Source organism: Micromys minutus, assembly GCF_963924665.1.
Source record: "Micromys minutus genome assembly, chromosome: 20".
Lineage (NCBI taxonomy): Eukaryota > Metazoa > Chordata > Mammalia > Rodentia > Muridae > Micromys > Micromys minutus.
In genome coordinates this window covers 41042607-41186785 of record NC_137955.1, presented here as the reverse complement: position 1 = coordinate 41186785, position 144179 = coordinate 41042607, and the positions used below count along the sequence as shown (strand labels likewise).

General features: G+C 41.0%; 1 protein-coding gene across 1 annotated transcript; it reads right to left on the bottom strand.

Annotated features, from left to right (window-relative positions):
* Positions 1-23857: 23857 nt before the first annotated feature.
* On the bottom strand, positions 23858-117619 carry MARCHF11 (membrane associated ring-CH-type finger 11; the record flags this gene model as incomplete). The annotated part of the gene is made up of 4 exons (XM_080933684.1): positions 23858-24180; positions 45734-45926; positions 115740-115895; positions 117089-117619. 4 exons carry the CDS (start codon positions 117617-117619, stop codon positions 23858-23860), a joined length of 1203 nt encoding a protein of 400 aa, XP_080789810.1.
* Positions 117620-144179: the final 26560 nt, after the last annotated feature.

Genomic DNA, 144179 nt, shown 5'->3' with positions numbered 1-144179 from the left:
TGCCTTCAAGGAAAATAAGATTTGAAGAAGCTATCTACCTTCCATCAAAACCAAAGAAGGAATATAAATTAGAACCCGAAGGCTAGATAAAACTGCTATTTCACAGAATCAGAAATTAGAGGTTTACAGAGAAATGAGTACTGTATTTCTTTCTGAAACGAAACATATGTCATTATCACAGAGGTTTTTTTTTTTTTTTTTAAACAAAGAGCCACAGCTGGACACTATACATAAATATGTGTCTCAGCTCAAAACACACATAAAAACAGTCTTAGCAGACTGGGTTCCATCCATGTAATGTTTGGAAATGTCGTGGATATACCCAGTCTCCTACCATGGTGGTCAGGCTCCATCTGTAGTCTGTTGGGGTTCTTTACAGTGAGCTGTCTGACCACCGATCACTTTCAGGGTATCTGCAACACAGAGGCTGTGTCCTCATTTTCATCTGCTGAGGTCAGATCTCAGCTGGGGAGAGCCAATATTGGTTGGCCTTTGAATTATTTGCTTTAGCAATGAGTGAAAGTGAGGACTATGCAAATAGAAAGGAAGAAGAAGGTCATTTCCATTGTGGTACCTTGGGAGGATTAAAGGGGAGAAAATGGAATCACAGCAAAGAAAATTCTAGGAAACACACTATAAAACCACTGTGTTGTTGAAACTATGCTTTGGGGGCATAAATGTGGGCCTTCAGTTATACCTTAGCTCTCTTTAAGGCAATCTTTGGCAACCTCCTCTAGTAAAGTAAGGGTGTATTTGTCACACGCCCCATCACAGTGACGAAAACACCTTTTACAATGGCAAATGAGAGAAGAGCCTGTCTGGGCACTCAGCTCCTGCCCATCACGACGAGCAACAGTGGCAGAGGGTACAATGGTGTTTATGGTGGTGAGTTTAACATGTAGCAGAGAGGCTCCTTAACTCACAGTGGATGAGGAAGCAGGGAAGCCATGCCTGCACACAGGCTGCCAAATACTTCATGACTCACACCCTCTGCATGCTAGACCACATGCCCAGCACCTGAATCCACAGTCTTTCCCAAATCATTGCCACCAAGTGGAGATCAAGGGCCCAAATACAAGAACCTCTGGGAGGTCATTCCCCATTCAAACCATAAGAGGGCAGCTTCAAATCTGGATACATTATCTAAACAAACAAAAACGTGATCGAATATTGGTTATGTAACTATTCTATAGCTACACACAGCTTGCTCTTTTCCATATAGATTATATATAGGCAGATAACAATAAGCATCCTTTATCCTGACAGGTCTTGTAATTGGAGGAAAGTGACCCCACAAGAAATTCAGAGACAGGAACCCAAATCCTGCTGGATGGAAATTACTTTAAAATGTAGGTTATTATGCTGCCCTCGAGGCTGACACTATGTCTCTCTCATTTCTGGTGTGACCTTGGGGGAAGAATAGCTTTGTTCCTATACTTTATCTCTTTTAGCCAATATAGACATTATGACAACAGGACACACAGCTTAATCATGTGGATGCAACCAGCGTTGGTCTTTGCAAGGCAGTGAGAGATGTCCGGAACAGATCCTTCCCTCGGCCCTTCAAAGGAACCGCCATGCTGACATGCTGGTTTTTGACCTCCAGACTACAGAACTGTGTTTAAGCCATCCCGTCTGTGATCTCCCACAAAGATTCATCATGAAGAGGAAGAGAGTGGAAGGACGTTAGTTCAAGGGACATTGGACTTGAACTGCACGTGATGGCAGCTTATCCTTTGGATTGTCTGGGGCAGCTACGTCCTTCCCCAAACCACAGCAGAGCCTCTCACCAGTAATGACATTGCTAGGAAGGAGCGAACTTACCACAGACAGAGGAGAGGGAGGACATCTGTGTCTGTTTACAGATTTATTTTGGAAGGTGATTGTGCAAATCGTTGAAAATTAACACAGGAACACAAAGGTGTCCTTAGTCTCCTCAAGGTTATTGTCCCTCTGCAGACAGGAGTAAATACAGTGTTTTCAGAATGCTTCGTTTTATGAAAGTCTTGACTTTTCCAGGCAAAGAAGTCCGAAGTGAAAGGAAACATCTCTGGACAGCCTGTCTCAGTGTGTATTCACAAAGAACTAATCAGGAAAAACACCAAGCACTGCATTCTCTCTGAAAGTCCCTGACACTGGCTAATATATGCAAAGGGTACATGTAGTTCCTTACCACAAACCCGAACTGCTAAGGGCTCAAATCTCTGTATCTTCCCAATGTCATCTCAACCACAACCGCATCAAAAACTCCACAGAGATCTAATAGTGCATTGCTGCCAACAGCTCGATCTTTTTATTGCTAAATGTTCTCTTCTTTCTCCCTTTCTTGCAGCATAGTTTTAAAATCACGTAGTACAGCTTATATTTGGGAGAGACCAGATGATATCTTTATACCCTGAGGTCAGACCCCAGCAGCCCATCAGTTACCACTTGCCTGCCATAGGCTATGTGTGGGACATTTTAAGTACTTCATTAGTCTGGGGCCATGCTCTCCAGGGTTCCATATAACAAAGGGTGTTATGGGTGCTTTCCAAATGTTTGGTTGTTATAAATCATTATTATTAAAATATAGAAGCTGTGTAAGGAATAGAATCCTGGGATTTTCAGATGGTGCTTTTGAAATCTTCCAGTCCATGGGATGGCATGGTAGATTTTACCCCAGCAGTTCACTCATAACTAATAGCAGTGGCTGTGGTTACCTAAAGCAAACTATTAGTTACTACTCTCATACTCAACAACTTCAAGAAGAAAGGGTTTATTTCTGTCTTATAGTTTGAGGATACAACCCAAACTATAAGTCTTGGTAGCCAGGTGCTGGGTTATGTGGTATAGCAGGTCACATTTAATCAACAGTTTAGAGGGAATGAGGGATGAATGGTGAGCCTCAGCTTACTTTCTCCCTTTTTACTTTGTATTTAGTCTGGGACGTTAGCCCAGGGATGGTGCTGGTGGCATTCAGACTTAATCTTCCTTCCTCAACTAACCTCTCTAGAAACATGTTGTGATCTGCCCCAGAGGGTCTATCCTAAGTGAATCTAAATCCTGTTAGACTAACAATGAAAAGGAAAGAGCAAAGCATGGATGGAAAAATGTGCTAGAGCCAACTGTGAGCATGATAAATATCAATCCTACGATGGAGGCTGGTGTCTTGTGCAGACACAGCGCAATCGTTATGACCTCTCCACATCCCTATCCAAAGATGAGAATGCTGAGCTTGAAGAGCATTAAATGTCAGCCACAAGGTCACATCCATCCAGACTCTTCCCCATACCACTGAACGACTCCAGTGCATGACTTGAATATCATTCTGTCTGATAGAGACGGACACTGGACTTCATTCTACAATGAGACTTTAATCCAGAAACCACCGCTATCAGTCTTCCTGCCCTAACACAAACGTGGCTTTTTACTTTAAGATTTTTGCTTTTTATCTGTGCAGACTCCTTTTATCTGAGGAGCTTTTGGTGAGTGATTCTGAGACAGGGGACTTGTTTATATACTGTTCCTCAGCTACAAATTTGGAAGAAACACAAAGTCTGCATTCTGGATGCTTAACTCAAACCTCTGAAGCTCTCTGAGTTCATTGGCAAAAGTGGTACAATGAAATCTAAGTTTATTTTGTTAGCAGTATGCTAAATACAGGTAAAATATTAATGAACATAGAAATATAAAATATCCTGCAGTTAAATTGGACAAACCAAGGGAGGGGGACCTAAAAAGTGACAGAAAACCTTATTAAAGTAATAAGAGCAAGGAGTTAAATTTTAATCCCTTGTAGCAATTATTTTCTCCCCTGGGGAAAGGACATTAAGAACCTTGTGTGGCGGTGACATCTATTTTTTATTAGGCCCATGAACAAGTACATCTTTCTAAACTGCTGCTATTCATTGCTTTTAAATCAGAATAGATGAGTTTGAAAAGATATGAAGATTCATTAATCGCAGCTCTAAATATTGTCAGTGAAATTGTTCTCATCTACCGCAGTCTGCTAAGGACTCAAAGGACAGTCTAGCAATACCCTTGATCCAAAGAACATGTCCTTGTGCAGATAAATTTAGAGCAGCAAGACATGATCCCTCTGCTCACTAACCCAAACAATCATGTGTTCTACACAGAAATGAACACCAGAGCTTCACAGGAAGGGACATGTCTGTGTTGAGAATATCAGAATTCTGGGAAAGAGGAAGTTTGGTTTTGATACAGGATTTTAGATAACATTTTGTAGTCTGTAGAAAGGTGTTAGTAAAATCTACTTATGAAAAATCAAATACAGGACAATAACTAGGGTGGTCTGAGCTCTCTGATCAAGACGAGTATGAGGAGCCAGAACTATCCTGAACACTGAGTTGGTTCTTTTGTCGTCACCATGACAATTGACACAGCATTCTAAAAGAGTTGATATCACAATTCATATTTTATAAATAAAATATTGAAATTCAGAATTGAAAAATGAACTCTTAGGACCACATGCAGATTAGAGGGTGAGTGATCAGGTAATTTGGATGCTCAGACTAAAAAAAAAAAAAAAAAAAAAAAAGAATTTAAATCTAATATAACCGAGACTAACATGAAAGATACTCTAGACCATATTTAGTAACCAACTCACATGCCCAGAATTCATCTTTTTTCATGAACAATTAGACATTTATAACCCAGAGAAGAAACATCTAACTGTTCCCAAATACCAGGAAGACTAGCCCTTCAGACTTCCCTGGGGTATTATTTTTTAAATGCTCAGTAAACACAGATATTAAGCTACCTGTGGGGATGGATTGCCACTCCTCATTTATGGCACTTATTTCACCTTGCTTTTTACTAGATTTTGTTATTTCTATGACAAGGATAAGAATTGCCTCATACAACTTGAATCACCCACAGCATTTTTTTCTTGCACAGAGTGGGTGTTGAATGCTAGCCAGGCTTCCTGAATGAGTGAACGATCCATCCACACTGATACTGATGGGCTGTCCTTAGCTGTCAAAAACTTCCCTTTCTTCATTCACGTGCTACACTTGAGTAATTTTCCAAATATAAGAACAACCCCACCTCACCCCTTTCCTCCACAGCTCACCTGGCATGCCTTCCTTTCTGTCACCTTCAAAGGCCTCAAGGATAATGACTCAGCATCCAGATTTTCCATGTTTTTTCCCTTGTTCCCCATTTACTTCATTGCCAGTCTCAGTGACTCAGTGCTTAGCTTAATGGAAGTCCTGTTTGTTTGTAGAATATGTAACACTCCTTGTACATAATGCATTTTCAAAACACTTCCACAGCTACTATTTCATTTGGTGACATAGCTTTCTGAGGTCACCAGGATGCATCTTTGGGGTCTTATGGCAGGGAAAGAACAGAAAGACAGGAAGGAGACTTACTCAAGGTCATATAGTTAAACCAATTAATGGCGGACCTATGTATCCTGTGTTCTTTTGGGTTTTGCTTCCTGTGCCCTGTGACCTTGTTTCCATCCCCAGGACAAAGATGTCTCCACACTGACTCAGCCCCACCTTAGCACACTGAAAGCTAGAAACCATGACTCTAACCTAAAAAGTCCAGCCCTGCTTTTTGTTGTTGTCATTGCTTTCAGGGCTGCAAGTAGTTCCAGGGGGCATCTATTTAGTTCCAAGCATAAACCTTTCAGAAACATTTGATATTTTTAAAAGATGTGTCACTGAAATCTTACAAAAAGTAGACATTTTTCTATTCTATTTTAAATGAGGGTTTGGGCATGCAGATGTCATAAGAACTGTATCTTTCAGGAGCTTCTGGAGTCTTGTGTCCCAGAGAGGCATTCCAGAAGCAGGATAGGGTAGGATTGCTAGACTATAGAAACCATGAATGTGTGAATGGTCAAGAGGCTCTGTCTTTAGAGAGAAGGAAGCTTGTCTAGGAGTAAGGAGTGGGTAGAGCGATTCTTTCAATTAAATGAAATAAAGAAGAGGATGGGCATTTCAGACTGAGAGATGTGAAATATCTGGGCTAAGGACGTTTTTATGATATGTATCTGTGGGAACCGTGAGAATTACATGCATCCATATCTGCTTCCGTATGTCTTTTCTGATTGTTTAAAAAATATTTTCACCTGGAAGCATTTCATAATTTGTTAGGAAGTCACACTGGGACCAGCGTATGGCTACTTGGCTGTGTGTGTTGAGGTAATTTCTCTGAGCCTTTGGAACAGTGATTACCTGGTACATGGTGTGGGTGAGGATAGGTGGGTTAGTCTGCCTGGTACAAAGTCCTCAGTCAGGGATTTATTTCTGGGAGGATTGTCTTTTGTTCCTCTTCCCCTACTAAGAATATCTGTGTCCCAAACTTGGTCCCCAAAGTCCAGATCCCGTTAAACTCTCCAATCACTTCAGTGTGGAAGCACACTGTTTGATATGCATGTATAATGTGGTTAAATAGAGGCAAGCACAGAGATGGACGTGCACAGGGAGGAACATGAGCTCCTTAAAGAATTTGAACTGAAGTACTGTTCTCGACCCACACACTCTCTATGAGGCATTACTATTTAATCTTGCTGGAACCAAAGTCTGAGTAACTGCTAGTGATGTTTGGACTTAGGAGGTTGTGCTGAAGGTCCTGGTTATTTATATGTTTTCTTGTTACTGAGTAATAAGACATCATGGAAAAAAGGAACTAGCAGATAAGGAAAAGAAACTAAACCTACTCAGATACTAAAACTGGGATCAAATACAAGCAGGAAAACAAAGACTGTATAGTTTCCTTATTCTGATTGTACATCCCCAAACTCTGTCATGATTTCAATGATGCCTACGCCCCTCACCCCCATACCTCCTCTCCCCTGCCAAAAGTACTCATGACCTCAACTATTACCCTGTAGCTGGGAGGCAACTAAAATTACTGTTTGTGTGGAGTTCAAGAATGCTAAAATTTATATCTGATTGAAGAGGAGTGCAGGCTGGAATCAGGAAAATTCCCAGAGGAGCCCTATGAGGCAAGACTTGTCAAGATCCATTGCTTTGGCATTCTATGACGGTGTTTTATACTCCTTTACCAGGAACATTCCTCTGGTGCCAGCATCCTTACTGATACGTTTGGTGTTTAGAGAGTGTGATAGTTTGGATCTGAAATGCATCTCAAAGATCATGTGTTGAAGGCTTGGTCTTTGGTATGGCAGGTTTCAAAGTTGGCAATGTTCTGCTGTGGTTAACAACCTTATGGATGGTTAAATCAAATGGCAGTTTTATATCAATAGACAATTTGGAGATGGCAGAAAAACAGAAATGGGCAAGTAAGCAAGGAAGAAGAAAGAAAGTAGATTAAGAGCATTATTTCATTCTTTGGCACTGACTGCCCTAATGGTAATTCATCTTGTCCCCCTGTCTGTCTCTCTGTCTCTGTCTTTGTTCCTTGTCTCTCTCTGTGTCTGTCTCTGTTTTTGTGTCTGTCTGTCTGTCTGTCTGTCTCCTTTCCACCCTGCCTGAGATGAGCAGCTCATCCCTACCATTCATTCCCCATCATCACAGGCTGAAGAATGGCAGAAACAAGTGTCTGCACTCATGAACTGAATCTTCTAAAGCCGGGAAAGCATCTCACATATACTTTTTACAGCGTGGGAAGGTGGCACAGAGCATCAGGTAGGAATGAGCACTTGTCTGAGCAGAACAAGCCCAGGAATTAACTGCCCTGCATCTAGAGACCATAACCTCTAGGATTCACAGCAAACAATAGAAGTGGCTCAGTTCTTTCAAGCCACACTCCTAGAAAAAATTTTGTAACCAAACCGTCTATAGTTCTAAACTCATTTTTAGCCAAAAAGTGTTTTATATCTGCCTCCATGTAGTTATAATGTTAGCTATCTTTTTGAAGCCTTATCATATGCCAGGCACTGTTTAAATGTATATTGAGTTTGTTAATATTCATTCCATTCCAATGACGTAAATGATAATGTCATCGCAAAGATAAAAACAACCCCAAGTCACAGTGAAGTAACTCACATAAAGTCACACAAGCCAGCAAGGAGACTCTAGACATGAGCCCAAACATTCTGGTTCAACTGGCCCTATTCCTGTAGGGTATGCTATGCCTCCTCCTGATATGAGGTGTGTTTTTTTCTGAAAATAGAGTCACAGAAGGACCAAGGTACTTCAGGAGACTTTAAGTTAACTTTAGTATAACATCAGATAGATAAAAACAGCATGCCTGCTGTATGAGTTATTAAAAAATCTATGATGCAACATTGGATATAAAAATCCCCTTTATGTCCTGCTTATGCTGGTAATGCATGGCCAGTTCCCATTTACTAAGTGCCCCAAATCCCCTATTTTTAGTATTTCAAGGCCATAGCTACTCTTTTGGATAGTAGCTGAACACATGAGTTCCCAGTGCTTCATTATTGTCCTTTATGTTTCTGCCCCATCTTTATCCATAATAGGTGTTCACTACATATATTTTAGGGTAAGGAAATAAACCACAGTTCTAAGTTTCACTCATACTATATCCACTGTACTGGCTGGTTTTGTGTCAACTTGACACAAGCTGGAGTTATCAGGGAGAAAGGATCCTCAGTTGGAGAAATGCCTCCATGAGATCCAGCTGTAAGGCATTTTCTCAACTAGTTTTCAAGGAGGGAGGGCCCAGCCCATTGTGGGTGGTGCCATCTCTGGGCTGGTAGACATGGGTTCTATAAGAAAGCAGGCTCAGCAAGCGAGGGGAAGCCAGTAAGTAACATCCCTCCATGGCCTCTGCATCAGCTCCTGCTTCCTGACCAGCTTGAGTTCCTGTCCTGACTTCCTTTGGTGATGAACAGCGGTATGGAAGTGTAAGCTGAATAAACCCTTTTCTCCCCAACTTGCTTCCTGGTTATGATGTTTTGTGCAGGAAACCCCGACTAAGACATCCACCAAGGATATTTGCAAGAAAAGTGATCTAGAAACACTAGCTAAGACTGTACAGTTAATGCTAATTCCTGGTACTTTGACAAAGAGATATCAAGAGATCTTGGAGTTCAGTGTTCACACCCTAGAGAGACCAATAGAAAAACAAAGTCATAGGATCTGTTTTAGGAGCATTTTCTGTAGCATCTGATTTAGCAGCTTTTATAGGATGGTTAGAAATGTTTTGGTCAGTGGGAACAAATGACCATTGTCAGGAACACCTTCTGTGAAGATGACAAGATCTTGGCTGGTGCAGGATTGTTCTGTACCATGGCTTTCATGTGAAACCTAAAACCGAGTAAGAAGCACTTCGCTAAAGTCCTTACAGTCACCACAGCTGCCGGAAAGATGAAGCAGATGGGTTTGGGAGAGGGAGGTGGTGGGGGATAGTGGGCAGGCAATCTGCCTGAATGCTTATCCAAATGACTGTATAATGGGAGTCGGCGTCTTCAGGTCAAATTCTGGACTTGCCACAGAAGATCTTTCAGCCTGTGACTGTTTCCAAGGGAATCACCCTGAAAGGGGTGCGGTTGCTGCTACTTAAGCAAGCAAACAAACTCCTGAAGCTATCCCATTTAGAGAATAAAACTGGGAATTGCTAAACAGGGGTCCAGTGATGTTGCTGCCTGGGGAGTACAGGACTGCTACCATCCAGGGAACTTGTATTTACCCTGGGGATAATTGGGGGCTTTAAGAGGTGCCCTCATTTTCTATGAAGCAGCTAAGAAGTCACAGGTTTTGCTCAGTCTGAAATCTGAGTGGAATAAATAAGAGGGAAAGAAAACGGTAGTAAACCAACCATATGTGATTTTAAAGTGACTGTTCAGAAATGGGTATTATGTCACTGATCGGGAGGGAGGGTTTGGAGTTAATCCCGGTTACACAAGGGGAGCATGTTCATTCCTGCCATAGAAGCAGTGATGACCCAACTCTCCCATCAACCTGAGATAATGGAGAAGGGAGGAGGCAGGGAATGGTCTCGAATAGTTTTATGCCACTACCTTATGGTGCAAGAGAATTGTGTTTGACTCTGGCTCAGGACGAGCATTCTGAGTTGGCAGCTGGGAGAAATGAAACATTTTTGTCCTTCCTTTGTGAGTGGATTTTTCTATGACCCTTTGTGATATTTGGAAGCTTTTCCTTAAAAACAGACCCTCGTGTTCACACCTTATAAAGGTAATTTATTGCAAGTCAGGATGCTGCATGTCTCAAAAATGAGAACCATAAGAAGAGCCAGGTAGACTTTGTCAGACTCAGTCTTTTCTCTTGTGTGGTCAAAAAATATAAAAAATAAAATCAGACACACTGCTTGCCCACAGGAGCGGGCCCATCAGGGGACAGTGAGAGCAGGTCGCTTCATCTGAAGTGCACAGGAAATCTAATTGCTGATTGGCTGGGGAGAGAATAACACTGGATCCAGTTGTTTCAAATTAGAGTGAATAAAAAGAGACATGAACCTGTGAGTTTCAGAAAGTAACTGCTCTTGACAATAGGAAGTGTATTTTTTCTTGGTGCCTTGAAAATCACTCCCTGGCCCATTAATAACACCTTAAAATTTGTACCTAATAGAACTCAAGGATAGTTCTGAGAAATTACTTCCAGGAGGCTTATGGGCCCAATTTGTGAAGAAAAAGGATGGAACTGATTTCATTTTCTTATTTATAGTGAAGTTTTTAGACTCTCATACTGGAGTACTGTATTATATCATTATCTCACTTTTAATCATAAACTCCTCCCATGACATCCAAAAGAATGGCTCTTTTTGGACTAATCTTTCATTTTCCTTGTGTTACATAAAGCATCAGAGGCTGAGGCTGAGGAGACACATCTAATCTGATGACCAATCAGATTATTCCATTTGTAACATTCGGTGCTGTCTGTTCTCTCTTGGGATAAACTCACCATCCCATTACTCTATTTTTTAAAAAAGAAATCAACTGCTAATCCCATGCAAGGTAGGGACAACTTTAAAAAAATGGTACAAGGGTAGAAAGAACCACATGGACAAACCACATAACATACAGGGAATTTTGCAGGAATTCTTTATGTTGGAACATCCTTCTCCCCTGCTTTCTAGCCAACAGATATTGTAGAGTTATTTTAATCTTAACTCTATTTACGGGGCTGAAACATTTTAAAGAGAAAGAGGGTTTTGCTGAACATTTTAAACAATTGATTCCAGATGGAGTCTCTCTGCACCCTTTTTAGAATAGTTTGCTCTACCTGTGATCTAAAAACAGAATGTTCATAGTCACATAAAGACTGAAGGATGCTGAAGTACTAAGCAATACAGAAAGCAAATCTTACTGTATTTTGATCTTACTTGGTCAAATGTTTTATTTTTAATTCTTATGTTTTTGTAGTTTTGAGGAGGGCACACTCACGTGTATACATATGTATGTCTTGAAGCATATAATACATCAACCCCAGCAGGAAAAGGACAACAAGGTAGTGTAGAGGTCCACTATCCATAGCTCTGCTCTACTCAGTTGAGTACTCTGAGAACATCTTATGATGACGATGCATGGCTTCTCTTTTGAACTAATTTTCAAATGGTTAGACTGAGAAGTGTGCATGTATATGAGTGTGTGTGTGTGTGTGTGTGTGTGTGTGTGTGAATGTGTGTGCACATGTGTGTATGCATGTAAATGTGAGTGTGTATGCATGTAAGTGTTAGTTATGCAAATGTGTGTGTCTGTGAATGTATGTGTGAGTGTGTGTATGCATGTATATATGAGCGAGTATATGGGAGGGAAATGGAGAAGAAGAGACTCTCCAAATAGAATATCCCATTACTACTCACTGTATTACATGATACTCTTCCATTTAGCTTCTACCCATTAATACTCATGAAAGGGTGATTATGAAGACTGTTGGTAGGTTCCTAAAACCAATTAAACAACATGGACACCATTCCCGAGCTTCCAGATAAGTGTTACTGTGTAACAAGCTGGGTGTCGGCCATGCACTGATGCTCCAGAGCCCTCCGCACTCAGAATGGAAAAGAATTGCTATTTTGTATCAGTAGACAAACATAGATACAACAGACTGAACCAGAACTCTACCCCCCCCCCCCCAGTTAAATGCCCAGCTTTGAAAGGTAGCTAAATGTAAAATAAGAAGGCAAAGATTTGTGATGAAGGATGGCTAACCTAGCAAGAGGCTTGTCTGGTGACGTTGAAGAGTGATTTAGGAAGCAGGTAAAAGAAATTGAGACAGGGGATCCTTTGAAAGAATCAGAAAACCGAGGAAAAAGAAGTTAGCTTTTGAGAATTAACCATTTAGTTAGTAGGTCCCAGTTTGTATAGTTAACAGAGAGAGGACAAAAGGGTTCCAAGCAGCTGATGATCTTCAGAAATGTTCCAAGCCTTTTTATTGCTCACTGTGGGAAAGGTGAGGTCATTTTCTGGCCATACACCTATCTCCAAGTACTTTGTACAACTTCTATGTACACTGTGCTCTTAAATTCATATAATCTTTTTACTTGATTACTATTGTTACATACATATATATATTCATGTATGTGTATGTGTTCTATAAATTACATATGCACATATCATAGTCTCACTCTAATGCATATGCGTGCGTGCGTGTGTGTGTGTGTGTGTGTGTGTGTGTGTGTGTATCACACATATATTACATAACACACACATATCCTATATCCTATTGCATCTATTTTTAGTGATGGTGTGTATATGGTTTCTAGGATGAGCACTCTGCATTGGAAAACCAATAAGGAGACTCATCCCGGGAGAGGATAATTCTCCTTCCTGATTCATTAATTGCCTATTGTTTTTTGTCTTTAGGTGGCACTCCTCAAAAAACCTGCCTGTCATGTTAACTTGTCCATTGATAAGCCATTGCTCTAGTCTCTTTGTACAGCCATTCCTAAGAGAAACAAACATATATGTGGTGAAAGGAAGAAGTTCATTCACTGCTAGTGGGAGTAGGAACTGGTGTGTGATGGTTTCTCAAAAAGCCACAAATATGTCTACCATATGACGCAGATGTATCACTCATGGACAGATACTTCAAAGACCATGTACTATTAGAGAGATTCCTGTTCATGCATTTCATTACCTGTCTATTACAATATTGAGAAGATAGAAATAGCTTAGATGTCCAACTGGTGAATGGATAGTGAAAATATAGTATAACCACACAACAGAATATTAATCAGCTATTAAGGAAAAGGAATTGTTAAACTGACAGATAAATAGGTAGATCTAGGAATACTCATTTTGGGTGAGGTAATCCAGATTCTTCAAGACAAATGTCAGATATTTCCTCTCATTAGTAGACACTATGTGAATCTTCACATTCGTGTAGTTCATCTAAAATACACTTGGATGTCAAGAAATGACTGCAGGGTCTTCATGATTGAATTTAGAAGTAGGGGAGATTAAAAACCAGTAGGTAATGGGGTTAGTAGGAGAGCTGGGGTGAGATTTAGGACAGGAGGGCAGGGTATAAGAGGGAGTAAAAGGAGAAACAAATGACTCTTAATATCCTCAAAAAGTTATAAAGAAATTTACCTTCTACTATATCTACAGCCTAAAATATGCGTGTGTGGCATGAAATAAAAAATACAAATCCAAAGCTACCACCGGCTAGTGGACAGGCCGGCCTGTTCTCAGCCTGACCCAGAGCACTGAAATCTCAGCCTGGCTCTCGAAGTTCCCATGGCAGGTTGCTGCCACGCCAGCCCCACATTTCTAAATTTCCACGGCTAGTTGTGGAGCACTTCTAGAACCCATGGTTTGCCATTATACCTTTCTAGAACCCAGTTGAGTTGCTGCGTTAAGGAAAACACCACACAAACTTAGTTTGGAATCAACAGGTAACACAATCACTTGGCACAGTAACTAATATCCTAATTTGTAACTTATTCTAAGTTATAAATCCTCCAGTAGAGGATCCCAACAAATCCAAGACATGAACCGGGGAGGTAGGGGTTGGGGTGGGGCCTCCACTACCTACATTTTGGTCTCCATTCTCATCTCCTGTCTAAAAGACCTATTTTTTCTCCTGCTTCCCCTCTTCCCCTTTCCGACCCAGAAGTCCTGCTTACTCAACTCAGTAATGGGCTTCTTGAAACCCTTATTCATTAGGGGAAGGTTCTGCCACATGGGTGTATCTGTATGCAATCTCAACCATATGGCTACCCAAATAAGACCAGAACAATTAACAATTCCACTTGATGTGCCAATATGAATGGGAGACGTATGATGGGATCCCACCCAAAGATGATGAGCTACAGGGAATTAATGACTATGAAGAGAAAAAGTCTTCCTTATGAGTGAACCCACTGATTGATTATCCAATAACAAATGGCCAGACTTAAAATCATATGAGCAACACTAAACTGACCTAGTAGTATCTATAAATAACACACACACACACACACACACACACACACACACACACATACACACACTGTCTTAGTCAGGATTTCTATTCCTGCACAAACATCATGATCAAGAAGCAAGTTGGGGAGGAAAGGGTTTATTCAGCTTATACTTCCACATTGCTGTTCATCACCAAAGGAAGTCAGGAAGCAGGAGCTGATGCAGAGGCCATGCAGGCATGCTATTTACTCCCTTGCTTCTCCTGGTTTGCTCAGCTTGCTATCTTATAGGAGTACCAGCCCAGGGATGGCACCACCCACAATGGGACCTCCCCCCTTGATCACTAATTTAGAAAATAAATGCCTTACAGCTGAATCTCATGGAAGCATTTCCTCAGCCAAGGTTTCTTTCTCTGTGATAACTCCAACTTGTCAATTTGACACACAAAACCAACCAGTACACACACACACACACACACACACACACACACACAGTGTATACATGGATACATACATATGCATATTAATGTGTATGTATGTGTGTGTTAATGCAATAACTGTAATCAAAGAAAAAGAAGCCATTAATTTTGAGAGGGATCTGGGCAGCATGAGACAGTTTAGAGAGAGGAAAAAGATAGGAAAATTATGAGATTATATTTGTAGTTAAAATAAAATTAAAAATTAAAGAATGAAGTAGTGCTATTTGTGGCTACATGGATGCCACTGGAGAATAGTGTGTTTTACAGTAATGAGTCACACTGGGGTGTGGATGAGTCATTTCTGGAGATGTGAATGTGGGAGAGTTGACCCTGCCTCCTGATGACAGCATCCCATCAGGTGGCATCCCCAGAGCAATGCTGGAGAGCTCACCCTGGGAGTGCAGATGAGGGAAGAGCTGGTACACCGACCAGTTCTGCTAACACTGAGGCTCAGATCCAGGGCTCTGAATTGGCTGACCCTAAAATCCATATCTATCTGCAAATGGTTGGGACTCATGAAAGGGCAAGTTCTACTGTTCCAAAGCTGTGGGGTCTCCATGACACAGAGCAAGAACAGGATAACCAGAAAGAGCCCAGAATCATAGAAGCCAAGAATCTCAAACCAAACTAATGACCCATTGCAATGAACATTTGCAAGTGAAGGTGTGTAAACAGCGGGATAGATTGTGGGGCACATTGTGACATACTATAGCTTCCAAAATACAAAGTTTTCTGTTTTTGCTGTTGTTGTTGTTTGCCCGTGTGTTTTATTTTTGGGTGAGGATGCAAGGGCAAAGTGTGGCTGTGAAGAGATTGAGAGATGAGCAGGACTGAGGTACATGGTGTACTCACAAAGAATCAGCAAAAAGTTTTTAAAAATGTAATGAGCCACACACAGAAAAACAGCTATGGCCCATCCTCAATTATATGTAAAATTGGGGCAGATCTCATAGAAATATTGAGTAGAAGAATTTATATGTCATTATAACATGGAGGATAAAAATGTTGGGGGGGGATTGAGTATTGAGTCCCAAAGTATAATTTTGTGGGACGAGTAAGTCTAATATTCTACATTGTAAGAGGCCAACAATAAGACAAGCATTTATTACACCATCTATAAGGCACTAGAAGATAAAGGTTTGAAGTTTTCCCCCAAGTATGACCAATGTTTAAGGAAATGGAAATGATCAAGTCCATCAGCATATACTATACGAATGCATCAAATGTCATCCTGTACCTAACAAACATGCAAAACTACTGTGTCAATTATGAAGTGCATAAAGATAATAGTAACCTTTCTTTCAATCTTGAGTACTGATGGAATTTAGTACTGTCAGCTCGGACTGAGTTCATAAAGCTGGGATAGAACCCAGGCTTTCTGCACACCTCTAAAGAGATCCAGAATTGATTCAAGGGGGCTCTAAAGAGTAAACAGGATGGGTGAGAATCAGATTTGGCCTAATGGCTGGAAGCCCAAAGCACACACCAGACATTTGGAGAGTAAACCTTTGAGCACACTCCCAACCTTTTACTCTGATGGTGACATTTCTGCAGATAGTGACAAATAACCACCATCTTTCCTCTTTCCCCGACTAAGAACCACTATTCTTAAAAATGTCTATAAAAGTGAGTGTGATTAGAGCTAATGATTGCTTTTCAGTCCTATAGAACACTGTGATCTCACACTTCAGATTCATTTAAAAAAAAAACTAGTCCTTGATTATGTCTTGAGAGCAGTGACTGAGGGTCCACAGAACCTTCCAGTCCAGCCCCAGGGACACTTGCCAGCCCCCACAGATCCACCAAGCTTGTGTACATTGCAGACTCAGACCCATTACTTGAGTTTTTGTAATGTACTTTTAAGCACATCCAAACATAGGTCCATAAAGTCAGGACATATGAAAGAAGCTTCTCTAGCTATAATTGAAAATCAGTGTTCTATTATTAATTGTCGCTAACATGAAAGATTTATGTCATAAGGTCTGAGAGAAAATTTAAACTTAATATCTTGATTGAACTTAGGTCTTCCAGTGACAGAATGAGATGAATCTACGTGATATTTTTGAGGTTTTTGTTTTGTTTTGTTTTTGGGTTTTGTTGTTGTTGTTGTTGTTGTTGTTGTTGTTTTAGAATAGACAAGAAGGACATTTTAACATTAACTTCTGTCGGTACATTTAATTTGCTTTTATTTGAAAGGACACTGATGGAAAATGTTCATGTGCCCAGCCATCTCGAATGAAGCAGATGTTGTTGAAGGATAGTTGTCCTGGACAAGAAACAAACAGAAGTTAGAATTCCATTACTGTTAATTCTCTCAGATACAAGTAAACAACAAGGTGAGCAATGAACACTTTCTCCCAGTTTCTCCCAGGTCTTTCTTCTGCCATTTCACATTTTCCTTGTCTCCAAGGTTGGCTGTTCCTTCCTAAACTCATAAAAGTGCTCTGCACTTGGACTGATGATAAGAAACTACAGATGCTGATGTATAAACTGTTGGAATACTTTAAGAAATTTTTGCCAATTATCAAGGGGAATGACCTATAACATGGGGAAATAATTTACTGAACCACTAATGAATTGATTTTCCCCATTTCTGATTTCCACAGGAAGATATAAAACATCTTCTTTACCCCTTCTTCAAGGCTATTTGTACGTTTTCAGTGAAAGGTAATATTCTGTTTGGTTTCAGATCTATCTTTTTTTACTATACTTTTATTTCGCCTTATATTGATTATTCTGGAATCTACAAAGTATGAAAAATCAAGTCAGTTGTGAGAGAAGAATGACCAATCAAGTGCAGGGAGGTTCATGACAGCTGAGTTACTTTATAGGGCAAAGGAAGACTTAAAAGAACCACCTATTAAACGGAAAATGGGACTCAAATCTCTCTCTTTCTTACTTTATCTCTCTCTCTCTCTCTCTCTCTCTCTCTCTCTTTCTCTTTTTCCCTCTGTCTCTGTCTCTCTAAACTTGTGTGTGTGTGTGTACACTTTGCAATAGATAAACTTTAAATATGAACTTTAAATATAAAATATAAAGATAAAATATTTTAATTATTTAAGGACTTCATGCTTACATATAGTACTTTTTTTTATCCTGTTCACTAGGAGCTTATCAGCAAGCTTATCTTAATGTATTCCTAAAGGCTATTACTTTATTTTAGGCCTTAATCCCCTGAGGGTATTTATAACTTATATCCTATACATTTTATTCCTTGTTTCTGAAATGATGGCAGTGAGAAAGTTTGCTGAGGTAACTAAGGAATTTGTAGATACTTGTAATGGTGGTGCTGGGGTTGAAGAAACAGGAGGTGTGGAGAAAGGGGAGGGGTGGAAGAAGGGGAGGGGTGGAGAAAGGGGAGGGGTGGAGGAAGAGGAGTGATGGAGGAAGGGGAAGGGTGGAGAAAGGGGAGGGGTGGAGAAAAGGGAGGGGTGGAGAAAGGGGAGGGATGGAGAAAAGGGAGGGGTGGAAGAAGGGGAGGGGTGGAGAAGAAAATGAAGATAATGCTGTGTAGAGCTGAAGGGATATTGTAATGAAGATTACTCAGTCTGGCCAGTGGTAGGAACCTGTTCATCAGTTTCCTAGTGAGCAGATTATGCTGTTTTATTTCAATCTAAAATTGTCCACATAACTTCATTATCTTTAAAGATGTGTGTTTAATGATATAATCAGATTGATCAGGGACATTTTACTATATATTTTATAACCCATTTTAGGCAAGAGTTATGCTTAATCAAAAGCATAGACATGTACAGTTTGATTCCCCCATGGACTTAGTTCATAATATTAACTCTCACCTTGAAGTTCTAGGCAATCCCTTTTTTTACAGTCTCCTGCATTTTCTTTTCTCCAATTTATTTTTGAACTCCTAATACTCTCCTCTGATCCCTACATGCCATGTACTTTTTTCTAACAGATTCACTCATTAAGCCCTCCAGCCATTCTCAATTTAATCATAACCCATCCCATACCTACCTTTCCTTCTTCTAGGCATCTGGAGAGCAGCAGTAAACAAAATACAACCCAGACTCATGGAGTTTGTGCTTTAGCAATAGAAAATAGTAAGAAATGAATAGACATATATTGTTCTCAGTGATGAATATTCTCCAAGGAACAGAAAACAGGGAGTGAGAGGATATTGCCATTTTTTACAGAGGTCTGAGGGGCGCTCTTGACAAGAAGCATGATACCACAAGGACACATGGGAAAGTGTGTACTCGGCTTCATCTACACAGCACAGAACTCTAAAGCAGAGATGCTCTTGACAGGTTTGAAATCCAGAAAAGCCAGGCTGAGCAAGGAGAAAGGATAGAAGGAATGGCAGGGGCAGGGGTGAGGTACCACCAGGAGAAGGTTCTCATGGGATTTTGTAAGGACGGTGAATACCTTCTCAGTGAGATGGGCCCTCAACAGACAAATCTGTGTGCTCAATTTCCATTCTGAAAAGATGTCTCCTCTTCTCATTTTACCAGAAGACTGGGGAAGAAAGGAGAGTGTATTGTTTTCCTGAAGCTGTTTTAAGAAAGTAGCGAAACCTGTGGGGCTTAAAACCTTACAAGTTTACTGTTTCAGTGTTGGAAGGCATAAGTCCAAATCAGGGAATTACTGGGGCCTCATTTGCTCTCAGTCACTCAGAGAGCATCCTTCTTTGACTCTTTATGGCATGGGATGTAAATAGTGCAAATGTTCCGTGGTTTGAAGGAACATCGTTCCAGACAATGTCTCCATAATTACATGGAGTCTGCAGCTCTGCATGACTTTATGGGACTTGACAAAGACATAGGTTTTGGCATGGAGGGCTTTCCTTGTGAACTCTGTCTTCATTTTAGCTAGCAAGCTGTATTAAACACTATTTCCAAGTTCAGTCATATTTTGATGTCCTAGGTGATTATTCACTTTTGGAGGAAGTAAGTCAACCTGGTACAACTGGCCCTTGGGAACTCTTGTAACCACCACCATTAGAGATGACAGAAGCCTAGACCAGCAAGGTAGGTGGTCTTCAGTGACTAGGTCGGAGGAAAATGTTAAAGAATAAGCCTATTGTTTGAATATGGATACAAAGAAATGGAGTAACAAGAGATGACATCAAACTTTTGGGCTCTGAACAACTAACTACAGGAATGTAATTCCTGCTATAAAGGCAATGGGAAGGGGTGTCAGGGTTTTAAAGAGGAAGGGTTTTGGTCTGACTAGAGTTTGTGCAGAATCAAGCCAGACAAAAATCCAGCCCAGGTGATGTAAGGAGTCATGAAGTCCCACTCCTAGGTGAGGAGCTACTGGCATTTGATGCCTCCTGGGGAGGGCAGAGCCAGTTCTCTTCAGGGATGCAGCCCCTGGGAGGCTACCCATGTTCCAACAGATGGCCCTACATATATGTGCATCCATGTGGCACTAAGCAGAATCTGTGGAGCTTTTTAAAAACTTTGTATGAAGTAGGGATGGAATAGTGGCATGGGTAAAAGGGGAGGGATTAAAGGAGAAAGAATGAGGATAGATTTAATCAAAACATAAACATACATAAAATTCTTAAGTATTTCATAGCAGACTAAGGAAAGAGAAAAGAAAATGGTAGACACTGGGTAAAGGAGCCTTGATCTGCTTTCATGAAGCTGCATTTTAATTGTCTCTCTCCTTTTGCCCCCTACTAGAATTGCAGCCTAAGTGTACACAGGAGGGTCTTTCTTCCTGGTCCTCACCCTCGCAGGAAGCCTATATTTAAAGAGCATCTCCCCAAGGTTCCACAATCTTAGCTTCTTAGTCAGACTGTAGGCATTCCTGCTCTTTACTCCTTACACAGGTTTATGGAGATCTCTTCTGGAGGGAATAAAGAGATAAAAGGAACATGTAAGTAGGAAGGGGCACAATAGAAGCAGAAAAGCAGTCGGGAACCCAGTCTTGAGAAAATAGCTGCCTTCTGCTTGGGTCCGTATTTCATGGTGAGTCCGTTGGCTTTCCTTTCACCTGAAACTTTACTGGAATCTCTTTCTGCCCAAAGTACCAAGGCTCTGCTTACTGCTAACCTTGGTGGATACTTCTCCGTTCTTCATCTTACTTCTTAGGCATATTTGGTGACTCTTGAGGTCTTTCATTCAGAAGCAGCTCCTCCCTGGCCCTGGGCCCCTGCCTTTAAACATTTATATCCTTTTTCTCATGACTCTGTCGGTTCCTCGTTCCCTCCCTACCATCCCTCTATCACCTCCTTCCCCTTCCACTCCCTACCCCCCATCCCACCCTACCTTCCTGTATGTGTTATTGAGAGAAAACTTGGCCTGAGTGAGAGGAAAACATTACCAATGAGTTATAATCCAACCCCTATTCTGGCATCTATTTAGTTAGTGTAAGATAGAGAATAAAAGTTAAATTTTATATTGAAGAAATATAGGATGACAAAATACAGTTACTCTGGAGTATTGAGGAGCTCTTAATAATGAAGAAGCCATTCTCTGTCTCACAAGACTGTGAGCTGCTTTACTTCCCTAAATTCTAGTTTTGATGTCTCCTGAGAGGAGAGGAAGAAAACATGGCTGGCCTATATGGTACTCTGGCATCTCTGTTGTCTTATTCTTCTTACTGCAGTGGATGCAGAGAGGACACTAGTGTCCCAGAATTGATTTTGCCAAGTCTTCTCCTTTTTTTTTTTTCTTTTTTTTCTTTTGCTCATTCTTCCTTGTGCCATTTTGTCCCATGCTTAGTTACCTGTGTAAGGAGGGACCATGTCTTGACATGCACTTGACATACAGTACACCGACTTTTGTAACATGTCCTCTTCCTCCTAGAGTGTTCCCTGCACCTCCCTTCTGAGTTTCAGAAGTCTGCTGAGGCTTCAGGAGTCAGGTTATACAATATGCCAGTGATAACCTCTCCTGGTGCTTCATGGGCAACTCTTCCACCTTCCTGCCCTCGGGGCTGTCACCCTTCCATCTGGAGCTATCTTGTGCGATACACGGCCAAAGATCTTCATCTCTCACGCCCAGGTGTCTCAGTTCATGCTGCTACCAGTGCCCAGTACTTACAAACACAGTTAAAGATGTTCATGCTACAAATTAGACATTCAACAGAGACAACTTGCTTACAGGCTCTGGATTTTTATCATTCTGGAAGTGATTTTGAAAATAATTTAAGATACTTCCAATTCATTTCCTAATTATAAATATTTTTGGCACTGAGGATTTAGTTTGAATTATGGTACTGAAATCAAAAGGCTGTTTCTGTCATAATCTGTAAGGTGATATTAAGAGTTTTAAGGTTTTTAATTTATTTTAGAACAGTCAGTTCAAATCTTTTCTTACATACATGCACTCACATAGTCATACACAAACTCACACAAAAACTAACACACACACATACTCATACACATACTCACAATACATACACTCAGACACACATATGCATGTTCACACACACTCACAACATTTTTCTATGTAATTATTTCATGGGTGATATACTTATTGTGTGGAAATTCTGATAATTTTTTTATTTCAACATTAATTTATGCTCTGTGTATGTGTCTGTGTATGTACATGTACATGCATGTATGTGTGTGTGTGTGTGTTTATATGAGTATATTTGTATGTGGGGATCACTGAAGAAGGGAAGGGTTAGACGTAGAAAGCAGACAATGATTCATGACAGGGCAACCAAGGAAAGACTGATAAAGTCTTAGTAACACAGCACTCTACACTAGGATACCAACAGTAACCAAAATGGCTCCCCATTATATGCTGTGCTGTCAAACTGTCCAGGAGCCTCCCCTAGAACTACACAATGTGGCATCTGACTGAAACAACCTCGGTTTGAAACAGTGTTCTGATAACTTCTCTTCCTGGCTCTGCCTCTAAACAGGTGGAGTCCTTCTCCATACGTGGCTTTGTGACAACTGTCCGGTTTGCATTGTTTTTGACCAAAAATTGTAACTGGAAAGAAATAGAATTTGCAAAATAAGGAGAATTTCCTACAGACTGCCTAGAGTCATACTTGCCAACACAAACAATAAATAATGTTGTCAATGACATCAGCATTCTTTTTAGAAAGCAGAATACAGAATGTTTTGTTTCATAAGCCTTTAAATCTGTCTGTCAACTTCAACTTGTTACCAGAAGGCATAACACTCACTTCTAAGTCTGCCTGCCTACCTCCTCGTACATTTTGTCATTGCCCTGGGACATGTGGCAGTCATTTCATTACAAGGATGGACGGGAGATCATTGCCAGCTACCATTCCTTGCAACCTGTTTCTTAGAAGCTGAAAGCTTAAGTTTTTCCTCTTTTCAAAAAAAATCTAGTTTATCCAGAGGAAAATATCTTTACTGCTTGTAGGTTAAGATATTCCTCAGAATTTCATTCAGTGGAGTAGCATTTAGACTGTTAAGAAGGTGTATATGCTCTTTATAAAAGGATGATCTGATTAAGGTAGCTCAAGACACTGGGTAGTGAGGATAGCATGGCTGTGCCCATGTGAAGAGGCTACTTTTGTGTCTCTGTGGTTATAGTGCCTGAAGCAACTGGTGAGCTGACCTTTTCGGGCTAGGTGTACGAGGGATGTCCACTGAACATGGACAGAAACCTAGCCATTTTCACCGTGCCCTTCTTCCTCCTTGACACTCTCTGTACTGATTTGGAAGTTGAAAAGCAAGTCACACAGCCTAGAATCTGCAATCTTTGGGACAAATGTTTGTTGTTACAGGTTTTCTAATGGAGAGGAGGTGCAGGTAGATGCCCCAGGAAGTTTCATGGAGTACCCGGGGGGCTCTGGCACTCTGGATTCTGTCTGCAGCATTCTGAACTGACCCATTTTTCTGTACCTGAAATGTGCATGAAGCAAAAAATTGATACACAAGTACTTAAAATAAGAAAGAAAAATAATGATTTCTTTCATTATCCTTTTGGCCAAGGTAGAGTTAAATGACACCTATGGCAATTTCAGTAACTAAAAAGATGTGACAGCTCACAATCAAACAAGGAGTCCTTTTTTTTTTCTTCAGAAAAATGTATTTGCAATTGAAATGTTCATATAAAAAGCATAGATTTTAAAAAGTTCATGGATGTACAATTAGAAGTGCTATGGTTTTGCCATTCATTGCAATTACATTCCAAAATGTGCAGGGTTCCACGCTCTGCTGCAGTGCACATCTGTCATACAGATGTCACCCTCATCACTACCTCCCCGGAGCCATTATCTTCTGACACATCTTCATGGGCCCTCATCCGATTGAAGAGATGTAATAGCACATAGCCACACTGAAACCGGGGTGAGGTCAGTTGCGTTGGGTGGACCAAGTTCCTGTTCCTCAGAGCCGACAATGGTAACCACAAAGTCCTGCTTGTGGACGACTCTCCTCGACTGCTTTCTTCGATGTCTGTGGCTTTGTCGTAATTTAATACATCCCAGTGCAAGTTAACGGCCCGCCATCGCTTAAACACTCTGTAAACTGCAGCTCCTTCATGGACAATGAGGCCTGAAATTCAAGGAAAGAAAATGACAGTTGATAGTTTGAAGTTCGAAACACTGTCTTGCATAAAGGTCAGGCATTTAAGACGCAGCCTCATCCCCATTCCTCATTATCAGAGAATACAAGATTCTGAGTAATGGGGTGGCTAATGGCAAACTACTCCATGCTAGGCAGAAGTGCTCATTTTAAAAGATCATTGGTTAGTGTGTGAGGAGCTTGGCTGTCACTGACTTAAGTCCCTTCCATCGTCTGGCTCACAGTATACCCAGAAGTGTCTACATTGTTTTCCATCACTAGCTTCATTTTTAAACTTGACATTGTGACAACTGTGTACCAGGCAAAAGGGTGGGAACTGAGACTGGATTGACAATCTAAGAGGTAGGTTTTAGGATCGCTACCATTCCCACTGTTCTTAAAGCCATAGTAAAGCAATAGCAGACACAGCACAGATATAAATTGTATTCTCTTACTTCCAGCAGACACACAAAGACTTGTTGAACACCTCAATTCCTTGATAACTTTGTATATATTACCTCATTTAATTCCCACCACAGCTTTATGAAGTAAACTTTTTTTTTTCTCATTTTGCAAACAGGAGAGCCAAGCTATGAAGATGTTGTAAAGAACTCACTGGAACACAAGAACTGGAAGGAGCAAACCCAAGCAGGAAGGCTGCAGAGTCCCTGTTCTGAGTCTGACAATTTCTCTGAAGCAAACTCTCGGGGTAATGATCGAGGCAGTATGAGAAACTCAGGGACCATAAACTGCTAAACGGTCAACCAAATGTGGCACAGCAGAATATGAGCCATCACCATTCCCTGTGCTGTGCCCACCACACAGCTTACATTTTCCATGGGTTTGCATTTGAGCGTGTGCTCCAGGAGACTGTAACCCTGTGATGTCCACAGAAGCAAAAGGGGGCTCTGGAGGAGACAACCCTTCCAATGAACAAGGATGTCTGTGTTCTTGTTCTGCAAGAGGGCTAAATGACATTGGATGTCAGTAAAGTGGTCCAGGAAGAGTCATTGCATCAGTTGGATTATGGCATGGGAGTGGTGCACCCCTGTCAGGGATGATGGCTTTGAGGATGAACACCTCTTCACAGCACTTGAACTTCTGGGGTCACAGCTGCCCCAAAGCACAGGGAAATGTGACTTAAAGTGTTTACTGCAAAATGGCCCTGAGCAATCTGAACTTTCATCCTGAAAAGAGTGGATGATTAGAGTGTGTAGATCTAGGGGACAACAGCAGTGACATAAAAGGACAAAGGCATTCAAATTACCAGGGATTCATAATAAAAATCTCAAAGCCACTGTGGAGAGAGATGAAAGTTTCTCATAAGCGTAGTAAAATGAAAATTACTGTACATTTTTTTTTTACTATGAATAGGTGATTGATATATAAAATGGTGAAAATAGTACTTTCTAGGTTTCAGTAGTAAGGAGACAATGGATAAATGAGCTTAGTTGTCAGGAGGGGGGCTTACAAATGTGCTTTGAATTATAGTTAAAGTAAGAGAAATAGGGAAAAAGATAGTCAACTATCATTCCCTACATTTTTTTTTTTTGGCACCCAAGAAATTCAAATTTCCCAAGATGATAACAGATAATTTACTAGTAATCTAACATGTATTGAAGACTTTGGGGAAAACAAAGAGGTTGCTACCCTAACTTTAAAAAAGAAGGAATGAGTAGACTATAAAGGGGGAAAAAAGTCTTCATAGAAGAAAGAATAGTGGGGATTGTAGTAACAGGAAGGGGTACAGTCAACCCAGTGATGTTGATGCTGAAAGAATAAGTAATTTAAAGAGTACTTATTTACTAACAGCTCAGTGGGAGAGGGAACATGCCTGGGCTGAGAACATTACTCTTTCCTCTCTCCCTTCCTTCCTTCTGCCCTTCTGTTTTTCTTCCTTCCTTTCCTCCTTGCTCTCTCCCTCCCTTTTATACATCTATCAGCTAAAACAATGCCCAGCAGGAGATGAATATCTTTCCTTTGAAAAGTCTGAATTTTGTCTATTTGCATGACCTGCCTAAGAGAAGGTAGCTTTCTTGCATATGTGACTTAACAGCTTGCAAAGACTTTGCAGGTTTGCTAAAAACATGCGAGACCTGGTTAAATAAAGAGGTCTCTGAGGTCAAGACTATGTCTCAAAATAGCAGAGGAAATGTGCTCTGTCAATCATAACCCTAGCGTAATATCAATGTTGAAGCTCTTTTTCGGAAAGGAAAGAAGGGGGTTGACCCAACTGACCAGTTGTTTACAGGGACCTGCCAGAATTGTAAGTCAAGATGACTCGATTTTCACTGTTGGTTCTATCATTACACTTTGAGAATTCATCGAGGCCAGTGCTTTAGTCTTTCTTTTTTCTTCCTTAAAATGCACTCTTTGCATTGAGAAGAGGAGTTTAAACATAGATTGTAATTCCTCAATACTGAGACACTCAGCTTTCCTCTGCACTAGGTACTATATAAGACATTACTATTGATTACAAAGTCAATGAGTTTCTGTGATAGGAGAACTCATTCACACTGATCAAAGAGTAATTTCAGTCTGAGGCCAGCTCAAGCGGAGTGAGTGCAGTGGTGATGACAGTTGTGTGGTGGATTCATCACCGAAAACTCGTCAAATTTCAGCCTTTTATTCTTTTTCCACTAAACTTCTTTGAAAGGCCAGAAATCAGATCATTTACTAAAGGGTATGGTCACTTTCTAGGAATATATTCTTACGACCGCGTGCTCAAAATTACTACCCTGCCCCAATCAGAAGACATCGTCTTTTTGTCTGTCCACCTTCATGGGTTGCTTATCAATCACATTGAATCAGAAATAATGTGTAGACCTTGTTTATTCTTCCATGACCCTTCATAGTTAGCCCTTGCCTTGTGAAGATTGAGTTTTTCTAAACAGACTATATCCTGTGCTACCCACAAGGCACTTTTCCTCACTGTTTTAATTTTGATGAAGCTGTGGAAAATGCTACTTGACCTGGTGGCTACAGGAAAACATGACCACCACAAACTTACATAAGATTTAGGATTCATTCAAATCTAGCTCATTGTGATGAAAAGCCAAACTTTAAAGAACTATATGAGTGGTACAACTTTATGACATTTCAGGCCACATAATAAGAAGCTCGATTTATATTTCACTTGAGCCATTAACCTTGTAGAGAAATACAGTGAAAATTCTATAAAACATTTATTTTAACTATTTTAGGGTACTTTTTATATTCAATGTCATGGATGCCAAATGAATATGATAATTGAGTGTGGTAGGCATTTATTTTTTTTTCTTACCAATATATTTCATTGAAAATATTATTGATATTCAAGGAAACTTTTTTGTTAAGAAATCATCCTGAAAAAATCAAAGCAAACCTAAACAGATTGGGGATTAACTGACATAAAAATTCTATGTAAGTAAAATCATTCCCAAATTTTAGAATATTATATTTCCTGTAATTGTCTTGGAAACAGAGTATAAGAGATGAAGGAGATTATCAAGGTCCATGTGTTCACATGGTCATATGTCTGGCCATGTGCGCACACACACACACATACACACACACACACAGACACACACACACACACACACACAGACACACACACACACACACACACAGACACACACACACACACATACACACACACACACACACCACATTTTTGTCTATCTACTTTCATACCCAAAATGTTGTAATTAACAAAGAATTGGGCTAGGGATGTATTTCAGTGGTCAAACTCTTGCCTAAGTATGCTGCAGTGAGCTTGGTTTAGTACCCAATACCACAGAGCAGAAAGAGGAAGGAATGGATGGAGGGATGCTTTCAAGTTTTATAATCAAACATAATATTAACTACAATTCCCCTTGGCTAAACACCCCTTTCTCTGTCCCTCCCTCTTCCATGCCTCCCTCTTACCCATTGCCCACAGCCAGGTAAAGCAGTGTGACAAAATAACAAGGAGATGGCCATCTTGAAGGCACTATGGGATATGAAGAATGGATGTACATTAAATTATCGGACCTCCAGAAGCACAACAAATGTTTGCTGTTTGAACAGTCCAGCCTCTAGTATTTTGTTATAGCATATAACCTGAGCATGATATTATAGAGAAACTATTACCATCTTTAAAATTTAAGTAAATCAAATACTGGAGGCTGTGATTTCAGAGACATTATATAATTTGTTGCTGTTATAAGCACCTCTGTGCTTCAATGATACTGATAAGATCCTGTTTATTCTAAAACAGAATCCCTGGGAAAGACGACTTAATGAAGAAAATTATTGTTTGGCTCTCAGTTTCAAGAGTTCCTGTCAATGGCCATCTGGCTCCACTTATTTGGACTTAAACTGAAGGAAGACGCCATGGCCCAGGGGTGGAAAAATTCAGCAGATGACCTCATGGCATTCAGGTGGTAGAGTGCTACTTCCTAGTTTCTGTCACCTTCCATAATGTCACCTTCCATATGACCATCAAGTGATAATTCATGACAGTTAGCTGAGTAGGTCTGAGCCCCTGCATCCAATCACATCTCCAAAACCTTGCCTCTGAGTACAGCATCAGGACCTAGAAATTTCCAGTACAGCACATGAGTCATCATGGAACATTCCGTACCAAAATAGTAGTAGTCAGACACACCCATGTCCCTGCCCACACCAATCTCCTTCATAGAAAAGTAGATATCAGAGTCTTTTTGGAAGGCAATATCACGAGCTGTGAATACTTTGCCTAGTTACTGCATAAGTTATACTCATCTCTCCTTTCCCAGGAAGTCCAGCCATCAAACAGAGAAATCCCTGCGCACAGTCCTGCTCTGCTCAAACCAAATGCTCTTGGGAAAGGCTGGGAAGTGCAGCTGAGATCTGGCCCAAGGAAATTTTGATCGAGAGTCCCTAAAATTTCTAGTTTCAATTCTCCCTTTTTCCTTGCCAAGATGTCACTACCCCAGTATGTGTGAGTGTGTACATGTTCATTTGCAAGCATGGGTGTGGGTTCAAATGTTGTTAAGTGGCAAAAACAGGACCTGTGGGCATCTGAACCAGGTCTTCTCTGTGTGTGTTGTAGCTTTCACCTATTTGGGACTGTTTATGCTGTTGTGGGTTCTCTTGTTATGTTGCCTTGTCCAATGTGAGGGCTTTTGCTGTCTGTGTGTATATGTGTGTGTCTGTGTGTGTGCACGCACACACATACATGCATGTTTGGTTATTGTCTCTTAGAACGGAGATGAAAGGGGAAAGAATCTGGGGAAAGGTAAGCTGTGAGATCTGGAAAGAGTGGAGGGAGGGGAAACTGTAGTTGGCATGCATTATATGTGAGAATACTCTACCTAAAAACAACAACAACAACAAAGTATGCCAATCTGAAGAGTCAGTGGCTCTAAAAGCAGCCTGAAGCTTTGAATCTGTCTATTCCTTACCTGGTAGAGCAGTTTGGAGATGATGTCTCTAGTTGGCCTCACTTTTGATGCCTTTATTTTTGGCAGGATTTGGTGAAAATAATCCTGTTGTTGTTTTCAAAGGTCCATGTGCAAAATGGTCAAATGTAAAGTTTTCTATTGCTGTAGTGAACTATGCATGAAGGATGAAAACACTCAAAATGGAACTATAGTCCACTATATCCCTGATGGTGATAAATGTTGCTAAAATCCCATGAGAGGCTGGAGTGGTGCTTAGTGGGTAGAATGCTTGTTGCAGATGCCAGATCACCTGAGTTCAATCCTCAGGGCCATGTAAGTGGAAAGAGATGTCCTCTACCTTTGAAGGTTCATAGTCCTGTGTGCATTGAGCTCACCCTCTCTTCTGCCCTCACTCATAATAAAAAAAAATGTGAAATGCCACAATATGCATTTGCCCTCCTAGCACTGTTTCACAAACTGAGATCCCAGTGCTTAGAGAAATGTAGATGAGTGTAGAAGCAGTTGCTGAAAAGGCATCACTGTGTTGGACAAGTGTCTTGAAGAAATAATGATAAGTCAGTTATTTGTCTATGGTTCACAACATTTGTGTTGCTGAACAGAACTATACATGAAGGCTAAAAACATAAAAATGCAAAATAGCCAAATGTCAAAGTGAAATGAAATCAAACAATGTATACACCACCACAAAATAGTTATAAATTGATGTCAGATGAGGGCTTTGTAAACCACAAGGTGCTAATCATAAATGGGTGTACTGTGATATCCATGCATAAATAAATTATATAAAGAAATAGCCAATATAAACACATTTTTAATACACAAAAGATGTGCTGATTTTCCTGTTGAAGAATGTGACTCCTAGAAACCTTTTACTTCTCTTAGAATTATCTACAGCCTATGAGAGAGTACTGTGATGGTTTTAATAACCAACAGCAAGCACAGATTCACCATTACCCCTGGCAGGAGAACCCTGTGTAGGAGACAACTGGTAACTACAAAGAATTCTGCTATGATAAAGAAAAAACAAAACAGCCTTGGCACAGACACTGGCTAATTTCTAGATTAGCTGTTCAAAAAGCCACCACACCCTTAATGTAGATAATTGTATATATCAAGGAGTGAACATTACACGATCAGAGATCCTAATCATGCTGGATGAAGGATGGATGGAGTTTTTCAGAGTCTACTACATAAACTTCTTGTCTGTTATATGGCACTGTCCTTATCTTCTGTGAGATCTGCCTTCCTTACAGGTACATGGGAGGACCACCGTCATGCTGAGTTTCCAGGATTGATCACACCAGGTTGTGAAGCCCACCTTGATGCAGAATCCAACTTCCACTGGCTGACCTGAGTGAAGCAGACCCTTTCCCAAAATAGATAGAGGTTAAACGTAATCTTGTCTACCCATCGCTGTTATAGATAGAGGTTAAATGTAATCTTGTCTACCCATCACTGTTATAGATAGAGGTTAAACATCATCTTGTCTACCCATCACTGTTATAGATAGAGGTTAAACGTATTCCTGTCTACCCATCACTGTTATAGATAGAGGTTAAACATCATCTTGTCTACCCATCACTGTTATAGATAGAGGTTAAACATATTCCTGTCTACCCATCACTGTTATACATAGAGGTTAAACGTAATCTTGTCTACCCATCACTGTTATAGATAGAGGTTAAACGTATTCTTGTCTACCCATCACTGTTATAGATAGAGGTTAAACGTATTCCTGTCTACCCATCACTGTTATAGATAGAGGTTAAACATCATCTTGTCTACCCATCACTGTTATAGATAGAGGTTAAACATATTCCTGTCTACCCATCACTGTTATACATAGAGGTTAAACGTAATCTTGTCTACCCATCACTGTTCCAATAGATGAGCATTGTCTCCTTTGCCTGCTTAGCAAACATGGATGGATTTTCTCATACTGCAGGCCAGATTCTACCCCCTTTTCTCACTAAACACAATCTGCCAGCTTCTCTTCCCTTCTTATCATCTCCACCTCCCCGAGGACAGATCTGTACTGTTAATCTCTCACACTGTAATCACACATTGTGTAAACAATGTGGTTCCTAATCTGCCCTGCATTCCTAGCCTGTCGGAGCCCTGCCTTCTTTTCTCCTTTAGGAAGATGTTATTCCTACTCCATTTCTTGGCATAGGGTAAAAACTCAGTTTGTCCTTGCTGAATTCCAGGGAATGGGAGAAAGAAAAGCAGGCACTAGTGGCATCTCCAGAATGCTTGACAAGAATGAACTCAGTTGATGTGCTTAAAACCTTGACTGTAGTTCCTTCAAACATTAGAGTAGTATTTTAAAACGCTGGCTGAGGAACTCAATGGTGTGATTCAAAACTAGATTTGAACAAAGCTTAAGGGGTTGCCGTTGCCCATATTCTATGACAGTGGGCTTTGCCTTCAAGGAAAAGGGGCATAAACAGAGGGATCATTGGTGACAAAAAGAGTCACATGGGATTCGTACTTAGTCAAGAAACTGCACACTCTCTTCCACCATCCTCCTGTCAACCTGGTCACCAAATACTTGGCTGAATCAAAACAGCTATGAAAGCAAGATGCTTAAAAATGACAGTGCTAGTATGAAAGCCCCAGGAACAGTATGTGTTCCTCTCCCTGGTTTCTAGGGAAAAGGCAGAGAAAGGAAAACAAGCTGCCTATTCAGCTCAACCTTGCTGCCTGAGAAGTCAATTCACCAATCATCATCATCATCATCATCATCATCATCATCATCATCATCATCATCATCATCGTCATCATCATCATCATCATTATTCCTTGGTAGTTAGAGACTCCTTTGATCACTCAGTTACTAGCCTTGGAGCACAAACCTGCTACTGATAGGGTCATAGTCATAGAACATTCCTCCAAGGCCAGACACTGCTGCAGGTTATAAATCCATGATACAGCAAATAAGAGGAGAGTAAAATAATTCTCTCAGCAAAAGAGACTTTAGAAATTTCAAGATGAGGTAGGAGTGAGTGAGTGAATGAGTGTGTGTGTGTGTGTGTGTGTGTGTGTGTGTGTGTGTGTGTTTGTAAGGTTGATGTGTTCTTTTCTTTCATCTTTTGTGAGTTCCAGATATCATACCCAGTTCATCAGACCTCTACTGGAAACCCCTTTACCCAGTGAACCTTCTCTCCAAACCACATGTGATTCTTTATAAAACTGATTTTTGTTAAACAAAAGAGTAACAAAGAGCTTACTGGATAGATTATCATGTCTTCTACTTTTTACTAGTGCATACTTTTTGTTTAATTATAAATAAATGAATGGGTAAAGATATATATGCAGATATATATTTATGCATAAAGATAAATATTTTATATATAAAGATATATATTTTATATATTAAAGTGTATATATATATATTCATATACTTGTATACACACACACACACACACATACACACACACACATATATATATATATATATCTTTGGGGATTTAATAAAAAATATATATACTTGTATACACATACATTTATATTTTTGGGGATTTTAAGAAGTATTTTCTTATTTAAAATTGGCCTTTCCAATCTTAATACTTATTCCTTGTTCCATCTCTTCATTATTTACATGGTTTCCTATTAAATAGACAATACATTTTGTAAATTATGCAATTTAACATTAAATAATGGATTTTCAAATAGTCAATACAATTAATTGCCACATAAGTATTCTTAGTCTTTCTGCAGACACTCTGGAGCAACAAAATTCAAGCCTTAGATTTTGTTTGCAATCTGTGTGACCACAATCATGAGCTAACTGCTGTCTGTCCTGAGAATGATAACAGTCCCCCACCTTACAGTTTGTTGTGAAGGTCAAATATGAACACTGACACAAAGGGCTTACACGTCATGTGCATAGATACTAGAAAGTCTGACTTCAGAAATCACTGAGGATCTTTTCAAAAATCTTGTCTATGTATTTAGAAGGATTTGTGAGAACACACAACATTGGCATTTCTATGTTATTCCCCTTGGTCCCTGATGAAGCAAAGCCTGTGCTCGTCTCCCTTTCTGCCTCCAAGGTCCCAGCCATCATTTGAAGAAAGGTGATGATCACATTCTCTTGAGTGAGAATTGTATCTCAAAATAGGACAAAGCTAAGAAATCCACAAAGTTCTAGGGATCAGTCTGGAAGAAGAGTTTGTGGGTTTGAGAGGCACAGGAAGCGGCTTTTCCCGTGTCTTTCTGAATGAGGACAATTGGGTCTACTTGCAAGAGTTTGGCCTCATTGTCATGTGGTCTAATTTCTTCGTTCTCTTCCTAAGCTGATTTATCTTCTTTCATGACCTCTTCATATTTCACAATATCGCAGACACATTCAGGTCTCTCTCTAAGGTTGGGTTTTAACTCTTCTGAGTTCCAACAATCATGTCCCCTTGCCAGCCATTTGCAATTAACTCTACCTTTACAATATGCCACCCAAGGAGAGACATCTTTCTCAAGTCTACATTCCCTTTAGATTGCACCGTTTTTTAACTGCATCCTCTGTCAGCCAAGACTTGGGAACATACACTCCGAGCTCTCTTGTGCCCCTTTCCTGCTGCTGCTGTGTCTGTGCATTCCCACACTGCCACATCGGAATGCTCTCCTTACCCGGAATGATTGCAGGTTGGATTACCCAATCCCCACTCCTCCATAGCTTACCTTTCCCACTCGGGCCATGATAGTCTGCCCTTTCCATCTTTCTGTGCTCCTGAAACTTCAGCTCATCCTGCCCAAATCATTTTCTTCATAGTCACTGGTCTCAACTACCACATAGAAATCTCTTCCTCCAAAGTCTGTCTTCAGCTACAAACTATTAATTCCAAATGCTTGCTGGCCACATTCCCTAGATTCCCCAGAAATTCTGATAATGATAAACAATCAAGAAGAATCCATGATCTCTCTCTCCTTTAACCATCTTCTGATGTCTCACCCTTCAGGAAGTGACATCAGCTGAGAGACCCTAAATCCAAGCTGAAACTGCTTCCAATTGACTCCACAGTGATCTTCATGTCATCTGATGAAAAGCTACCTTTTCATTGTGGTAGCTTTCTACCAGACCTAAGAAATTCCTAATCACTTGCTTAGGTAATTGTAATATCTTTATTAACCTCCTCCCCCATGGCAGTTGTTCCTCCATGCCTCGGATTATCAATGATATTTCTTCAGTATTAGGATGTTCAACTGTATGCAGAAAATTGTCTTAGGGTCCTGAACTCCTGGATTTAGAGGCTAGCCTAGTCTGCATATCAAGTTCCTGTGCAGCCAGGGCTATATAATGAAACTGAGTCAAGAAAAAAGAAAGAAAAGAAGAAGGAAAGACAGGAAGAAAGAGAGAGAGAGAGAGAGAAAGAAAGAAAGAAAGAAAGAAAGAAAGAGAAGTAAAGAAAGAAAGAGAAGTAAAGAAAGAAAGAGAAGGAAAGAAAGAGGAAGGAAGGAAGAAAGAATGAAGGAAGGAAGGGAAGAAGAAGGGAGGGAGGAAGGAAGAAAAGAAGAAAGAAATAAATAAAGGAAGAAAGGGAAGAATGAGGGAGGGAGGAAGGAAAGATGGGAAAGAAGGAAGAAAGGAAAGAAGGAAGAAGGAAGGAAGGAATGAAGAAGGAAGGGAGGGAGGGAAGAAAGGAAGAAAAGATGGAAAGAAGGAAGAAAGGAAGAGAGGGAAGGAGGAAGGGAGGAAGGAAAAGGGGAAGGGAGGAAACGAAGCGTTATGAACTACTGTATGCATGTTGCTTAGTCCCAGCAGTTGCTCCCACTCCCCAGCCTTTCTGTGCTTCTGCGGGTTTCAGGCTGACTGATTCCATCAGACACTTTCTGAATGAAATTTAGCTCAAGGCATTTCTTTCACATGGGCTCTGCTGACCCTAAATTGATAGTCCACCCCCTCATCAGCCTTCAGAAGTGTCTCTCCTGGTTAATTTCCAGGTTGTATTTAATCTTTGTCAGTGAATGTCTCTATGAAAAGTAGACAAAGCAGTGGGCAAGATCCATCCATGTTTAACAAATGAAAAGCAGGCCCAGTAGAGAGTTTTTCAGGCTATGAAAACCTTCTTATCTCTGTTACATCCCATTGACAGCACACACATATGTGAGTGTGGCTTTATCTCCATACAATATAATGAGTATTAATATTTCTGTTTGATGTAACTTTTATGTATCACAAGTCCTTTTGGTATATTTAGCCATTTAAAATGCAAAAAGATAAACATTCCAACTATTCTCAAATCAAAAACAGGCAAGGTGTCTTGTCTGCCCCTAGGCCCTGTGTGCTGACCCATTTTCTGATTTTATTCTCTGCCATGTACTTCAGAAGCAGCACAATGTCAATACACATGTCAAGTGGCATGCGTGTCCCAAAAGACAAGAGACAGCAGAGAGTGTCTCAGTTTCCTCTGAAGGAAATGGAAGTCAGTAATAGCATACTTGTGGGCTATTCTTTTACTTTGGTTAATATCTCTTTAGGACAACTAGGTTTTTACACTGTCATAATGGACGACGGCTTTCTTAAGACAGTATCTTTAACTTTAGGGGACCTATGAGGTTAATAAGGGATGAGAGACCATTTCAGCACAGCCAAGAATGGCATGTATTAGAGATGAGTTCCTTCCTGTTTTACTTCCTGGGGTTCAAATTGCAAGAGCATCATTAATAGCGAAACATGATGATAATCTTCTTAAAAATTGGTAAACATCACTATGATTAAGGCCTTGAAAACCCTATATTTATACCTCCCGAGAAAGGGAGAATGACCTACTTCTCAAAGCACAGAAAGTATGACTGATTTCTATTTTCTTTAGCCATTTCAATTAGCACTGGGTCACTTTCTCTGTCCCTAGCATGCACTCAAATTGTGATTACAGTCTGTGGCATTTGAGGCTGGGGCTGGTGCTCAGGCTAGACTTGGACTGTGTTTCAGATGGACTGATTGCATCTGACACATTCTGAATGAAACAGTGGCATTTCCTAGGGTCTAGGGCAGTTAGCTGATTCTACTATGACTAAAGAATGATTTCTAGTGAGTTAACAGAATGTCTGTTCTCAAGTAGTAGTAGTCAAACAAGGCACAGACTCTGACAATGCTGCAAGCCATACAGCCTGTCATTCACTTAAGATGGGCTTGAGGGGAAACCCAGTGGGGCTCAGGGCTAGAAGAACAGATGCTTCTGTCCTTCCAGTCTCCTAACAGCCAAATTGCAGTACTGAATGATGTGAGCCCCTGATAAAATTACAGCTCAAGAAAAATAAAAGAATTTCCTGGAGCTGAAAATTACAGTGAGACAGACATTTGAGAAAGAGAATACAAGCTGATCAACTTTTCTGGTTGTTATGCCAAGCAGTGTTTGAGCTGGGCTTCCTTCATCATGTTTTGATTCAGGCAGACTTAACCATGTCTGTGCTTCCTACATTGCTCAGTGGAACACAAAAGAATCTATACCTCCTACGGCCCACCTTTAACTAAAACTCAGACTGTCAAACACAGAACCAAGGCAGCCTTCCGAGGCCCACTCTATGGCTGAATGTGGACTATCGACTTCAAAGCTCTGTTCCTGAATAGCTCTAGTGGCTTAGTTCCAAACTAGGTAGTGATGATGGTACCTGGGTAAAGGATGGGGTATGTATGATGAAGAAATGCGTCTGGATTTTGAGTGTTTTGTCATAGAAAAATACCCACGTGTTTATTAAATCTTTTTTATGGGAATTGCTAATAGTGTTGAATGGAGAACATTTGCTAAGTTCAGATCACTCTGGAATGATCTAGGGAGGGACAGAAGAATGGCTAGCATCCATGGTATTTACTATCTACTTCCCACAAAGAAATGTTAACCCAGACCAGAGTGTGCTTGACTTTGGTGGTCCAGCCTCACATTAGTCAGGACTAAGGAAAAGCCTCCTTCATCCAAACATCCCAAACCCATGTCTGTAGAACAGCATCCCTACAAGGTATGAATAGTAGTGCAAACATGCTGGTACCCTCTTAGTAATTTCAAATTATTTACTTGGAGCCATCAGATGAATTTCATATGTTTTCATAGATGTTCCACAGCTTTAACTTATGTGATCTTTAGACAATAACCTTGGATCTGCTTCAAGCACACATCTTAAATATGATGACCAGTGGAGGCTCTTTAGACCTGTCTAAACTTCTGGTGATAAGTTATTTTTAACTCTTCTGTCTTCTCCGTAAATTCATTCTTCACACAAAACTCTTAAAACTAGTGCCAATGTTTAAGTCATTTCAAAGACACCAGCAAACTAGAACTCATTCTTTTTCTCCCTTTTTGCTTGAGGTGTATTAGAATCTTATGTTTCCATAGCAGGAGATCTGTTTTCTTATGCCAATCACTTTGTATCTACTGAAAGCAACAGAGATGTCCCACAGACCTGTTGTAGAAGGAACAAGTAGAAGCCTTTTGTGATTATGTGAGCATCACTGATAAAGAAACTTATGGTAATACTAAAATCTCTTCTAGTCCAAATTATTCATCTTTACTCACTTAATACCCAGAAAAAAAATGTACTTTTATATTTTTTTTACAATTTCTCATCAATGGAATCTTAACCCACAAGATTATTCTGTTTGCCCTATCTATTTACCTGCCTATCTACCTCTATCTATCTATCTATCTATCTATCTATCTATCTATCTATCTATCTATCTATCTATCTATCTATCGTATTTATCTACCTACCTACCTACTTATCTACCTACTTACCTATCTATATCTTTCTCTATATGTCTATCTTTATCTCCTCTGTCTGTATCTCCTCAATATCTCTATCTCTTTTTCTCACTCTATCTATCATCTCTATCTCCTTACTTTTGTTAGTCCTTTTGCTTTAGCAGCCAGCTCTTTATAATACAAAAGCCATGCTCCTTAGTTATCCAGTTGGCTCTGGGGGCTACAGCTTGCCTTTCTTTGGGGACAGGTTAGGAAGTTACATATTCTGCTAGACTGACAATGCAGGCCCAACAATTAACAACTGAAAATACAGGGACTTACCCTCCCCTCAACATGTATGGAGATGGGTTATCCGAACAACCCTAGCCTTTCTACATTTTTTTTAAACATTCATTTTTATTTCATGTAAGAGTGTTTTTTTTTTTCCTGTATGCATGTGTGTGCACCGTATGCATTGCAGATGTTGTGAGCTGTGATGCTGGTGCTAGAAAAGAAACTTAGTTTCTCCCCAAGTTAGGAAGTGTTCATAACCTCTGAGCAATTTCCACATTCCCCATCCACACTTGTTCTGACGAAGGGTATCTCCTACTTTTGCCATTGCCATGAACATCTACCTAGCTCTTGAGCTATAAGGGGACTTTTCTGTCTCCTCTTCCACTTCCCTCAGGACTGCTGTCTTTACTGGCACATGCTGTCTCTGTCTGGCACTTTACTTGGGGTCAGAGTATTCAACTCAAGTCATCAGGCTTGTGAGTAAATTGAGCACATTTACTTACTGAACCTTTTAGCTGGCACTATTTTTATCTTTTAAACCTGGAGGGGAAAAAATGACAAACCGAAGCAAAATCATTTGTACAGTGAACGCTAGTCTAAATTAAAAGGCTCAGACAACAGGATTATTTTGGATCTCTAAAATGTAAATATATGTCTAATACAGTCAACCAAACGTTGAATTCTATTTATCATTTTGATGTTCTTTAATGAAGTGTGGATACACTGGTAACTGTAACTCTGAGAAGCTTGTGTGCCCAAGAAACTTCAACCTGATAAATATTTGGCTGTGAGAAGTACTTTTCAATATAGCCATCCTCATGACTCTAAGACTTGTTTGAATTTAAATAACTGTTTTGATTGAATATACGGGAGAATAAAAATTTAGTTGGGGTAATATGAACCTTCTGCTGGAGAAGCATATGTTTCAGTGTTGACTGTAATTGGTACAGTAAGAAGAAAATATTTTGATCTAGCATATCCTGGTTTACTTTTTAGAATTCCCTAAATTTGGAAGTGCTCAAAAGCAGTACAGAGTAAAGAGCTATATTAAACATGTCATTATTTTAGATAAGATCAGTAGTATTTCAGGGTTGGGTGGTTATAAACTTATGTCATTATTGCAAAAGAGCTCTGAGGGAGATCTTTGGTTCCTGGTAGGCACATCTAACTGTGTGTACCAAGGTGGATGAATGTGCCAACGTTCGCCCCTTCGTTATCTGATCTTGTACTTTACATTCAGAGGTGAACAGGAAAAAGAAGAGTCACAGACAAGGTGAGCCAGGTGAGAGAGGGAGGCTGTTTTCTTCAACCATTTTCAGGAAAAACATTCTTCCCAGAAAAAGGAAGGGAGGTGACAAACAGCAGAAGCAGCTGTCCCCAGAGCATCTAAGCATGCTTGGGGAATCCGGAGGATGTGAGTCAGTAGGCATCTCTCTCCAGCACCCCTGCTGAATCTCGCCTCAGAGCGAAAACATTGAAGGAAGTCCCAGGAACCTTCCTTTGTGTCTCTGTATGCTGCATCACTGCTCTTAAAGACTATGGAGAAGACAGGCTGCCTGTGGGCATGACCCTGAGTGGACATACATATTTTCTTAGGTAAAATTGCCACAGTGATCTAGTTATAGAACTAATGTGAAAAAGAGTCTAATGCTCTTCCGTATTGCTAAAGCCACAGCAGCAATAAGAAACGGAGGAGAGAGCAGCCAAGGTGTGGGAGAGCCATGCCTTGGTGGGTTTTAAAAAGCCAAGGCTGTAGAGTAGATTGTTGAAAAGAATCTTCTAAAATCCAATACACGTCCCTAGGACTCTGTTCGGACCCTCCAAATCTCAGAAACCTGTCCGAAGAAACAATTAAAGCAGGTGTGTGCTACAGCATTATTGCTCATGGCAAAAGTGACATTGAATGGCTTACGTGGCCACCAGCAGATACGTGGCCACCGGCAGATGGAAGTTAAATAAATCATGGTAGAACTGACAAGAAAAGGTTGGAGGTCACACTGTTGGGTGGGAAGCACTATTTCCTGTACTCCTTTGTAGAGGATAAAAAATGATGTCCCTCAGAATCTGGTGCCTTTAAGAAGAAAACGATGTGGATGTATGTGCATTAAAATGTTGAGCTGTTCATTCTTATGACATAAAGGAAGTGTCACTTCAAGAAGGGGGTTGTGAGTTGGGTGGCCTTTTTATAACTGCAGATTTTACAATTATAAATAAAATGATATGCAGATGATGTGCATAGCTGGAACTATTTTTAAAGAAAGCCAATCAGTTTTGTAAAAGATGGTAACAATAACCAGTGCCTTCCACTGCGTCCTGGTATGTTTTCTAACTCTGTAATATTATATAAGTAAAGATGCATAATTTTAGCATAAAGGCATTCCAGGATTATCTGTCTTTGTTACCACAAATAAGTTCCCTTACCAGGGATGCCTGTGCAATGGTGAAGGGTTCTCTTTTTAAAGAAAGTTATAGGAATCTCACTAATACAACATGGCTTTAGCTCATCTCTTCTACAGTGCTCACATCAATACCTTCAGCTTTTGGTTGCAAGGTAATAAACTGACTCACTGTCCTTTCATCTCCTAAAATGCCCAAGTTGTCCTTAATAAATGTGCTCCTCTTACAGTACAGCCTCTGGATCAATCAGTGGATTAGGATCTTCCACTTAGTCCCTCTAAGAGCAACGTGAAAGACCAAATCCTCTAGCCTGTGCCCTGCCCCTCTCCCCACACCAGCCTCTCTCCCAACAGTGGCTCTTCTTCCTGGATTTCTAATCTTTCTTCATCTGATATGCAGATTTCCCCTGGGAAAGTCAGCAAAAGCCTATGTTAGTTTATACTTCTTGCAAACTTACTATCTCTGGTTGCATATCTCAGAGGACCAGGTTGTCCTGTGGATTGTGTTAGTCTGAATGGTATCCATTTAAGTTCTTAAAAATGATCCCCAAATACCTTTTCATATTATACATATTATATATATATATACTGTATAATACTTTCATATTTTACAGGCTCTCGGTCTCTCTGAGGACCCAACCCAGAGAGCTGTTCTTTAATCTCCTTCACACTCTTAAGTGCTTCTGAACTCCTTGTCACCTTACTCCTTTCTCAGAACCAAGTCCCTTTATTGATAAGAAGCAGCAATCCATACATTTCAACGAGAAGAAACTTGTTTATAGAATACTTACACGCTGGCCATTCTGTGATCTGACCAGAATGTTGGTCACCAGCCATATATGTCTACTTAAATTAATTTGAACAAAATTTAACTTAAAAAAATCTACTTTTTTTTCATTCTCATTAGCCACACTTTACACGTTAAACAGCCAAGCATTAGCTGTGTGTATGGTCCTCAACAGTGCAGATATGGACCTCTTTCATATCTGTGGAAATTTCTATGTGGAAGACTGGATTTCAGTATTTCAACTTAGACCCCTGGGAGAATTAAAAACATTAAAGTAATAACAAATAATAAGCCAAACTTTAGGGAGAAAGAAAACTAATTAATAATAAAAATATCAGCAAACAAATTCAGTATATCAGGGTAGAGAATAATCAAATGCTCTCAATTACAGATGTTTCCTGGGGTTGCAGATGCATCTTTACTGTAGAGGGCTAAGCAAGCAGGCACAGTGCCAAGCACAATGCCATAGATTCGTTCCTAGGCCCAGAAAACAGGTTCTACAAACCTTTACATGTCTCTACAATGATCTGTTTTCTTAAGACTTTCATAAAATCACTAAATTTTGTATTTTTCCCAAGAATAGTCATGTGGGTATTTTTCTGGATGATTTTAAAAAGAACATTCCATTCAAACTGTCAATCTATTTTTTTTTTTCTTGTTTAAAAAACCCATCAAGTTTGGGAAGCTGGTAAAAATCCTTCCGATTGTTTCTAAGCACTCTCTGTGGAGAAATGAAGAGGCTTCCCCCAGTACTGGTAAGGCGGCATCTCTGCTCTCACCGGGCATCAGTCTTGGGTTCCTTGCCTGTCACTTCCTCCATGAAATTTCCCCAAGAGTTACCCTCCAGGTAGTGCCCAAGCTGGGACCACTCCCTGCACCACTGAACTACCATTTGCCCACCCATTAATGTCACATCCCATTATATTTCCAATTGCAGGTTTACATACTTATGCTCTGCCAAACTAAGCAACAACAACAAGTGGTGACAAGGAGCCTCAGAAGTATTAAGTTTTGAAATGGGAAATATATACACACCTCAGGAACTTGGATGTGTCTTCAGAGAAATGGAGGCCAGCCAATCTTTTTAAAGAAAAAAAATGAAGGGAGGTGGATAAAATACGTTGAAATCATAATCTTTGGCCATCATGGCGGAGGGCGTTAAATAATTGACTATGCTCAAGGTAACAAGGGAGACACAAGGTCAAACAGGTAAAGTGTGAGGTTGCGGTGGCCTCTGTAGGAAGCTGTGGTTCTATAGTCTTTGGAGACAATTCTTAACAAACATGAGCATGAGATCTCTTCCTCCACATCCCAGAATTTAATTTGCTTGGTTGACTGATTATTAGGGCTTGACAAGATAACATTATTTTGGTTCTGAAGACCTCCATCTCCACATGAGGCCCTGGCCTACTTGGATCCTCCCTTTCGATCCTAGCACCTAGCACCATGTTTGACACAGAACATGTCCAACAATTTGGTTGAGCAAATTAAACTCACAGTTGTAAATATTGTGAAAAATTGTAAGAATCCTTTCCATTCTAAGGCCGAATCTTCCTCTCCCGCTCATTTGTTTCTATAATGTAATCTATGTGATTTTTGCAAGCGTGCACTTTTAATTAGGAGACATTTAAATTAATTTGAAATGTTGGGAAATGTTGGCGGGGGCTGCTGCTGGCAGTAAACCAGTTGGCTAATGCATTCTTTACTATGTTGCTTTCTCAGTTTCTTGGGGTAAAAGAACCTGACATTTTCACAGATCTAAAATATACTAATTAATAAGGTTGCCAAAGGAAATGATGTTTAATCTGAATTGATGTTTTTCCAACTCTGCAAATAGACCACTGAATGAGAGAGTTCAGACTGAGGAGCCAAAAGACAACAGAGAGTGTTTTGATGTTTATAACACAGATACGAACTCACTCTCTAAAATGTCTCTAGAAAATGTATCAAGTCTTTTCGTTTCTAGGAGACATGATTTTTCTAAAATGAGAGAACATTCAAATTTCAATAGAGGAGCCCAAATATAGCACATATTTTCCAAAGATTACTAGTTCACATGCCTGTGTTCTTAGAAGCAGAGCTCTAATAGTCTTAATTAAAATGCTGACTGTAATATGTTATAACTTAGCAATGCATGCAGACCGTGAAGCTGCTGCTATCTGGTCTTTCTTAGTTTTACAAAGAGGCAACTGTATCTTACAGGTTTAATCATAAGCCAAGTGAGTCATGGTATTTATTTGCTGTGTTTCACTTTCTTCTTTAAATTTTTCTAAGTTGATACACAAAAATACAAAACTCAGCTATTGTTATACATATAATGCTTATATTAGCAAGTAAATAGATTTACCTTCTCCGGAATTTATCCTTTATTTATGGTAAAGACGTTTAAAATCCTTTCCTTCAGGCTAAGGAAGCACTTCTCTTGTAATACCAAAAGCACACCAATGTTTTTTATAACAGACATCAGGAAAATAAACACATTCTCTTGAGGGATTTGGTGAGGAGAATGATTTCATGGCTCCTCTTTATTTACAGCAAGGACCTAGACATTAAATCTCCATTTGCAAGGTCACCGTAAGAGTGCTCACATGTGTGATTGGTCTAATTACCCAGGCAAGCTGTACCTAGAGTATCAACTTTCGCAACAGACGAAGGAGAAATCTTTCATTTCTCATTTCAGGCCTGACATTTTATCATTTTCTTTCTAGTTAGCCTTGTATTAGTGACAAAGGAAGAAAGAAAGCAAGAAAAGCTGGGATGACTATATTTTAAATGTGTATTAACTTCCTTTCATTAAATGACAGGGGACATGGGACTTCTTAGTTAAATTAAGACTCTCATATGTACAGACATTAATTCACATGACTTAGCAACACTTCGGTGTTTCTGATTTATGCATAACATATCCAATATACTATTGCCAACTATTGATAGGATACTTTCATAATCATAGTCATCTTTGTTCGGAATGCATGGTCAATATTTTCCATGGGAAGAAAGACAGGATGGGGAGATAAGGTAGACCTACTCATGCAGAGGCTAGGATCAGAAACCAAGTCATCTGATCATGCATGCTGCTTTTTGTCAAGGATCATTGGCTCTCAGGCTTCAGTGCTCATCGCCCCTGCAGGAAATATGAACAGTACTGACTCCAGCTCTACCACTCAAGCCTGAGTAGGTCTGGGAGGAGCCTGGAGATCGGCATTTCTAAGCCAATAACAAGATGCTACTATTGCCTTAAATCATGGCTACCTTCCCCTTTGGTTCTATTTTACACCCCAGGAGTCATTTAGAGCAGGCGAACTCCCCTGGGTGCCCTTCACCAGGTGCTTTTATGATTACCCATTAGCTGTCAACATCATAGTACCTGCAAGGAAACTTCACACCTACACACCATTGAAGGTTGCTTGTTCTGTTGTTGTTCCAGTCAAAGTGAACCCTAACTCTTCTCTTGAAGTCCATTTTAGCTACCTTTAGGGAAAGTGAGTATGGTGAGACAAAGGTAAGCAAGGAAAGTTGTTCCCTGCTCTCAGCTTTACAAGGGGCCATTTATGTTCCTGAAGGAACCCGAGCTCCAACTATTAAGCAGGTTTGTAGGGCACAGTCATCTCTGCAAACCCAGGATATTGCTGTTGGCATTGGTCTATGATTCCTTAGCCTTGGAAAGGGAGCTGGTTTGTTCTTGCCCCTTAGGTGAGTAACATCTCTAATGTTGTTCACCCCAAGTAGTTCTTTCAACCATGCCATCTTCTTTTTGGCTGCAAAATATGCCACGTGAAATGAACACTGACCTGTTATTTTTCTTTCCAAACTATGCCTAGAGGCAGCCAAGTTGTGGCCACCTCCTCTCCGATGCCCCAGTAATTAACCGGAAGTGAAGGCAACATATACAGTAACATTTTGCATGTATTAGATGCAACTGGTACAAATAAAGATGCTGGAAGAGATGCATTACTGACAGTTGGTGAATATTTAATACTGTGGTCTTACCTATGCACACTAGATCCATAAAACCATACATTCCATAGCAGATTTGAAAAAGGATGTCCTTCCTCTGCCACACTGCATAGGGGCTGAAGGCTGACCAGAGGAGCCAAGTCACACTTGCTATTAAGAACAGGGATCCTAGGATTACAGCGATCATCTGAACTTTCTCAACCAGTGTTATAGAAATGCTCTGCCACTAAAAGAAAAACAGAGGCATGTAAGGAAAAGGTGCTGTGCAGAGCTAAAAAGAAAGGGGAAAATCGCATGTTTAGTGTTTCTTGTCATGATGCTGTTCCCCTTTCCATCTGACCACCCCCCAAACAAATTCCCCCATTATATTCAGGACACAAAAATCAGACAAGCAAATAACCATCAATGAATTGTCCTTGACTCTGTTATTTTCGCAGATTCACCATTCTCAGTGTTTAATACGATTTTAGTCCCAATAATAATACTAAGTGTGAATGGCTCAGGAACACTGGGTACCTGGAAATCATGTACCCACATGAAATTTAATACCTTCTGACAGCACACAACAAGGGCTCCTCTGTCTCATGCTTTTTCCCCCTTCACATATTTGGTTTTTCACATTTTTGTAGACGAATGTAAAATAGCAAATAAATTAATTATCTGTCATCATTAGTAAAAACAGTCATTGAAAGTAATTCCTATTAAAATAATTCTACAAAGCTGTTGCTATCTGTCCAAGTTATCTGGTTAATCTCACATTCTTAGATGTAACTGGCTCATTATCAGTGGGTAAACCATGGGACATTTATATGGAGATTCAGAACTTAGAATACCAATGGTAGATCTTAGAAACACATGAAACAAAAAAGTATCCTACGTATCAATATTTGATAGGAGCAGTAAGTGCTCCAGATATCCTTCAGTGGTCCTATTAGTTTGAGAAGCTCAATTAATAATCTTCTCGGTTTTATATGGTTGAGAAATACATAAGACAAGAACTGATGGTTGAATCATAAGCAATAAAAGAACATTTCATAAGCAATGAAAACCGCAGAACCTGCAGACACTCGGCTTGTAGCGGGAAAGCCCTAGCTGCTGCCAGGATGGTCTCATTGAAGAACTTCCCCCAGGGAACTCAACCTGATTTGTCCATCCAATAAATCTGAGTTTGCTTAACACTTATACTTACCTTAAGTCTGAGCATACAGGGACTGAAGGCACTGTACACTGACTCTACCGTCCCTGCAATCTCCCTTCACTTTCTTCCCCTCCCTCTCCTTCCCTCCCTCACCTCTGCCCTCCCTCTCTCACATATACTTTATCACTAGATAACCAGATAATCACTTTGTAGTATTTTAAATCTGAACTTGAATTCCATGCTTGTTGTGGATTAAATGTCCACATATATTTGAGATAGTACTCTACAATCATTTACTTAACAAAAGGCAGAACCACAGGTCAACAACTCTTTAATGTGATAAACAGTCTTCATTTGAAGATGAAGTTACCTTTCTTCGCTTGAAACATCTGAATAAATAGTAAACAGTTGTGTATTGTTTCATCTTTACAAGTGAGCAAGGTTGTATTTCAAGTGCGATCTTGCTTTTCCCCTTAGCTTCCTGATGTAACTAGGGAACCTGTCTGCTACACATTTGGTGGTAAAGCTCCTTAAACGTGTTGTCACTCAACAAATGTGGAGCGTCATGGTCACATGTCCTTGTGTGCTGTGGATTTACATTAAAACTTGCTTTGCACACTACAACAACAGAATGCTGGCACGTGCCCAAATGGATGCTGCCACATCTCCACGTATGGCCTTATTCTGTATCAGTCACTTCAGGGAGATAGAAACAAACTACACACCAAAGCATGGCGACCTAACTTTACTGTGGTTGAGCTTCTAACCCACAAGATATGCCACTCCTTGGCAGAGAAGGCAAAGGGGTGAAGGGACACTTGCCAGGAGCAAGAAATATGGGTGCTTCACCCTTGTTTGATTGAGGCCAAATTTAGGGTGGCTAAAAATGTGAATTATTGTAGTTCTGAATAAACATGTTTAAGGTCATCTGAGTAAGTTAAATAAGTAACAATCCGATTTTGCTGGAATGGGAAGGCCAATTATGGACTATTATGACAGATATTTTCTGTTCCTGGTGACTTTTCAAACTTAGTTTTAAAAAGGATAAATCCACGCCCAGGCGAAGGTGACCAGCACAAAAAAAAAAAAAAAAAAAAACCGCAAATGCATTCCTGTAGAATATTTTTTGTCTCATTTTGGTTTATTTATGCACTTTTTTCTTTTGCCTCGTTTTTCTTTGTATGTTTTAAGTTTCTGATTTTGTGAGAATTTATGAGGTTCTTGCTTCTTGTTATTGTTTATGTTTGCTTTTTAAAAAGAGGAAGAGAAACCATGGAGTGGGTGGATGGGGCGAAGCTAGAGGAAAGGGCAAAGTATGTTCAGAACATATTGTATAAAAATCTTCATTAAAATAAAAATGTGAAAATGTGTCTTTTGAAGTAAATTAAAATTGTCAGTAATGTTGGATGGATAGCATTTAATAAATGTATTTACCCAATAATAAAGGAGGATAAACTGTGTATACCTTACAATGGATCCTCTGATAGATTCTGCTACCACTCTGTGACTAATTCAACTTTCTCCATCAACAACAGAAACAAATTATCAAGTAAATTGATGTTCCTCAAGTGATGATGAACCCTAAGTGTAACATCACTTTATTGAATGGCTCCTGAGGATAAACACTGTTGAAGTCAAAATCATAGAATGTAGTCACAGACACAGGGGTATCCCTTTATAGAGCAACACTATCTTAGTGATTTTGTCCACTTTTCTTAACAGCTCCCTCTTATTTCTAGCATTAAGTATAAAAGGAAGGGAGGTTGTCTCATTCCTCCCACAGAGAAAAAATAGCTCTAACTTCTATTGTAGGAAATTCAACCAGCAACATTGCCCTCAGAAGTCAGAGACTACCCACAGGATCAGCTCGGCGACACTGGATCATCCAGTAAAAATGAAAAACCATGATGTCTGGAGGCCTGCCTTTTACAGCTCATGGTCTCCAAGCTCTAGACATCAGTTTGTAAACCAATGTAAACCTGAGCTACATTTTTCAGTAGTGAAACATATTCTCTCCTCCTGAGACACAGTACTGCATGCCTGAGCTGTCAGGATAGGAGGGAAATTGCCACAAGACTGAGCCAACCTGGTTTCCTGAGTAACTTCTTAGATAACTATGACTCTATAATGAGACACTGTTTCAAAAGGTTTCTTCCTCCCTTTGTCTCCCTCTCCTCCTCTCCCCATCTTTCTATCACTATCTGTCTGTCTGTCTGTCTGTCTCTATCTCTTTCTCTTTGTTCCTACTATTTCCTGAATGTATGGGACAGACAGAAATCGAGAAAGAGATAGAGAGGCAAAGGCAGAGAGACAGATACAAAGAGGGAGTGTGTGAGTCTCATGGAGTTCATGCCACGAATGGAAAGAAAGATGCTACATCAGTAGTTAAACTGGCCTTTCAAACTCAACTGTTATTTTTCTCTTGTCCACAACATTTGATCCACAGTCCTAAAAATCTGTTTTTATCTGAGCAACTAAACTATTGCTCCTTGAAAACTTGGGACCAAGGAGGTCTTCTGTTGGAAGTTTAGCCTCACTGAGATAATTTAATAGTCATGGAGATAATTTAATAACAACTTACGTTCAGTTCATATAGGACCGACATATTCCAGTCATCTTACTAAATCATAGGTATTAACTCAGTGAAAAACCCTGTGAGAGAGCTACACTCATCATTTTAAAGATAAGTAAATGCAGTCAGAGATGATGGGATAGATAATATTGATTAGCAACTTGACAAGATTTATAGTCACTGGGCCTGACCACGAAGGGCTATATTGATTAGGTTAAGTTTCTGGCCATGTCTGTGAGAGATTATGTCAACTGTGATTGCAGAGCCTTTACCATTCCCAGGTCTTGGTTCCTAGCAAAAACAACTACAACAACCAAAACCAAACAAAGCAAACACTCAACCCAACAACAATAACAACAACAAGACCTAGCTGAGTCCACCTTGTCATCTCTTCTTAACTACAGATGCAGTCCCTGATGACCTTTGCTTTAGTCTCTGCTTCAAACGTTGTCTCTGTATTACCTCCTGTCAATATTTCTGTACCTCACCTGGAGATCTAACCCATATACATCCATCAAACCCAAACAATATTGCTAATGCCAAAAAGTGCATGCTGATAGGAGCCTGATATAGCTGTCTACTGAGAGGCTCTGCTAGATCATGACAAATATAGAGGCAGACGCTTATAGCCAACCACTGAACTGAGAGCAGGTTCCCCAATGGAAAAGTTAGAGAAAGGGTTGAAGGAGCTGAAGGAGTTTGCAACCCTATAAGAACAACAATACCAACCAACCAGAGCTCCCAGGGACTAAACCACTATCCAAAGGGTACACATGGGGTGACCCATGGCTCCAGCTACATATATAACAGAGGATGGCCTTGTTGGGCATCAATAGAAAGGTGTAGGTGGGTAGGAGGCACCCCCATTGAAACAGGGGGAGGTGGGATGGAATAGGGGATTTCTGGAAGGGAAACTGAGAAAGGGCATAACATCTGAAATGTAAATAAAATATATTCAATAAAAATCATATTCGGAAAATCTATAATTCTTGCTTACTTTAAAATCATGGATGAAAATCAGACAGTTTAACTCAATGTCCCTATCAAAACCAAAGAAAACAAAACAAAATAATAAAAGACATGGAACTGGGTGGGAAAGAGGTGAAGAGGGTCTGTTAAGAGTTTAGATAGGAAGAGAAATGTGACTGAGGTATGCTGTGAGAATATTTTTAATAAAAACTGAGAGAAAAATACCTACTAATGCAATGTGAACACCTACCTCACACATCGGCTATTATGGGCTGTGTGGTGTTAGTAAATAAACCCTTTTTCCTTAAGTTGAGTTTGTCTGGTATTGTATCACAATGGCAGAAGAAAATAACTACCATACAAAATTGGGACCAGCAGTGGTATTTTTGCTTTGTTAAACCTGACCCTGAGGATTTTAGGAAGCTAGGACTATTTCAGAAGGAAATGTGAAAGAGTCTGACAGCTTTGGCCTTTAAAACTCTTTACATGCTAGGACCCAAGTGCACTTGGCTATTCTGGTGGGAGTTTGAAAGACAAGAGTGCCAAAACAAATGTGCCTAGAGGAGGCTCAGTTCGTGAGCTTTCAGGAGGAACACGGACTAGGAGGCAACTGTGTGATAATATTTTGGCTGAGACTCTGCCTTTAGTCTGCTAATGTCTTCAAAAGAATGAGTACAGTTAAATTAAAGATGATGGACGAATGTCTTTGATAGGGGGCATTTCTAAACAGTAAAACATTCAAGTATGAGTCTAGCTGGGTATTTTCTATGGCTGTTATGCAGTTCTGTAGTTTAAAAAAGACAAAATATTAAGCAGAAAGACATTAAAATGTGCAGATTAAAGGGAAAAAAAGAGCTTAAGTATGTTAAACTTTGTAGCCAAGACACATGTTGAAATGAAGGCTGTGATGTTTGAAGCAAAATATTCTGATCTGCGCTGGGACAATAGCACCCGAGTCACAGAGCAGTGCTCCACCAAACAATCAGGGCCAGAGAGGATCCCTGACTGACAAAAGGAACTGAGCCCCTAGGCAAAGTGTTTCTCCGTGATTGGCACAGAGAAGCTTAAACATCTGTGGTCCCTTTGGGCCCCGCTGCATCTCAGGCTCGTGGAACAGCAGCAACAAGGTGATACAGTGTTGCAGATGTGAAATAGGCAAGATTGAAGGAATCGTAGAGAGCAGGTAAGGCAGTGTGTGTTAGGGTCAGAGTTCGCGCAAGGCCCCTGTGCAAAGTTGTAAAGATGAAATCCCAACTGCAGTAGAGATCCCAGGAAGATGAAGAGGTGTCTGCTGAGGAAAGTCAAATGGAAAGGAACAAAGTCACAAGGAGAGGTTGTGTGTGCAGCTGGCAAAAGGGCTGGAAGAGCGGGGCTACCAAATCCTTCTGGAGGACTGAGGATTCTATTGAAGGCTCCATGTGCTAAAACTGGAGATACAGGATTTAGTGTTTGTCCTGCTGGGTTTCAATCTTTGGTCTCATTATTACTTAGTATGACTTCAGCCGTTCCTTTTGGAAATTTATACTATTGCATAAAATAAATGTGTAATAACTCAGTGTGAATTTCATATTTAAAGGATTGCCTTGTTTGTGTATGAGACTTGGACTTTGGATTTGTAAACAATATATTACAAGTGTTAAAGAACATGATGGCCTTTAAAATTAGATTGAATGTGTTTCTCCATTATATGATGTGCTGTGAGAGAGAAGGGTAGAAAGTTCTGACTTCAAGATGATGTACTTGGATGCTGACAAGTAGGGGGTAGTCTTGAGTATCAGTTAGGCAAACTTCTGGACAGTCTGAAGATCCTGCCCTAAAGTGGGAAACAAAACAGTCACTAGGCCTAAGTCCTGGGCTGGAAAAACTGGAAGACTGTATCTGACCTTGAACATTCATTCATGATTCTCTACCACCTCATTGTGCAAGAAACATGACCAGCTCCTACCAACTCTTGCTGCCAGGGTTATTGACCCTTGAATTTTTTAACCAAAAACAAACAAAGAAACACCCCAAACCCTTCTTATTCTTTAAGTGGCTTTTGTCAGAGTACTTTATCAAAAAACAGGAAAAAAAATTATAGCTAGGATGGTAAGCTATAGAGTTTACCCAAGCTTATCCCATTAGGACTTAGAAATGAGGCATAGGCTGTCCTGTGATCACACTATTAACATACTAGATTTTATAATTCTAGGGAACCTTAATGACAATTTCATATATCCTCTTCCATGCAACGAGTCTGGTGATGCTCCAACCTTGTGTCCTGTGGTCTGTTAAAAGATGATTCTAGCTGGACTTGTGGCTGAATGCTAAACCTGCACCCCGTGTTCTATGTGATCCTAGGTCCAGATTCCTAAGGGAAGGGCTGAGCCTGTGAATACCATCAAAGAAGGCTCTTCAGATCATCGTGAATCCTCAGTACTTGGCACATAGTTGCTACAGAACTTAAGAGAACTTGATGGAGGGAGATCAGAAGGAAGGGAAGGAAGGGATAAGGGGAGGAAGGGAAGGAGAGTCCTCTCTCCATTGATTCTATTTCACTCTCTTAGATATCATTTATTACTATAGGTACTGAGCATGTTCCTCCTCTCTCCCTCACTGATGCTCTCTCATCCCTCCCAACTGGGCTCTAAAGCCGCCTCAATTACCCAAACCATCCATCTTCCTTGCCTGTTCCCCTCTTCTGTGGATGGCTCTTTTCCTGGCCTTCAAATCCACTGTTTATACATCTGCTTAGTGCACATAACTTCCTCACTTGGATCACAGGCAGCCCTGCTGTCTCAACATTTTGCACAGACCGCAGGTTTTACAATTCTTGAAGCTGAAACTTATCCCCCTTATACTCACCACACTTCTGGCCCCACCCAGTGGTGCCTGGAAATGTGGGATACTGAAAGTGGCTTCTGCCATCCATGGAACTGCCAAGTGGCCATTCTTTTTACATCTGTCGTCAAAGTCCCAGCTCTGGCCAAACCACCAGTCAAATTGAGATCTGTCCTCCCTATACCCAAGTTATTTCTGACTCGCCCTCTCGGCTTCCTGAGCCGGTTCTCATTCTTTCTGTACCTGGGTAAGCAGCCATGGCCTGAGCATGCTGTTCTTCCTAGAAGAACACTGACACAGTTACACCTACCACACGAAGGCTGAGGGAAGGAAAAACAGTAGCAGCAAGGGCAGCTCAGCTAACGCCAGCTAAGACTGGCATGAGCTAGTTCAGGGCCATCCATGGGTGCTTCTTGAGCCTGGAAATAACAGCTTCTGAGATAGAGCCACAAAAGGAAGATAATCTCACAGACTTGAATCTCTTTAATTTGAACTACTTTAGAAAAAAAAAATCTAACTCACATCATAAAGTACATCTTCTTTGAACATAAACTCTTTTAGAAGTGCTTTAGTCTGTTCCAAAAGACGATACAGACAATACATGTGGCCAGGATTAGCAGCACTGTGTGTGAGTCCTGCCAGTCCTCTTCTCAGAAAATGTTAATGTCTCTGAAACCATAATGATGGCGATCTTACAAAAAGATTATTACTGATTAACTTGGGTTTATTACTGCCTACAGAGAAGACAAGATACAGAGAAAAGTCTAGGAATTTTCTATAAAACATGTCAGGAGACCAAGCCAAAAGAAGATCTAACGTTTCTGGATAAATGACTTCCAACCAGTAAGACACACCACTCGGGTCTCCAGGAAACCACCTAAGAGATGTGATCCCCATCTTGCTGTCTGAAAGAGTTAGAACATTTTCTGAGTTAAGAGCCCAGTTTGCTCCTAGAAAATAACATGTGCTAAGCGGACGCCAGCCTGAACTTGAGTGCTGTTTGGTTTGGTGAGCATTAAATCATTGAGCCCAAAGAACTGTGTCATATTTGTTTTAACAAAGAAGGCCTGATATGAATCATGAGCTAATGGGTCTGTAGTAAGACGATAGGTGGGATTACTCACCAGGGCTACCCAAGAGAACATCTGCTCCTAGGGAGTGTCCTCATCAGAAAGAAATGAGTTTAAATGCAATCTATACCCAATCATCTTTAGCTAGTATTCAGGTTGTAGCCCCAGAGTTAGGATTGGACACATGGACAGAAAACTTGCCATTGTGGAATCCAAATGACAAGAAGATAAAACGTTCCCTTGGTTGCAGGTCTGTTCTTAATAGAGTGGCTTTGTAGGCTGCAAGATAAAAGTGGTTTCACAGTTTGGACTGGGGATTCTTTGCTAGAAAGTCATCTTCATAAACTTTTTAGGGCTGAGATAAAAATCAGACAAAAGAAAGCTGAAAGCTAAGCAACCTCTAGAAACCATCAGAAAACAGAACCATATGTTTGGAAGAGTTAACAACAACTTGAGAGAATGAAAGAGGGCTTGTAGTCACTGACTCCATGCCAATCACCTTTATACTATAGAGTAAATGGGCAGAATGGAAAAAAAAATCCCTTTCTCAAAATTGACTCATGAAGAAATTGAATGCATAAATAGCTCTTTAGATTATGTAGTCCAGGCTACCTCCTTGGACCAGCCGTGCCTCTCAGACTGGCTTCCTCTTCCAAATCATCCTTAGTGTCTTGGGCATTACTGTCTGCACACCCAACTATGAACCAACGTGTTTAAACAAGACTTGCACAAAACACATTACAAAGAAATAATTACAAAGAAATTCCAGGTAAAAATAGAATGAAAATATCATCGGGAAAACAGTTTCCTTGCTATTGTTCATATATTTACAGAAAAGATCACTCATTTCAAATGATCTTTTCTCAGGTGGTGCCAATCATCCCTATTTTTATTCTCTTGGATGACAAAAGCAAACTTCCACATCCATGGTTGGGGTAAAATTTCTACAAGAATCTGACAGTTAGAACATCTCTGAGCCCACTTTCTTCTATGAGAACAGTCTTTGTTGTCATCTCCTAGCTACTGGAAAATCACATACTTGACTGACACTATCTTGACCATAAACTGTCACTTCATTTAAGTAGAATACATAGACCTAAATCATGTGACCAAACCAAACAAACCAAGCAAAACCTAAACAGGGCAATTGGTAGTTTCTTAAGTGTTCCAGCATATTTGAGGGCTCTGTGTTATTGGGTAAAATTCAGAAAGTAAGCAAAACAGTTTCTTCTAAATATCTGGAAATCTCCCAGCAGGACAGAACAGGAATCTGGTTCATGTGAAGTAGCAGATGGGACACACAATATAGGTCAGGGCAAAAGAGATCTGTCAACCTGAAACGTTCCAAATTCATCTCTAGAAGAAAGGAATCAATGTGAGATAAAGGTTTGATTATGAAATGAGTCAAGGCAAGCAGAGGGCTGGGTCTTGGAGCAGAGCCAAGTGCTATCCAGGGAAGTATCTGTGACTGGCCAGAGCCCAGGACACTCTTTGCAGGAGTCACATTTTGAGCCTTTCAGAGTAGTGTCTACCCAGAGTTCCCCCCAAGGGAACTGGACCTTCCTTCACCAGCCAATTATTTAAGAACAGGCAAAGGGTCCTGGAACCGTAGAATTGGGAGCTTCCTTGAGAAAAAGCTTATGTATGCCTCTGTTATTTTCCTCCAAACTCCCCAAGAGCCATCCACATCTCACTTCTCTCACTTGGTTGCCCTGATCTCTTATAGATTTTCACACACTGGACGAGATGCTATATGTTGAGACAAAAATACACACATCTTATGTTTTCAGTCGTTGAAGCTTCATGCTGCCTTCTCTCTCGCTTCTTAAAGTTTTATAACCAAAGTAGGTTCTATTCATTATGTGAAATCAGATAAATATTCTTTTGTGTGACAACTGCTTAATGTCATTAGCCTTGGTGACTTAATTTTGTCACACATGATGTATAGGTGTACAGCAGCGCCCAATGTATGTTTATCCAGTTACTCCTCTAAATACTGAGTGGATCTTGTTTACATGCAGGGCACCAGGAACCTTGGTAAGAGTGTGAGACTATAGATGTGTTGAATTGTTCTCTCCACAGAGATATATATTAGAACTGTCCTTGCTAAAGGAGAATACAAAAAGATGTTCAGTCTTTTCAAATTTGCCTTTGCACAGAAATTCCGTTGCTGGCAGCTACATTATCATCTCAGTTTCTACAGAACATTCATTGAGTATTCTAATAGTGGACAGAACAGTGACCATGGTAACAAGGGATAATATAATAGCAAAAGGCAGGCATCCTCTTCTGTGGAGCTTGTACAATTTTGTCCCTTGCCTGTAGGAAGGCACCATGCGTGTGGTACAACAAAGATGAGGCTAAGAAGTGGCCACACTACCAATTATTTTGTCTCATAAATATCTCAGTGGTATTCTCTGTAAATGGCACTTGATACTAGCTGTTAGTATAGTCTGAATATGGTTTTCATGTGCTGAAAATTTGGTCCTCAGTGTGGAAATGCTAGCAGGTAGTAAGTATGTCTTTGACAACTGAACTGGGTATAATAATGTATTTAGGAAGATGTGTGTGTGTGTGTGTGTGTGTGTGTGTGTGTGTGTGTGTGTGTGTTATAACACAAACATGTATGCATGTAACAATAATTAATAAAAAAAGAAAAGAGGCTATGAATTTGAAAGGAGAACATGGATGGGTACATGAAAGGGCATGGAGGAAGGAAAGAGAAATGTTTGTTTATCAGATGCTTGGCATGTATGATATGTATAGAAATCACTAACTTTGTGAAATTTCTATTCTTAGGAAGTCAAGGTATACTTAAGGAAAAGATGTATAGGGTGCTTAATGGGTAAATCCATTCCATTGCTGTGGTGATCAGGGGATGCTTACAGATCAAGTAACCTTGAGCCAGGCTTAGCGAGATGAGTAGAGACAGTTAGGTAAAGAAGCTGATGTAGACTTGTGAGAAAGGAAGAAGCATGAGGAACGAAGACGTTGCTAGAGAAACTTATGATTTTTCTTGTCAGAAAGTATGGATCGAGTGGGCAAGTGCTAGGAGGTTTCCACTATAAATCAGAGAGCTTGACTCTTTACCACAAAGAGCTGACCATTACATAAGTATAAGAAAGATGGCTCTGGGTGTAGTGACTCAGAGATGATTTCTTGCTTAGCGTCTTCTGTTTTTTTAAGGATGAGCCAAAATGCAGCATCCCAGCCTATATGCTATTTTGTCATGTGGCTCTTAAAACCATGGAGTGGCTATAGTTTTCCTACCTCTATTGGGAAGAGGACACACTTGACCAATGGCAGATGGCAGAAAAGACCCTGTATCTATCTCAAATAAAAGACTGTCCTTCTGTAACCAAGGTAACTTTCCTGGCATTTGGAAGCCAAAGCAGTTAACAACTCCTGCCTGCCTTGAAATTGGCTGAGGGCCTGGGCAAGACGAAGTAAGACTGTGCTAAGGATCTTCATGGTATTAGTCATGTGACAGAGGCACTGTCTGGAAACAAATATCTAGATCCAAGGCACACAACAGACACTGTGCTGGCTGCAGATCTCAAAATGAAATGCAAGATGAAGCGGGTTGCTTAGAGATCTAAGCATCAGGTCAGCTCTTCTTCCCACCATGCTGGGAACATGATGGGTTTCATTGCAGTACTTAGCGTTCCAATTAATTCTGCATAGATTCTCAACCCCACCCCCTTTGTCTTTATAGGAGATCTCAATTCATGACTGACTGTTCTGCTTCACAATATCTTCAGTAGCAAGGAATTCACTAACTTACTACTTAATCGCATTTTTCTCCCCCTTCTCCTTTTACCTTTACTGTGACTGTTCTGCAACAATAAAACAAAACAAAACAAAACTCTGGAAAACAGTAGAGATGCTTCATGGATGGCAGAAGTGTTTAAAAATAGATGATGGCTACACCAGCCTGTGAATGACTGATACCCATGCAATGGAGAAAATACATGGTATGCAAGTTATATCTGAGAAAACTTAGTTTCAGGGTCTGAAATAAATGTATGTCCTTAAAATAGAATAAGTGGAATCTTCAACAATTATATACCTAGTTGGTGTGTGCTATGTTCTACTGCAAAATATTTGAAGCATACTCAGTCCCTTGGCAGAAACCAAAGAGAAGAACCATTGGCCTAAGCACGGTGCATCCTGCTTCTCTCTTGGCATATTTGAACTATGGGTTGGATTGGATTCTAAGATCCCTCCTCTTGCTGAATGACTTAGTTGAATCAAAGGAAGCCCCATTCACTGACACAAACACTGAAAACTCCCATGTGCAAAAAGGCAACTCACTGATCCCTCATAAGGTGGGGAAGGAGAAGTTGATGGAGGAGATGGTAGCCTACTTTGTCCTTTTGCTGGGCAACACTTAAGCACAGTAGATAAAAACCTTTCTGGGGCACTTCAGTTTTTTTCCTCTGTCCCGCCAGTGAACATTTTCTAGGAATCAGAAAACAAAACAAAAACAAACAAACAAAAAATCCAGCTTTTCTTCAAGGGCACCTGTCTTAGTCAGGGTTCCTATTCCTGCACAAACATCATGACCAAGAAGCAAGTTGGGGAGGAAAGGGTTTGTTCAGCTTACACTTCCACATTGCTGTTCATCACCAAAGGAAGTCAGGACTGGAACTCAAGCAGGCCAGGAAGCAGGAGCTGATACAGAGGCCACGGAGGGATGTCACTTCCTGGCTTGCTTCCTCTGGCTTGCTCAGCCTTGCTTTCTTATAGAACCCAGGTATACCAGCCCAAAGATGGCACCACCCACAATGGGCTGGGCCCTACCCCTTTGATGACTTGTTGAGAAAATGCCTTATAGCTGGATTTCATGGAGTCATTTCCCCAACTTAGGCTCCTTTCTCTGTGATTAACTCCACCTTGTGTCAACACAAAACCAGCTAGTACAGCACCTTCTCTGTGTTTAAATACTAAAGCACTCACACAATAACTGGGAATCCATGATGGCTCTACAAAATCACAGGGTGCTGTGGTGAGATGCCTAGGCTACCAGACAGAACTGACCATAGAGTAAAGGTAGAGGCCTGAGACCAGTGATTACTACCAGCTAAGAGATCCAGTAATCCCAAGACACATAAACACAGGGAAGCAAGTGTAGATGTAGAGTTTTAAAACATTAGAAAATGTAAGGGCTGGTTTGGGGTTAATTTGACACAGCTAGAGTCATTCAAGGGGAAGAAATTCAGTTGAGGAAATGTCTCTATGAGATCCAGTTGGAAGGTATTTTCACAATTAGTGATGGGGGTGGAGGGACAGACCACTGTGGGCAGTCCTGAGTTGTAGAAGAAGGCAGGCTGAGCAAGCCAGGAGGAGCAAGCTAGTAAGCAGCATCCCTTCCTTTTCTCTGAAGCAACTCCTGCTTCCAGGTTCCTGCCCTGACTTGCTTTTGTGATGAGCAGCAATGTGGAAGTATAAGCTAAGTAAATCTTGTTTTCTCCCCCTTGCTTTATGGTCATGGTGTTTCATCACAGCAATAGAAACCCAACTAAAACAGAAGGAATACACTAGAAAAAAAATTCCTCATAAACACTCCTCAGCTTTTTTCTTTTAACTTGATCTTCCCCTTCTTGCCTTTGCTAAGAACTGTGAGTTTTCCTTCATGCACATCTATAGAAATATTCAAATAACTCCTTTAGTCCAACAATCTAACACAACATCTGATTTCAGATATAGCACAATGCATGTAAGCAATATGACCACTGGATGAGAAATGGGACAAACTTACACATCAGGTCCTAGAACCACAGACAATGCAAAGGGATGGTATCCTTCCCAGTCCACGTTATGACAGCCCAGTACAGCTTCCTGGTGGAGGCAAGTCTCTCTGTAAATGGCAGGGAGAATCTGGAGATATGAAAGTCTGAGCCAAGGCCATTAATTCGGCCACAGCCTAAGCAAACATCACAAAGACTAGGTGAGTGTTGGTAGGTGGGTGTTGGTAGGTGGGTATTGGTAGTGGTAGAGGGGTGTGGTAGGTAGGTGGGTAGTGGTAGGTGGGTATGGTGGTAGGTGGGTGATGGTAGGTGGGTGGTGGTGGTAGGTGGTAATAATGGTAGGTGGTGATGATAGGTAGGTGGGTGACGATAGGTGGGTGGTTGGCTCTGCAGTGTCCCATTTAAAGCACACCTGAGGCCACAGGACTCCAAAGAAGCCACCTCAACAGAAAAAGTTTCAGTCAACAAGAGGATTTTCAAAATGGGTCTTCATAACATCAGCATCAGGATGAAATATCTTCCTATAATTGCCGTCATCCCACAATTATCCATCCTCGTGCCTGCCCCCATAGCATCATGAACTTTTCCAGCAGGGACATTAACTTAGCAGTGCTGAGACCTTGCAACTTCATACCCTGACACAGAGTAATGTCAGAACTTAGGCACACTCAGGCAGTGACGTTTAGTTTTGTCTCATATGCTTTCCTTGAGGACCTGTCTTTGACAGCATGAAAGAATTTCCAAAGTCACTGTAGCTCCAACCCCTCTCTCTCAGATGAGCATGAATGGCCTGGGCTCTATCCTACAGCCCATGTTGATCCAACACTTGGCTTTAGACGACGTTTCTATAAAGGATGCTTCCACCATCTACAAAGACTGCCAAATAACTTGTGACACCAAAGACAGACCTCTCAGCAAGACCACACCATCAAGAGTGCCAGGTGTGAGAAACCCCATCCCTTTCTGCCACATAAAAGGACTCTAACAAGTACTGTGTCTTGACCATAGATGCTCTGGGTGAACTTAAAATGCATTTATTCCATGACATCCATAGCTCTTTCCTGTCAACCCCAGGGACCTGGCAAAGGAAGTGACAGAAAGCACCTGCATCATCAACATCAAAGGTAGCTGCAGGAGGGCCTCTGAACCAGGCTGCAAGTTAGGGAGTAGTGTATCCTTTCTCGAGAAAGCTTTGCTTATCCTGAAAAACACTCCAAAGTGACGAACTTTAAAGAACAAATTGAATGTGCAGCCCTCTGCCTGGTAACTGGCTCTTTAACAGCCGAATAAGCAGGAATTTATCCACCCACAGATGCGGAGCCATGCTCCATGGAATGGCCCTCTGCTTAGACACTCAGAGAAAAGGGCCCAATACAAATGAGTGGTTTAGCTAAGAGAGGGTGGCTTGAAGGTTGCACTGTTAATACTTTTTTTCTGAAAATCCAGTCACCCTATTATTGGTTTCCAGTAAGTTATACCCCTATTAAACAATAGGTTGCTCTCCAACAAACTTCTTTGAAGGGAAAAAGAAGAGAAAACATGCTTTGAAGACTGAGGTAGCAAAAGATGACCACCTGTAACTCAGAAACAATGAATATATTGCCACAGAGAGGCAACAATATTGAATGTGACTCTTCTTTCCCGCACCCCCCGTCCCCCATGGAAAGCCAAAGCCTCTGGGCATCTCAGAGCCAAGAGAGTGAAGGGGGAAGGTGGATACTTGTTTGCAGTTGTCACTGAATCATTTTGGAGGGCTGTGCTGTGGCTTCTGTCCCGAGAGGAAGGGAGTAGAGCCGCTGGGTCAGAACTGCTGCCAGGGTAGAGACAGATGCCAGGTAGAAGGTGGGGTGAGGGGACAGAAGGAGGGGCCAGTTCTGATCATCCAAGTAGCTGTTGTGACAACGCAGAGAGGCTGCGAAGCAAGATTCACTGAGTACAAAGGCCACAGCCCATAAAGTTCTTTGGAAATCTCCTTGTTCTTGCACTCCAAGGCCACCCAACACAACTCAAGGTTAGTATTTTTCCAGAGAGCTGAATCACCTGAGAAGGGTGGAGAGTATTTTCTCCCTGCAGGTCTGGAAGTCAAGCTGTACTCAGAGGACATGGTGGAGACAGTATTTGTAAAATGTGCATGCAGACATCTGTGGGCACGCACATAGACCCCCCCCCAAAACACACACACACACACACACACACACACACACTCAGGCATGTGCAGATATAGTGACTCCCCTGCCTTCCTCGCCTGCTGTGGAGAAAGGAGCAAGCCTGATTACAGTTCTAACTCACACTTTTCTATATAACCCTGGGATTGTGCTTGACCTTCAGAGCCTCCATGTCCTTGGCTAGAGAGAGAGAGAGAGAGAGGGAGGGAGGGAGGGAGGGAGGGAGGGAGAGGGGGAGAGAGAGAGAGAGAGAGAGAGAGAGAGAGAGAGAGAGAGAGAGAGAGAGAAGAGAAGAGAAGAGAAGAGAAGAATTCCTATCTCACTACTCTGCTCTGAGCCTCTGTGACTCAAATATATGAGCCTGGTCTTGGTTTCATTGCCTGGCTTACAGTTCTTAAAGCCACTGTGCTCTTGGGAATCACACATCTCTTTCTGTATGTTGATGAGAAGACTGGGGGCTGGTAGCTGTTGAGTAGCCTCAACTGAAGCTGCTTCCAGGGGAACAAACAGTGTGGTTAGGGGACTGAGAGTTTCATCCCCTCCCTTTGATCCCCAGTTCGGAAAAGGAATGGAAGGCTGTCCTGATCATGAAGCAGAAGTGAAATATTGATCATCTCCCTGGAAAGATCCTTCTAGTAAAACCTAAATGGAGAGAGTTAGAGAACTGAGGGGGGAGCTCTGATTTTGTACCCCTGTATCTTGCCTTCCTTATCTCTTTCACTGACTCTTTCTAAGACATATCTGATATACCACCAAGCAAAAGTAGTTACAGTGTTTCCCTGAGAACATAAGCCCTTATGGCAAATTCCTGAGATTTCACTTTGGGAAACAGTTTGGAAACCTCTGTTCCAGAGACAAGAGAGAGAATTCAACTTGAATTTTAGACTGACAGCTGACAGCCAAGGTGGGTACTGCCTTGTAGGTGTGCGCCTTCTCCTGATCAGATTTAACTCAGGCAAGTCAATTCGGAGAGCGTCAGAACTGAACTAAGTCATGGGCTACACAGTCCATGTCTGCAGAGAAACAAAGAAGCACTTGACATGGGAAACACACATCTGGTGTCAGGAGTAAAGCACTGTGGGTACAGAGAAGAGACAGAGGGTTTTTTAAATTCAGGTCTGTATTGGTCACTTTTGTCACTGCCCCAAAATCCTTGAGGCAAGTGACTTACAAAGAAGATCATTTCCACTTATGGTTAAAGAGGCCCCGTCTGGGATCAGACGGCCCTGTTCCTTTAGATCTCTGAGACAGGTCTGCAAAGTGGAGCAGGAAGTGGGGCAAGGAATGCAGCTGCACTGTGTCCTTCCCTGTCCAGGAAGCAAAACACAAACAAAACAGAGAAGGAGGACAGATCAAGGTCCCTTGGTCCCCTTCAGGGGCACACTCTCCAATGACAAGGCACCCTTCCTCTAGGATCCACATCTAACCTAAGAGTCCTACCGTGGAGACCAGGCCTGAATGTGGGTTTAACATACTGCATGACAGAAACTCAACACCAAAGCTGCAGCACTCTGTACCTATCCACAAAGTTCCGTGTCCAATTCACTGCTTGGAATGTAATGATCCAATCTTTAAGATTTGCCAAAATCTGATTTGTCCCAGCCTTGCTCAGTAGCCAAAGTCTGAGCCTTTACAGAAAGCATAAAAGGAATATGTGTGTGTATATATGTATGCACACATACATACACACATATATATACACATACACACTTGCATATACATATATATCATATATATATACATTATATGCATATACATCACATACATACACACCATACACACACACACACACACACACACACACACACACACACACACATATATATATATATATATATGGATATAAACTATAAAGTATAAAGGTGGTATACAGCATCCCACATTAGGCAGTGGGATGCCAAGTGCTTGGGCATCATACCCTGTTGCTGTCTGAGTACCTCTCTGTCCTATAGCTTCCCCCAGCAGATGATCCTTGTTCCTGGCACTCTAACTTCCCAACATCTCTAATGACCCTTTGGCATCATGCTCACAGCTTCCCCCATCACTCTCTTGGGGGTTGACTGCAGGAGCTCTTGCTTGTGCACCTCCCAGCACTTCAGGCTGTCTTTTGAGATATCAGCACCAGACACCAATCCCGCAGGCATGCTGTCAAAACTAGTCTTGCATATATGACATTGAGGTCATTTTAAAGGCCCCAGCCCTTAAAAAGGCATGTGACAGTGAGGAGCCCATTATTAAGAGACACTGGAAGGAGGTTCACACAGTTTTTTCTCTGTTCATGACTGATTTCCACGAGGGGATAATTGGTCTGTGTCACTGAATGAAAGGAGGCCTGATGGGACCCAGACAGTTGTCCTACAGACTTGCTTAGGTATGTGTCTATCAATGACTCATGGGTGTGTGGTTGTGATGGACACATTGCACTTCCGTCGGGAAAGAGAAATCATGGTACAATACAAGTAGAAGATGCAGATAGGGTGGGTGCATATCTGAGAGGCAGAGGTTAAAGTCCCAGGTTGGTGTTCGGAAATACCCTAATCCAAAGTGTCATTTAAGAGACCCTGAGGGCAAAGGCAAGGCCTTTCCAACCTAGGAAGCCATAATTACTGTATTCCTTGACAAGAGGATGGAGAAGACCCACTGGAAGCTACCAAACTGAAAAATGACAGAAATAGAAAGCCCAATGTGCCTCCTACCCATAAAGCCATACACACTGGGCAGCAGAAGACTGGCATATGTGATATACCTAGAGTAAAATCAGCCTCAGCATAGATGCACTGTTTCTTCCACATCACCATAGCTTAGTGTGATCCACCACAGTCCCGTTATACGCTGGACTGATGACAGCCAATGCATCTCATGGTTTATTTTCTCTTTCTGTCAATACAGAGTAAGGAAACTTTCATCCCAGGAGGAGACCACCAGGACCTAAGGTCTAGGTCACTATGCCACTGAGACAGCCATCACCAAAGCTGACCTGTAGGCCTATGGAAGGCCTGGCTACACTGCAGAGAACCAGTCCTGAGCACTGAGAGACCTTGGGCTTATGACAGACTGAATTTACAGAGGACTGTTTCAGCAAGATAATCTCTCCAGATAGATTACACCTTGGATTATGCGAAATGTATCCATGTAAGCCTGGGGTGTCCAGAGGTGCTCAATGGGAAAACAATACTTAATAGAATCCCAGCATCATGTTGCCTTCAGAGAATTATTAGCAATGGAATACATGTCTCTAATTCTGTTTTTATAATTTTTTTAACTAAAAGAGTATGTTTATTTTTAGAAGAAAGCTATTATCAGACTTAAAAAAAAAAAAAGGAATAGGTTAGAATGCCAAAATTAAAAGTAGCAGAAATCTCGTTTCTAGCAAAAAAGGAAAAAGAGATGATGTGAGTTCAATATCATTTCCCCATAAATCTCTATCTCCCTGAAACTATGATTATCTTGTGAGAATTGTGATCTCTACTTTTCTTCCTTAAACCTGATTCACCCCTCCCTGGCCTGGGTCAAAAATCCATATCCTTAAAGGATCTCCTCTCAATCTAAGAATGAAATGGCCTTCATACTTATTAATGTAAAAATTGAATTCAACATGATTGTTCATTGTTAAAGGTTAACAGCTGTTGCACGAGTTGGATTTTCATTTTAAGAATTAAAATTGTAGCCTGAAACTGTAAAAAAAAAAAAAAAAAAAAAAAAACAGAAATTATTTAAGAATTGCAGCCCTTAAACTGTGTGCCTCGGGGCTGCTGTGATTGCTTTCTTCATTTGCACGGGAAAACATCAGGCAGGCTCATAAATAAGATTATGACGCTTGATTCTACAGTAATATTTTTAATAAGAGCTGAGACTGGAATTTGCAAAGGGCATTTTGAAAGAAAATAACTTAAGATGAAATATTTAGCCCATCTCCTTATTAAGACAAAATTTGTGAGTCTAATTCCAGCCATTATTTTGTAATGAGTGCCCTCCAGTTCCTTAATTCGTCAATTTCCTCCATCCCACGTTGCATTAGCCTCGCCCTGCACTTAGCGTCTCTTCCTGTGCTGTCTCTGGGCTCCACTCCTGCTTTGCGCTGCCGGCTTCCTCCCCAGCTGAGGATCATGGTCAAGTGGCTCTTGATTTCACAGCCTCATCCGCTTAGGAGAAAGGAATGAGCTCATCAATAAACCTGAACCCACGGCCCCGCCTCCCAAACCCAGGAAGCCTGAGAGGATATGAGTACCAGGAAGATACTCATATTGCATATTCAGTAAACCTGCATGGTCTAAGGCCGTCAAAATTGTTAGAGTATTGGGCGAGATGCAGGGATAAAATGGTTTTCACAAAAATGGCACGCCCATTAAATCGAGACTTGGAGATGTTTACTCCCCCCCCCCCCATAGTTACCTTTGTCAGCAAAGATGACTTTTGCTTACAGTATTTTCAGATGTGCCTCTGGAGGAGGTAAATCTTAAAGTGGCAGACACGGCTCAGTGAGAAAACACTGACTAGCTGGTGTAGAATGTGTAACAGAAGATACAACTCGAGTGGCAAAGACAATAACAAAACAAAGCTGCACCTTCAACCAAGGCATTTGGGTCTGATGGCAACATAGAGTGGGATTCACATGTGTAGAATCAAAGTGGTCCCAGATGGTTAGCTCTCAGCCCCTGTCCCATGCCCATCCAAACAGGGATAGGGAGGCCCTTGCCCAAACTCACAATTTCATCAATCCAGATGTGTCAGGAGCTGAGAGTGCAGTCACTACCCCTCCTAAACTGCAGACAAATGCTATTACAGATGTTTTGGAAAATAGTCAACAGTACTGTGCAAACTTCTAACTACAAAACAAGCAAGCAAACAAATTAAAAAAAAAAAAATCATTGTTTGACTACCCTTCCAGATGATGTCATATCTTGGAATACCTTGAAAGAACCCAGAGGTATAGCACTTAATGGCTGTATCAAAGTGTCTTTCCCTGCGGACAGATGCTTAGGAAGCTGGACTTGGGCAAATAGAGTGCCTTTGAAGAAGAAACCCCTTTCCTTCTGATGACACACGGTTGGACAGTGGCATGTTCTAAGGTACAAAAATAACAAGAAGAGCAAATGCTTCCCAGGCAGGACACCGGGGAGGACAAACGGAGAGGTGGGGAGCTAGACTGAAGTAGGAATGGTAAATGTCACTCCAGCCATTGGGATTCCCGAGGGATTGCTTAAGTCACAAGATGGAACTCCACTGAGCAGGACAGACGAAGGGACACTACAGCGCTCACTGCAGCAGGGATTTTAGCGGCTCAGTCAGGACGGCAGAGGATGGACAGGCACTGAAGCTGCCTGCTCTCCTTCAGGAGACACACACTTCACACAAGAAGGGCAAGAAGCTGAGCGCCAGGGCTGAGCACTCTGGAAATTCTCAGATTGATTTTCTTTAATACAGAGATGAATAAAATATGACTCCATTGGCTTTCCTATAGCATGATTCATTAGGGGTGCTGTGAATTATTTATTCCTGACCATCCATGCTCTATGCTGCCTGTTTATTCACTAGTCTTTAAAGCTATATGGTAAAATGGTACAAATTTTCCTTAAATTGATTCATTTGTACAGACATTCTAAACACCTATCATACACACACACACACACACACACACACACACACACAGAATATATACATATGTGTGGGATGTATGGATATATATGTATAAGTATATATATGCATACATACAGATCAATACACGTATATATCAAATGTGCACATTTAAACATATATACATATATAACATATACACATACACGTATATGTATATACACATATACATACATATACATGTATATATGAAGGATAAAGTCAATATAAAACCTTCTCAAGTATCAGAGGGTCTGGCCCTCAGGAAGGGGAAAAGTGCACTGAAATTATGGCAGCTTTAATTTAAACTCACTTGTGATGTAATAAAATGGTTCTTGCATCAATTAAGGTGTCCCACTGCTCATAAACTGATGCAAAGGCAGGAGGTCACGGAAGGCCCTCTCATGGTGCACTTAGCCCCGTGCACACTGGACTGAAAGTGGCATAAGACGTCAGGATGTAACTACAGATCATGACAAGTGCAGCACGCAAGCCCAGGCCAGTGAACCTGAAGGAAGGGAAAGGGTTTGGGATCTCAGGAAACCTCTTTGATCTAAAAAAGATATTGACTTCAGGCACTGTTTACTAGCTGTCACAATATCCCTAAGATAGTGCGGTTAGTTTTAATTGTCTCAAGTTGACACAAATCTCCAATCACCTAAGAGGAGGGTATGGATAAGTACCATGCAAATTTAGGTTGGCTCATGGGAATGTCTGTGGCTGTCTGTCTTGAACATATACACTAACAGAGTTGGGAAGTTCTGCTCATTGAGGGCGGCACCATCCTCTAGAAAAGTGACTCTGAATTGTATAAAAGTGGAGAGAGTGAACTAAGCACACATACCAGCACTGATCCATTGCTAGCTACCCTTCTGTGGCTGTGAGTCTAGCAGAGGACAGAGGTCTCCTGGGGGCTGTTCTAAGGCATAAGAAGAACACAGATAGCAGGAGACCAACCAGCAACATGAAATGAGCTCAAAGAAGTAGGTACCAGCACCATCAAAAAGAAACTTAGTTCTTTTAAGGTTATTGAGGTTTTCCCCCAAGCTGCCAAGAAAACCAACCACTAAAGAGTTCAAAAGTGGTATTTCCTTTGTTGCTATATCCAACATGAACCTTAGCAGAGAAGCGTCAGAAATACCATTTAGAAGATGATGCAATTGGTCTGAACAGGGTGAAGCCAGAAGTGGCACCAGGGCTGGCTGTGTATGACCCAGGGAAGCAGGGGGGCAAAACGCTCAAGTGTGAAACTTAGAAAACGGGCATTTCTGGAAAAAGACCATGAGTTCTGTTACAGACTCATTAACAGTCTAATGCCCATTAGATATGGAGAGGGAATAGTCAACTGACAGGTAGCTATTTATTAGCACAAAAGAACCTCCATATGCAATAGAGGAAGAACCAATATTTGAAATTCAAAACAAAAACACAGAACCAAAATAAACCTGAGCACTTCCAATACACAAAGAGAACACTGGAGGAGAATCAACAGGAAGTGAGTCACACCAGATGTCCAGAGCCCCACGGTGCTGGGGCTGGCTGTGTTCAAGAACAGTTTCCTGAAAGTAACTGGAGGGTCCAGCCAGCTCTGAGTGAAGAGCCATCAGGAAGTGGGGAGACAGAAACAGTCCAGTGTGGATGCTGTTCGAAGAGCCTGGGAGAGAGAAGTACTTCAGTGACTAGGTAGATGGAAGGCTTGCTTGCCAGCTTCTAGAGATGGAGACGGGAAGCTACGTGTGTCTGTGCAACTTATTATTGAATTATCTGAATATAATTCAAGCAGAGTGACGCATGATAGTGGGAAAGACAGGAAGGAAAAGAGAGGACGGAAGCCTGGGGCAGCATCCAGGCTGAGTCTGGGGAAGAAGTGGAAAGATAGATCCTAGATAACTTGACATTTCCTTTCTGGTGCCAGATACAGAACTGTCCATCAGGGGCCACAAGTCTAACATCCTATTGGATTTGAGGGAGAGTTGGCTAATACTTTGAAGTCCTAGAAGTTTTCATGTTTGCAGTTGTCAAATACTTTTAAAAAAGGAGACCAATGAACACTATGTTTTTGGAGATACTGAAGTCCCATCACACACACACACACACACACACACACACACACACACACACACACACACACAAGGTTTCTTAACTTTTTGTCAATACCTTAAGCTTGCTTGTTCCACAAATTATTTATCTAGAACAAAAAGCACAAAGCTCTGTTTTATTACTTCTATTTATAGTGACAAGAATTTTATCCACAAATTCAAGGAAACAATGCTGAATGCAAGGTGTAAAATGAAGGCACTTGGAACACAGAACTAAATACCCTCCACAAGAGTATCCCCAGCCCCCTCCCTTGGCTTTGTGTCCCTACATCTTCTGCTAAGTGATGTAACTCAAAGGCACTCCTTGTGGCAGCAGTCAGTCCAAGTACAGCGAGCTTAGCCCAGCCTCTACACAGCACACATGGGCTACGGGGGACCTTGGCCTACAGAAATTCCAGGTCCTATTTGCTCTGTGCACGTCCACCTTGAAAATTTAAATTCCTATTGATTCATTCACTTTCTTCTTTTTCAAATGTTTTCAGTTGGCATAGAGTCACATGACTTTCCTTCCTCCATCCCTTCCAGATGCCCTCCTTTCTAATACTTCCCGAGACCTTCAACTCTCAAGTGGATATTATCTTTTCGCACTTTTATGTAACCAATATATACATATTGAAAATTCACAATGTTCACTGAAAACATCGTGGAAAAATAAGACAGTGCTTGCCTGTATGACAACTCTCGCTTAGCTAACTACAGTAGACTGCTTCCTGGGTATCCATCGGGCCTTCTGCTCCCAGGTGTCTTTAAACAGAGCAACCTGAAAATGTCTCTCAATGATCACATCATCTCAAGTTGGTGCTCAGCTGCTAATCCTCAGGAAGCTTTACAAGTCATGTACGAAAACGGTACAAGGAACAGAGTCTCAACAGTGTTTATTCCTATCCTTGGAAAGCCAGGCCTGCTGCAAGACCTCCTCTGACCAAGACAACATGGCAAAAGAGAGATAAAGAGGACAAATATGGGATAAGTGGTTGGAGGACAACAGATCAACCTGGGCCACACGCCTGTCAACCCACGTGAGTGACACAAGACTGACCAGGCTCAAGCTTCCTGGCATCTACCAGAAACATACCCGGTTGAGATCAGCAAACGAACTGCTGAGGAAGCCCGGACAAAATGCTAATAAATAGTTTATTGAACTAAGCAGATAGTAGCTGTCTGAAACCATCAACATTGTGGTGGTCTTTCACATTGGCGAAATTAATCAATATAACATATTGATATATATAACATATAACTCTTCACATTTCGATCTTGGAACACTGAGCTCCTCATGTTGATGTGAATATGACACAGGTACTGTACCCTCTCCCTTCTTGGGGAGCATGTACACATCTGAGCAATGTAGCTCCAAGGCTTCTACATTTCCACACCCACGTGTATCCCCTCACATGGTTCCCAATCCCTTATCTAGAATCCCAACAAAAGGAAACTTCCGGTCCCAGATGCCTCGCCCTCCATCCATCACGCTCTCCCTGGTGATCCTTGCAGCCCTTAGTTCTTTTTCTTCTCCAGTCATAAGCACAGGGAAAGAGGCTCTTTTCTAGGGAACAGCTGGATTGGGCTTCACCACATGCATGGTGGTGAAAGTCTGGTCCAGCCACTGTTGCCTGACTGTCTCTGTCCCAGATCTTGGTCTGCAATCTGAAATACTAGCTCTCAGAATCTATGTTAATACCTCAGATCTGCTTAACACCTTTCCAAAGCCCAGCAGAAACAAGCAACATTTAAAAGAAGCAGATTTTTTTTTTTGGACAAGAATAATTACTCAAATGATAGAAGATGACAAATTTGTATTCTGGTGTGTCCAATGATGACTTTGCTATACAGTCTGATGGCCCTGCATCCCTGTTTCTTCCCTCCTCCCCCTGCCTTCCTTCCCATCTGCATCAGGCACCACACCCACTGCTCCCTTACCACCTTCTTGGCAGCCAGGCAGGGGCCAGGCACAACAGAGACAGGTTCAGAGGTAGGTTTTCTCTACTTCAGAAGAGCAGTAAGGTCTAAGAAGAATGATGCAAAGATGTTCAGAGGGGTTAGATCACATGCTCATTTCCATATACCCTAAAGGGGGTTGGGGAGAGGTGGGAGGGTGGGACTGGGAGCAGAGGAAAGAGGGGGTCTGAGATCTGGATTACAAAGTAAATAAATAATGGGGGGGGGGGAAGGATGCAGGTACATAGGAACAACCTTGTAAAGAGAAGAAAATATGGCTACTGAAAGCCAAGGAGGAAAACTGGAACATATTCTTCTCCCACATCTCTGAGAGCGACTTCCAGCACCCTAGTCTACAATGTCTAGTCTCTAAACTTGGAAACAGTTATCTTCTGTTGTCTAAGCAGCTCAAGTGAACCAGTACATTAACCACAGCCCTGGGATGTACCTCATGACACTTGGTCAGTGAACTCCTGGGGTCTTATTTTATACATCACTGGTGGAGCCACGGTGCCCTGTACTATTACTAAAGCCCTATGTGGACTTGCCCCTACAGCAAGGTCAATATTCAGAAGCTATTTATTCCTATTCACCAGCACAGGCATTTGTCCCAACATTGCCTGTCATACGCGTCATCATCTGGAAGAATCTACACCAGTGAAAAAGGATTCAAAAAAGGCAAGCATAAGTGGTATTGCCATGCTAAAAAAATAAGTCATGGTCCTCATTTCGTGTATAAGCACAAGAAATACGCTTCCTCCATGCCACCACATGCCATGAGAATGTGCAGATATATTTATGAGTTGACAGGATAGAAGTGTGAAGCCTGACAGCTAGTCAGAGAAGGCCCAGACCCTTCCTCTTACATGAGAGTTGTCATCACAACAGATGTAACCAGTACTGGTTTTCACAGGGCTATCAGGTATAAAATAGGCTCGTTTCTGAATACAGGAGACAAGGAGGGTGAAATGTAGATCTAGCAGGCTGGTCTCAGTTACTGAGCATGAAATTAACCTTGGATGGGGGTAGGGACAGACTGGGGATAGAAAAGGCAGTTAGGGTGAAGTTTAAAGAAATAAAAGTGGAAGAAGGAAACGAGGAGCTGATACTTAGAGACTTGAGTTCAGCATGCTGATGAAGAATTCTGTGAAGTGACTCACAGGGTAGAAGATCAAGAGCATCTGAGGAAGGAGGAGCTGTGAGGGCTAATTGGGGGGAGCAGGAGTTACTTGCAGTTCCTAACAGAACTATCTAAAAGATTGACCATAGCCACAGAACCCATGGAGCTTCCCTGACACTTCCCCATGGACTCTCGGTGTTCAGGTTCCAGGAATCTATAGAATCTCGAATCAATATCTTGGAAAACAAACACATTTAGAGACAAGATAGTTAATGAACTGAAGACACAAGTCTATATTTCTCACCTCAGTTGTTTGAGGAAGGATCCTGTACAGGAAGAAAATCCCGCAGGGCACAGGGTGTGGGGATAGGTTCTGTGGTACAACAGCTGTCTGCATGCTGCAGTGCCAAAGAGTCGAGTTTTGAAGGCAGGAGGTAGGATGGCTTGGCAGTCAATGGTTTAGGCCCAGTGCTGTGAGCTTGGAAGTGTACTGGGAAGTTTCTGTATTGGTGAAACTGAAGGCTGAAATCAGGGGAGGCAGCAGCTGCCACAACCAGACCCACTCAGAACAGGGAGAAACATGCTGGCTCCCAGGCAGCCATTGTCACATGCCCGTTCCTCATCCAAACACTTTGCCCCTATTCTGTGAGGGTCTTTTCTTGATGTTCCACGTGCCAGACCCCCTAGGAAATGCCTCCATGGACACTGGGGTGCTTTCCCCGTCCTGAGCCTCTGCTAGCACACACGAGTTGACAACAGGAACCAGCATTTGCATCAACCATTTCTCAGTTTTTGTCTATGTTTGTCAGATCTGATAGACTGTTGGGGTAGTCGTTGATTTGGGGTGTTTGTTTGTGTGTTTGGAAGTATGGTATTCATTCATTCAAACCCTGCCAGCTTAGTGGTGTTCTTACTGTTTTAAAGACTATTAAAATGATTTTCAGTCAACAGTTTCACTGCAGAGTTTCACAACCCTTTGGCAAGGTGCGTGATGGTGACATGGAGTTCAAGCCGTATGCTTTACTGTACAGTAGCAATTCATCAGGTCTCTCACAACTCTGTTGGGCCACGTTAATTGAAAAGTGGCACCTGGTTGAGCACAGCATATTCATGACCCTCTGACTCGAATGTGGACCAGACTTCAAAGCTGATCCACAAACTAAACATTGGTAAACTGCTGCTGCGTGAACTGGGGATAACACACAGAGCTGGTCTAGAACAGGCAAGCACATGGTTTGCATTCAACAAATCATGTGTGTAGCCTAATCCCAGAGTCCACTGTGATGAAGACAGTCCCCAAATAGCCTTATGCCATATGGCTTTATTTTAAAGCAGGAGATTAACTTCCTAGCGTTGCTTGCACTGCCCTGAGGAATCTAGTCTTCAGGCTCACTCCAGGAATGGATTCAGAGATTGTAAAAACCTGCCAATACTATGGGAATGGTTCCTCTACAAAGACCATCCAGTCATTAACCCTGGCTGTCATAGCTTCATGGTACCCAATGCTTTGATGTAATACCAAAAGCAACCATTTGAGCAGCCTAGAGTACCCAGCTAGGAGAAAATCCTACTGTATCTACACCATAAGGAGGGAAAATTTTCCCAAATAAGAGAGAAGAATTTTAACATAAATCCTTCATAGATAATCTAATAAGAAGGAGCCTCAATTTTCACTTTACTCCAGGAGAAGGAAGACACCAGCAAAAATATATTACCTCTGAAATCTGTAGAGACTAAGTCAATACCAAGAGAGTTTTCTCATTCTGATTTATGAACATAACTTCTTACTTAAAACTCTCTAGGACACAATTGGATTTAGATGAATCATTTATTGTTGCTGATTTGGATTTCTTAAATAATATCGCTTTAGTCAGGAATCATTGTACACAAATAAGTATTCCAAACTATTAAAGTCAGTCATGATTAATGAAGGAAGAAAGGACTCACAATTGCAACACCACTCAAGACTAAGATTTGAAGTTGGGGTGGTGGGTAAAAGAGGCAGGCATCCTGTGTTTTGGATAGGGTTTGAGTGTGCTAACTCACACACCCTGTCTCTTGGAAGCTTGGATGCAGTTTGGTGATGGAGCCTCTGAGACATGGGATTTAGTTCCAGGTAATAAAGTTGCTGAAGAGGCCCCTCCCTCAGATTTGCTGCTAATCTCTCAAAGTGAATTATCCTGGGGGGAACAGTGTTATAAAAAGGAGACTGAGGGTTGAGGGATGGCTCAGTGCTTATTGTGTGAGCATGAAGATATGAGCTTGGATTACTAAAGCCCATATAAAAAGCTGGGAGTAATGACACATGCCTTTATCCTCAACACTGGGTAAAGGGCTTGCAGACCATGCTAGGCTAGCCAACCAAAATGATGGATTCCAGGTTCAGTGAGAAAGTCTGTCTGAAAAAAATAAGGTGTATAAGTAACAGGAGAGGACATTAACATCAGACTTTCCTGTAGGAAACACATGCCTCTGTTCCCACAGACTGTCCTCCCCCAACATAGAATAAGACTGGAATGTCTTTGGTCTCTGGCTTCACACTTCACCGTGGGATTTCCCCTGTTCACAGGTACTTCATCTCTGATGCCTTTGACCATGTTGTGATGCTGCCTTGGAAGCCCTCACCAAGTCCTGGTTCCACATTCCTGAACTTTCATGATATTGAGCTAAACACTGTTTTAAAAAAATTAAATTTTTACTAGCTCGTTTTCTTAAGTAATGGATTTCATTACATTTTTTTATCTTGTGCATTTGATTTGCCCTCAGCCTCACATTTCCAGTCCGATACCCAACCTCCTACTAGTGCCCTTCTGCCCTTCTACATTCACAGAAAATCTAACTTCCATATACAAATGAAATATGCAGTTTTTGTTTTTCTGGGTCTCACTTATTCTACTCTATATGGGGTTTATAGTTCCATGTGTTTTCCTGTCAATGACACCATTTTATTCTTCATGGCTAAATAGAAAGGACACCTAGGTCAGTGACGTAATGTGGCTGTTGTGCAGCAATAGGCTGTTGTTATATAGCAGGGTTATAGTGAGCACAGGCACACAGGAATGCCTGTAGCATACGATGTGGAGTTCTGTGGGTTTACTACTGAAGTGGTATCACTGGATCATGTGGTAGTTCCCCTTTGGGTTTCCTGAGGATTCTTCATGCCAACTTCTCCCCATGGCTACACTTGTTTCCAGGCTCACTGACAGGGAATGAGGGGCCATTTCCATTCCTCCTCCTTAACTTGATGAGGTCCCTCTGGCTGGGGTAAAAGGTCATCTCAGTGTGACTGTACATTCCGTTTCCCTATGAAGTATTTTGCCATATGTTTATCAGTACTTCTTTCAGGATGCCTATCTTCTACTAATTTATCATTGATTTGATATTTGTTAGTTGTTTGATGTAGCAACAGAAAGTTGACTAATACAGCATATAAAGGAATGGAAATCAATAATTAAACAGCTTCTGACTTACATAAAGCTTACTGATTCCAAGAAGTTGTATGCCAAGAACGTACTACATAAACGCTACTAATTAGCAATGTAGTCATGCATTATGTTGGCAGATAAACTAATTTATAACACATGAATTATTATGTTCCTTGCTTCCAGTTTTAACACTCTGTATATTAAGTTAAACCTCGAGTCTTAACTACAAAGTGTCTGTTTATCACTGGCATCATAATAGATACCTTTGATGCCCTGCATATTCATTTTAAAATAAGAATCGATTGTAACAGTGGAAAAACTCAGTACTATGTGGAGGTCCTAAATTTTCTAGAGCAAGCAAAGCTAAATGGTGTTGCATTATTTCCTGGACTTTAGGCCTGTGTCAAGGTTTTTAAATAATTCTAAGTTTAATATTTATTGAGATCTTGAGTAGCCAAGACTGTAATGAGTGCTGACATTAAATAAATTCATTGTTCATCACTAACAAAACTATCTGCTCTGACCTTAAGAAATGCTACCTATAATTGCTCTGCTTCAGTTAGCATGTACTCTTCAAGAACTAGATAAAGAGTCAGATTAACTCAACAAGTAGTATTAACTTAATTAAAGCATTAAGAATGGGGAGATGTAGTTAGAGAGTCATAAGTCTTTAATAACAACACACGTCTTGCATACTTATATTGTCCTAGCTCAGTCAGGACAAAAAAACATTCCTCCAGATTTGTTCAAATGATGACTGATGCAACATAAGAGAGAAATTTAAATATTCGAGTTTTGCTGAGTATAAAGCAAATTTCCAAGACGACAGGACTTAACGAATATTGTAATATATGGACCGAATATTCAATTAGTCCCAACTCACTTTAGTCATGTTTATGTCTGAGATTCACACACATGCTCAGCGCAGACTATCAATCGTTTTCAAACCTGCCCTTGTCTATAGTCAGGTTGAAGCAATGAACTAGACCTGAGTGCCCAGATATCACCTCACGAGAATGGCAGAAATGATCTTATGTGATCCTCATCATCTCTTCCCTCCCTGGTGATCCTTCAGGCTTCAAATTCCAGACAACACCTCTAAAACACTGACGACAGTGACATGAGTGAACTGGCTAGCCGGAAAAGGCAACTTGACACAGCCTAGAATCACCTGATAGATAATCACTTGGGTCTTTATCAGATTTGTTTGTAGACTTGTCTCTGAGGGATTGTCGTCATTGTTCATAGATAAGAAATGGCTTCACCCACTGTGGGCAGCACTATTCCTAGGTAGGTGGTCCTAAGACAACACATGAAAATAAGCTAAGCATGAATCTATGAATCAGACAGCAAACCAGCAACCAGTGTAAGTTCATGCCTCCAGGTACCTCCCTTGAGTTTCTGCCCTGCCCTACCTCAGTAATGAACTATAGTCTATAAATGTGGGATGAAATAAACCCTTCTTTCTCAAGTTGGTTGTGGTCAGAGCATTTTATCACAGCAACAGACACAAGCTAGAAGAGTGAGCAAGTCACTATGTTGATGAAGCCACTGAGACTTTGAGGCTTGCCCACATCAACATACTTGACAAATGATACATCTCTGCAAAGGTCTGTAAGCCACATGAGTCAGCACAACAGACACCACGCATCTTCTTGTGTAGCTGGCCTTCTGGACAAGGTCTTAATACCAGTTATAATCTGCTATTGTTCTACAGAGGAGAGAGGCTGTCCTGCATATAGCAATACACCTGCTTTGTAGGATTGTACTCTGATTAAATTCCCGAATACTATGCTTGCTATGCTAGAAGATCTAGGAGAGAGGTCATGTGCTAAATAAATACTCTTGATTGGACCTTTGTATAAATCTTTTCTCCTCTGGTATCAATATCATGAACCCACCTGCCCTTTGATTCTGAATAAATGGGATCAATTGAGGAGAGTTTAGGAGGTCAGAGGGCAGAAACAATAAAATGTGGTATTGATCCACACATGGTAGTAAGCTAAAATAAACCCTCTCTGACTGCCTAAGAATGTGTCTGTGTCTACATTCCCCTCTAGCCCATCTTCTTTTCCATAGCCACAGCACCTCATCTTTTAGGCCTGCTAATACAGCTACCAACTCTTGGTGGTTTTCTTGGTCCTACCTATTTTCATTTGGAAAACCCACCAGGCAATTCATGATCCACATGGGTTGATGAAAAGCTGTATGTGACAAAAAGGCCTAAACCTGTTTGTATAAAAATGTCTACAGGACCGCAGCACTGCAGGAGAACCAAGTATACCAAGGAAGGGAGATGCTCTTACACAGTCCAAGTAGGCTTCCTAAGGGAACCAGAAGCACACAGTCACATCAGGACCACAGTGGGTGTGACTGAGTAGCACTCCATCAATGCCTATCTGTAGGCGGTTCCCTTGTGGATGGCTGCTATGGCTGGATACTTTTGCTCAGCTTGGCAAACTAAGAAGTAGCCACTGGCTGCCAAGCCTACAGGGATGAGACGAGTTTGAATTAGATAGAATCGTACTACAATGAAGGAGAAAGAAAGGCCATTGAAGTAATACCTAATAATATTCTTTACATTTCCACCTGTAAGAGTTAATGCTGTTAATTTGGTAGAATCTAACAATGGCCAGGCAGGGTAGGGTGGGATGAGTCTCTCTGGGCATGTCTATGAATTATTACCTTGATTACATCAATTGGGGTTATAATACGCTAGCAGCTGTATTCATCCATTGCTTTATCCCTCCTAATTGAGAACTTGATGGCAATAGTTGTTTCCGTGTCCTCTGGTTTTGCTGTCCCTGTTGTGATGGTTTGTATCTCTGAGCTGACCACAATAAACCCTTCCTCCTTGAGTTCCTTTAGTCAGAGTGTCCTGTCACAGCAACAGAAATGCACATGGCCAGCCATGTGACTCTCAAATGGCATGGTTTGAGAAAGATCATTAGGAGAGTTTGTGTGGGAAAGAGCCCTGCACATAGACTGTGCCCTCAGAGAAGAAGTAACTTAATTGGAATGAACACCATCGGTCATGTGTCAAACTGTGTGCATATGCACCTCTTCAAGTTTATTTTTCAATGTCGATGAAAATGATACACTTGTTGTTCAAAACAGTTTTAAAAAAATGTGAACAAACTTTGGCATCTGTTCATGCCACGAAATCACAATCCATTTGGGTACCATATGGGCACCTGCACTTTAGAGACTAAACTTAGCCTGGAGTATATGCCTACTTCCTCTCATTAATGAAACAGGTCTGTGCTTTAACAAGTATTGCCTTTCGCGTTCGTCACTAGCATTATTATATAAAGAAGTGACATCACCCCTGGACAGGCCCAGGCTTATAAGAAGATGGCTGGGCTTCGGAGGGACTCTTAGGTTTATCACTGGAATTTATCATCTACTCACAAGGGCTATGGAACGAGCATTCTGCTGGTACAAGCTGCAGTGAATGAGGTTATAAAGCTTCCTTCATTTCTGAAGTAACCAGTACCTTAAAATGTTAATGTTGGAACCGTCCTAAAGCATTTCATGGGTAACTAATATCACAAAGGGGCTATAGATATTTCCAGTAAACTCTTCATATCGGGTATTCCCTTGGTTATATTTTTCGTGACACTTGCTAGGCAAAACTTCTACAGAGAGCATGTGCTTTTATTTTATTTTTTTATAAAATGATATACTAAACAACTTACCAGTTTACAGTTTACAATGAGAAAAAAATACGGATTTTTGAATGTTTTATTGAAGTAGCTTTGGCAACTTTAATTTAACTTAATGATAAGATGTTCAAATAAAATATTTATTTTAGAGTTATTTTATAGCCCCATTATGCCTTAATTAAGAAAATTAACAACTAGCTGGCTCAGCAATGCTTCCTTTCTATGCCAAGTTCCAGCAAGTCTGGAAAAAGCCGAAGAACACGTGACTGTAGAGATAAGTGGGGGCACCTTTCTTGAGCTTGTTTTTGGGTTTCGGTTAACAGTGGCCTTCAGTTGACATTCCACCCAGTGAGTGTTATACCTCCTTGGCTAAACACTGCTTTCTGATAGCAGTTCTGACTGTTCTCACTTACTTTCCCTTACTTGTTAATAAGGCAGGAACCAAAAGAAGAGGCAGAGGAATGTGGGAAGGGTCTATAATTAAATTTGTGACATAAAATCCAAAAGAGGTATTTTCTTCTCTGCCTCCTTTTCATGTTTCAAAGTCTAATTTCTAAAAAAAAAAAAAAAAAAAAAAAAAAAAATCAGTAGAATTACTGTATTTCACCATTTACAGAGGAAAAGGGAGACAAGTGTTTTATTGACCACTGAGATTTTATAGTACCTCACCTGGAAAATATGGGTGGAATCTAATTTTAACAAATCTTAACGTTGTATCCAGATTCGGCTTTGAAAAACTGGGTCCACATCTCAGATAATAACACACTTTAATTGTTATTGTGGTGGAAAAGTATCCCCATATCTCCACCTAAACATATTTTGAGTAACTTTAGCACCCCATGTTATAAATCAATTAAAATCACCAGCACCTCACCAAAACTGGCTGTGCCTAGATGTTGACTGTCAGCACTCACACTATGTGACATATGCTAACACACTAGGGATACTTGAAGGACTGAACGCTGTCCTGGTGACACTTAATATATTTTAAATATAGCTGTACTGTCACACAGACTTTACAGGGATCCAACCTTGATGCTCATAGAATATTAGCAACATAACCTGAGGAGTGCTAATAACTAGAAATGACAAATTGTTCTTTCGAAAAGAAAAAAAAAAACTTATTTCTGATCTAAAAGAAAAAAAGCAGTTGTCCTGATGGTGGAACACATGACAGAACCAGGCATAAAAGACAACTACTCAATTATTTCATGAAAATATTCCAAAAGTCGTTACTGAAGAGAGTCAAATAATGTTTCAGGATGTGCTTCAAAATTCGGGTATAAGCAAAGTAAGAGAGAAGCTTCATTGCCACAAATTAGCCTTATTGTGTGCCATAAATGGACACTGGAAAAATTCAAACATTCTTACAGCAGTTTTATTAGGCTTGGTTTCCACCCTCACTGAAGAGAGCTCCCTTCCTAAGACTTTCCCATTTGACATACTTACTATAGGCACAGAAGCCTATAAGGTTGGAAGGGTTGAATGTGAAGATGAACTTGGGTAGACCTTCCATTTTAAACAAACACATGCCTCTAATTGTACATGTAAGGCCATCAGCACTATGCATTTTCCATTCATCAAAGGTCAGCCCAAGGTGGTAGCCTGCAGGGAGAAGCAAGCATATCTACCGTGTGTTACTCTTGTAAAACCAAGATGAGTTCAAAACAGTGAGAGCAATCATGGCTCCAAGCACAATGGTGATGACACTTCATTCATAGAGAGAGTGACCAGCCAGCAGGAGGGACATAGTAGGAGCTGGCTTGTTCTGGAAGTGGCCTTACAGCCCCATTAGAATTGAATTCTGTGGAGACATGCAAGAGGCAAACCATAAGCTACAGTTTCGCATATGCTACTCTCTATACGACAATCAACAGATTCTGGAAATATTTTCAGTTAAACCTGAAACAATAGACACAGAGTGGAATAGCACTGGAACAGAAGTGTAAAAGTAGAAATGGAGGAGGGTCTCTAAAACAAAATACATCCTTCTCCGCAAAAGGCTGGGGGTAGGAGGAGGAAAACCATGGCAGTGACTTAGAAAGCCCCAGCATACCTGCCATAGTCAGAAATGAGTCAGTTACCCACTCTAGGCTGTTTTGTCTCAGATCCTTTCCTGTTTTAGTATTCTGTATCCACTGGTGGTTTTCGATGGACAGCTTAAACAGAAATATTACTTTACCGTGTGCCAAAATCAACAAAACAAGACAACAACAACAAATCCACCCCCTACCTCCTACACCAACTACACACTCAGCTCTAATTTTTGTTGGGTTTTGGCTTCTGAGAAACTAGATCTTGGTGAACTTAGGCACAATTTGAACAGTCCCACTCATTATGCCGTCGGCACTGTGGTAAGGGAGAGTTCACCAAGGTAGAAATACAAAAAGCAAGAGAAGAAGCCACTGCCTGTGATTATTGAGAATCATTTTGAGACTGGATTCATTTTATCCACAGGGCCATTGCAGGAGCTCAGAGCATTTATCAGGTAGCTCAGGGGATCGCATCCTGAGTGGTAAACACACAGGAATGGCTGATCACAGTCTTTAGAACCAAGTAAAAAATCAGTTCTGTCTGAGAGGCGTAAGTAGCCCAAGAGCAAAAGTATGGTGAAGAAACAATGCAATGGACCATATCATGGTGAGAGGCTGGATACTTTCCCTTTGGCTTGACCTCATGGACTACGGAGCAACACACATCCTTGTCCTTCCAACTCAGAACAGCAGGATTCCATTCCTCTTGCTCTAAGAACATCCACTCCACAACTGTCTCTATTTCTTTCCTCTTAAAGATCCCTCCCCTACAGGATGTGGATCTGCACAGTCAATCTGGGGGACTTTAGGTAACTGTGCAATAATTGTCTAAGGAGAGATTCTTAACACAGGGAAAAGGTGCTGGTTACGGAGAAATAAGGGATATGCTTGGAAATGCATGATTTGTATTCACAGCATTGGGGAACAAGAGCATGTGTCGAGTTAGCCTGGGGGCCAAGAAAAAGAAAGATGATATTTAATTTACACGCACAAAGGACATTTTAGAAGATGCCCTGGAACCCTCTAAAAGCTGTTTTAAAAGCAGCTACGCCCTATTAAGCAACAGAAGCAGGAAGACTATGCAAAAATATTAAGAGCATTATTGAAACCTAAATCAAAAAATAAAACATGACATCAATTCTCTCTATCCTGCCTGACGCAATTTAAGGGGAGAGGGGCTCATAGGAAAACACTGTAAATAAACGGAGCTCTTAAGAGATGAGGTCACATAACTCAACAGAAAGACAGCGCCAAAGAGATCCAAAGTCTTTAGGATCAGGGAAGGGTATTATTTCAGGTATGAGGTATCCTCCAAGTCCACTCAAAACTGTGTAAATAAAGCACACTAATACTCCGTGCACAGATATAACTGTATCTCATCTGGAACATGTTCCTCTGTGTGAGTATTATGAACCCCAATGAAAGGTATCAGGAAACAGCCAGATCAAAGGAAAAAGGAGAAAGAGCTGGGGGGGGGGGGGGAGAGAATAAATAGGAGTGACTCGGAAAGATTCTCAACACTAGCAAAGGTCTCCTGCTGAACATTCAGGGCCTACCGAGCTGAGTCTGAGACCTCACCACCTGTGTCTCGTGCCATGCCCAGGTAGTTCATAGATAACCTAAGGGGACGGTTGGTGAAATATACCATACGCTATTAAGTCCAGGGGAAAGCTGAGCAGAACAGCACACACTTGTTCCCAACAAGCACTTGCTTGTTCTCAGATGCCCAACACTCTGAGGCAAGAGGACTGTGAGTTCAAGACCAGGCTGGGCTACCTTTGCCACAGAGAAAGGTGTGAAGGGAAAAGGAAAAGCTTCTGTGAAATGATAGTACTTAGATATAATAAACATCTAAGTAATATTCCAGAATACGAAAACAGAGCAAAGACGACAGACAAATAAATGAGTAAGACTTAAGTCAATAAAGTGAAAAATTAAAAAAAAAAAAAAAAACATTCAGAGCCCACACTCCCAGGAAAGTCTGAATGAAAGCAAACACAAAATTACCAGATCTAGCTGAAAATGGAAACACTTTTTCACATCTGATTAGAACAAGGTAATCCTCCCCTGGAGAAAGGGCATCCAGTCACCACATGATTCTCCCAGGAGTAGCCAGAGTCCTCAGGCCAAAATCAAGAAAGAAAAAACACACAAGAAAAGGACTACTGGGTGTTACTGAGTGCAGTTAATGGATAGAAATAAAAGCAACAGCAAGAACCATGGCTCTGAAACAGAAAGCGGTGGCCTGTACTCTGATACATGCAGAGAACTGGCTCACCCCAGAGAGCTGAGAGGAAAAGCCCAAACATAAATCTAGTAGGGAAAGGAAACTTGCATACAATAAAAGTGTAAAAGGTACCAATAGAATAGCAAAGATGCAGGCTACGGCCTGCTACAGTTAGGTAGTAAAGTGAAGAGAGACACACAATTTCTTCACAAGTTGTAAGGGGAATAAATAGATACTGTCCAAGAAACCATATCTATGACACTCCAGTTGTGAAGGTTGGAACTAGAAGAGTTACAATGGGCTATAACCTTTCCAAATCGCAGGACAAACTAAATCCAGACTCTGTCATAAAAATGTAAGCACTGGAACAAAGAACAGCATGAAAACGTGATTACAGAACTGAGACTAGACACATAAATACAAATAAAAACTCCCATTATCAATAAAGAGTCCCATCTTCGTCCCTAGGAGGAAAAATAGTATACATATATGTGGAAACACAATAATGCATCTGAGAAATGGTAAAAATAAAAAATTCAGAGAACAGCATATCAGATGGAGACTAATCAGACATGAAAGGAGAAAAGGGACTTGAAAAAGAGGACTCTGGTGGAAGGCAGGGAGTGACATGGAAAAATGGGACATGAAAATAACCAAAATTCATTATATAAATGTATGTGTCTGTCAATTTAAAACTCAGCAATGTTGAGCTGAATGAGACACATTGGACTCATCACAAATAGCAGCAGGTAGCAATTAAGTAGCAAAAGCTACTGTGAGGTTGTGGAGTGTGTACCTACAGTGTATCTAACACTTCCAAATATGACGTCAATATTTATGTATCGAAACCACTATGAAGTATAACAACAGAGCAAGGGACCTTGAGGAGTGTAAGGAATCCTCCTGGAGAACCTGTTCTGAGGAGCAAGATGTAAGAATTGAGTTACACAGCCACTCAAACAGACATATAAATAGGAATGCATGTCAGAAATCAACGGTGAGACGTCTTAAATGTCTACTGAATGCTTTTTACTATGTATTAGGCTAAAAAAAAGGCCCAGCATGTTATAAAAATAGAAAGAGACAATACTGTTTGTTCACAGTGCAGTGAAATGGAAAATCTATAAAGCTGGAGAGAGAAAAAGACTCTAACATCTGCACAAAGTAGAAATTCTCCAAATTTAGTTGTCAAAAATTCAACCCAAATTTAAAATACAGAATGCTTATATAATACTGAACAACAGTAGAATGAGCTCTGGAAATACCAGAGTCTCCTAAGATATTCATAGGAAAGAATGTTGACCACACTGCAGACACTACTTAATTCATAAGTACAAAGTAATAAGACTAAATTTCCAAGTCAAGAAGTAAGATAAGCCATTAAATAGCCAAAATAGAAATAAAGAAAAGTCAGAAAATGCAAAGCATCACAGATTACTCATGAAACAATTCACTTGCCTGGATTTGTTTTCTTTACATTTTTTCCCAAAAGTTATAACTATTTAGGAGAGGGCACATACACTTGAGGTCAGGTGTTCATGGAGGCAAGAAACTAGTGTAAGATCTCCTGGATCTGGAGTTATATGTGGTGTGAGCAACCAGATGTAGAATCTGGGGTTGGACTCAGGTACCTAGCAAAGCAGGAAGCACTAATAACCTTCCAACCATCCCTTTGGGCTCCTCAAACCATAACTGATGATATAAGAACCTTAGATGAGTGAATTTTTGTAGACCCACAGTCAACTACTAGAAATGGAGGTGCAGTGATTTCTCAAAGCATAACCTTCCCCCAGATGCATTAGATATCATCAGCTTCACACCAGTGAGTCTGACAAATCCTTCAAGGACAGATGCTGCCAGTGTGTGCTGTGCTACAGAAGAGGGGGAGAGCTTCTGAGTCTTCCTGCACAGCAGCACAGTCTCCAAGGCAACCTCCAGCATGTGTCAGTCTGTGCTTGTGTTTTCTCACATGTGTGCTCATGAACATCTACAAAGAACTCTACAGCTACAAAAAGCCTTAAACCTACAACCTGAATAGAACTGTTCAGCAGTTAAAACACACATGCCAATATCACTTCTTGAGTTTTACAAGAAGCAGATACCATGTGGAAGACCTCTTCATTACAAATATGACAGCCACTGGAGTTTTCTGGGAAGAGCTTGGGCCAGCAAGGGGACTTGGGATGATGGGCAGTCACTAAAGGAAGCTGTCCAGGTCCAGTCTTATCTGTTCATAAGATGCCACAGAGCCTCAGAAGAGGGCTGTAAAGGGGCCCATAAAGAGAGGTAAGTCTCCTGGGGTTGAGGTTGAAAGATAATTCATTCTTATGTTACTCCTGGTCTGCAGCACCCGGTGTATCTGTTGAGTGGAAATTAAATCTGGGCCTTGTCCTCAAAAATCAAGGGAGCCAGCCAGTATATATAGTTAGAAGTAGATGGTCAGGGCCGAGATCTTCATATTAGTAAGTCAGAGGGGAGAAACATTATTTTCTTCATTCACACTGAGAATGAATTTGGCAAATTTAATAAAAGCTAACTGTATTTTTCCTTGATTTTTTGTTTGTTTTTGGGGGGTTTTTTTGTTTGTTTTGTTTTGTTTTGTTTTGAGAATGGATTCTTTCACTGTATAGCCCTGGCTGTCCTGGAACTCAACTCACTCTGTAGAACAGGATGAGCTCTAACTCAGAGATCTATGTGCCTCTGCCTTCTGAATGGTGGGATTAAAGGTTTGCACCACCACTGCCTGGCCATACTCTTGATTTTTAAGAACTTCATAGGATGAGAGAGACAGACACAGAGACTGGGACAGAGAAAAAAAGAGAGACAGGAAGGAGAACTGACACCACAAGAATGACTAAGATTTTATGTATGTTTCCGGCCCGGCATCCTATGTAGATGTGTACCAATGCCAAGATTACTGTCTTTATTTTGTCCTGAAGTCATGGGGAGCTATGCCACAGCCCAGAAAAGGAAGGTGCCTGGGGATGATCTGAAGCTGAGGGACTCCAGTTACTTCCAATGATAGAGGCAAGATCTAGCCCAAATAAACCAACAGAAGAAGAAACGCCAACTGTGCTATCATACAATGTCATACAGGTGTTTCCAAATCCTACACAGCATGAACTGGAGATGTTATGTGCCTGCTGAAAAATAACACAGCCCATACATAGTAGACATTCTCAACCTAGATAGAGTCAGCCTTGACATCAGTGAAGGTTGGTTCCAATCCCTTGGAGACGAGACTCCATGAACCCTCAAGTTCTATACAGAAGACAGTGGTGGATTAGTGACCTATAACCTATTCATGGAAATATTCCTTCAATCCTATGTCTATTTGAATCATCTCTGGAGTAATAATGATATATAATATAATGTAACTGCAGGGGTGCCTTTCCCATTGATATACCAGCACTGAAGCTGACTCTACTCTACTCACTTATGGATGGAACAGAGTTAAAAAAGAAAATCTTCTCCCTGAGATGGTGGTGTTTCCAAATAGATGGCTTTTAGGGCAACCAGATGACAGAACAGATCACAGAGATCTCTAATGTAGCCTGTCTTTACCCTCAAGGCCCACACTGCCCACAGGTCCTGGATGCCTGCATTTCAAAGAAACATGATACACAGTGTGGCTCAGTAAGCCAGGTCAAGTTCAGAGTCATGGCTCCCACTTCCCTTGCCTCTCTTCTTTTTTGTTCTACTCATAGCAAAGCTCTATTTACACTTTGCATTTCATGTGTGAATGTACAGAAGAGCACCGGCTTTAACTGGAGCAGAACACTCTACCCACACTGCCTTCCATGCCCTTTCTCTGCTCCCTCACTGCTGCTTGGCACTTCACACTGACTCGAGCACTTTTGATTCTTCTCTCTGACTGGCTTCTCATTTCTGACACAGCACAGACCCATGAGAAGCCAGGGAGGAGTGCCCATAAATGTGTAGGTATAGCCAAGGAGCAGGGCAGGCTGCGGGAGAACATCTCAGCAAAACTTGACTCCCAACTTCCAGCCCTTTTCTACATTGGGCAGGGCATGTTGGCTGCCCTTGGTCCACTTTGCCTAATTTCTCCTTTCCTAGGCACCTTTTAAGAGACAGCTTCTCATGTCACCAAATATAAAAATTCTCTCTCTCTCTCTCTCTCTCTCTCTCTCTCTCTCTCTCTCTCTCTCTCTCTCTCTCTTTCTCTCTCTCTCTCTCTCTTTCCATTAAGAACTTCTCTTGCCCGGTGCCTTTAGGGTTCACTGATAATTTAGGGTAACTGCCTGGTACAAGCCTGTATCCTTAAAAGAACACTGTTTGAAACACAGCTAAGCTCTAGCCAGCACTCTATAAAGGTGCTTCCTCAACTCAAACTCAATCTCTTTCTTTAATCTAGAGACACTATTGAGATTTTACCTGACACCAGTCAGAATGGCTAAGATCAAAAACTCAGGTGACAGCAGATGCTGGCGAGGATGTGGTGAAAGGAGAACACTCCTTCATTGTTGGTGGGATTGCAGGCTGGTACAACCACTCTGGAAATCAGTCTGGTGGTTTCTCAGGAAATTGGACATAGTACTACCTGAAGACCCAGTTATAACACTCCTGTGCATATACCCAAAAGATGTTCCAACATGTAACAAGGACACATATTCATAGCAGCTTTATTTATAATAGCCAGAATCTGGAAAGAACCCAGATATCCTTCAACAGAGGAATGGATACAGAAAGTGCGGTACATTTACACAATGGAGTACTACTCAGCTATTAGAAACAATGACTTCATGAAATTCTTAGGCAAATGCATGGAACTAGAAAATATTATCCTGAGTGAGGTAACCCAGTCACAAAAGAACACGCATGGTATGCACTCGCTGATAAGCTGATAAGTGGATACTTGCCCCAAAAGCTCAGAATACTGAACAAACAATTCACAGACCTTATGAAACTCAAAGAGAAGGAAAGCCAGAATGTGGATGTTTCAGTCCTTCTTAGAAGGGAGAACAAAACACCCATGGGAGGAAATAATGGAACAAACAGAGGAGCAGGGACTGAAGGAAAGATCATCCAGAGACTGCCTCACCTGTGGATCCATCCCATATGCATCCACCAAACCCACTCACTATGGCTGATACCAGGAAGTGCTTACTGGAAGGAGCCTGATATGGATGTCTTCTCATAGGCTTGACCAGAGCCATAAGTATACAGATGAGAATATTTGCAGCTAAGCATGGGGACCCCAATAGAGGAGCTAGAGAAAGGACTGAAGAAGCTGAAAGGGTCTGCAACCCCATGGGAAGAACAACATCAACCAACAAAACCCTCCAGAGTTCTCAGGGACTAAAACACCAAGCAGTAAGTAGAGAGACCCATGGCTTCAGTTGCATATGTAGCAGACGATAGTATTGTCTGCATCAATGGGAGGAGAGGCCTTTGGTCCAGTGAAAACTCCTTTCCCAGTGTAAGAAAATGCCAAGGTACTGAGGTGGGAATGGGTGGTTGGGAGTGGGAGCACCTTCATGGAAACAAGGAGAGGTGGGAAGGAGGATAGGAGAGGGTCAGAAAGGAAATAACATATGAAATGTAAATACAGAGAATATCCAATAATAAAAGGATTTAAAAATGGAGCAAAATCAAAGACAGGAAGGCAAACAACTTGGAAAATTTGTCTGGGTCCAAGAAGAGTGGGGCATTAGAGGTAGGAAAATGCAGCCAGGAAAATAATAAGGCGTTTATGCGAGTCCCTCAATAACAGACTCACCTTGGACAGCCTGCTGATAAAACCTCTTTGGAATACAAATGGGGCTTCAGAAGTATAGGCCAAGTATCCCTAAATGAAATGCTTAGGCCCACAGGGTTTCAGACCTGACATCCTCCTTTCACATCCTGAATCTTGACAGAAGCATGAAGAGGACTCTTGGGCATGAGTTCTAAGACTAAATATTAAATGTGCTTGTGTTTTATAAACAGCCCATACACACAGGCTGAAGGCAGACACTTGACAACCTTTGCACAATGTGAGTCCTTTGAAAAGCCACATTTGTCTCATCAGGTCCATACTGAACGTGTCTCAGACATTGAGATGTGTCAGATTTTGCAGAGATTTTTTTTTTTTTTTACCTCAACAGTGAATGTAAAGTTTGGAGTGTTATACTTTACAGTGTGGCATGTTACAGTCTAGGAACTCCTCATCACTTTGGTGGGTTAGTTAACTTTGTGTCACAGCAACACAATACTGAGGGAAGCCAAGTTTCTAAAGGGAGGACAATTATTTAGCTTCCACTTTAGTGATTTAAGTCCAAGATCAGTTGGCCACAGGGATTTGGCCTTTGGTAAAAACAGACACTCATGAAAAAAAAAAAATGGGCATAGCTAGAACCAGTTTTAGACAACACACCCCCAGCTACACAAGGACTGTCCTCTGGACCACAGCATCCATGATAGTGCTACTTGTGACCACACTGTGATTTTATATCAGTGCCTGGAGGATATTGATGTTTTTATAGAAAAGAAGAGAATGTTAGAAAAAAGATGATGTCCCAGGTTTCAGCACCAATGTTAGGAAAAAGATGAAGAGAGTTGGGGATGGGGGTATGCTCCACAGAGTTATGCGAAGCACGGGGGCTAGGGGGTGGCTCTGGGGGACCTATATTGGGAATCCCTTCCCCAAGAGGGACCAGCCACTTGACAGTATAGTACAGAATAGAGTTTATTTAGGTCATGAGGGGAGTTAAGAAGGTAGTAGAGGCAGAGAGAGAGAGAGAAGAGAGAGTAAAGAAGTAGAGGCCAAGGCCGGCCATGAGCACTTGGAGAGTTGGGGGGAAGGGAGTGGGGAGAGGAGGGGCAAGGGTGCAAGAGGACAAGAGGACCAGAGACCAAAAGAGAGAGAGGAACTGTCAGGAAACTGGGGCGGAGCATACCTGGCTATTGCCAAGTAACTGTGGGATGGGGTTTACAGAATCCCAACAGAGATAATTAAATAATCAAGCCATCCCAGAAACACAGCTCTGAGTCGAGTCCTGCATTCTGTGGAAGCCACTATGTTCATTCTCCCTTGTTTATAACACCAACTGAATTTAACCAAGCTAGCTTCCTGGCTCACTGTCATTTGCCAAGGGAACCAGAACAAGTTTTATCTTTTGCTTCCCTAAGGCCCAGTGGACCCATCTGTAAAAGGAAAGTAATGATTAACCCAACAGCCCAGCTTTTCATAAGACATTATGGAGCTAATGCATGCAAGAGCACTTTATACACAGAAAAAAAAAACAATTAAGTATTAATGGATATTGCTCAGAAAATTCAGGATAAATGCTGTGAAATTAGTTTAGGAAACATAAAGACTAGAATGTGGATAAATACTTGCAAATATTAATTAAGTTGGCCATTACTGCCTCTTAAAATGAAATTTGGCAAGCTGTCCCATAATGCCCAGCTTATGTGTCTTCCAGTGTGATGATGTCCATCTCAAAACACAGACTCCACTAGACCCTCCTCCCTCTCTTCAGCCCTGGTACTCTCCAACAGCTCCTCTCAATGCTTCTTCCCCCCACCCCCCACTGCACTAAACTGTCAAACATAGGCTCATTGGCATTCTCTCTTTCTCATCCCTTAATCCTACCTCTTGTTTCCCATCAGCCTGCTTGATTGATTTGAGGGCTTTAGCGTTTAGTTAAACCATGCATCCTGATTCTCCATCAAAGCCACCCATTGCAATCTGTGTACTGAGCACTCCGAGGAGCACCCGGAGACGCACCCGGAGACGCACCCGGAGACGCGTCACGTGGTTCTGCACCCAGGTAAAACCTTGTCAAAAATCTAAGAGCCACGGGAGGTTCTTGTGGTGCCAAGGAACGTCTGTATATTTGTAATGCAAAATGCTCTGAATGTTATTAGAATAAAGCATTTGGTCCCTTATCTGAGTTTTCAGTCTGAGAGACAAACATCCACACTAAGTAGAAAGCTGGGGCTAACTAGTAAGGTTTTCCAGTGTTCCTGAGACCCATGGGGACTCTTTTCCCCCTTCTGAGTTAGAATTAGGCAGGGGTTCCCTGTCTTCCTAATGCTACAGCTCCTCAATACAGTTCTTCCTGTATTGAGTTGGTGGCCCCCAACCACAAACTTAATTTCGCTTTTACTTCCTAATTGTAATTTCACTACTGTTATGAATCGTAATGTAAACATCTGATGGGTAGGAGTCTCGACCCCCAGGTTGAGAACTGCTGGGTTAAGGTAGTGTGTGATGTAGGTTAGTGAAAGAGAAGTTAACACATTTTAAACGGTCAAAGGCCCTCTACTTTGAGGACAGACTCTATGTGCTCACTTGTTTTCCCAGAATATATAACAGAACAAGGGGAGGACATCGTGGTGACCAACACTATTGCAACCGGCTTGTTTTGGTTTGAAGATGCCCTCTACCAGTCTGTTGCAGGAATTTAATCCCCAGGCCAACTCAGTGAAGAGAGCTAGGTTCACATAGCTGTCCAAGCCATAAAGTATCCAGTTCCAGTGTCCTACCGAAGAGCTTGTCGAAGTGGGTTTTCTGTCTACCATAAAATAAAAGCCAGGTTTTAAATGATCCAAGTTCACCAACTGACAACTGGAAAAGGTTTCAAACACTCACATGTGTACATGCCAAGAAGCAGTCCACCAGGCCAGCTAGAGGAGCTGAAGGAGGAGTTCCTGGGTCCTCTAATCACACTAAATCAAGCCTCACTTCTTTCTGTTCTGGCCTTGGCTTCCTTCCTTCCTTGATGTCAGACGTTCGCCCTGCAGCCACCAGCATCCCACAGCCTGCCTCCCAGGCAGGCCTTCCAGTGGTCTTCTGTCCTCTAGCCCCTTCCATTCTTCTTTGAAGGCTCCTCAAGTCTATATAATTGTGTGAGTGTGTGTGTGTGTGTGTGTGTGTGTGCGCGCGCGCGCACGCCCATCCATCCATCCCTCTGTCTGTTTGTTCATCTGTTTGCCTGTCTATGTTGTCCTTTCCTTATTAGCTAGCTCTAGCTCTTCCAGAACAATTTGAAGTAACAGAGGAGAGAAGACCTGTGTCTTGATGTCAGTGCTGACGGCTGTGTTTCCCGTAATCCATTCATTAAGTGTGAGGAGGTTTGTAGTTGAGCTTTTATTTTTAATTTTCACTTTCCTATCCTGCTGTGAATGAACAGTCTGTCAAACGCCCTCTTTGTATCTATCCATATGCACATGCCCTGACATGTTACATACGACAGCGGCAGTTCAGACCACACAACTCCAATGTGACCAGCCATGCCATAGAAGGCTGTTCCTGCCAAATGATGGCACTTACACCAGGCTTCTGAGCCAAGCAACAAAATACAAATAAAGTGAGTTTTTAATATATCTTTGGAATAAGAATAAACATTTTGATCACAGTCCATGTCATGAATCATTACAAGCCCTGATGATTAATTCCTTAAAAAAATCCCAAACCAAATTTCCTCAGGATACAGTTGGGTTTTATCAGGATCTCATTTTGTTTTGAAAGCATCTAATCACCAGTGAAGCAAAGACAGGTATGGAAGACCCAATAAATCACCTCCAAACATCTTCAGAGCAGAATCAGACTTCAACTCCTACCGGACTCAGACACAAATGCAGTCATAATATCTCATCAGCCCCTCCCACCGTCTGTGAGAAATCTGCCCTGGATAATCTGTTTGCAGAAACTGGCATCATTCCTGAGCTCTGTTTCCTCTACTTGGCTAAGAAGGAGGCCACAGATATATGGATGTTTCTGGGCTAGGGAACTCAGTGTTCCCCTGCCACCTGCCCCTGTCTGTGCTATCTCTAAGATGAATGTGTCTCTCCCCTGATTACTATGATTAATCACCAATAATGTTATTGGGACCACACAAAGTGTAAGTTTCATGGGTGTCCTATTATTGTTTGGGTTGTATAAAATAAATGTTATGGTACTAATCGCATACATGTATGTGCACTCAGTCATCTTGAAGCTCCTGTTATTGGTGCTATCCAGTGTTCTGAACACAGGCTAGAGGAGAAAACGATCCAGGCACAAATCCTATCCTCAGGTGCCTCCCAAAATAGCAGAAATTAAAAAAAAAATAATGTAAACACCCAACTCAGAAACAAAGATACAATACTGTGCATGGAGCCAAAGAGATGCTTCCATGGTGAAGAGCATGTGCTCCTCCTGCAGGTCTGGGGTCAGTCCCCACAGCAAGAGGACCTCATGTGTGTGCAGAATTCACTGCATTGCCTTCATAGCAGTGAAAATGTGAAACCACGAGTAGGAAAGGACTTAACTTGCCAAATTCATTCTAAATAACACAGTGAAATAGTTGGAAAATATCAGGAGCCTATTTACTTAGATGCTACCAGGAGACTAAAGCCACAGAATAAAGCAAAACAAAGTAGAGGTTTCCCACAGGGAGGAACAAATAGCACAAATGCTCACATACACACATGTAAATGCTCACATACATACTACATACATATATACATACATATATACACACACATATAAATGTATCTGAAAAGTCTGAAAAAAGCTAGGGACCATTCTTTTTCCAGGACTGTCCCTAAGACCCATAGTTTAGGTATGGCATGGGAGAGAAAGAGGAGTCTTACCTGTCTACTGTATGGGCTTATCTGTTTTCTTGGTTCTTTAAATGCCACCAATATTACACTAGCACAAATTCAGCTGTGTAGTTAAAAGGGTCTTAGTGAGCTATTATAAGATTTCATCTGGTTCTCATAGTGCTAGGCAGTGCCTCATAAATTAGAACAGTGGCCTCCTAACTGATGTATGTGAATCTCTATTTCTCCAAATTAAGTTAACCTTTCAACTCCAGAAGTTCTAACTAGTCCTGTGGCTCTTGGTACAAAGTAAGGCATTCCTGAGCTGGTCATTTTTAACCAAGTAAAGTGCAGTACAGGAAAGTTCCCTAAGTGGCAGTTGCTATCATTTTCAGTGTCTCTGGAGCCAGGGGTTCTTTTGTATTGCAAAGTTTGTAACACAGGCTCACCAAGTTCAGCCAAGTCAGCTGAATAAAGAGTGTACCTGTTGGAATGAATACACACACATACCCTGACTCTTTCACTACAAATGACGGTCAACCATATTTTTAAAATGTTATCAGTCCTAAAAGTAACACACTACCCCAACAACAACAGACACCTGCCTAATCTCCTGCAGATCCCACCTCCAAGTGCTTTGTGAGTGAGGCTTACCATGACTATCTGCATGCAGATGAATAGTGTCTGCATGAGTTCTGGATATATTTGTTACACAAGATAACTATAAACCACTGTATCATTTTGTGGACTCTGCTGGGTTTTGATTGAACATGGGGAAGGAATGATACTATTGGGCTCTCTAATAAGATATGAGAAATGAGCTGTCTTACTTCTAAAGTATTGGCCAGATTCTGACTTAGGACAGTTAAGAATAGTTAGTACTTTATTTGAAGGACTTTGTTTTCTGAACTATAAAATGAATCTACCCTTTCCAACATGTAACGTTTCCTTGGTTCCTTGTGTAAATGCCAGTGAGGATCTACCTAAAAACGGTCAGAGGTGTAAGATTAATACAGAGCACGAGGTGTGCGACGTGCATCAACATTAATTTAAGGGTTCTTTGTTCAATTAAAGTTTATGCTATATCATTGAAACTTCTTACAGTTTGGCACAAACTCTTTCTTACCACATCAATTACTTGATTATTATATTATTGCCATATGAATTAGTATGCTGTGCACTGGGATGAAGGCATAACTGATAAAAACATTTTATTGATCATACAAATCAGGTTTCAATTTATTTCATTCAATACCCATTATTTGCTACTGAAAGATAGAGCCATTTTGTAATATGTGCCATGTCTTTTTTCTTATCAAAATAGGATAGAGAATATTTTTCAAGCTTTCGGAACTAAAACATATGCCCCTGGAACATCTGACTCTGAATTAACTATATCAATTTATGTTTCTGTTTTGTTCAACTTTTTAAATAGGCTGTAAAATTTCTACTGGTCTAGAAACATATTTTAATTTTCAATAAAGCAAAATCATTACTTATATATCTTCAGGTTTAGCACAGTTATACAGTTGAATATTCACTAAACTCTCTCATAGGGTAGATTTACTATAAATGGGTTTAAAGCAGACTTTAATGCTAAACTATAAAAAAAAAAGATAAAGGAGATCATCATATATTGAAAGGGGATAAATTCATCAAGATGTTTAAAAATTAGAATATAGACACAGTCATACCAGAACACACACACACACACACACACACACACACATGCACGCACATGCACACACGCACAGTATTAATAAGTCTAAAGAGCTAGATTGCTGCATCATTCATTGAAGACTTAAGAAACTCACTACCAACAAAGCTCAGAACACTGAGATAGAAACCAATAAGCAAACATCAGACTTCAGCCATATTTCAGACAAAATAAGCCTAGCCAGAAAATAGAATAATTTCCATATAGCATCTACACAGTGCACATAATTATCAAAGATATATGCAGCTTTCTTCAGAATTCATTACATTTTAGGACATATTAGCAATCTTCATAAATTAAAATAGCATCAAGTATATTTTTCAACCACAATCATATGGAACCAGAAATCATTAATTGTTAAATTTAAGAATTTTTCCAAATAAATGGCCATTGACTAACAAACGCATTAAAGAAGAAATCAAAGTGAAATTCAAACATGTCATTAAAGACACTATATAAACACTAAGGGAAGCAGCAGAAGAAACCTAAAGTGTTCATAGCAATAAACTTCTCTGTCAGAAAAGAAAATATCTCAGTCAAATATTACAGTTCCAGGAGCTAGAAATATATCAAACTAAGCCCAAATAATAGTAAGGAATAGAGACTAATAGTAACAAATGAAAACAATAGATATCATATAAAAATAAACTAAATTAACCTAAATAAAACAGTGAAAAAATACCAATAAACTACAAATTCTCTTGCTAAAGGATGAACTACATAAAAAAGTTTAGATAGACTGAGATAAAAAGAAAGAAAAAAATCAGATGCAAATTGATCTCCCCCTCCCCTGATGACACCCCTCTTCTCAACAACCTCCCTTTTCTACTTCTGTGACTTCCTTGTGTGTCGGACCCACTGAGTTTATGAATTGCTTACACTAGCACTGGTCTGTTCAGATGTGACCCTAAAAGCATAAGTAACACAAATGAAGAGATAAATAATAAATATATAGAAATCTCAAAGGTCCTATGTAGCAAATGAAACTATCATCAGGATAGAGAGACAACCTACAGAATGAGAGAAAATATTTGTAATCTGTGTATTCATGCAGGACCATACCAAAAGAAATAAAACCTGCTTTTAAAAGACCAAAATCAACATTTCTGAAAAGGCCAAAACACATGTGAAAGAAAGAAAGAAAAACAGTTCAACATTTTCAGTAATCAGGAAATGTAAAGAAAGCACAGTGAGCTACTACTTCACACCTGTTACAATGACTATTATCCAAAAGGTTAAAGGTTACATGTGGGCAAGAATATAGAGGCAAGGCAAATTCCAGTGTTTGAGGATGTAAGTTGGTACAGATGTATAAATGCATGAGGGCTGCTCTGTAAGTGGTAAACAATTACCATATGACCCAGGAATCTTAACACTGGGCATTCTCCAAAGATGAACTCACTATCTACAATGGCAACCAGCACCACTGCAGCCCATTACAATGTTGTTCACAGCAACCAAATATGGAATCACCTGTGTCCCTCTATTACAGATGAATGAAAAGAGAAAATGGGACATCTCACATAATGACTAGCAACAATAACACTTATCATAAACTTTTAGTCTACAGTAATTCATCCCAGTTTAGTCTTGAATCATTGACCTGCTTCCAAAGTCTAACAACATACTAATCAGCTTTGCATAAACAAAGAGAAACAGTTTTCCATTTATAACAACATAGATAAAACAAGAAGACATTATGTTAAGTGAAATAAGTCTCTCTCTTCCCCTTTTTCTACCCCCTCTCTGTCACACACACACACACACACACACACACACACACACACACACACACACTTACACAAAGACAAATGCCTTTATGTGAAGACATATAACACAGATTCAGAAAATAGAAAATAGTCACCATGGGCCAGGAGTGTTGGCTGAGGGATTAAATTTTTAATTAGGAGGAATCAAGTTCAAGTGTCCTATGAGGACTATAATCAGCACTGCAGTGGTGTATTCTTGAAATGGCCATGGAGTAGATTTTAAGGATTCACAACAAATATCAAGTAAGTAGAGTGATAAATATATATGTCAGCTTGATTTGGCCTCCTCACAATTTTGCATATCTTAGGAAATATGTTTCCCAAGATAAATAAATAATTTTTGTCTGCCCATGTGATATAATTAATAATGCTAAATTCTAAATCAAAAGGAAAGGTCTAGGTCAACAAGTTTTTGTTATGTAAACCTTGTTCCTTAATTTAAATCTACTGGTTAAATAAAATGGGCTACAGCCACTAACTGGAGGGATTAGAGGTGAGTGGGTTTTTAGTTACCTCTAGGTTAGGAGTGGAGAAGAGAAAGGAATGAGGAGACATCAGGAGGAGGAAGAAGAGGAGGAGGAAGAGGAAATGACAGAAGAGGAAGCTGCAATGAGAAATAGACCATGATCACATGGCCCGGAGACACTGCAAGTATCTGGGGTTCATCTTTGGGGATGTAGCCAGGCCAGCAGTTAAGAGAGTGGATTATGAGTGAGCCCACCCCAGTAATTGTCAACGCCAGATAAATTAAGCATATTCTGAGTCTCATTTATTTGTAAGCTCAAATTGGTTCTGCTACACAAATGTTTTCAGTACCATTGAAATCCAGCGGTCTATCTTGAAAAGGTTACAAAAGGCTCAATGACTTATGAACACACCATCTACAATCTAACTGAAGCTTGTTGCTAAACTTGGCTGCACTTGCTCAGTTTCCCCTACACCGTTCTGACCGCAAGAATTGAAGTAGCTTTTCGTGACAGAGATAACATTCCTTCTCCTGCTTGCCATGCCTCCATGGACCTCTTGACACATGCATTAGTAAGGTGGGGGCAGGGACAACACACGTTCCTTACCACATCCATCATTATAGAGCAGATTTTTGGTGCCCCAAACCAAGAGCAACTTTGACTTACTTAACCTTGAAAAGGGAAAATTCATGTGTGGCTCCAAGTCAAACATGTTTGCACCTGCATCCAACTCTTCAGGTTGTTAAAGTACACTGTAACTCTAAAGATAAACGTTATTTCCCATCTAGGAAAATAAAATTCATGTCTCTCGTCCTGTCTTCCTTTTATTTCTTTGTTATTTCAGGGACATGCCACTAGGGAGTCCCAACTACATAGAAAGTATTCTTCGTTGTCACACATGCTCTCACTAGGAGAGAGCCTCAGGATGGACGGCGCCTCAACAGTTACAGCTTAATTAATGTTCAGCTGCCTGTTAACTAAGAACTAAAGCTGCCTGAAAGACAGTCCTGCCTCAAGCATGATGATATTAGTAAAATAATCAGTAGTAATGAAAAACCTAATTTTCAAATAAAGTTCTTAAGCTTTACATCATAAAAATGGTGTCTCATCTAATCGCTTTAGAAATGTGGCCCTGAGCAAAGTGAGATGTTCTCTTTGAAAATGTAAAAAAACAGAGGCAATCATGTGACCAGCTTCTCTTTCAAATAATAAACTTCTGCTAATTTAGTCAGTAGTTGCTTTTGTACATGTGAAACCAGATGCTTATGTTGCTTAAAGAATTTGTGCCTTGTTCAGCAAACTGTTTGATTTCCAGTATGTCATACGTGAATAGTCTGATACTACAAGGTGTGATAACTATGTTCTCTTTAAACAAGACCACAGACAGAAATATAATAAGCAATCATAATTGAATATTCTTCTTAAAATAAATTCAAGTGAATCGACTCTGTTTGAATTCACTTGCCTTCTACTCTTTAAAAACTTTAAAATTATTTTTAAAATGTCTAAGAGTTGAATGTTTAACCCTACCAATTATATATATATACATACATATACATACACACACATACACATACATCATATACATATACACATGCACATAACATGCACATAGACACACACATACATATACATCATATACATATACACATACACATAACATACACACACACACACACACACACACACACACACACATACACATACACATACACATACATATATATGCTTAGCCAAACAGAAAATTGCATTCGCACTTATTAGGTAAGCAATGATAGATACATCATTTTGTCATTGAGTTTTAAAAATATTTTTAACTAAATGTCTATTTTAAAATTAAAATCAAATGAGTTTGCTCTTGGTCACATTCATTTCCAAGGAACAAGAAAAATGTACAGAGATAACCTTTTTTTAACAGCTTTTTAATTTAATTTATTTTTTTCTATTATAACTTTATTTTTAAAAAAGAGGGATAGATGTAGATTTTTTAAGGCATTTTGGAATAACACTATATGAATATATTCTTGTCAGTACTTAACCCTGGGAACTTTGAGCAGGATACCAAGAGTATGACCGTGGTTCCTGTAAGACACTAGAGGGCAGAGTTGCACAGGGAAGTTTTTCTGCCACCAAACTGGAAAGACAAGTTTCTGGGGGGTTCTTGCTCTATATTTACTTGAAATGGTTTCTAACATTTTGAAAGGTGGCCTAGACATGTACTATATGAAGCCAAACAATAAAACACAAGGAACCTGGAGAAGGGCTGATTGAGGATGCTGTCCTACGAATGGCCGTTCCTCCTTGGAATGAACATCTCATTCCCTAAGACGTGACTGCTGCGTTTCTTGTGAATAAAATACTCTTAACCACCAAGGCACACTTGTGGGCACTAAAAGGTGAAGGTGTTGAGTTACTAGTGATTTGCCCCAACAAATTTTGGGAAGCAAGTGTTCCAATTCTGTTAATCAAGTACCACAGGATCAAACATAATCTCTTTATGCTAAGAAAAGTTTTCTGAAGGAGGAATCCTCACCCTCCAGGACCTTTTATATTCACATTCCCTATCTATGGCAGAGATGCAAAAATAAAATGGGCTGTCCAGAATCTATTGCACTGATAAATGGAACCCATTTATTTCCAAATGGGTTCTGGGAGGCCAAACATCAATTTGCACAGCTCCAGGAGCAACAGAAACAGGCACTCCCCACCCTCTAAGTCATTGCGTGTCTTTCACAGTGGCCAAGTCACTCAAGACACCTCCATACATCTCAATTATATTATGCTGAACATCAGAGCATCAAACACTCATTCTCCAAACAGCCAAGTTTCCAGGCAACATTAGATAAGATGACTGAACTTCTCGCCAAAGCCATTCATCTTTGGAACTGTGTTTTCAGTGAGAAAAAAAATGCAATTGTCGAAAAAACAAAAAAAAAAATTCATTTCAAAGTTGGTTTTTACTTGCTTTATTATTACTATCTTATAAAATCAACATTAAAAGTAATTTCAAGGTATACCATAATTAAGCACCTATAAATGTCTGATTTTATTTAGTCAGCCTAACAGCATTAAGGAATTGATAGCCACTGTACCAGTGCTCACCACACAGCTTGGCAAGTGGCTGAGCTTATATTGATCTGCATATTACCAGAGCCCACACTCCGTCAACTATACTGCAACCACGCTCATAGAATCTTAACCCTTGCAAAAGACATGTGGCATAGTATGAAAGGGTATGCCATAAATGACATGTATAAAAGGGCATGCCATCAATGACAAAGGCTAGTTGTGTCAACTTACTGTCCTCCTCTGGAGTTATCTCCAGTTATGGAAGATATTAGCTATTTAAAAAATAGTAAAAAGTATTGTGTCTTCATTTACTAGTAAAAAGTTAATCCCTGAATCCTGAATTCCTCACTCCAGGTTTGGGATTGGAGGAGGAGAAATGAAGGGGGAGGAAGAAGAGGGGGGAGGAGGAGCTGGAGGAGGAGGAGGAGAAACCCAGATAGTTCCTCACAAATAGTAGCAGAAAAACAACTTAAGCATGTCTAAACCAACGTATTTACAGAACGTCCTTTAGGAATTAAGAAAACCTAATGCAGTACATTAGACTCTTTAAATTGACAACTTTATAATCAGAAATCAACCTGCAAAGTATCTGTTGTTTTCCATAAGTTTCTATTATAGGAATAACTTCATATTGATCCAAAATTACATAATTAATAATTCATCCATACCATCTCGCTAAGAGATCCAATTCATATTGAAAGACCAAATAGCTGGAGAGGTAAAAAAGATGGATAGGGGTCTGTATCATGGGAACAGGCAACCAAAGTAGAGCCAGAGTGAACAGACTGACCTCAGACAAAACAAATGTCAAGATGAAACTGTAGATTTCTATGTATTTAATGAGAGTTCTCCTCAAAAATTTATATTTCTGAAGTGTAACCACCAGTTTAGCTACTAAGGGGCAGGGATTTGAAGAGATAATTAAATTATGGGACTATAGTCCTCATAAATGGAACTTGGGACATAGTCAAAGGTCTGGAAGGAGTAAGTTTCACTCTTCCCTTTAGCCCTGTGTTGGGGACACAGCGTCCACACTGAATTAGTCATTACCACACACCAAACTTACATGTGCCTAAATCTTAGATTATAACACTCGGTTATGAGAAATAAACTTCTATGTTTTTAAACTACTAGACATAAGATATTTCATAACAGTATTAAAAACAGACTCAAGCACAGAAACAAAGAGCATTCTATGATAAAATGCCCAGCGTGTCAGGAAGATGAAACTTTATAAACATATTGGCACTCTCTATCAGAGCCCTAAAACAAATGAAGGAGAAAACAGACAATTCATAACTAACAGTTGAAAACATCAAGTCTCAAGTTTCGACTGGAAAGGAAACCAGCAAGGAAATGGAAGGCTTTAACATCACCAGAAAACGTCCACTTACAACACTCTTCAGGGTGAAATGTGTACTAGGCCAAAGTGTCTCATCTAAAATCCCGCAGCATATGAGACTCAAAACTCCAAGTTTTCTGGGATTTCAATATACAGTAGTACATGCGGGACGTATTGTGAAATAACCACATTATTATTACGCTGTCTGCTCCTTTATTTGTCCTTATGGATGCAGTTCGATTAGTTTTCAAAATCAGCATCAACATCGCCATCTAATCTCAGGTGTCGTATCCCCCGACTTCCCTAAGTCCCCTGTGTACCTAAACTTACACTTCTCCATGCTGCTTTGCTTCTCCTTAGAAAGATAATTTTAGAATGCTTTTGTTTACAAAAAAAATGTAAAATTCCCATGTACTCCACATTCTTCTTGTTAATATGTCATGGAGCCCTTGAGTATTCACAGCAACTGATAAAACAGCCACCGCTGGGGTGTGAGTGTTGACTAGTCTCCATACTTTATAATACAATGGGTCTCCTCAGTCTCCATTTTCTATTCTAGACTTCAGCTCAAATTCATTAGTCATCTTGTTCTCTCGTTTCTAATCGTGTCATATATCCCTCACTCATTAACTTTAGCTTTGAAGACCGCTCAAGGGCTTTGTAGGCTTCTTCTCAATTCATTTTGTCTCCTGTTTGTTCCACAACTACACCAAGGTGTTGGGTTTAAGGTGAAATAGTTTCACTGCAGTATATCAAAGGTATATTTTATCAGCATGACCTGTCACTGAGGATGCTGTCATTCCCTGACAACGTGATCTTTAGTCATGTGACTAAAGCAATGTTTGCTAGACATTGCGAACATAAAACTATTCCCCTCTCCACTTTCAACTGTTGCATCACTCTATTCTCTGGAAGCTAACCATTGAGTATAATCGACACTCAAAGGGTGAAAGAAGGGGGTGATACCTCTAGGAGGGTGTAGTAAATTATTTCAGGGGTTCTTGATGACAGATTTGCTTATCTTCCACATTTGTTTGTTTGTATGGCTGGTTATTTCCGTCAGTGTCCTCTCGACTCAAGTCCTATGTGGTCTATTTTAGCAAACCTAAAAACTACATAGAGGATTTGTTAGGGCTCTCCAGAGAGCCAATTCCAATAGAGGGAGAGAGAGAGAGAGAGAGAGAGAGAGAGAGAGAGAGAGAGAGAGAGAGAGAGAGAGTTTGTGTGTGTGTGTGTGTGTGTGTGTGTGTATATTTTTGTCTCTATGTGTGTTTGTGCCTATGTGTATGTATTTGTCTGTGTATCTATGTGTCTGTATATATGTGTGTGTACATGTGTGCATGCTTGTGTGTGTGTGTTGAGAGATTTATGGTCAGAGACTAGTTTATATGACTGAGCCTGAGGAGTCCTCAGATCTTTTATCATCGAAGCTAGGGCATTGTCAGAGCAGACCCGACAATCCCTGAGGCACCTGAAGACTTGAGACATGAGAGCTAAGAAAACAGCACTGGAAGCCTCTGGATCTGAGGAACAGTCAGGATGCAATCCAGGGAGAGCCAATGCTGCTGTTCACACACAATGGCAAGAGCAAATCAATTCTCTGACTTGGAAACAGGTAGGTGACAGAATTCCCTCTCCTTCCAAGAGAAGGTCAGCCATTTTGTTCTACTTAGGATTCCAATTTATAGGACAGGTCCAACCAGATTAGAGAGGCATTCTGCTTTACTCTGCCTACAGATTCAAACGCCAGTCTCTCCAGGAACATTCCCACAGCATGCTCACAATAATGTCTAAAAATTCCAGTGCATCTGATCATAAAATTAGCCATTAAACCCAATTTATTTCCCATTGAATTATTAACACAATACATAATTAACAAGGCCTTATGTTATTTTCTGTCAGTTTTAGAATCAGAGATCATGCTTGCTTTAATGAACCTGTCACCTCCAGGGCTTAGAACAGTGCTTTCAGTGAAGACGTTGTTGCTAAATAAATGACCAATTACACTTAATCACAATTACAAATAAAAATAATCAATCATGAAGTATTGATTATACAGTGCCCAATAGAAAATAAAAATGACAGAATGTTCTGTGGTCACCTCTGGGGCATGTGGAAAATTGCCTCCCCGGCCCTGAAACCGACAAGTGTATTTGTTGCTTATCGTGCTTCTCTGACAAAATGCTCGACAGAAGCAACTGGCAGAGGAAGGGTCTTGTGGACTCCTAGTTTGATGATACAGTCTTAGTCTCTTCCCCTGTAGCTGTGATAAAATATTCTGACAAAAGGAATTTAAGATGAAGAAGAAAGGCTTATTATTTAGGAATATAGTCAATGTGTCATGAAGGCCAAGGCAGCAGGTGCTCAAATAATCTGAACACATTGTATCAACAGTTGAAGAGCGTAGAGTAATAAATTCATACAAGCTAATAATGCTCAGCTTTTTTTCCACTTATAATTTTATGAATCCTATGACCATAGAGTAGCCCTTCCACATTAGGACAGGCTTCATACATCAATTAACCCAAGACAAGCTGCACATAGGCATGCTCAGAGGTCCAACTTCCAGATAATTCTAGATTTGGTCAAGCAGAGAGTTAACACTAAGCACAACAGGTAGGCAACTCACAGTGACAGAACTCGAAGTAGCTGGTCACATGGCACCATTGGTCAGACAGCAGAAGATCAGGGATATGACTCAGCTCATGGTCCCCATTTCATGCAATCTCAGACCACAGTTCACATTTAAGGTAGATCCTCAGTTACTGTCACAGGCATGGCCAGAGACTATATTAACCACCATTGTCCCTCTCAGGCATGCCCAGATGCTTGTCGCTTACTCCAAGTCCTGCTAAAGGGACAGTTATCAACATTACAACTCTACTCTTTACCAACTTAATACCCAAACACATCAACTTTGGGCCACAACTTTCTACATCTTATCTCTATGGGCTCATGGCATTCTCATAATGCAAATAGTAATTAATTAAGTCTCCAACATCTTTAACACTTCCAACCCCATTTGACATATCAAATAACACATCTTACATATGAATTCAAAACACTCTCTTAACGGTGAGTACTTACATGATCAGAAACAAACTGTAGCCTTCAATGTACACTGGCACAGAGCAAAACAATTGTGCTCCAAAAGGTAAGAGTGGAGCAAAACAAAGATCAGACCAAAAGCAAGACCAACTCCTAGCAAGGAAAACAACAAATCTTGCAGCTACACATCCAGAATCTTGAGCTCCCGATGAAATGGAATAAGAAACATCTCTTTATTAAGTCTCTGTATTGCCTTTGTTTGTAGTTCATGTTTCTAAGTTTCCCTCATATCCTCCCATACAACAATGTACATTCCACGTTTATTGATATCAAACTTCATTTGCATAAATCACAGGGAACAGCTGTTGAGTTATGAGTTCTGTTCACAGGGGACAGGCTGTCATATATCCAAGGATACAGAAAGCACAAACCACAGTACAGATATTCTTGGCAGAGACCACTGAGTTGGCCATGCATTTACATGTACTCCTGGTGACTATCTGCTTATCAGGCCTTTCCCTGTGCTTCTGAATGGCCCAATACATTTCTGGTTTGTCTTCCAGATCATCCTCTCTACGCTTAGAAGGTCCAAGAATAGAAGAAAGCTGAGTTTTCTTTGTTTTCGTCCCTTTAGTCACAACACAGCAAAGCCACGGGCAAGGTAAAGCAGAAAATGAGCAAGAAGGAAAGAGTCCACCCTTTGCTGTAGCTCCCTGTGCTGGAGTGGCATCTAGCCAGCCAAAATTCATTGTCTTTTGAAGTTACATTATAATGATATGAACCACCACACATCAAAATAATGTGCCTTTTTCTCAGTCAGGTGGTAGACTTCACAGCAAATATATATATATATATATATATATATATATATATATATATATATATATATATATATATATGGATATATATATATATCCAATAGACTATCTTAGCAGCTCCTCTGCAGCCATGAGCAAAGAGCGAAATTTCCAACCAATTATTTAAATTCCTGGAGCAGATGTTATGTGAAGCCCCAAAACCAGTGACAATCTCAAGAAAGAAAGTGTGTTGTCCGTAGCAATTACTAAGTCTTTTTCCGTGACATTTTAAGTTTTTAAGAGTGGACGTATTTCACTGGAAATTTGTACTCTTATCTCTCTCTGTCTCTCTCTGTCTCTCTCTGTCTCTCTCTCTCTCTCTCTCTCTCTCTCTCTCTCTCTCTCTCTCTCTCTCTCTCTCTCCTCACTACATTTTAAAATGTGATCTTGAAAGGGTTGCAACCCCATGGGAAGAACAACATTATCAACCAACCAAACCCTCCAAAACTGCCATAAACTAAAACACCAATCCCAACCGCTGAGCACACATTGGACATATGGTTCCAGTTGCATATGTGGCTGTAGATAGCATTGTCTGGTATCAATGGGAGAAGAGGCCTTTGGTCCAGGAAGGGCACATTTTCCTGATGTAGGGGAATGCCAAGGCAATGGGGTAGAGAGGGTGATTAGGAGGGAGTGCACCTAATTAGGAGAGGGATTGATTAGGAGTGAAGAAAAGTGGAGGGGGGGGGAGGATGGGAGCAGGATGGGGGAAGGGGATAACCTTTCAAATATAAATAGAGTATCTAATAAAAATTGGGAAAATGAAATATAAATGAATAAAATGTAATCTCTTTATTATTTTTGAGGGGTTCTTTTTTGTTATGGTCTTGAAAACTGAAAACATTTGTCCAGACATATTCTGAATCTCATTGCTAGTAGATCTAAGAAGAAGGTGGGAAATGAGCAGCCACCAAGTAGAAAAACAGGATTCAAGAAATGAAAACAATTTCAACTCCTTAAGGCAGAGTCTCGTGGCATAAATAGCAGAACCTCCCTGATTTTTGAGCACTGTGAAAACACTCACTCATTCCTATCACGGTATTCATCAAATGGTCACAGACTGACCAAAAAGAAACCTAATCTCAAGCCATGTTGTGCTGTGTTCCGTGATTTGTTATAAAGCTTGTTCCAGTCATCACTAGTTCTGCCTTCCTCTAGACAACCTTAGGAAAGAATTCAACATCAAAACTGTGGGCGCCTGGTGAGTGGTGGACGCTGACAAGGATCAGAGCAAGGATGGGTCTACTAGCACTGCACATGCATGCCAGGGCTTGCTGAGATGAGACGTAGCTTTCTCTAAGAACAGAGGGCTTCTGTGACCCTGCCTTCCATCTCATGAGATGGAAACCATTCCTGGGGTCTGAAACAACTAAGAAACTATTGGTAAGAACAATAGTTTGAAGATCTAGTAGTAGTCAATAGTAATATGTAATGTTTTTTATGGAGCTGGACTGACACCATCTTCTAAATGATGTGAGTTAATCATAGCTCCACTTAAAGCAGCAAGCATTAAAACTTAATACATTTTGCCCATGGGGTTTTCCAGGAAACACCCAAGTCTACATCAGTCTTCCATCCCTTTGAACCACTGTTGAACACCATGGGCCTGATTCAGCTCTGTAACTGCTTTTGGAATACTCTTTATTGAAACTTGACTGAAGTTCAAGGTTCAGTGATGCTTCCATGGAGTACAGTCTTGTCTATCCATCGATGTGGTGTCTGCAGCTGTTTCTGACCTAGGACAACAGTCGCCATGACCCTCAGGGGCTAAATGAATTTTCTGTTCTGGCTTTCTGGTTTAAACAAGTAGGTATCAAGTGAAGACATGTTGGAACTATGTTTGTGGTCTTTATTCAAATATTCTCTGAGCCCCAATTTGTTTCAAGGGGTAGATCTGCCCACACCTATACTCTAGATCCTTTCTCCTCAAGGCTGCTGGGTGAATACACACAGACAGCAAAGAGGAGAAAAAATATCAAAACAAAGGGAAGACACACTTTAAAACAACTGTAAGGTATGAAAAGCGAGGTATGTGAAGGAGAACTTCTGGAAGGTATCATTGACCTGATGCACACTGTCCCCAAGCCTCACCCTCTGCAGGATTTTAGAAGCACCAGGACACATGAAGCCGCAAGTAATCACTACCTCCTTCCCATCACTCCTGTCTCAGAGCCATCTGACTCTGGAACAACTTGGAGAATCAGAAGATCCCAGGGCTATACGGAACACACGAGAATATAGTTGGACACACAGCTCATGTACATATGTCATTCCACAGAGTCATGGCTCCTGTGTAATGAGTGAAATCCAGATTCACGCGTCTTGAGAATGAGTGAATAAATGAAAAAAAAGTATGTAAGGCAGAGAGACTGTCTTGTGGCACATTGGGTTGCCTATAGCTTATGAACTACTATATTTGAACATCATCTCTTTTGTGACTGGGCGTGCTCATGAAAAGTTTTGCCTCAGCTCCTCCTTTACCACTGAACCCACTGGAAATGATAACAAGACCAACTTGTGCTGAACATGAACAACAAGGAAAAGTAAGACAAGGTTGTGTGCATATGGCCATGTTAAAGTCATCACGTGCAAACACTGGGGATGCTCCTGAGGGAGTCTGTGCCAGGCTGAAGGGGTTCATGCTCTCAGATTTTCTTCATAAATTTTCAAAATCTCAGTCAGTTTTGGAGATAATTTATCAGTTTCTCCTAGTGCGTTATACTGTGAGGTTCCGTGAAGGTGAAAATATCCCCTTCATACCCCATTTAAGAAAGTAATGAGATCTAGACGTGCCTTAAAAAATCGGACTAGAAGTTGGACTTGAGAAAGAATGTCTAAGATGGATACAAATAATGGTATTTTGTACCTACTGTAAGGAACTGCAGGATTTTAGTAACAAGAATTTAAAACTGAACAATAACCTGTGGGCCTTTCATGAAAGACTTTCACATCATTCTTACAGCCCTGAGAAGACCTGTGGCTCAGAGCACATTATGAAGATTTAAAAGTAACAGTGGAAGTGGGTAAAAATTGCCAGGGGCCCAATACCTTAGAAGGTAAACAGGCCATTATGCAAGCCCAAGTAGATAGACAAGGCAGGTAGACGGTACTTTTCTCTCCATTCTAGGTAAAGGTGGAGGAGAGATGAGAGCTGGGGGAGAGGTATCTATTTACTGCTCATATGTTGTTTGGGATCTGGCCACCTTGTCTCATTGCCTTCAACAAGCTCTAAGCCAGGCCCCCTAACTTCCCACTGACTGGTCACATGCACTCCACCCAATGGTGGCCACTCCAAACCACCGATTCACAATGGTTCTCTAACTTTGAGTAGAGCTGTCCTGTGAAATAATCTCACTGAAAATTCCCAAGATCTCAGATCTCCAACTACAAGAAAACTCAAGATGGAGATAAATTGAACTAACGGGGGGGGGGGGGCTTTCAAAAATACTGATGGCTAATCTATGATAATGGGTTTAGTTAGAAACTGGGATATGTTTTACAAAAAAAGTAAATAAACAAAAATTTTTTAAAAACTAGAAGCAAAAATGTTGGTGAAGAACAATATTGAACAAAACAATGAATATGGAATTCACAATCACCAGGATGCAAAGCCTACATGCTCTCAGAGATGATGTGTGTATAAAGGAATACTATTCAGTCTTAGGAGAGAAAAAAAGCCATAAGAACTAAAAGAACTTGCATTACCTGCCACAATATGGGTGCAGCTTATCCTGTTAAGTGGAATAGGCCTGGAACCAGGTAATAAGTAGCACATGACGTCACTTGTGTGCGGAATCCACAAGATGCTGATTTATTATGTGTAGAGGGCAGAATGGCAGTTATCAGAAGATAGGCGAGGGGTAGAGTATGAGAAAGAGGAGACAGCATCACTGCATATGACACTGAAGTTAGATGCAGGAAGTAGTTTCAACAACATTCTGTAAATTTCAAAAGAGCTAAAATACCATGTTTTATGTTTTACCTATCCTAGCACAAAAAAAAACTAAATATCTGATGTGAACTATTATCAGCTAGGTATATTTTATCATTATACTGGGTATCCACACACTGAAACACCTCTTAATACCTAAATATTTATGCAATTTTTATCAATTAGTTAAAAATAAAACTTAAAGAACTATATAGACAGATGGCAGTAAACATGTTTATGTGTCAGTAGAGAGAAGGGAACAAGGGGATCATTCTCTTAGCAGAATGAATGGTTACAATGATGCTAGACCAAGGGGAGGCAGAGCCATTCTAAGGATACCATGTACATTTAGGACATATATTAATCTTCCAGTATGATACGGTGTAGGTGCCATCCTCATCTCCCTTTTAAAGATATTATTGCTAAAGAGATGGCTCAGAGGCTAAAGGCACCTGCTACCCAGCCTGATGACCTGAATTTGAGCTTCACAACTCGCATGACAGAAGGAAAGAGCCAACAGCCACAAGTGGTGTGTCCTCCGACCTCTATAAGAATGATCTCAGTTAATTCGTATGTGCGTTGATATTGTTGGGACTTCTCTGTATTCCTATCTGGAGGCACTGCAGTCTGAGTCTTATGTCAAAGGTACAATGTCCTACACAGCACATTACATAGTAAATGTGACCCCCTCAAAGCTACATATCACTGACAGCACTCACAGTCTATAATGTTGCTTTGTCAGTTTACAGTGTCACCAACAACTTTAAGTAAATGTTGTTTTATATGTTCACACATCATTTCAAATAAAATATGGACTTCAAGAGAGAATTAGCTTTTACTCTTAAAATACCATTAATATATCATTTAACAATGATATATAGAACATAATAATCATATAATAACATTATAGCTGTTAATGACATATAAGCATATCAATTAATAATATACCATTTGATATATCATTTAATGAGTAGATTCTGCATGTAGGGAGGAAGGTAAATGCATCTCAAGTGTCTCTAGTGTCTTAGCTCCTATAACTAACGATGCAATGATTAAGATGTAAATGTGTCTGCTTGCTTTCTCCAATGCTCTACCACTGAGAACAACTGAAACCAAAGGGAAGTGAGAGAATCTGAATCCTGATGAGAGAGAAACAATTAAAACTGAAGTGTGAGGCACTCTGAGGCAGGTCTTGCTCACCTGTGCCTGTTCCCTGCCTTACCTGCTCCTCGGCCTTCACTGTCCCCATGCCCCAGAGAACAAGAAGGAAGGCATGATGGTGACAAACAGTCCTGGAAAGTGCTTGATAGAGTGCATCAAAGAGCAAGGGTGAGTCAAGTGTCCATGGACGGACAGCCTCCTTGAGCTCAGAACCACCGCTGAGAGGAAAGTTACAGCAATGCCTACTGGTCCTCATGGGCCCGATGAAGACCAAATGGAGAGAATAGGGTAGGGATGTGTGTCCTACCAGACACTTTCTCCTGGGAAGTGTGAGGGAAAATGGTCTTTGTTTAAAGGCAGGTCAGCAGCCTCCAGAAGTTGAGTCAGTTTGCCTGTCTCTTGAATCAGAGTCAGAATACATTTGCTTTAAATAGAAAGGTGCAGCAGATAAGAAACCATATCACTTCCAAGGTCGAGTCTTAGTACATTCACAGTGCCCACTTTCATCCTCAAAACAAACAAACAAGCAAACAAGCAAACAAAAAACTTATTTCACTGTGCTGTAAGCACAGAGGATGGGAGGAGAACTGAGGTACCAAAGGAACAGCCACCACCAAGAACAAGTCAAACAGTCAAATCAGTCAGTAGGCTGACAAGGTCAAACTGGATTATAGTTGCAGGTAATCCCTTACATGGAACAAAGCTTCCCACTGGCCTCAGACAAGACAGACTCTTATGCAGTTTTAAGTTGTAGTGTTTGATTCAATCACTAAGAATTTAGAAAGTTTGTTATGCAGGAAAAGACTTTCTACTCTTCAAACCCTAGTTTCTGCTTGCTTCAAATGCCACATAGGAAAACTCATCAAAGACACTGAGATATCACGACAGGCTAGCAGAAGACTGAAGAGAACTTCCCAGCATTCCCACTTAATACCACAGGCCCTGAAGCCAGGCTGGCTGAGTTAGAATCTGGCTATATCCCTAGGAGAGACTGGCTGTGTTCCAGTTTCCCATTGTGTAATGTCAAGATAACAGTGTTGATCAGATTACTACTATGCTATGAAGACTAATCAGTGGTACTTCTGTGTGTAAAGCATTTAGAACAGTGGCTGGCACAGACTAACTGATCAGTAAATGTCTGTGTTCAGTTTTATTCTCTATTCCATTTGTGTCCAGTGAACTGTCTGTTCATGACCATGAGAGGACCCTGTTCATAGGAAACAGAGAGCTAGACAGGGAAAAGAAGAGCACGCACAGGCTTCCTGTTTGATTCTCCCCAAGAGGATGTGACTTTGTATCAGGACACAGGAACATGGAAATGATGACTGATGACTCCCATGGCCCTCACATTAAAAGACAGAGTGAACACTCAGGTTGTGGGTCATCCATAACACAAATGACAGGCTGGGAACAGAGATATGTCTCTTCACCTGGGGTCTAAGAGCTTGTTCTCTGGGCTTTATGGCCAATTTCAGCTAGGTGAGGGAATCAAGCTTGGATCTGGAGTACAGCTCAGTGGTAAAGTATTAGCCGTGTATGTGTATGGTCTTGGGTCAGTCCCTAACACCATAAAAAATGAGTACCAAGCTTTCTGATTGTTAGATGTAGCCTTCAAACTCTTTCTTCTCTGGCGTGATACAACATATCAGTATAGCATGCATGAACCTTGTTTCTAAATATTACTCTACATCGCAGAGTAATAATGTCACACATCATATTTCCTATATAAAGTCTTAAATGCATTAGAAATGTTGGGTTAATTTGGAGGGTTTTGATTTTTTGAGGCAAAGGTGTTTGGAGAATCACTTTTGTTAAAATAGTTAAATTTTGTTAAAATTGCTGCTTTTGAAATTAAATAAACTAAATGCATAAATTCCTTTTGATATAGGATTAAAATTACTATAAATAGTATTATTTGCCCTAGACATTTATGTGCATTCAGTGTTAACAAGGAGCCTAATTCTATTTACTGCAAAATGTCCAAAAGGAATGAATATATAGTAACTCTCAAAGTTTTTGAAATGCTTAACTCCCTGCTGTAGTTCTATACATCTTCCTCTCTGGGATCACTAATGGTGCATAAAAAGTTCCTATGTCTAGCCTCTGATGGATTCTGTTCAGAAGACTGTCATAGATAGAACAATGTCAAGTAGGCCATGACCTTTGGACGTGGCTCCAACTGTTTTTCAGGACAGCATTAAGTTGACCCATGAACTGGAAGAGGTCTGGGACTAACTTCCTTGTGGCCATACCTCTTGTTAGATCACTTTTCCCTTTTCAAATAACTTGTAAGCCTGGGGTGGATAAAATTTCCCCTTTTCATTTCATGATTGTTAATAAATGCAAATTTTAGAGATACAAATTAATTTTATATAAGCTAGCAATTGGATACTAAGAATTTTAAATTCTCAGTGTGACAATCGTTCACATACTGGATTCCTTCAGAAACATTCCAGTGCCAGGAATGTTCTATAGCTCAATGTAAATTGAGTTTGGCCATAGCCAAACCTAGTGATCATGGCCAAGCCTGGTGGTCATGGGCAAGCCTGGTGGTCATGGGCAAGCCTGGTGGTCATGGGCAAGCCTGGTGGTCATGGGCAAGCCTAGTGATCATGAACAAGACTGGTGGTCACGGACAAGCCTGGTGGTCATGGGCAAGCCTAGTGGTGAGGGTCACTAGGTTCCTTTGTGTTTCCCCTTTCAAGTTTTCCATTGCCTTTTCGTGGTTGTTGTCTATCTCCTGCCAGTTCTGTTACGTGTTTCCCCACTTTCTTCTAAGGTATCTTCTTAATATCCTGTGTTTGATATTCTATCAGCCTATTCAAAGAACTTGAGTCATTTCCACCCAGAAAAAAAAAAAAAAAAAAAAAAAAACAAGGAGATGGGGGGAGAAGGAAGCCTATTGTAGTGGGCTGGGAGGGGGGTATTTGACTAGATACTTCTGATACTGAGTCACCGTGATATTATGCACAACTTTGAAACTATGTAGAACTTTAGCAGCATCATGAGCAGGACTCGCTAAGAATTAATGTGTACAAAATTGTTAAAACTCTTATAGAACTGAACACTTAAGCAGAAAGAATGCTCAGAGTTGAGCTGACAGGTTCAGCTGGAAGTTTCCAACCTGATAAACAGCTACTTCATCTGCATCTCTTTTCCATAAACTGAGCTAGATGTGGCTTAAAAATGAAAATAAAAAAATGTCTGCTAAGTAAGCTGTATAGCATTTCGTATTAATAAAGCATACTCACATGGATTCATTTTTACCAACTTAGAGTTTAAAAAACAGAATGAGGTATAATTTAATCAGTGAATAACACATTATAAAGGAAATCATTTGGTTAAATGCCCTTGGAGTTTCTCAGATAGGATGTCATGGCTTTCTCTAAGCATAGCCTACAAATTCTACATCTTGGTCTTAGTGCACGTTGCATGAAATATTCTTAAGTAGCATTAAGTAGATTGTTTAAGCCAAAATAAAATTCTAGTATACCCATGCTAACAAGATCATTCCTGGAAGCGTAAGCATTGTGTCTACCTGGCAGGGTTGCTTCATTTTAATGGCTGTGACGTGGTAACGATAACAGCACAGTTCGCAGGTCCAGGAGCCTCTCTCGCTGATCCATTTTAGAAGACACAGCTGATGTGTGTACCGAACAGACCCATCACACCGACAAGGATTTAACAACTCACCCTGAGGGGAGGGAGGGAGAAAGCAGGCTGCTGTGAATATCTGTGTTTCTGCCTCTACTTTAAAACCCTAAGCTCCATCTCTTTTCCAACTACTCCGTTTACCCAGAAGGATACAAGCATCAAGCTCTATCCGGAAAGACCAAATTAAATTTTTATATCTCTGATGGGAATAATACTAAAGTCTTAAAAACTATTTCTAAGATAGTGCTTAGAGTTATGACATAAATGTTCCACTGACATAAAAAAAAAACCATCTCTGCAAGATACAGCCCCCAGTGCCCTTGGGGAAAAGCTCTACTATGAAATCTCTTTAATAACTCGTAAGTGGATGGTCAGATGCATTTCCCCTGCAGTTGTTCTCAATCATTGCTAAAGCAGACGTGCATGGCAGAGAACGGCTCACAGTGGCCCCTGCTTTTACTTTTTCTAAATGTAGCATCATAAATATTGACTCAGGGCACTGTTTCCTGAAAGCCTGCGTATTCTTGTGCAACTTCCTAACTTCCAAAGACATTAAGGCTAATGTTTTCACGCACTTTGCAAGGGAGACAAATTATCATTTCCCCTGCTTGATGAAGTCTCGTGGAAGTCTGCATGTTCCTGTAATGATGTTCATAATTTGAAAAACGTATTTCTATCAAAGTGTCAATTACATCAATTGACTAAAATACCCTTTCTTTTCAAGCACTTCCTTTTGCAAGAACTATAGCACCTTTCTCATTTAAAAAATGTGTAATAAAAAAAAAAACACCCTCTCTTTGTATTGCCTATGGGTATTGCATACCTCATATTGGTATTGATATAGCATGACTTATCCCCTTCCTCATCTGTATTCTGAGACTAAGTTCTCTGGACACATTAACAGAAAACACACTTTACAGCCTACAGGCTTAATTCTACTTATAAATTAAAATTCTTTGAGTAATTCACAATAAATGCCTAATGGTGTTACCATTATAGTACCTGAGGAGTACCTGACTTCAAAATAAGGGAGGGAGAAGAGGCATAGGTTAATTCACTTCTGTATTTGCCACTGGGACGCTTCATCTGCCTACACAGATAGAGAACTGAACTGGGGAGGAAGACTGGGCTGGGAGACGTGCGCTGTCCCTGGTTCTGAAAGCTCTATCCTTGCCGGCCGAGTCCGCCCAGCGCTCACCACCGCTTGCAGACTTGGGGTCCCTCCGGCCTTACCTGCTCTGCGCCCTGGAAGCAGATCTTGCAAATAGGCTGATGGTGCTGGTGCTGATGCCCCGAGCGCTGGTCGCCACTGCCGCCACTACTGCTGCTGCGGCTGCTACACACGGAGCGTGTCTCAGGCTGGTCTCCCGTGCCTCGCCGCTCGCCCTCTCCGCACGCGCCGGCCTCGGTCTCCCCCGGGCTGCCTTTCCCCGCCGCAGCTTCGGGGAGCTTCACCTCGGGAAGGCGCCTAGGACCTTCGCAGGAGTCCCCCGCCGCTGACACCTCCTGGTCGCCGGGCAACAGAGACGGCGGCGGAGGCGGCAGCGGCTCACCCGCGCCCTTGCGCCGAGGGGCCAGTTCTACCGGCGGCTCTCCGGACCCTACAATGCGCTCCAGAGGCGCGGGCAGCGGCGGCCGGTAGCGTGGGGAGGTGGGGGTCAGGACCGACTCTGCCGGAGGCGGGGGTGGGGGCGGCGGGGGCAGAGGTGGCTCAGCTTCGAGGCTGTCCGCCCGGCTACACCGTTTGCTGCCCTCGTCGCTCATGGTGGAGCCGCCGCTGTCCTCCTGCCCGCCCGGTGGCGGGCCAGGCGCGGACTGCAGCCAGAGGGAGGCGGAAAGAGGGAGGAGGAAGGAGGGCGGGAAGGGGAACAGGGGCGCGGGGACTAGGAGGGCGGGACCAGGAGAGGACGCGGAGGACCGGCGCGGCGGCGGCAGAGGCGGCTGATCAGCGGAGCCGCCGGCTCGGCTCTGATGGAGGCGGCGCCGAGTTCGGCTGCGCGTGCCAGGCGCGCGGGGGGGTGGGTGGGAGGCGGGGAGGAGCGCAGAGCTTGGCAAGGAGGCCGGAACAAGAGCGGGACTGGGATATGGGGGAGGGCAAGTCATGCGTGAGAGGGAGGTGTGGGGTGCCGAGAGGACCCTGTTGGAACTGGGGGGATCCCTTGGCCGCTTCCACTAACCCCGCCCCGGGCCGCCCACGTCGGTTCCGGGGCGGATTGCCCCTCTCAGAAGCGCGCGGCACTGCGGCTCCAGTGAGAAAGGGAAAGGGGGAGGGGTCGGAAGCTGCCGATCCAAAAACCGTTACTGGGTGGGTCTGGGGGAATTCCGAGACACCGGTCGGGTGGGGGCGCGGTGGACCAAGCGGAGACTCGCGTGCGCTTAAGGATGGGGGCGAGGCAGGTATCCCCGTGGTGCAAGAACCCACTGAGCAGAGGCACGCAGGAAAGGACTCTTGAGGACAGATGCTGTAAATGCTCTTTGCCTCACTGTTGTTTGGGGGATCCCAATCCTCTCCCCTTGAGAGGATTCTGCATCTCAAAAGTCTTCAGGCAGAAGCCTCTGAAACCTTTGTCATTCCCGGAATGGGCCAATCCTCCTGTCCTTCTCTCTTGAATATACATACTGTGTTTGTGAATTTTTCCTATGCTTCGGAGGTTGGAGGGTTGCAGTGCCCCGTTGGCTCCAGGGTCTCCTTCATGTTTGCAGTAATATTGCTGTGCCCTTTCCAGGAAAGGTGGCTACAACCTTGAATCTCTGTTTGACTCAGCCTGAGTCCACCCTCCTTCTCCCCCCTCCCTGTTGCTCCCTCTCTTCCTCCCCCATGGACTCCTCCCTCCTTCCTCCTACCTACCTTTCCTCTCCCTCTTTCTCTTACTCCCGTCCCCCTTTCCAGTAGGGCACTGGACTGAAATCTGTGCTCCTGTGCTCTAGCCCGTTGGTTCCAAACCCAGTTGCCTGAACTCTTAAGTCGCTGGAATTATACCGTGAACAGGGTCTTTGCAAATCAGTTGTGATTGAAGTGGAGTCTTAATGACGTTGACAGAAGTGACTGGCCCTAAAACATTCCTTTAGGCTTCATTTTATAGCTGAAGACCTAGGACTAGATAGGCAAACTAAGTTGTTCAAGGCCACCAGCCTATCAAAGAACTTTTAACTGACTCCAGCTTTCATGGATCTGACCCGTGTGTGTGTGTGTGTGTGTGTGTGTGTGTGTGTGTGTGTGTGTACACAAGCACACACTTGTCCAGGACGGGGCTGAGGGGGGGGAGAAAACATGAACATATGCAGCATTCGCACCCAATCCTTTCCTCATCCTTTTTTAAAAATAGTCGTGTAGTATGTGGTTTGTTTTGTATCTGACTCCAGTTAACAGAATTGAAATAGCTGAGCCAAAATACAATCTTAAGTAGAATTTTCAACTATACATTTGCTGTTTTTTAAAAAAGGAAAAGAGAGGGGAGAAACAAACAAAAAAGAAAGAAAGATAAAGGTCAGGGTCTTTTGACAAACATCAGTGTGGCTGTAGCTTGGATGAAGTTGCAAAAAGAAAAAGAAGGAGGAGGAGGAGGAGGAAGAAGAAGAAGAGGATGAAGAAAAAGAAGAAGAAGAAGAAGAAGAAGAAGAAGAAGAAGAAGAAGAAGAAGGAGAAGGAGAAGGAGAAGGAGAAGGAGAAGGAGAAGGAGAAGGAGAAAAAGAAGAAGAAGATGAAGAAGATAAAGAAGAAGAAAAAGAAGAAGAAGAAGAAGAAGAATGCTTTGTCACAAATGGTGTCAGATGAAATAGCTCTCAGAAATGCCCTCTCACACAGTTCCCTCAGACCATTTTATTTTTAGTAGCACAGTGGCAGGCAGTAAACACAGTTTTAGAATAATCCCTGCAGGCCCAGGCAACTCACCCACTGAAGAAATGTGACAGAGATAGGGCTTGTCTGGGTCTTCACCTGTCAATGGCACATGGCCTGGATCTGTATATTATCCCATTCGTAGATTTTCATAAGTATTCATATACTCAAAGGCTTGGATCATAAATTCTTAAAAGGGGACAAGCTTTATATATAATCCCAGGTAATCTGATGTGTTGCTAATAAATCACTATGAGATATGACAAAGTGTACTATTAAGGGACAAAAGGCAAAGATGGTGTAGGGGGCTAACCAGGTAAACTGCAGGTAAGTGTGTCCTTTCAGTTGCTTGTTTCTGGAAAAAATAACTCCAATAACAGAAAATTTTATTTCTTAATACGATGGCTAAACACATAAAAACGGAAACATTGTTTCCCAGATTTATTGAAGTTGGAAGCTAATCCCCCCCCCCCCCCCACTAACAAAAGGCTCTACCCTACCTACTGAGTCTTCACTGGACCAGTAGAAGCTAAATTTTGACCTCCATGATAAAAGTGTGGAGTAATGAGAGACGTGGAAAGAGGAGTGTATCAGCCGGGCTGCCAACACACAAATGGAAGAGAGGAGGGAGACATATAAAGAAGGGTTAAAGAAAGACACCATACTTCCAGCAGCCACCAGAAGCTGATGTTTATCAAGTTTTTAAAAGTCAAGTTTTGTCAAATGCAAGTGAATGCTGACATGTATGTAGAACATAAATAAAGGAGAAAGCTTATAAGTGAGTACATATCAGATATGGATGTCTCCTCAGAGGCTCTGCCAGAGTCATATAGATACAGAGGAGGATGCTTGCAGCTAAACATCAGACTGAACACAGGGACTCCAGTGAAAGAGCTAGAGAAAGGACTGAAGGAGCTGAAAGGTTTGCACACTCATGGGAAGAACAACATCATCAACCAACCAAAGCACTGAGGAGGAGAGGGTGATTGGGCAAGGGAGCACCTTCATGGAAGCAAGTTGAGGGGGAGGAGGGAAGGAAATGGGAGGGGAAAGGTATAACATTTGAAATGTAAATACAGAGAATAGCCAATAAAATTGAGGAAAAAAAGAAAGCTAAACGAAATATGAGACTTGCTTAAATCTATTATAATACTCCTCACGCACATCTGTTACTATGTGGGCTGTTTCACTGTGAGGTACAGACCCTGTAGAAACCAGTTGCTAGGTGGAAGAATGATAGGGAAAATGATAAAGAGCCAGGCAAGTGTGTCCCCAGATGTCCCTTTGTGGCATTAATGTATGACCCTAAGAGTTTTCTCCTGCAGCCTCACCAGCATCCACAAACCCTGGAATTAAATGTTGGAATCACTTTAAGGGAAGAGGGTTAATCAGCTATGGCAGGTGAACATGATTTTAGATTTATCCGGAATCTAGACTACGTGTGATGACCTTGATTTACCCTTCAAACAAATACAGATATCCTGGAAAGCTCTTTAGAATTACTTTTTAAAAAAAACTTTAATTGCTCCAATGGCACATTTAGAATACGTGGATAGCTCCGTGGAGAGTGGATAAAACACACAGTATTCTCAGTTGTCTTCACACATCCTGGAGAGTCCAGTCTACACCTAGTCCAGGAATCATTTCCCCAGCCTTGTGCTGTAAAACAACAAGGCTATGGTGCACTTGACAACGGAGAGCTGCAGGCATCAGACCCAGCATTGGCCTATGCATAGTACAGCTGTGTCCGGTACCAGAAGCAGTGTCTGTCCGTCAGCCTCATGTCAGCAGCTCCATGTGCAGAAAGGTCCACAGCCTACAGCTTCCTCTCTCTCCCCTTACCTCTAGCCTCATATACCAAGATGTATCATTTCCGTAATGCCAACAGCCAGCTGCTCACTCGTTCTATTGTTCAAGCCAAAATCTTTCACGTCATCCTTGCATTTTCTCTCTTGAATTTGTGTATGAAATTAAAAAGAAACAGTCCGACAAACGTACTTTCAAAATCTATATCATACTACTACTTATTTGCATTGCTGTACCTGCTGTCCCCTTTCAGACTGCTATCCTCAGGCACTGGGATCATTGACGTGCTTTCCTGGGTGGGTCTCTGCATCTCACCACGGACCCATTCTCTGTAGCAGCCATACAATCTCATTCAAGTGTGAGTCCAATACTTCAGCTTCCTGCTTGGTAACACTAATGGCTTCGGTGGTATCTTGAATAAAAATGGCCCCATGGGCTCATAGGGTATGGTGCAATTGATGGTATAGCCTTGTGGAGTATGTGTGGCCTTGTTGGGGGAAGTGGATCACTCTCTTCCAGCTGCTTGTTGGTCCCATGTGGTTGTAGAACTTCCGGTTCCTTCTCCACCACCATGTCTACCTGTGCACTGCTAAGTTCCCTGCCATGACAATGATGGACTAAACCTCTGAGCTGTAATCCAGCTCCAATGAAATGTTTCCCTTTATAAAAGTTGCCATGGCCATGGTATCCCTACACAGCTATAGAAACTCAAAATAAGACAACTTCCCATCATACTATCCAAAACATCCCTACCTCTACCTCTAAAGACATCTGTATAACCTACCCAGAATTCAGCTCTTCCTATTCACTCTTGCAATAGGACCAAGCTTGTGATTTCCTAGGATATTTCTTTATTCGTCTCACTCAGTCCTATCTCACTTCACCTACCTCCACATGAAATAAGATCTTTTACTATCATTGTAAGTCTGACCTTAGACATGTTCTTTTTATCCTACTACCCAACATTTCCCCATTCATCTCACTACCCAGCATTCCCTCATTCATTCCACTACCCAGCATTCCCTCATCCATCCCACTACCCAACATTTCCCCATTCATCTCACTACCCAGCATTCCCCATTCATCTCACTACCCAGCATTCCCCATTCATCTCACTACCCAGCATTCCCTCATCCATCCCACTACCCAACATTTCCCCATTCATCTCACTACTCAGCATTCCCCATTCATCTCACTACCCAACATTTCCCCATTCATCTCACTACCCAGCATTCCCCATTCATCTCACTACCCAGCATTCCCTCATTCATCCCACTACACAGCATTCCCTCATTCATCCCACTACCCAACATTTCCCCATTCATCTCACTACCCAGCATTCCCTCATTCATTCCACTACCCAGCATTCCTTCATCCATCCCACTACCCAACATTTCCCCATTCATCTCACTACCCAGCATTCCCCATTCATCTCACTACCCAGCATTCCCCATTCATCTCACTACCCAGCATTCCCCATTCATCTCACTACCCAGCATTCCCTCATTCATCCCCTTACTCAACATTCCCTCATTCTTCCTACTACTCACCATCCACTCATATATTCATACAGTACACATTTTTTGCTTGTTTTCTCACTTAGCATCTTTGACTGGAGCTCTTGCTCTATAGGAAACTGTCTTACTAAGGGTTCTATTACCAGTGACTAGAACAGAGTAGTGCACAGCAAATATTTACTATCAATCTATCAATTAAAAGACTGTCATGCAGGAAATTATTTAATCAGCTTTGAGCCTGTGTTTAAGGCTCTATGTGGCTGGTTAAGCTGAAATTCTCACATGAGGACGTAATCACCTATAGCAATATGACTTTTCCATATGATGCAAGATATTTGTATCCATTTTTTAACTGAGCTAATCTCATTTGCTTAGTCATGTGTACTTACTGTCTACTTAGTCTTCTGTTACAGGGTATACATAAAATCAAAATCTTAGGAGATTTGATCATATTCTCTGAAGACACATGGCCAACTTTAAAATTCATGTCACCAGTCTTAGGGAACCAAAGTGAAGGAGAAAGGTTTGATAATGGCTAGTCTAATCAATCTTGTTACAGACCTATTGTGTCCTTCTCTGATTTTACATGAATTGACTTTTTTGTATGTGCCAACTATACCCAGAGTTTAAGAACATTCTTTCTCTCCATATTTCTAGTATCTTCCTACATCTCCCAATAGTTTTCTATTCCTAGTAGCATTTTTACTCTTAAAGGTTTCCAAATTTAAGATAGCTAGGTCATCACTACCTTTACTGTGTTCACTGCTCTTCATCAACTTGACAATTTTGACCTAGAGTCCTCAGGATCCCTGGTATCTTCTCTAAAAGCTCTGAGGTACCAAAACTCTGATAGCAAACAAGTGCCATCAACAGTCACCAATTGCCACCAAAGCCAACCCCCTTCAGTCCACTTCCCAAATGATCTGAGACCTTGCAAACAAGAAAATGGTCTCTTACCAAGTGTGTTTGTGTGCAAAAGATTATATTGCACTAAAATAATAAGGAAGTTTTGTGTTCTTCTCTGCCTTGAACCTGGAAAATACAAAAGAGTTCTTCACATCAGAGATATGAATGCCCAAAGTGACTAATTAAAACATTCTGGATGTCTGAATGCACAAGGCATCCAGAACCAACCTGCCATCTGGAATGTAGTAAAATCGATGTCACTTGACAAAGCAGCCAAAAATGCTAATAAAGCCATTTCTGAGTTCGTTCAGCTGAAAATTATCTTGTTTTCTACCACATTCATACATTACATGGGACTTTATGCCACATCTTCAATGTCATGTCTTGCATTATCGCATTAGATATGTTTTTATTTGTGTCTTTCCCATTGTTCTACACTTTTATACAATTGAGTTGAGTCTATCTATGCCTGCAACAATCCATTTTTCTGAAGGCTACAATTACTATAATGTGAACTATGTGTAAACTCAAAGTTAATGTTAAAAATGTTAATTCAAAATAACTTATTTTAAAATTATTAATTCACTTTTATAGAAGTAACAATTTAGAAAGGGATTGATCCCACCATGAGTAGAGAGCAGAGGAGTTAGCCATAGATCTTGATAATGCAGATATAACCACCCTGTAACTAGTGTTGACTAATATACATGACTGTCCCTAGGGATCGTCATTCAAGAGCTATAACTTACACAGAGGAATCGCCAAGTTTTCTTACTCTTTTACCTGTCCCAACCTACTTTTCTCAAAACTCCTAATCCCACAATCAGGACCCTAGGTCTTGTAGAGAAGAGTGAAAAGAATGAGGTAAGAAACAAATATTAGTTTGCTGCCTTTCATGTGGATGTGAATCCTGCCACTGCAAGTACTCTCTCAAGGGAACTTTAGCATACATAGATCATGTCTTCCAAAAGAAGGGAACCAACTCCAAGTTTCCACTAGACCACTAACTCCAAGGGAATCCCTCTGCACCATTGTCTAGACCTTCAGCATTCCAAGAAAGAATTGTGATATCCCTAAAACACATCATGCACTGATGGCCAGCCATGAAGGAAACACAAAGTTATTGTGAATCAATATCAATTCCTTCCTGGAACATAAGCTTCATTGTTAATGAAAAGGTATCAGCCATGCCCACTTCTTGAACATAATCTGTAGCTTTTATTAATTCACGATTTCTCCTCTCCATCTGAATCCCGACAGCTGGGCACTCCAGCTGAGACGAAAGCTTGAAACTGCATTCCCAGATTTACTAGCTATTTATTATGATACAAAAGCAAGAGTTATAAAAACTTTATTTATTCACAAGATGCCTAAATGCTAAATCCAGAAAGGCTTGAGTAAATATGCATGAATTGTTAGTTTTTAAAAATAGCATTTGATGGGTCAGCAAGATGTCTCAGAGGGTAAAGGTGTCTTCTGTCAGGCCCACTGACTTGAATATGATGCCCGGAACCCACAGAGAAGAAGAAACAGGTGACTCCCCCAAGTTTTTCTCTAACCTTCACATACACAAACAAAATAAAATAAAATAAAATTTAAATGTAAAAAATATTTGATACTGTCATGGGCCCATATATATATGAAATTGATCATATATAAGTATGTATATATATATATATATATATATATATATATATATATATATATATATATATTATAAATTGATTTTGTATATATGTATATATATATATGAAATTGATTGTAAAAACTATATACAATGTATACAATCAACAATATACAAGCCAAATCTACTGGATAAATGCCCTTTGACTGTTCTCTTAATTCTTAACACTTGTAGTAAAACTAAAAAGAAAAATAATTTTAAAAAGAACATAATATTAAACACATTACATAAATTAAGAGTTGTACAAGAATTAAAAGTGTTATTAGATTACAGAAATATATACATGTATATATAATTATGTTTGGAGAAGGGAACTCGTTGCAGTAAAGTTTCTCAGAGTGATCGTTTGCACTGGGTTTAAATGACAGACTAGAGTAGTCTAGAAATAGTCCAAAGACTGTCTGTCATTCATAGTGTGAGGGCTGAAATGTAATGGTGAGAGGATTTATGAAGCAAGTACAAGAAAGTGAATATAATCGCAAGCGAGACAAACCAACTATGTGCTGAAGTCCAAGGAGACAGGGTCCTTCTGCTCAAAACTGTCCCTGCAAGGTTTGACCATTCACCTACGAGGAAGCCAAGCATGACCTAGAGCTGACTGAGAAAATGAACAAACCACTCCCAACAGTTCACCTCAAGCCACACTCCAAATGACTTTTTTTTAAATTTTAAATGGAACCCTACTAAATACGCTTCTCTAATTTCCCTGTCCACGGCAGAATGCAAATAACAGATTTGGAAATGTAAGCAGTACCCCCAGCATCCAAAACCTGTAACAGCTAATGGTCCTTCCTTCCAAGAAAAAAAAATTAAAGACAATCTTTTAAAAAATATCTCAGCAGTAAGATTTCATTTATGAGCAAAAGGCTCTGTGCATGCTTGAGTTAACTCTGGAAATATGACCGCCTTGTAGCTTCCACATGCAATGGCATTTTTAATGAAGGGTGTGAGTATCCAAGAAAAGTATATAGCCTTAGCATATTGCTCTGGATAGCACAATTACTTAGCATGCATGGCCTCTTGCTCCAATTATCAGAACCTTAACATTGAAAAATAAGTGTGTTGCCTGTTGCCTGTACCATCCATGTTTGTTGCTAAGCCTATAATCAACAATGAAACATGTCCAGAAAATTCAGTACAGCCAGTATATTAGCCATTGCTCTTTTTTCACTTTTAACTTATTTAATTATCATTGAATTTGAACACAATTTCCTAGAAAGCCATCTCTTCACACCGATGTGTAGTATCCTGGCATTAAGGCTCCAAGTGCCATTGATTTAAAGATCACGATGCTTGCCTGTAAACCATGATGCTGGGTGATGTTTGAATGAACACATTGGATATGGCTGGTCAAAGGAAATATACCAAAATGTCAGACTTGTCGAATGATGTAATCACATACAATGGACAAATCAATTTATCAAAGCAAGAGTTTATTTGGGTTATGGTCCCAGAGAGGTAGAGTCCATCCATGATGGTGGAGTGGAGGCAGCAGGGCATAGATGGGGAAGAGAAGCTGAGGGCCTACATTTTGAGCCACAAAATGAGTGAACTAGAAAAGGCACAAGATCCTAAACTCTCAAAGCCCACCTCAGTAACATACTTCTGCCAGCAGGGCCACACCTCCTAAGCCTACCCAGAGAGCACCAACAACTGGGATAGATTATTTAAAAGCCAAAGACTGTGTGTGACTTTACCATTTAAACCACCACAGTCGGGCATACATTTCTGCTACTAAAGAAAGCTAGATAGAGAAGCTTTCACACACCCTACTGGAAAGCCTCCTGGCCTCAGCACTCCCCCAGCCCTGGCAGGTGCATGCTGTATCTGCAGCATTTTGGCTAAAATTCATTATCATCCCTTTCTGCCTCTAGCTCCCCATCTCCCTCCACCAAGGGATCACACTTCATCTGAGGACAGGGCATTTCTATTCATGCAACTTTGATAATCTGTCCCCTGTGCTTGGTGCAGACGTCTGAACCCTGATGGGTTTTCAGAAAAAGCTTACACAGTGAACACCCAGAACAACGTGACTGGAACATTTTCAAAAATTCATCTTCAAAATGAATGGGCTTTCAACTATGTGTGCAATTCTTTGGTACTTATCGATGATAACTAAAATCAATTGCTCATTTACTAGGTCAGGCACTGTTCCAAGTGCTTCATATGTGCTAATTTATTTAATCCTCATCTCAGGGCCAGGATCCAAGGACCATTATTTTCATTATATGGAGGGGGAAAGGGAGTCCCAGAGAAAGGGAAATGCCCATTCAGTATGCTGGTGACAGAAACTTCTGTTTCTGCTCTAGTGATCTGATCTGTTCCCCAACTCCAGGCTGTCACCAACTTCTATGTGCTTCCTATACTAGTAAGTTTATAGTAGACCAACTCAAGGGTGCTATGCAGCTCATAGATGCAAGACATGGTTGGGAATCAGTCAGCTACCATTACGACACAACAGAACCTTCTAGGATAGCATAAACTACTGAATGCATCTGTTATGGTTAAACTTGATTATGTGATTTAATTGAGAAGGAAATAAGATATAGGAAAACCAGGAAAAGCAAACCCTGGGCTGTATCTGTGACAGCATTGCTAGAGAGGAAGAAACAAGGGAGAAAGCCCTAGCCTTTACCATTATAATTTGTTTAAAGCTTGAAAATTATTTCTATTTCTTTGTGTGTGTGTGTGTGTGTGTGTGTGTGTGTGTGTGTGTGTGTGTGTGTGTTTGGTTGTTGTTGGTTTTTTTTTTTTTTTTTTTTTTTTTTTTTTTTTTTTTTAGTGGTAGGAATGGTGCCTAGCAGGCACTCTTCCGTTGAGCTACAGCTCCACAAAGACATTTTTTTTTCTTTTTTGTATAGGCCCTTAGTCAATAGGACAATGCGTTTATTTTTTTTATTTTTATTAGATATTCTCTGTATTTACATTTCAGCTGTTATCCCCTTTCCCCCAATTCCATACCCCCATACCCCTCCTATTGCCTTTATGAAGGTTCTCCCTCTCCCAACCACCCTCTCCCACCTCAGGGCCTTGGCATTCCCCTACACTGGAAAAACGAGCCTTCGCTGGACCAAAAGCTTCTCCTCTCACTGATGTCAGAGAATGCTATTCTCTGCTGCATACACACCCGTGGCCATGGATCTCTCCTGGTTGGTATTTTAGTCTCTGAGAGCTGTGGTGGGTTTCATTAGTTGATCATTTTGTTCTTCCCATGGGGTTGCAGATGCTTTCAGCTCCCTCAGTCCTTTTTCTAGCTAGCTCATTGGGGTCCCCATGTTCAGATAGATGGTTAGCTGCAAGCATCCTCCTCTGTATCAGTATGGCTCTAGAAGACCCTCTGAGCAGGCATCCATATCAGGTTCCTGCCAGTAAGCATTACTTGGCATCAGTAATAGTATGTGGGTTTAGTGGCTGCATATGGGATGAATCCCCAGGTGAGGCAGTCTCTGGATGATCTCTTCTCCAATCCCTGTTCCTCTATTTGTCCCTTTATTTCCTCCCATGAGTGTTTTGTTCTCCCTTCTAAGAAGGACTGAAGCATTCACTTTCTGGCCTTCCTCTCTTTGAGCTTCATAAGGTCTGTGAATTGTTTCTTCGGTAATCTGATCTTTTGGGGCCTAGTTTCTGCTTATCAGTGAGTGCATACCATGAGTGTTCTTTTGTGACTGGGTTACCTCACTCAGGATGATAGCTTCAAGTTCCATACATGTGCCTAGGAATTTCATGAAGTCATTGTTTTTAATATCTGAGTAGTACTCCATTGTGTAAATGTACCACAATTTCTGTATCCATTACCCTGCTGAAGGACATCTGGGGTCTTTCCAGCTTCTGGCTTTTATAAATAAGGCTTCTATGAACATGGTGAAGCATGTATCCTTGGTAGATGTTGGAGCTTCTTTTAGGTATATACCCAGGAGTGGTACAGCTGAGTCCAGGCCCATACTCAAACATTGTAAAAGCAATATACAGCAAACTAGTAGCCAACATCAAGCTAAATGGCTAGAAACTTGAAGCAATCTCACTAAAGCCAAGAACTATCCAAGGATGACCACTCTCTTCCTACCTTCAATATAGTGTTAGAATTACTAGCCAGATCAATCAGACAGCAAAAGGAGGTCAAAGGAATACGAATTGGAAAGGAAGAAGTCAAAATATCACTATTTGCAGATGATATGATAGTACACTTACATGACCCCAAAAACTTCACCAAAGAACTCCTATAGTTAATAAACAACCTCATGAAAGTGCTTAGATATAGAATTAACTTGAACAAATCAGTAGCCTTCCTCTACTAAAAGGATAAACAGGCAGAGAAAGAAATTAGAGAGTCAGCATCCTTCACAATAGATACCTTGGGGTGACTCTAACCAAGCAATTGAAGAATAATCTGTGTGACAAGAACTTCAAGTTCTTGAAGAACGATATTGAAGAAGATCTCAGAAAGTGAGAAGATCTCCCATGCTCATGGATTGAAAGAATCAACATAGTAAAAATGGACATCTTGTCTAAAGTGATGTACAGATTCAGTGCAATCCCCATTAAAATTCCAACTCAATTCATTATAGAGTTACAAAGAGTAATTTGCAAATTTGTTTAGAATAATAAAAAGCTTCAAATACCAAAAACTATTCTCAACAATAAAATACTTCTGGGGGAATCACCATTTCTGACCTCAAGCTGTATTACAGATCAATTGTAATAAAAACTGCACGATATTGGTACAGAGACAGGCAAGTAGATCAATGGAATAGAATTGAAGATCCAGAAATGAACCCACACACCTATGATTACTTGATCTTTGACAAAGGAGCTAAAAACATCCAATGGAAAAAGAACAGTATCTTCAACAAATGTTGCTGGTTCAACTGGCAGTCAGCATGCAGAAGAATGCAAATCGATCTCTTCTTATCTCCTTGTACAAACCTCTAGTCCAAGTGGTATCAAAGACCTCCACATAAAACCAGGCTCACTGAAACTAATAGAAGATAAAGTGGGGAAGAGCTTAGAACACATAGGCACAGGGGAAATTTTCCTGAACAGAACAACAATGGCGTATGCTCTAAGATCAAGAATAGACAAATGGGACCTCATGAAATTGCAATGCTTCTGTTAGGCAAAGGACACTGTCAAAAGGACAATAGGGCGACCAACAGATTGGAAAAAGATCTTTACCAATCCTACATCTGATAGAGGACTACTATTCAATATATACAAAGAACTTAATAAGTTAGACTGCAGAGAATCAAATAATCCTATTAAGAAATAATGTACACAGAGACTTCTCAACTGAGGGATATTGAATGGCTGTGAAGCACCTAAAGAAATGCTCAACATCCCTAGCCATCAGGGAAATGCAAATCAAAACAACCCTGGGATTCCATCTCACACCAGTCAGAATGGCTAAGATCAAAAATTCAGGTGACAGAAGATGCTGTTGAGGATGTGGAGAAAGAGGAACACTCCTCAATTGTTGGTGGAATTGTAAGCTGGTACTAGAAATCAGTCTGGCAGTTCCTCAAAAATTGGACATAGTACTAACCATATTTCTACTTTGATTGTATATTACCCAGGTTCTCTTCAATAGTGACTGGTTTTTTAAGCAGCCAAAGAATCTAAATTTTTTATTTATTTGATTTTGTTTTTTTTTGTTTTTTGTTTGTTTGTTTTTGACCCTTCTAAGCCTCCCTTGTATTTGCCTTCCACACAAAGTTATTTCCAAGTATCATTCTTTGTTTCATACATAATTTAAATGACAAAATAGGTTTGACCATGTCATAGTTTCCATATGTGATATATGATATCCTTATATGATAATCAAAAATTCTGAAATATATAGAAAGCTGGTTTACCCTATTGTTAATATGCGGAATTGAACAAGGATAATATCTATGCTCTGTGCTATAACTTGAGAACTCCCTCCCACACGCTAAGCAATCCATGATTTAACAAATAGCTCTGTATAGAGAATACCTAGTAGAATGTCATTTGTTGCGAGGCAGGAATTTCATTCAGGACCCTGTGTATCCTCAGCTGTAGGAACAGTGAGTGTATAGACAAGGTAGATTATCAATAAATATTTGTGGACAGGACCATGAATGCCAGTCTGCTCTAGTCAATGTTTGGGAGAAAGCTGATTTCATCTCACCCTAGCCTTTCAAGAATAGTTTTGGAAGGACTCTACATTTAGGAGACACAAAGGGACAGTTGGTAGATGACTCATACTCAATGTAAAGAAGAGGGTGAACTGAGATCTGCTTCTGCTCTGGATAGTCAGTGAGCCAAGAAAAAGCCAGCTGCTTCATGTTCAGAGCTGTACATCCTGCCTTCTTGAATCTATCTACACGTCTGGGTTGAGTGTCAAGGAGTCCCTAAGTATGTAGTAACCTCAGTCAAATATTATGCATACGAAAATGTGTTCTGTTCTCCAGCTCCTCAACAGCTTTAAGTTCAGCAAGATATGAATGCCCCCATGACCACAGACTAGGAAACTCTTCAGGACCTACACATAATTACAATGCATCTGGTTGGTCAAGGGAGCCACAGAAAGCTGGGACACTCCAAAGAGCTGCAAAAGGCTGCAGAGTCGGCTCTCATGAGTACCTGCGGTTAAACAGTTCAAAGTAAACATCAGGCTCAGCCAAGACAAATGCATCTGGCAAGAAAGAGTCATCACACACCCTTTCTCCTCTCACCATACTTCCTTTGCTGAGAAGAAGATCTAGCTGGTAGAAAGAAGATGAGTCATGGCGTTGGGAAAGATGCAGTTAGACTCTCCAAGCAAACTTCCTTCACACTCCACCTTTTGATGATGGAGAAACCAAGAGTTTGGTTTGATAACAATGATGAATGATTATTATCAGACACTGAACATTTGAATGACTCAAGAAAGCCTTTAAAAAAGTGGGACAGTTGGCCAAGAGTAAGTTAAGAAGCTTTATGGTCGGTAAACTTCTTCTAGGATACAAAACACAATCTACTACCACATTTTACCATAATCTGTGTATATAACCCACCATCACTTTTATGATGCATGTGAGCTTTGTTTAAAATGGATTTTAAAAAGACATATAAGTGATATGGAGTTTTGTAGGAGGAAGGATACTTTTTTTATTCACCTCTAGTTTCATGGCTGAGATTTCTATTAAACTTAACTAAAAAGCAAGAAAAAGATATAAATGTATGTAATACCAATTGTACATGACACACAAAGGCTTTCTGAATAAAAACAATGGCCATAGATAATTGAATTCTCTTAAGTGTTTTCCTCTAATAGAAAATGTTGAATGATATATTATGATTTGACCAAAGAAAGTAATCTAACACTAGTGAGCTAGGGAAATTAATCAAGGTCTGTTGGTATTATTCTGTTTGTTTCTGTGGCTTCAGAGATAGGTGCTCCTTTCCTCCAATTAAAGGGGTGGTATTGTTCTAACAAGATTTATATGACCTGAATTTCAAGAAAGAGGTCTTGAGGAGGCCTTCCTGATACCAAGTTGCCATAGTGTAGGTTAAAGTGTCCAGAACCCCATTACTGTCAATTGACACCTGTACAGGTTGTCTTATGCTGGCTTGGAAGGGAAGAGGAGCTCTGGGGATTGAGAACAGGACACTGTATAAATATCAGAACTGTAGGGTGGTGTCAGTAGTGTACTGAAGATTGTAAACCAGAAATCAAAACATTTTAAACCCCTAAGCACTAACAAAAAGGAATATGCAACTGATATAACATATAAGCTATAAAGATTAAAATATTTACTGTATAGACTTATAGAGTAAAGAGGCATCTAGCTGCCCACTTTAAACAGTACAAGGGTCATGAAACAAATCTGAGGTTCAAGGAGATGAATAAGCCGTAAGCAAACATTCCCTGGCCAACACAGCCCCAAGAAATTCGATGAGACCCAGGAGAATTGTATTTAAGGAGAAAAACCAGGCTGAAGGAGGGTGAGGAAAGGAATCTTTAGCAGAGCACAAACTGGTGCACATATTTCTGCCCCTTAAGAATGGGTGGAGGGAGCATGGATATGGGGTGGGGCAAGGATACCATTGCTCATCTTCTGAGATTGATGGCATGAAGTAACATAGCCACACTTTTTCAAAATTGACATTTTGACACTGCTAACAGAAAGAAAACAAGAGGAATGGAGGGTCATTGAGTAAATGAGTATTTTTTAAGCTTATGTCGATGTTCTATCAGAAAGAGATGGCCTATACTAAATTGCATATTTGGTCTCAAATTTCAAAAATAATGCACTCACAAATCATAAGTAAAATTGATAACAAAATCCTAAACTTGTTCTTGCAATGGCGTTCTTAACCAGGAGCAATTTTCCTTACTTCTATCCAACTCCTACATGCAAGAAATATTTAGCAATGTATGTAGATCAGTTTTGTTTGTGTGTGTGTATGTGTGTTGGTTTTAGGGGAGTGGTTGTTACCACATTTAATAGGTACTTCTGAAATCAAGATGTATAGAAGCCAAAGATGCTGATGAACATTGTACAACAAGCAGACTGCACACTCACACTCACACACACACACACACACACACACACACACACACACATTGTAGCAAGGACATCAGTACTATCAGGGTAGAGATATGTCATCCTAAGTAACAGTGAATCTCTTTAAAGGTTTGAGTGGAGAAGAAATAAACAACCTTAAATTGAACTAAGGGACAGAGGATGTGGCTCCATGGATTTTATGTTTGCTGAACGAGTGTGAGGCTATCATTAGACTTCCCAGGACCCACATAAAAGCCAGGCAGGCATGGCAGCCTTCTGCAGTCCTGTCACTTAGAAAGGGATTCCCAGTGGCAAGGTGATAGCTAGACAAATGAGAATTGTCAAATCTCAGGTTCAAGAGAGGCTTAGTAAATACAGTGAGGGGCGAAAAGGATGATATCGTCATGAATTCTGCATACAATTGTGTATATACTTGAACATCCATGTACACAAAAATGCATGCTACACACACATGCAAAAAATGCCACTGTAAACTAAAGAACCTAACCAAGGATAATGTAAGTTTCAGAAGTTTAAATAAAGTACCAATAAGAATTTAAACACTGGAAACTCTGTATGTGTGTATGTTTGTGTGTGTGTGTGTATGTGTGTGTGTGTGTGTGTGTGTGTGTGTGTGTGTGTGTGTGTGTGTGGCTCTTGAAGGAAGTAGAAGATTTAAGGAAAAGGGCAATGCCTAAAACTAACTGTGCTGGCTGTGTATAACCAGGCTTAGAGTAAAGTTAATTAAGTAGCCTAAATGTAATGCATATGGACCAACAATGTGGCTCAGCATGTAAAATCAGGTACCACCTAACCTGACAATCTGAGCTCAACATCCATGACACACAGGGTGACAGGAAGGAAAAGATGCCCATGGGTTGTTCTCTGACTTCCACAGATGCACTGTGGCATGTGTGTCCCCCAGTGTGTGTGCACACGAACACATGCACACTCACACAGAGACGCACATTTGCACACACAAGCAAGCAAGTGCAATGAAGGCAGTGTAGTCCAGTGTGACGCAAAGGGAGAGGAAAAGCATCTCAGACTGAAGCAGCCACATGTTCCTTTGTCTCATCTCTCATTTCCTTCAGTGATCGGTGCAACGGTTTCCCCGCCGACTTCAAAGGATAGCATGGGTTTTAAGCTTTGGAAGCTAAAAGTTAGACTTTGGAAATTATAACTCTTGGTGAATTTTAAATCTCCTAAAATGTGGCAACATGCTTATTCAATTTGTGCTGAAACTCATATACTAAGCAGAACCAAACACTTCGATGATAGCTGGGGGAATGAAGTTTGCGTTTCTAGGAGGCGATGCTGAAAACAAATTGACCAGCAAAATGCAAATCAAGAGCTAAACACAAAAGCGGGCTGGCAAGGGAGAGCCAGGAGGCGATGACATATGGAGGGCAGCTTCCTTTCTTAATGAAATAATTGTAATATTTTATGAACTATTTTAGAATTGCATGTAATGTATTCCCATGGTTATACAACCCCTCCTTAGCTTGTCCCAGACCCATCTGCACCTCTCTCTTCCTTCAACTTTGCACACATTTATTTATATTTTTTAGTGTCATCTGCTCTACTGTCCTATAAGCTGGATAGGTACAAGAATGGATGAGCACAGGGCTCGGGCAGAGCCTTGCATTGGCATCTAGGGATATTTGTAACCCTTCAGTCCAGGGCCCATCCCCAAAAGCCAGGACCGGAGCCAGTTTTCTGCAGAGGACCAGGCAGGGCTGAAGTAGTCCTTCACCAGAACTGTCCATTTCAGCATCTGGCACATCACCATAGGCCCTGCTTCTTCCAATGCTGCTCAGTGTGAAGTTTCTTGTGGAGAAGCTAAACTGGGGGAAGTTTAAGTTGTAGCGTTATAAGGTTCTCAGTTCAGACAGCATTTTCTACCAGTTTAGGGCTACCCCTTCTTATGTTGCAGAACCCAGATTTTATATCGAACTGGTATGGTCACCAGCTTTCTGATACCTTATAGAACCACACAGATGTTCCTATTTACTGTAATAGGGTCTGAAAGGGGGAAGTTACAATTGGGCTTCTCATTTCCTAAACTGATTGGAAACTTCTTCATGCATTAGAACTAGCAAGGATCAAAATTAGGCTCTATTTACCAAACCTACAATCTAGATAAACTACCACTTCTCAATTTTCTCTTTTTTTAAATACGTATATATGTATGCATATTGTCATCCATATGTATAGCATACCTACAAATTCTAGTATGATTACTTTGTCATGTAATTATAAAATTGTAATTTTATTGTAAAATTTTATATCTTGTAAAAGCTACCATTTGCACATGGTCCAATATGTTCCTGTTTGTGTGAATATAGAAATGTGTGTATTTATCTTTATGCCTTCCAATAATAAAGCCAGAGTGTAAACATAGCATTTACCATACACCTTAGAAGAACTACACATATATTAACCCATAGTTCAAAAGAAAAAATAACAGAGGAAATTAGAAAGCATTTTTAAGCAATAACAAAAACACAACACAATAAACTTAGCTGGTGCTTTTTGCCATTGTATTTTGTAATTAGCTATTGCTGGTGTCTTAAAAAATGCTTTCATTTCTGGTCATTTATTTTGGATTTAGTACAGAACAATGCCTTAGGCAAAGGACTTATAGGTTATTTTGGTATTATGACTCTAAGGAATGGGAACAAGGCATGGGGCAAGAAGGCAGAGAGGCAGTCTTCTGAGGATGTGCTACTGAGAAAGATGCAGGCACATACTCAGTCCCTGAGGCCACTCTGAGGGGTATGAGCACCACTTCAAGATAGCTGCAGTGGAGACAAGGAGGGAGAGACAATTATTTATTGTCTACTGACTTCCTTATCTTTGGCACATCAGCCCCTTAATTCTACGCTTTGGCAGAGATTCAACTCAATCAGCTTGATTCTCTCTAGGAAGTTCCAATTGCTTCTATGACTTTTTTTAAAGCACACTGCAGTCATAAGCAAAGGCTTTATATTTTATTTCATACATGAGCTTTCATTGGTATCTGTGATATTGTATTCTCATATGTGCATATACATACATATGTGAATATGCATATATAAGTACATATATATATACACATACATATATATATATATATATATATGTGCGTGTATGTGTGTGTGTGTGTGTGTGTGTTCCTCTTTTGTAGCATAACTCCTAAAGCCACTAGAATCTCCAAAGTGGTAAGTGTCTTTCTATGCTAATGAGCTGTCTAGTGGCTGGGACCTAATAATATAAGCAATTGTGATGTCATAAAGCCTGCATTAAAGACCCATGGGTTTTGTCAGACCAAAGGGTAGTTGGATCCATGCAGATGCCTGGAGTAGTCCCCTCTTCCACATGCCATGGCCTATGCACAAATTTCTTCTCACTCTTTACCTTTATCGTTTGCATGATAATTGTAAATGGCCAAAGCTTAAGCAACCTGGACCTGTGAGTCACAGGAAAAGACTGTGAAAACCCACCTCATAGCCTATTTGGGGAGCTTAATAACAATCTTGTATGCAAATGGTAACTAATGAGGAGCAGTCCTGATAATGACTCAGTCCTGTGGGATCTGACGTCACCTACAAGCAGACAGAGACAGAATAAAATTGAGATAAAAGATACCCAGCCAGCCCAAATGGTTATGTATGAAGAGAGCTTCCTTAACACATGTATAGACCAAGGTCTGTTTACAGAATTACTGTAAAAAAAAATCCCCCTGGTATATTCCTATATTTCATATGTTTTTGTACTCAATAGTTTTCATCTTGAATACATCTCGATTGAATTTTTGCTAAATCTTCATTAAAGAATCATTTAGACAGTGGGATAGATTTTTATTGGATATTTTTATTTACATTTCAAATGTTATCCCCTTTCCTGGTTTCCCCTCCCTATCCCACCCCCCTCCCTGCTTCTATGAGGGTGCACCCCACCCTCCCACCCACCAACTCCCTCTCACCTCTCTCCCCTGGCATTTCCCTACACTGGAGCATCAATCCTTGGCAGGACCAAGGGCTTCTCCTCCCACTGATGCCCAACAAGGCCATCCTCTGCTATATATGCATCTAGAGCCATGGGTCTGTCCATGTGTACTCTTTGGATGGTAGTTTAGTCCCTGGAAGCTCTATTTGGTTGATATTGTTGTTCTTATATGGTTGCAAACCCCTTCAGCTCCTTCAGTCCTTTCTCTAACTCCTCCATTGGGAACCTGGTTCTCAGTTCAATGGTTGGCTGTGAGCATCTGCCTCTGTATTTGTCAGGCTCTGGCAGAGCCTCTGAAAAGACAGCTATATCAGGCTCCTGTCAGCATGTACTTCTTGAAATCCACAATATTATCTGGGTTTGGTGACTGTCTATGGGATGGATCCCCAGTGTAACAAGGCCTTCAGCATTACCGTCGTGTGCATCATTTCAACCTCTCTGTGGGTCAGGAAGCTGGGTAGAGATCATCTAGATGCTACTGCCACAAGGGCTCTCATGACACAGTTAAGGGTCATCCAGGATTATCTCCATTACAAAACATTGGAAAGTTCCCAGGCTCATTAGGATAGTTGATGGATAGACTCTTTTCTTCACAATATTGGGAAATTCAGGTCCTTCGTGACTGTGGGCCCATGTTAATTAACTTCCTAATGTGTGAGTGTTCTAATGTGTGAGTGTTCACCTGTATTATTCCCATGCAGCATTCATGGTCAGCTGAGGGCACAAAAGGGTTGTTGTAGCTTCTGGAAGTAGAGTTACAAACGGTTGCGAGCTATTGTGTGGGTGCTGGAAACCAAACTGAGTCGCTCTGCAGGATCAGTGGGCGTCCTTAATGAGTGTGCGCTGGTACGGTGCCCACCTTTGTATCTCCGAATCCCAAATGTTGTTTTTAACCTTTGTACCCTTGTGTTTTGTCAGGAGACAGGGTCATGCCGTGCCATCCAGTTTGGTCTCAAATGTGTGGCTTCCAGTCTCAACCTCACAAGAGCCAGGATCACAGGATATGGTTATCAAACCCAGCCTCCTTGCATGCTTTAATGCTGTAAATGAAGGCAAGCATAGTATAATTCTTTTAAAGAATGGGACCTGTAAATCATCAAACAAATCCACAAGCTGAATACAGGCCATTTTAAAGAATGAAAGCAAAATTATCCACAGGGATTTCTCGAGAGCAAATCTTTAGACCGTGAAACTGTTTCAAGAAGTTGGGGGTGGGAGTGGGTGAATGCTTAAACACCAGGCCCTTTGAAATTAAACTTCATTTCAGAGTGTGTGCCGTTACCTTGAAAAGGTTACAAGGATACAGGTCATGTCCACATGTGAGAACATCAGTGCTGTACATCTAGTACATTCCTTGGCTTCCTCACAAAAATGTGGGCTTTTGATCTTTCTCCCAAACTAATCTCACCTGTGCTATTTGACATAAACATTATCTTGATCTTAACTATGTATTTGCTTTCATTCTGCCTCACCCTGTATTCTTTACCATTTAAATTTCATTTCACGTTTTTTTTTTCAAGTGGGAGTTTTCATTAATACTTCCAGAGGGATTTTATAGTGTGGAGTTAATCTACAGCCTCCTTTGAGATAATTTGCTAAGATTTTGAAAGAACTGGAGTTTTACGAATAGAGTGCCTGCTTTGTTCATAATATTGTATTTAATATAAAAATCAAAAAGACATTAAAATCACAATTATTTCTCATAGACTAAGAATTGGTTGAGTTTCAAGGCAGACATACATATGATTATCTGACACCATGACACATATCTGTGAGAAATGGTTAAAAGCATGTTCTAGCTTCTTTTCTGTGATAGAATACTTGAACCAAAATCAACTTAAAGGCACACAGGGCTTATTCTGTGTATGCTTCTTAGTCACACTCCATCACTGAGGAAAGTCAACAAAGAGTCTTAGGCAAGAACTGGAAGAGAAACCATGGTAAGGTGCCATTGGCCTCAAACATATACAGTCCAGAAGCAGGTTTCTAGATACAAGAGAGAGATACCTATAGTACCCAGGCTCTTGTATACCAATCAGGAGAATCTCAAGATAGGCCAGATATACTCAATATAGGTAAATCAGATGTAGGTCAATCTGATTTAGATAATTTCTCAATTGATACTCTCCATTCTCTGATGCCTCTGAGCTATGTCAAGTGGACCAGTAACACTAACAAAGATAGGCAGTAATGATCTGTCTTGGTTCCTAAATTTGAATTTATTGCCACTTGACTATATTACCATAGACCTATGGTGAAGCAAGGTAGCAGGGTGGGAGGGACATAGCAGAAAAGAGCTGCTGGAATCATGTTTAACTGGTGAGCAGAGGGACAAGAGTGGGCTGAGGCAAGGTATATGCTTCTAGGGAAGACCTCACTTGCTACAAGCAGGCCAACACCACCACCCCTAAAATACCAGCATTTTGTGATTTCACCAATGGATTAACCTTTTAATAATATTAAAATCTGTGTTACACCATTCTCTATAGTCTCAGGTTTCAACAGGCTACTCTGGGAACCAAACGCTCCCATATTATCGTCTGTGGGATATACCACATTCCAAGAGATGCCCTGTTCAAAATTTTAGATTTCTTCTTTTTCCTCAGGATAGACAAAACAACACTGGCAAAAAAATATAACTCTCAAAGTAGGAATTCAGTTTCAGGGGAGTCTATCAAGTCAGTCTCTCCATGTGTTTTAGTTATTGTTCTGTTGCTATGAAGAGATGCCATGACCAAGACAACTCTTACAAAAGAAAGCATTTAAACAGGGCCTCCCTTTTACTTTCTGAGGTGAGTCCAATACTGTGGAAGGAAGCATAGCAGCACACAATATTGTTGCTGGAGAAGTAGCTGACAGTGACATCCTAATCTGTAGAAAACAGCAGAGGCAGAGGTGGTGTAGATTTATGTTAAGGCAATACATGATTGGACAGTGGAGAGGTAGGTTGGGAAAAGGCTAGGAAAATGGAAGAGAAGGAGATTCAAGGAAGATCAAGATGGAGCTGGAGAAAGCAGACTCAGATTCTGGTGGCCTAAATTGGCAATAGGTAGATATGAATATTTTAAGGGATTTTGTGGGTCTTTTTATCCCTTGTAGAAGGGCAGTTTTTATCTTTGTCTTTTGTATTTAATCTTATTGTGTAGAGGGTTTGTGGATGGAGAATCTAATATATAAACCTGCAATGAAAAGCAACCAGGTTTTGGAGTAATGTTTGCACTGGGCAGTAGTGGAAAGAAACACACCAGGATGGTAGTATCTACCCCAGGGCAGAAGCAACAGGGTAGGTGAAGTGAACCACCTAGGAATGAAATCATGTGGAGAGAGCAGCTTGGAACAAGTGACACAGAGCCTATGTGTTCCACTCCATACTAAAGTGGCACAATCAGAGTGAGAATGCAGGGACCAATAAAGAGATAAGCCACTCTATTTTAATATTTACTGCAAAGGGTAGGGGGTGAGAGAGAGATGGGGGGATGGAGATTGGGTCTGGCATGAGCCTCAAAGCTCAATCTCAGTGACATACTTCTTCCAATAAGGCCACACCTACTTGAACAGGACCATACCTCCTACTCCTCAAAGATTTCTTCTCCCTAGTAACTAAGCATTCAAATATCTGACTCTTTGGGGGCTATTGTTGTTCAGACCACTACAATATTGTCCCTTGAAATTTCTGCTGTCTAATAATTATTGCACATAGTTGAGGTACAGATGATGTTTTGATATACATAGATGCAGTAAAGCAAAATAATTGCTATAGAAAACAGTTCACATATCTGTTATCTCATTATTCTTTCTCTTCATCTGTCTCTACTTTCCCATCTCCTCCGAACCTACATTGCATAAGGGTGAACCCTCATACTCTGTCTCATCCCAGGAATGAGGTTTTGATGTGGCCTGGGGGTGGGAAGGTTTTCTGGCTTTGATGGGTACTTACAAGCCTCCCTGAAGCACCCTGCTCTCAGCCCGCTAGGTCTTTGGATGCTAACAATGTCCCCAGATGTTTTCAGTTGTCTTCACAGTGGACAGATCACCTGCAGCTGAGAACCAATGTCTACAGGGAGCCAGCAAAAGACTAATTAAGAATCCATACTGGAGACTCACAGCAAGATTTCCATCAGCAGGCACCAGTAGAATCCAGTTTTCCCACCTGCCCCCTGCCAGCTACTATGGTTGCGACAGGACAAAATTTGATCTCTAGATCATCTATCTGGTCTGCCAGGAGAGCACAACTGAGTGAGTTTAGTTCAAGCCAACAGCCCCTGCTGGAATCCTCATTTGTAGAACCTGTAAAACTTATTTTTCTACACTTACATTATTTTATTTATTTTGAGAATCTCATCAATGAGTACATCATTAATCTACCACCGCATACCGAAACAGTTAGTTCTGTGGCAATGAGGAGAACACTGGAACGGACAGAAAGTGAAGTGATGTCTTTAATACAAATGAGAACTTGTTTATACTTGGGAGTTCTTTCTCTTCGTGGATTGCTATATGGGAAACTATTTTGTAAATGCATCCATCCTCTCAGGAGCACAACAGATACCTAGGGAAGAGCCAATTCCTGTGGCATCACATTGGATTTTAGACACTTAACCAAACCATGATGTGTTTGAAGCACAACTTACAGACCATTTCTTTCATCTTCCCAAAACTGATAACTCACTTCTGATAACATGAGGCATTGGTCTTGGCATGAGCTTCACTCTTCCGTTGGCAGGTACTCATGTCCTTTTCCAATGTTTATCTTCTCTCTCCAGTTCCCTAAGCTCTGCGCACATCAGGCACAAATGCAACTCCTCCTTCAATATAAAACCTCACCATACTCACTAGCCGGAAAGCATGCTCATCCTGCTGTCTCCAACCTTTCTGTGCTTTCAATATTACATGCTGTCATCCTTCCTCAATATGTGACCTTTCCTTCGACCTCGTATTACATATGGAACCTGTAAACACTTAGTTCAGCCCAAACTCATGATGATCACACCTAAGATGGGACCAACTACACATCCATAAGAGGATCTTCCTTGAATAAGGCATTTCTTAAACAGATAACCTGAGTGTCTCCCTCCTCCCTCTTCCCAGTTGCCTCTGGAAGACAGAGTGTCTAGTTCACACCCTGTCCCCACGTCTCTTCATCTACCTTCTCTTCTAGCAGCTTTAGCATTGTGTAACAAACTGAAGACTCTCCTGCTGAAAAAAGGGCAGGACTCATTGTTTTCTCTAACATCAGCTGCATCAATTCCCCTGAGAAATCCATCGCCCAAAGGATCTCAGTTATAACCCTTCCTCCCTTTGAAACCTTTAGTCTACTTTTTAGTCTTCATGGCCTTCCCTACGTCCTGCTTCATGAAGTCCCCATGCTGTTTCTCAGATGTTCTATTAAAATGTCCTTAATGAAGGTGAAGACCATGCTTAGAAACAGCCAACAAATTTCAGTTTCTACTTCAATATCCGCTGCTTTCATTAGCCCAACCACCCACTTCCTCCTACTTACAATCCAGTGATTTTTCCAAGTTTCCATCCTTCTTCACTTTGGAACTCCTCTTCTCTCACTTTTTGGTCTTTCTCTCTGTAAAGAAATAGAAATGTTTTCTTATCAATAGTTCCTGCCTCTCAGGTCTTCTAAGAAAAGTATTTTTCAAATATTTCCCAAGTTATCATAGCCTCACCACTCACCACAAATGCTGTTACTCTGAAATATCCGAGTTCTGGGCAGAGCTCAGAACTCACTGACTTGGCTGCTTCCTGGGTTGTCCACCCATTTGTTGGTCAGGAACATCAAACTCCACAGATTCATGACCAAACATGTATTCTATTTGGATTTATTTAGCTTGTGATCTTTATCTGAGGGATAGCATCCCTTTCTCTAAGGTACCCTAACAGCCACCTAAGAACCAGCCCTTCATGGTTTGGCTTATGTCATTCCATATCATTTCCACCTTAGGTCAGGACCTCAGCTCTTGTGCCTTCAATCATTGTAGCAATTTGCTATGTGATGGTCATCTCCAACTTTCCTCTTCCATCCAACTCTGTGCTGTCCTGCCAGATCCCTCTTCCCAACATAAGCGTA